At 40.8% G+C, this 143,468-nt stretch overlaps 10 protein-coding genes across 14 annotated transcripts; 4 read left to right on the top strand and 6 right to left on the bottom strand.

Annotated features, from left to right (window-relative positions):
- Positions 1–8,309: 8,309 nt before the first annotated feature.
- LOC133003044 (growth/differentiation factor 6-like) lies at positions 8,310–10,429 on the bottom strand. The gene is made up of 5 exons (XM_061072635.1): positions 10,126–10,429; positions 9,797–9,945; positions 9,625–9,702; positions 9,403–9,533; positions 8,310–8,936 (listed from the first exon to the last, which is right to left on the bottom strand). The coding sequence occupies exons 1-5, from the start codon at positions 10,227–10,229 to the stop codon at positions 8,799–8,801; spliced, it is 600 nt and encodes a 199-aa protein (XP_060928618.1). The 5' UTR covers positions 10,230–10,429; the 3' UTR covers positions 8,310–8,798.
- Positions 10,430–13,293: 2,864 nt separating this feature from the next.
- On the top strand, positions 13,294–20,892 carry LOC133003892 (serine/threonine-protein phosphatase with EF-hands 2-like). Its single transcript, XM_061073718.1, has 17 exons — positions 13,294–14,534; positions 14,807–14,872; positions 14,973–15,322; positions 15,749–15,803; positions 15,963–16,138; positions 16,255–16,369; positions 16,462–16,508; positions 16,588–16,754; positions 16,981–17,017; positions 17,689–17,838; positions 18,413–18,754; positions 18,880–19,065; positions 19,187–19,329; positions 19,422–19,528; positions 19,775–19,938; positions 20,047–20,134; positions 20,506–20,892. The coding sequence occupies exons 3-17, from the start codon at positions 15,134–15,136 to the stop codon at positions 20,688–20,690; spliced, it is 2,151 nt and encodes a 716-aa protein (XP_060929701.1). The 5' UTR covers positions 13,294–14,534; positions 14,807–14,872; positions 14,973–15,133; the 3' UTR covers positions 20,691–20,892.
- Positions 20,893–22,661: 1,769 nt separating this feature from the next.
- nup54 (nucleoporin 54) lies at positions 22,662–31,455 on the bottom strand. 3 transcript variants are annotated; one of them, XM_061070823.1, is made up of 15 exons: positions 31,407–31,455; positions 30,405–30,512; positions 28,995–29,078; positions 28,645–28,809; positions 28,154–28,240; positions 27,597–27,755; positions 26,698–26,915; positions 26,415–26,602; positions 26,054–26,250; positions 25,883–25,937; positions 24,898–24,991; positions 24,565–24,672; positions 24,229–24,348; positions 23,898–24,008; positions 22,662–23,071 (listed from the first exon to the last, which is right to left on the bottom strand). In XM_061070823.1, the coding sequence occupies exons 1-15, from the start codon at positions 31,447–31,449 to the stop codon at positions 22,943–22,945; spliced, it is 1,866 nt and encodes a 621-aa protein (XP_060926806.1). In that variant the 5' UTR covers positions 31,450–31,455; the 3' UTR covers positions 22,662–22,942. The 3 variants fall into 3 exon arrangements, with proteins under 3 accessions (XP_060926806.1, XP_060926789.1, XP_060926797.1); XM_061070806.1 differs by lacking the exon at positions 28,645–28,809; XM_061070814.1 differs by lacking the exons at positions 28,645–28,809; positions 30,405–30,512 and having other exon boundaries at positions 31,407–31,454.
- A 1,697-nt stretch (positions 31,456–33,152) lies between these two features.
- On the bottom strand, positions 33,153–53,024 carry LOC133014265 (lysosome membrane protein 2-like). 2 transcript variants are annotated; one of them, XM_061081459.1, is made up of 13 exons: positions 52,562–53,023; positions 46,337–46,494; positions 45,073–45,220; positions 44,716–44,907; positions 44,509–44,600; positions 43,844–43,963; positions 40,381–40,559; positions 37,482–37,600; positions 36,983–37,056; positions 36,829–36,880; positions 36,051–36,203; positions 35,845–35,886; positions 33,153–35,588 (listed from the first exon to the last, which is right to left on the bottom strand). In XM_061081459.1, the coding sequence occupies exons 1-13, from the start codon at positions 52,682–52,684 to the stop codon at positions 35,478–35,480; spliced, it is 1,563 nt and encodes a 520-aa protein (XP_060937442.1). In that variant the 5' UTR covers positions 52,685–53,023; the 3' UTR covers positions 33,153–35,477. The 2 variants fall into 2 exon arrangements, with proteins under 2 accessions (XP_060937442.1, XP_060937451.1); XM_061081468.1 differs by lacking the exon at positions 35,845–35,886 and having other exon boundaries at positions 52,562–53,024.
- Positions 53,025–72,583: 19,559 nt separating this feature from the next.
- On the top strand, positions 72,584–91,625 carry amacr (alpha-methylacyl-CoA racemase). Its single transcript, XM_061071391.1, has 6 exons — positions 72,584–72,992; positions 75,168–75,424; positions 76,397–76,540; positions 77,883–78,043; positions 88,242–88,428; positions 90,921–91,625. The coding sequence occupies exons 2-6, from the start codon at positions 75,178–75,180 to the stop codon at positions 91,328–91,330; spliced, it is 1,149 nt and encodes a 382-aa protein (XP_060927374.1). The 5' UTR covers positions 72,584–72,992; positions 75,168–75,177; the 3' UTR covers positions 91,331–91,625.
- Positions 91,626–99,848: 8,223 nt separating this feature from the next.
- Positions 99,849–120,688, top strand: slc45a2 (solute carrier family 45 member 2). The gene is made up of 7 exons (XM_061080358.1): positions 99,849–100,320; positions 103,225–103,401; positions 109,237–109,604; positions 111,302–111,445; positions 115,165–115,288; positions 118,196–118,401; positions 120,467–120,688. Exons 1-7 carry the CDS (start codon positions 99,849–99,851, stop codon positions 120,686–120,688), a joined length of 1,713 nt encoding a protein of 570 aa, XP_060936341.1.
- A 2,870-nt stretch (positions 120,689–123,558) lies between these two features.
- Positions 123,559–124,788, bottom strand: rxfp3 (relaxin family peptide receptor 3). Its single transcript, XM_061080047.1, has one exon. It carries the CDS (start codon positions 124,786–124,788, stop codon positions 123,559–123,561), a length of 1,230 nt encoding a protein of 409 aa, XP_060936030.1.
- A 2,600-nt stretch (positions 124,789–127,388) lies between these two features.
- Positions 127,389–133,366, bottom strand: btc (betacellulin, epidermal growth factor family member). Of its 2 annotated transcripts, none has more exons than XM_061071920.1 (5): positions 133,079–133,366; positions 132,288–132,395; positions 129,684–129,804; positions 129,268–129,414; positions 127,389–129,069 (listed from the first exon to the last, which is right to left on the bottom strand). In XM_061071920.1, the coding sequence occupies exons 1-5, from the start codon at positions 133,116–133,118 to the stop codon at positions 128,934–128,936; spliced, it is 552 nt and encodes a 183-aa protein (XP_060927903.1). In that variant the 5' UTR covers positions 133,119–133,366; the 3' UTR covers positions 127,389–128,933. The 2 variants fall into 2 exon arrangements, with proteins under 2 accessions (XP_060927903.1, XP_060927909.1); XM_061071926.1 differs by having other exon boundaries at positions 129,684–129,801.
- A 2,805-nt stretch (positions 133,367–136,171) lies between these two features.
- On the bottom strand, positions 136,172–137,474 carry gng10 (guanine nucleotide binding protein (G protein), gamma 10). The gene is made up of 3 exons (XM_061070006.1): positions 137,251–137,474; positions 136,412–136,539; positions 136,172–136,313 (listed from the first exon to the last, which is right to left on the bottom strand). Exons 1-2 carry the CDS (start codon positions 137,329–137,331, stop codon positions 136,414–136,416), a joined length of 207 nt encoding a protein of 68 aa, XP_060925989.1. The 5' UTR covers positions 137,332–137,474; the 3' UTR covers positions 136,172–136,313; positions 136,412–136,413.
- Positions 137,475–138,515: 1,041 nt separating this feature from the next.
- Positions 138,516–140,996, top strand: nxnl2 (nucleoredoxin like 2). The gene is made up of 3 exons (XM_061069996.1): positions 138,516–138,633; positions 138,735–139,124; positions 140,307–140,996. Exons 2-3 carry the CDS (start codon positions 138,823–138,825, stop codon positions 140,473–140,475), a joined length of 471 nt encoding a protein of 156 aa, XP_060925979.1. The 5' UTR covers positions 138,516–138,633; positions 138,735–138,822; the 3' UTR covers positions 140,476–140,996.
- Positions 140,997–143,468: the final 2,472 nt, after the last annotated feature.

The following is a 143,468-nucleotide window of genomic DNA, read 5'->3' as shown; positions in this document are numbered from 1 at the left end:
CGACATCCTCCAGGAGGTTTTGTCTGAATTGGTTTGTTTGTTCATCTACTAGTTAAAGGTTCAGTGTTTAAGATTTAGGTGAAGGGATCTATTGGCAGAAATTAAATATAAAATAATCCTAGTGAGGTTTTCACTATAGTGTGTTTCATCTGAATTGTACAAATTGTTGTTTTCTTTACCCCAGAATGGTCCCTTTAGATTTCGATTAGAAGACTTTATATTCCCATCGGGAGCGGGTCCTCTTTACGGAGGCCGCAATCTTGTTTTTTACAGTAGCCCAGACTGGACAAACTAAACACTGTTTAGATTTTATAGTTTGTAGTGAGTTTATATTTACTGTAGGCTACCACAGGTTAGGAAGGGGAGGGTGAGGTGAGCGGCATTCTGCTGCAACATGCTACTTCACCACTAGATGTCCCTGAATTCTACACACTGAACCTTGTGCCAGATTGCTCCAAGATGACAGCATCAACAATATATAATATAACAGAGAAGAGTGAGTAATACAAAAAAGTTTGAATTCTAAACACATAAGTGAAAAATAAATATAAGAATATATAGTGTATTGTAAATGAAATAAAAACATTGTTTATACAGATTAATGAAGATCCAGTGCCTAAAGAAATAAGAATAGAAACGAGAATAAAATGAACAAGTTACATGAGACAGTGATACTAAGCAAAAGTTGCAGAAATAGTGACGATCAATGACGATCAATGATATTGAAATAATATAGTTAGCAAGGTTGTACAAAAACTGCAGGACATTGGACAATTTAAATGTGGTTTCATGAGAGGACTGATGGACCATGGCGAATGTCTGTGCTCTAGTTCCTGATTTTTTTGTTCCCATATGTATCAGCCATGTATTGTTAAAAAGGTAAACAGTGCTACTTTGTCAATTCAAGCTTGGTGAACCTTAAACTTATCCGCATTAGTTTCAATGAATTCTCTTAGTTTTTGTGGTCAACTGCTTCCCTTCTTTTTTCTGAGCATCCTCCCTGATCCACTTGTTCCCCCGGCTGTTTTTGTGGACAGATACTTATGCCCACCATCTGTTTAAACATGTCAACAACCCTCAAAAACTCCCAGTTAACCATCAAGGTCAAGCAGAAACAGAACACGGCCATCAGCATCTGCAGCTGAAGCATCTGAAGTGTTTACTGGTCATGGAGATAGGGAAAGTCGATTGACAGTAGCAGCTATCATACTATTCACATTGATGGCACAGGCCAAGACAACCTACTTTCAAAGCAGCTGCTGCCCTTTATCAGAGCACCTATCTGTTTAATCAGCGCTAGGCGTATAGGGTTTTAATCCTAATCCACTTTGCATCTTGTTTTGTTTAAGTGATCACAGGGTTTTTCCTAGAAACCTCTCCCAGCAGCTCATAAGCATTTTCACCAGTGTGTGTGTGTGTGTTTGTGAGTTTTGCAGGGACGGGACATGCAATAGATTTACAGACACTGGGACAGGTGCGGCTGTGTGTGGGAAGTGGAAAAGTCCCACAGATGATTTTTGGCTGGAAAATCTGCAGGAGAAAAATAAACAATGTGTCTGAGGAAGTGAGAGGAAGGGATGGAAAAAATTTAGCGAGGGCAAGTAAAGATGTTCTGATTTGGCAACATTCATGTTTTGACAAAACTAATAATTCTGTTCGTACTTTTGCAATGATGCTGTAAGAAACAAAATCCAGAAATTATAAGTAATATCAATTACATTTATTATAACTATTCAAATTAGATATTCCTAACAACGTGAAATTGATAAAATGACGGGAACATCGGTTCTACTGCTCTTTTATTGCATTATTCACAGGTTGCAAAACTCAAGGTCAGATATCTCACAGGTATCTTTGTCTCCTTCAGTGAAAACAAGGGTCATTGGATGTGGGATGGGAAAATCGGAACTACGGCTGAAGAAATGTGACAGAGGTGCTTCCTTTATCCACAAACATTTTGTTGAATAGTCAAACAAAGTTTACATTGAAATGTCCTGAACATTGAAATAATTGTCGTTCCCTTTTTCATTGACCATCTCAGTTCCAGGTAAACATCAGTTTCATTCCAACATGTCTTTACACCTGTAATTAAACTTAATGCATTATTTGAGTTAACTCACATAACATCTGCAATCTGTATTAATTTTACTACGCTCTGTGAAGCTGCCACTGGTGAGTCTGACACAGTAAATTAAAGCATTGCAACATGAGAGGAAGAGTCCATGGTGGATAAATCACTTTGGTGATCACCTGACTCTTTATCTGAAAGCACCAGTATGTCAAGTTGACCCTAATTTGATAGTTTGGCCTGAAGTACACAGCCTCACACAGCTGCTGTCCGTGCAGCTTTTGACCCCTGACATTTTTTTCTCAAGCTAGCCTCACATTTCCTGACACACCGTAACGCTGTGGTACCAGTTTTGATGACCAGCTCTACTCTTGGCCTGCAGCAGACAACCTAGAAATCATTTAAAGTATTTCAACAATAAAACTTTAGAAAGCAGTTTGACCTGGGGTTGAAAAAAATCACTTTGCTTGCATGTCCTCGTGTAGCTGTTCTTGCAACTCAGGCTGTGGAGAAGGTCAGTTACTGGACACTCACCATGAGTGACTATGTTACACAGCTCCTGAGCCTGTGCCAACAGAACATACTAACATCTTCCTTGATTGAGACCTGAGCAGAGGCTCAGGAAAGCTGAATATGATACTGTTATATTATAGACATGTGCCAATGTAAGTGTTCTCGCCTGAAAATGTACGATTATATAAGACATGATTTCTGTGACTGTTTATTAGTTGTTATAGAGTCAAATATATGTAAAAGGGAGTATTTTTATTTTGTGATTATCCACTGCATATAAAAGCTTAAGAAAACTGGACCCTTCTAGCGTTAGATACAGGGGTGGACTGGCCATCTGGCATACCGGGCATAATCCCGGTGGGCCGTTGACCCAATGTGGGCCGGTCTGGTCCGCTATGTTGTTGTTTTGTTTTTTTTCTCTTCTTCCTCTCTAAATGCCCTCCAATTGGGCCGGCCAATTGGCTACAGAGGGCTAGCAGTGTGTTGCCAGCATCGACACATATTATTGGTCTATTGTTTGTCATTGTCAATCAATCATGGGCTGACAGGCTCAGAGAGCCCTGACAGTGCTGTCAATCACAACACAAACCGGGGGCGGGGGGGGCGGGACCTCATGGCATTGGCGGGGGGAGTCGCGGGACGGGCTGCTGCTGAGACAGAAACTTAACTTAATGGATAATAAGAGTAAAAAAACGCCCGGGTGGCGCTGAGAAGCATCGGGAAAAAAAGCTGAAGTCTCTGGAGGTGGAGGCTGCTAAATGTGCCAAACTGACGGACCTATGTGGTGCCGGGTTCACCAGCCCAGCAGCAGCAGGTGCGCCGGGAGACGAGCGAGGAGGACTCGACAATGATGAGCGAGTGGAGGCAGACATGTGAGCGCGCATTTTCAATTTTCAATACATTCTCCAAACTGGCTCGTTACTTGAGCAGCGGAGGTTGGCGTCGCACGCCTCTACCCACGGCGCACCCCCCCCCTCTCTCTCTCTCTCTCTCTCTCTCTCTCTCTCTCTCTCTCTCTCTCTCTCTCTCTCTCTCTCTCTCTCTCTCTCTCACTCGCTGCCCCCTCCCTCCTGAGATGTGCAGGTCCGGTGGCGTGTTTGCCGTCGGGGGGGGGTCAGCGCGAGAGGTTGGTCTATCCCTCCGCAGGTTCACCTTCAGATATCTTGTTACGACTTTTACTTCCTCTAGAATAGAGATAGTGTCTTATTTTGTGTGCCTATAGTATAGTGGTTATACTGTGGTTTATTAATGTTCTTGGGCAGACACAAGAGGCACTTGTTTATAGTTAATTAGAAGTTCAGATGCACTGGTCCATTACTATTTGAACCTCAGCATCTAGGGTTCAAAATTGGTAAAATTATACATTATATGCATATTGTTGTTGTCATTTTTCAGTCAGTTGAGATAAATCTTGAGGAGAAACATTTTGGGTTGTTTTGTGTCTGTATAGACCTACTATAAAAAGCACTTTGCATTTTTAATTTTAGTTCTTGTACTTTTGATACTTAAGTACATTTCAACACCAGATACTTTTGATACTTAAGTACTTTTAATATGAGCTACTTTAAGACATTTAGAAGACATAAGTTACGTCAATTTAATGGCAGATGTGCTCGGCTAATTATGTGGGCCGGTCTGAGCCAAAAAATGCCCGGGCCGTTTTGTTCTCCCAGTCCAGCCCTGGTTAGATACACAATACTGGTTGCACACACACACACACACACACACAATATTGCCCTATGACTAGTTTGCCATCCAGTGGTTGGAGAGTGTTGAGTACAATATTTCTGTATTTCCGTTATTTTACATAAAAGCCAGTAGGTGGTACTCCATGCTTTCTGGTTTCATGTTTCCATTTTGAGCACATGATCAGTGGCAGGATGATGGAGACTTCACATAATATCACAACCACGGTAACACACAGTGACACAGGCTAATATACATGTGAACAGTAATCAGACAAACACATACAGGATACACACAGATAGTTTGTACTGGTAGTATTCCAAATATAATAATACTATGTATCTCAGAAGATTCCAACACAATTTGTCCAAAAGTATTTGTTCATTTGTTTTGCTTAATCTGTCTTGCAGTTAATTGTAATAAGAATTGGGTTTGCATTGGTTGTAATGTATTCTTTAATAATTATAACACTGGCACACAATAAACATTTGGTGTTAAAGGAAAATAAAGTTTCCATGCACAGCTACAACAATTAACAACTCAATTAACATCTCATACTTACGTTGTTTATATATATATATATGTAACAGGGAACTTTTGCACTACTCTTATTGCCAGTGAAACCATCGAAACAGAGCACTGACCATTCCTTGAAGCTTTTCTGTTAAGCATCTATTTGTCTGTAACATAGATTAACTTATGCAAAGTGAACAACATATACTTTCTGTGCTCAAAAAAGGACTTTCCTAACAAGAACATTATTTAAACATCACATATAGGAAATGCTGTCAGAGAACCACATCCAAAGGAAGTTAATGTTGACAAAAAAAAAAGGAAAATCATGTATCTTACTGCATCACATACATAAAGTCAATATAAAAAAACATCCTTTGGCAACAAAAATTCGTCACACAGAACAATGTAAAGAGGAAAAGTTCAAATTGAACCTAAACAAAAACAAACCTCCATAAATTACATTCTGATCCTGCATCGATTTACCAATAACTGTGTGTGTTGTTTGTTGTGGTTACAATATAGGTTGAATGTTAACATATTTAGATGCAGTTCTTATTAAGTTAATAGGTTAATAGCTTATATAAACCATGTTGAATAAACCCCACCACCAGCCAGTATTCAGTTAACCTTGTACTTAACAGCTGTGGAATGTAACTATAATCTCTTTTACTCAAGCACTGTGCTCAAGTACAAATTTTAAGTATTTGTGCTTAATTACTGTATTTCGATTTAATAATACTTTATCTGTTTGATTGTATATAATAAATATAGATGTTTAATAAATGTACAGTTTTGCATGTAAGCAAAGCTTTTTATAATACGATGCTTTATTATAGAATAAATAAGTAACATTATGTCAAATTTGTTCAGATGTTTGACAGAAAATTAAATGGCAACCATTTTTTGTGTAATTTTTCATTCTGTGATGCCAGTTTTGTCATAGTTGCAGATGTGAGAATTTGCTACTTCCTAAATCGAAAATAATTTTTAGATTTGGAAAATGGTATTGTGGTATTTGTGATGTTTTCTAGTTTGGAAAGACACTAAATCAATAAGGAAAAAACAAGGAGATTAATACTTAATGACTATCATTATTAGTTGCAACCTGATATCCAATTATTATAAATCAACTTAACCTCAACAAACTACAACTGTAAAAAGCTGCTTACACCTTAATTCATTAATGAGATTAATCTAAAAAATACATCATATAAAAGTATAACTAGATACTTTTGGGCTATAGATTGTACTTACATACGTGTACTAAAGTAACAATTTAATGCAGTAGTGCTTTTTTTCTGAAGTAAAAGTTCTGCGAACTTATTCCATCGCTGAGGTCTATCCATCACCTTGTTGGTTGGACTGGTTTGGACCTCTCTGCCAGAAGGTGACCAGATAGGGAGGACATTTGAGAACGTTGTCCCCCCGGACGTCTTCCTGGGTGACGAGCTTGACGCAGAATGATGTCTCTGACTCCCCTGTGCTGAAGTGCTCTGTGACATCGTAACGCAGGCCGCAGCTCTCTGGGACTGTGGTGGGGCTGGCGTGTAGGTGCAGCTTGGTGGTAACGGGGGCAGTGGCTTTGACTTCCAGCTGCTCGTGTCTAGCAGTAGATATATCCACGGGCAACACCACATAGGCATGCAGAAAGCTCTCCCCAAGATTACACTTGATCTTCTTAGACCAGCAGTATTCTCCAAGGTCTCCTGGGAAGAGACGATATATGAACAAAACAGAGGCCAATGTCAGTCACTCACGTAGGAGAATGAATCACTTGATAGTCTCAACACAGAGCGCTGGTTATTTTTTAGAATAAACAAGCTCTTCACACAAGATTTTATTTTGCAGCAAACCCTCAATGACAATGTCTCCAAGGCTGCTTACCTTTTGGGAGTCTTGAAGCCGTATGTTGTTCTTGTCCTGAATAAGCAGTTTTTTGTTGTATGTCATCCAGGTGCACTCAAGTAAGCAGTTGGTCAGCTGTGGCATGGCTCTTGAGCTCAGACTTGGTCTCAGCCACAGTGGTGTTTCCATCTCTGTACATTCGATGGCCCCCACAGCTGGCAGAAGTGTGGACAGTACACCGACACACATCCACACAATGAGATACTTCAACATTTTGTGTGCTGGCAATGCTGAGCTGCAGGCCCAAATCCTGTTGTCCTCTCGTAGATCAGTTGTTTTTCCGTAATCTGGGATCAATTTCTTGCTTGCACGACTAGAGAATCATAAGATGTGTCTCCACTGCAGCCAGGGGGAGATTTAATAAAAGCTCAGAGTGCAAACGCACACCCAGCAACTAAATATATTGAAGGCTTGTTCAAAAGTGCGCAACACGTTTCTCTTCCCATGAACAACGCCTGGTTTTCAGTGCCAACATTTTCTCCTCTGCTCTTTCCCTCCCTCTGGACTGCGCATGTAACCATCAGCCAGTCATGAAATCCCAAACTACTGTCACAAGGGAATGATTTCATAAAAGTTACAATAAAAAGGCAAAAACCAAGCAAAGAAAGTTTGTTGATTTCAATTATCTTTATTCAAAAATGCCAGAGAGATATCACTGACTTTGTACAAATGATGAAGATGCTCAATAAAACATTTTGCATGCGATCTAAGTCTATTGATTAATTCCAGGTGACGTAGCTACTCACTCATAAAAAAGAAAAAGAAAAACAATACCTTGAAAAGTGAATGGTGAGGTAACTTGGTGAAGTAAGTGGGAGAATACAAGCAAACAACTGAGAACTATAAAATATCATGAGAAGTGAGCTGATAAAGTTGTGTACATATAATATAAAATATGCTTTGGATTAATACATGAGATAAATGAAGCAATAATAGCACTGACACAAAAAAAACTAAAATATAATATTTTAAAATGAATTTAAATCACAATTTAACCCCATTTAATTTTAATTCCACCTTTTGTGCGCCAGGATTAAATCTTTATGATTAATGATTATTGACTTTTTGTTTTTGCCAAAATTACAGATCACTACCATGTGAATACAATGCAATACAATGTGAAATATAGAAATGTTTACACTTGGTTGTTTTTATCAGGATTAGTATTCAGATGTTTCGTTGCCCACAAAATGATACAAAGCATCTTTGTTTTGTTGTAAAATGTTTATATTTCATATAACTAAAAATATATTTTTTTAATTGTCACAGGTTTTTTTGGGAGGGGGCAAAATTGTACTTTTTTTTAAAAATTCTGCTTGGAGAAACATGAAGATAGAACATTGCAAATGGAGGTTACAAGTACAAAACTGATGTTTTTCATTTACCAAGACTTTTAGGTGCAGGGAGTTTGATCTGAAGATAATGTGCTCTTTGCAAAATGTCTAAGCATCATAAGTACAAGCCTGTATTTTATTTATTGCTTTAAAGTCTATTTTTAATATGATGCAATTTTGCTGTTCGGGATTGTTTTCCATGAGAGGAAAACAGATCAGAGAGAAGATTGGCTTCGGACCGTCTCAAATTTTTTGAAGGGGACACTAGGTGTCTGTTAGTGACTATAAATAACGCTGTGGACTCATGACCTGTTTAAAAGATAAACTGGTAGCAGCTGCATTTCACATCACTGTTTCTAACTTGTTGCAAGAGAAATACTTGGATTCATCTGCAGAAATTCTCTTTTTTATTAACCTGAAAAATCGAACTGGTAACTCTTTATTAAAAACAGTATCACATGAAATAGATTGTAATTTGAGAACAGTCATGTGTGATCGAGCTCAGTGATCCGCTTCTCTCACCACAGCTTTTAAAAGAGCATATAATTATGAATCAGTTTTGTGGTCGAGTGACTCGACAAATTTGTGCTACCCCCTTGTATCTCTTTTTTCTGGCTAGAGCAGAGAAATAGGAATGCAAAACTGAGTTTCCCACGCTCAGAGTTGAAAAAGCAACATAAGTGTTAGGTCTGCACCTAGAGGTCTAATCTACATCTAAATGTTTGTATTCTTTGTTTACGTTCAAAGTGGATAACAGATGTCGGAGGAAACCAACTTTACTCTCTGTTGGCTCCAGGTCCACAGCTGCAGCTGCGGGTCAGCTGAACGGAGGAAATGACGACAGTGTTGGACTCGTCCACGTAGACGATGGGCACCAATTCCTGGGAGCTGGGCTGACAACATGGCACCTGGACCTGCAGAACAAACAGAGAGAGGTGGAGGAGTCAGGCATTGTGACACGGTTTGATATTCAGAGTGAAGAAACTGTCCAAATAGACCGAACTGAGGCAAAGTTAAGTTTATAGAAGACAATTAATGAAATAATAGACATTTACTTAAAGTTTAAAAGGGAATAAATTAGTGTATTACATGCAGACATTTTTTTAAAGATGAATTAATAAGACCAATATTAAGGCAAATGCCAGTGAGAATAATACAATTACAAATGTGGTATGTCAAGGCATTTAATTTAAATGCCTTGACATAACATATGATGTGATTTGAATTGATATTTATAGTTCAATGTTTACAATATATGTTTACTTCTTATACAGACATGCACGGCAGTGCAACATGAAATAACCAGGGTTTGCAGGTATTTACTTATTTAACAAAATAAATACTTTTATTTCACTATTTTAGCATCTGAGAGAAATATACCTGTGAGTTGGCCTCCTGGCCATTGGTGTGGGATGATGGACATTGCACGTTGTTCATCTCAGGGTTGCAGAGTGCACAGTGAACAATGGTGAGGCTGGAGGGATGGATCACCCAATTGTCCCAGCCCAGATCTATACCAAACACAAGAATTGATATTATTATTATTATATTTTTCATATTTAAGTTATATGTCAGTTACATCCACACACATTGAATTGGTACCTTTCATGAAGATCTCAGAGGCCACGGAGCAGCACCTCAGACGGTTTTCTCCATCACGTGAGTCAGGGGCTGCTGCAGCTGCAACAACATGAAAAGAGCCACAAGGAATGAGGCTCAAGTTGGAAAAGTGCGATATTGTTTGTGTCCATCACGAGTGCAGGGTTCCACTCACCTGCAGCAACTTTGGCTCTGTGAGAAGTGGTGCGCTGCCATTGCTCTCTGATAGCGTGCAGCCCGCCAGCAGGAAGCCGAGGTTCGGCCTCCAGGTTGAGAGCCCTGAGGAGACTCTTCCTGATGGACTCCAATGACTCGCCATGGCAACTGAACATCACATTTAAATACAATATTAATATGGATTACACAGAAACACATAGAAGTACAAAAAATTTCAAACATTTTGTATTGAGTAAGAGTCATTGTTCCCTGCATATAATAAAAAGTCCTACAATATACAAGAAATCATTGCAATCAGGCGTGTGTGTAAACAAGTGTGATACTGACCTGATGGCAGAGGTTGCAGGTTCTTCATTGGATGGCTGCAAGACAAACGCAACCACGGCCGAAGAGCCCAGAAGCATTATCGAGACGGTGAACGCAAAGGACATGGTGACGAGCTTGGTTCGAGTTCAGCAAAAGAGGGCGCTTGCTGTTGGTTCTGTCCGTCTGGTCGGAGGCTGGAGATAGGAGTGACGAGATGAGGATGCTGCGCAACGTATCGTTTGTCAAGGCCTGGGAACCTGGGTTTTTATCTTCCTGTAGCCCAGCTTGGCCTTGAGATACTTAACATTGTTGTCTTCTTGTCCCCCTGTGCTGTGTGAAAGAGAAGAGGAGGACAACCCAGGAGAGAAAGAGACGTTAATACACTCAGCAATGAGGGGTGAGAAGAAAAAAAAGAAGATATATGGCAAGCCACATGAGGACATTTCAAACCCTATTCCTTTTAACACACAGCTGACAATTCTGATTTCCTTTATACACTGAGGCTTTAAGGTTATTCAAATCATCTAATTCATCAATATCAGTATAAAAAATATATTATCTGTGTTTGAGTTAAATGCTCTGCCTTTAAGCAGTATGTGTTCCAAAACGGAAACTTGCTAAATATGCTAAACTGCTGCAATTCAAGATAATTCTAGATGTGTTGTCATTCTGAAATATTTGTTTACTCTGAGTTTTGAATAAAGCTGTGTGGGTTTGAGCAATGTCTGACCCTTCAAATGGACCCAAATCTACATTTAGAGATAGCAAAGGCCACAAACACATCTCAAATCTTGGCTGAAAGACGGGAAAGAAATCCAGAGAACCCCACTAAGTCAACAAAGTCAGCCTATTTTTTCACCTGTTGCCACGAGAAGGTCACAAAACAATGAAACACAAGCTGTCCATTCATTTCTGCAGATGGGAAGTTATCAGTTTCTATCACAACTCCCTTTTCTGGCCTGATATTAAAGGCAGAAATCTCCCTTGATAAATATATTAACATTATTATTCCTCTACAGTGGTTATTCAAGGAAAAAAGAAAAAGGCCTGGCAGCATTGACAGTTATGTGAGCCAGTGTGGACCATGTCCTGATTTGCCCTCTCTTGTCCTCAGAGAGGCCTAAAAATGGGTTAGTCTGAAACTTTTCCACGCAGCCGATAATACACAGTTTGAATGCTGCACTGGATACTCAGCTATGATAGCTACCAGTGCTAAAGGAATGCTTGGTTCGAGCTGATACAAGACTTGCAAAACTGTCTTTTGTTGCACATGTAGATCCAGGCAGTGTCTTCACTTTATTGTCCAAGCTCTCTCTCTATCATACCCTGACGTCAGAGTGCATGCCTCGGCCAAGACGGAACAATCCTCTAGTTCTTATAGTAGACAGATAGAAGAAAAAAGGGAAGTGGTCGTATAACCTCAATTGTTTATTTGTCATAGCTAAAAATAGCTAAAGAATAGTAGTAGTACAAAAACATAAGTTGGCTCCACTCCTCGGACCAGATCTACATTGAAATTACAAGGATTCTTTCCAGGCCTAGGCCCTGTCCCTCCACCGAGTTCTTTTTGCATATCTTGCTAGCAATAACCAACCAATCAACGTATAGCCAACCAACATCCAACCATCCCACAACCAACCAACAGCCAACCAACCAACTCTGTGTGTGAAGCTTAAATAAGAAACCAAGCATGTTCTAAATATGTACATCTCATTTGAATTGAGTTAATTTTGTGCTATTAACCCCACTACATTTATCTGATAGTCATAGTCACTAATTATTATCCAGATTAATATTGCATAAAATGCATATATTTGGTTGCCAATCTTACTGGTTTCAAACATGGAATGTATTTAACAACAGTGTCTGGTTTCCGGCCCCTTGTCTTGTTTCAGATGTCTTTCGTTAGCAATTCTATAGAGGAGATATACCTCCTCTGAACCACTCATATGATCTTATTTAATCTTCAATCAACAAATTAACAATAGTCTGAAGACCAAACAATGAATACATATTTAGGTACTAAAACTTGTTCATCTGTCCAATGCTAGTATTACCTCGCATCCCCTTGCCCACCTCCAGACCACAGGATTAAACTGGCTCTGTCTCAACCAGCTCTACAGTATTAATATTATCAGTATCTAATAAAGTTGGGAAAGGTTGAAGTTTCGAGGTTTGGATGTTGCATTTGGACTTTTCCATAAACAAAGAACTGATTTATTCTTCCACAGCCAAATCTTTCAAAACCCAAAAGCACTTGGTGACCTCAATAAAAAATCTGGGCATCGTATCACAAATACTTGTCGAGATCTTGCCCAAGATGTCTGACATGTCTGAACAACATTGTGAGGCTCTGCACCAAAGGTCTTTAATCAGCTCAGCTTCTCTGTGCTGGAACACTCCTGGAATTCTTCATTGGGGAAATAATTATTGTTCCAACATGCAAAAACATTTAACAATATATTGAACAAATGATCCCTCGAGGCCCTTTAACCAAGTTTTGGGTTTTAGTTCTCTAAAAACAGTGCAAAACATTTATTGCGTTTTTTTGTTGTTGTCAAAAAGTAAATGCTAACTAAACAAATTAACAAACCAACTAACCAACCAGGCTACCACAGGTTAGGAAGGGGAGGGTGAGGTGAGCGGCATTCTGCTTCAACATGCAACTTCACCACTAGATGTCCCTAAATTCTACACACTGGACCTTGTGCCAGATTGCTCAAAGATGACAGTATCAACTATATATAATATAATAGAGAAGAGTGAGTAAAACAAAAAAAGATTAATGAAGATCCAGTGCCTAAAGAAATAAGAATAGAAATGAGAATAAAGTGAACAAGTTACATGAGACAGTGAAACTAAGCAAAAGTTGCAGTAGGTAGTGACGATCAAAGGAGCTATTAATATTGTTCATTTCACATGATATTGAAATAATATATAATATACTGCATTACATTGCATATTGCAATTTGACCCTGTTAACTGTTTTGCATTTTGCATTTCACTTTTAACTTCACTTTTTATATCTTTTATATGTTTTTATATAGATATGTTTATGTCTAAATAAAGGTTACTTTGTATAAATATTAGAAAAAGTGAGTAAATAAGAAGTAAATAGTGAGTAAGTATATATATTGTTTTTTATTATTATTGTTTTTAATAATATATGTGTGGTGTATTTATTGTGTTTTTATGTTTCTATGTTCATTGTATGCACCAATAACCAGAGCAAATTCCAGTTAGATGTAAACCTACTTGGCAATAAATACCTTCTGATTCTGATATAGTTAGCAAGGTTGTACAAAAACTGCAAGACATTGCCCCAAAAATGGGTGAAAGGATGTTTTAGGCGTTAGGGAAGAACCCATTAACCTTTAGTGTAGATCCGAAACAGGGGGTGGATCAAGAATAAAAAAAAATAAAAAAAACAGTTTTGACATTTTCCTTGATTTCTCACAAAACAATTAATGGATCTTGATGTGAAAAGCCAGACGCGTTTAGGGGATATTTATGATTGTGTGCAATTCGGTGCAGCTCCGAAACAGGAATGTGGATCTATTGAATTAAAATGTTGTTTCATGAGAGGACTGCTGGACCGTGGCAAATGTCTGTGCTCTAGTTCCTGATTTTTTGTTCCAATATGTATCAGCCATGTATTGTTAAAAAGGTAAACAATTCTAATTTGACAATTCAAGCTTGGTTAACCTTAAACTTATCTGCATTCGTTTCTAAGAATTCTAAGAAGTCAACTGCTTCCCATTTTTTTCTGAGCCTCCTCCCTGATCCACTTGTTCCCCCGGCTGTTTTTGTGGACAGATACTTATGCCCACCATCTGTTTAAGCATGTCAACAACCCTCAAAAACTCCCAGTTAACCATCAAGGTCAAGCAGAACCAGAACACGGCCATCAGCATCTGCAGCTGAAGCAACTGAAGCTAGATATTCTGCAGAATGGACGAGTGAAATAAACAATGATTGCACATGATATGTTTTCAAATAATATTTATTCTGTTACCTATATGAATGCATTTTTTGGGAATAGAAGGATCAGTATAACCAGTATTTGCAGCTGTCATATTATTCACATTGATGGCACAGGCCAAGACAACCTGCTTTCAAAGCAGCTGCTGCCCTTTATCAGAACGCTCATCTGTTTAATCAGCGCCAGGCGTAGTAAGGTTTTAATCCTAATCCACTTTGCATGTTGTTTTGTTTAGGTGATCACGGGGTTTGTCCGAGACACCTCTCCCAGCAGCTCATGAGCATTTTCACCAGTGTGTGTTTGTTTCTGACTTTTGTGAGTGTGTGGCTTCAGGGACGGGACATGCAATAGATTTACAGACACTGGGACAGGTGCGGCTGCAGGAGGAAAATAAACAATGTGTCTGAGGAAGTGAGAGGAAGGGATGGACAAAATGTAGCAAGGGCAGGTAAGGATGTGTTGTTTTGGCAACATTCATTTTTTGACAAAACAAATTATTCTGTTCATACTTTTGCAATGATGCTGTAAGAAAAGTAATTATAAGTAACATCAATTAGATTTATTATGATGATTCAAAATAGACATTCTTAACAACTTCAAAATCTGAAATGAAATTGATAAAATGACGGGAAAATTGGTTCTACTGCTCCATTATTGCATTATTCACAGGTTGCAAAACTCAAGGTCAGATATCTCACAAAGTATCTTTGTCTCCTTCAGTGAAAACAAGGGTCATGGGATGTGGGATGGGAAAATCGGAACTACGGCTGAAGAAATCTGACAGAGGTGCTTCCTTTATCCACAAACATTTTGTTGAACAGTCACACAAAGTTTACATTGAAATGTCCTGAACATTGAAATAATTGTGTGTCGTTCCCTTTTTCAGTGACCATCTCAGTTCCAGGTAAACATCAGTTTCATTCCAACATGTCTTTACACCTGTAATTAAACTTAATGCATTATTTGAGTTAATTCACATAACATCTTCAATCTCTATTCATTTTACTACGCTCTGTGAAGCTTCCACTGGTGAGTCTGACACAGTAAATGAAAGCATTGCAACATGACAGAGGAAGAGCAGTGTTGACTCTCCTCTTCTCTTTCCCAGCAATCAGGGCGGCTCTGTTGATCCAGCGCTGGTACCGTCAGTACGTGGCCCGGCTGGAGGTGAGACGCAGGTGCACGTGGAACATCTTCCAATCCATTGAATACGCAGGAGAGCAGGACCAGATTAAGGTTGGCACATAAGAAATATGAACTGATCCTTAATGTGACCTTTCCACTAGCTTTAATTTCAGCCATGGTAGCGTAATGGTGGATGAAAGTGGATGGGAAATTACGTCCGTTCACCGCTTTGCAAAACATCTGTACAACTACTGGATGGAGTGCCATGATTCATTCATGGTCTCCAGAGGATTGATGATAATGTGTGTGGTGATCCCTTCACCTTCCATCTAGCACTAGCATAAAGCTGACACGTGCTGTTCATGGTGAAATGTTTGACGAACTGCCATGAAACTCTACAGATATTCAGAGTCCATGGTGGATAAATCACTTCTATCATTTAGCCTGAATTACACAGCCTCACACAGCTGCTGTCCGAGAAGCTTTTTACCCCTGGGATTTTTTCATTGCTTCCTTTTCTCTCATCTCCTCCTGCAGCTCTACAATTTCTTTGGCTTCCTGATGCACCACTTCACCCCAGCCAGCAGTGAGAGTAAGACAATGAAGATCTCAGCTCCTGTTCTAATTCAATGACATTTCATCAGATAACTGACAGTCAGCACGCTGCTGCTCAAGACCGTACAGTCACCGTTCCCTCGCCGCGACTGAACCCACCTGCCCTCTCTCTCCTCTCTCGGGCTTTTTAACGCAGGGAACCTCATATCGCACATCTTTCGCGAGAATGAAATCTGCCACCACGCAGAGTGGGAGAGGTATTTCTGCTGCGAGAGCGTCGAGGTGCCAGACAGCTACGCCGGCCTCCACCTGACCTTTCCCATGACCTTCTGTGGGGTGTCGAAGCTGGTGGAGGCCTTCAAGCACAAACAAGTAGGCACACGGGCACAGAAAGCTCACTCGTGGCAGCTTTGAAACCAGAAACAGAAACGTATCTGCCTCTCTCTGTGGCACTGTTTATTCATACTTAATTCCTTTCCCCCCAGTAGCTGCTCCATGCTCGCTACGTTCTGCAGCTTCTCGGAGAGACCTGGAGACTTCTGAGAACTCTTACCAACATCAATCATGTCTCCACCTGCCATACGAAGGAGATTACCATATGCGGTACAGAGCAGCAGACCTTCCATGGACACACTTTGTCCCTGTATTTTCTCATACATTCTTTTGATCATCAACACTTTATCATTCCTCCCCAGGAGACTTGCACGGGCACCTCGAGGACCTGCTGTTGATATTCTATAAGGTATTCACAGCATGCAAATCACCACGTTGTCAGTGAGCGATGTTAACCTTTGTTAAGACCTGGAACTTGATCCGTCCAGAATGGTTTGCCGTCCTCCGAGAAACCGTATGTCTTCAACGGAGACTTTGTGGATCGAGGCAAAAACTCCTTGGAGATCCTGCTCATCCTGTTTGGGTTCCTGCTGGTCTACCCCAATGACGTGTACCTGAACAGGGGGAACCACGAGGACCACATTGTTAACATGAGGTACAGAGGACATGGCTCTCAGTTTGCTTTCACATTCTTAATCATATTTATTCTGCCTGTTGCTTTTACATTAGTGGTTTTGTGAGTGAGTGAGGGTTTGATTTTGGATTAAGTGTCGTCACCCTAACCCGAGTAATGCTTCATACAACTTTATACACATCGCATTCTGTTTATATTCAACCTACAGCTGATGAATAAACTAATCTGCTTATTTTATTTTTTCCAGATATGGTTTCACTAAAGAAGTTCTGGGCAAATACAGGGTAGGTCTTATTCATTTAGCTTTAACCTCATTATTTCAGGACATCCCCCTGTCCTCTGTGGATGAAGAACTATTTATCCTTTACTTCACTAATGTAATAGTTTTAGCAATATCCTCAGTCCTCAAAGTGAACCTGGATATGGAAATCTTTAGCTTTGTGACCTGCTTTTTAAAGATTTATGAGTTCTGAAGGAACAAATGGCCATAGGTTCTACAGGAATTGTTTAGAAATGGGCTAGCACATTGTTGGTTTTGATATTTGTATGGCATTTACTAAGACTGTAGAACCATGCTAGTAGCTATATTAGGCTGTAAATATAGTATAGTATGATATTTGCCATATTTACCATTTTATTCTTGTGCCAGCATGCTAAGATATCCTGATTTGCACTAAACACAAAGTATAACTGAGGACAAGGTCATCAGTTTTGCAGGTATTTGATCCTAAACCAAAACACTGGACAAACTGATATTTTAACCAGATCACCAAAGTAACTAAGATTCCAAAGTTACTACGATTCAGACCGAAATTTCATGGCAATCCAACCATTGATTGTTAAAATGTTTCAGTCTGGACCAAAGTGGTGGATTGACAAACCAACATAATCAACCAGGAGCCGCCTTACTTAAGACACACAAATAAGATATTGAGTTCATGACTTGGTTCTGCAGGTGCATGGCAAGAAGATCCTGAAGCTTCTCCAGAAGATCTTCAGCTGGCTGCCCCTGGCCACAGTGATCGATCATAAGGTGCTGGTAGTGCACGGAGGGATCTCCGACACGACAGACCTCGACATGATAGCCAGAGTGGACCGACACAAAGTAAGAGAGGACTTCTGCAGCAATAAAAGGAGAGATACTATGTTTTTTTCTTCTGGTGCGCTATAGGCTTTTTCTCAGTAACTGTGAAGTTAAAAAGCCCAAAGTCAGGTATAGAAAACGCTGAGGCCCCTCAAACATCTACAATGCTCCGTTAGTGGTCCAGTTGATACTTACGCTCAATTTTGATGTGCCACACCTTTACATGCACGACAAGCGGTGGGTCTGTCACGTCGACTTAGCAAAGCAAAGTAAGAGAGGAGGCTGATTTTACATACACATGCTGGAAGCGGTTGAACAATCACAACAGACTGGGTATTAACAGGAGGCGGGCTTTAAAGAGACAGGAGCTTAAACCAAGTGTTTCAGACAGAGGCTGAAAAGAGGAGCTGCAGCAATGAACATAAACTGTAACAGTAAACTAACTATGTAAACAAAGTTAAAATTATGAACCGGAATATGAGTATGTCCCCTTTAAATTAATACATTGTGTGGTGCAAATCTCTGGATATTATCAGAACATTTCCCAGACAGATGTGTTTGTGTGTTCAAGCTGTGTGTTTTTGAATGTGTGCAGTACGTGTCGGCCCTCAGGCCTCCGAAGACGACCCATCATGCAGTAAACGGTGGTAAAACCATGAACAACAATGACAGAGACGCCAGCGGACCAGTGGAAGCCAGGCGTCGAGTGTGCTCTTTTAGCCACCACAGCTCGCCACCACCTCAGTGGCATGACCTACCTCGCCGCTCGCTGCACAACCTGCCAATGAGCCGTCAGCTCAGTTGGTCGGTGGAGGAGGAGCTCAAGAGGAGGCGCAGGCTGGCCGGGCTTGACCAGTCCTATGGTGAGCTGCCGAGATCTGACTCTGACCCAGAGTGCAGAGCGACAGCAGAGACAGACGAGCATGAGTGGAAACAGGTAAAAGATGGACAAGAAAATCCATCAGCCCAATTGTTTGGGTTGATGGAAACCATTTCTGACAGTCCTTCGCCAAGTGATTTGAAACAGACAGTGTTTGTACCATGTGTGGTTCATCCGACCAGATAGTGGACGTGTTGTGGAGTGACCCCATGCCCCAAAATGGCTGCGTTCCCAATGAGGTGCGAGGTGGAGGCTGCTACTGGGGTCCAGACGTCACTGAGGAGGTGCTGGGGAGACACAACCTGCAGCTCCTCATCCGCTCCCATGAGTGCAAACAGGACGGCTACGAGTTCTGCCACAACCGCAAGGTGAACACAAACAGCCACACAGCTCACTGATTTTGGAGGGACAAAAAAATGTACTTGTAGCCTTGGACTGCTGCTACTGTTAATAAGTTAGCATTTACCAAGAGTCTTCTGTTTAATCCAGGTGCTGACAATATTTTCGGCCTCAAACTACTATGAGGAGGGCAGCAACAGAGGAGCCTACATCAGAATGGGTCCTGACCTGGTCCCACACTTCATTCAGTACCAGGCCAGCCGGACGCGCAGAGAGCTCACCCTGAGACAAAGGTTAAGATTAGGATTTCACCGTTTGTTTTGAAGGTGTTCCAAGTTGTACAGTTGAATTCAAATGTTTTTTTTCTCTTCGTGGTCCTTGTCAGTGTTGGGTGGACGGAGAGATCAGCGCTACGGGCCCTGAGGGAACAACTGTTTGTGCATAAGTCAGATCTCATCAGTGCTTTCCAGGAGTTTGATCCCAACAACACAGGTACAATACACTGAGCGGTAAATATTAATTTTACCACCCTGATATAAAACATAGGATTAATTTGTCATTACTATCGACTGTAAACAAAGATGTACGACATGTCTCCAGTTCCTCTAACTCTCCAGAAATGGGGAGCAGTCTTGTCATCCATCTTTACATACAGTCTGTTTATTACTTATTGTATACGTGTATCAGGATGTAAATAGTGGTTTAGTAACAATAACCTTCCTCTGGTACGTGTCTCAGGGATGATCAGTCTGAGGCACTGGGCCAGTGCCACAGAGAGTGTGCTGAAGCTGGGTCTGCCCTGGAGGGTGCTCCGCCCTCAGCTAGTCAGCAGCACCCAGTACAGCATGGTCGACTACCAGCAGTGGATCAGGGAGCTCTCCATCACTGAGCCCAAACTAGAGGTCAGACTTATTTGATTGGAATCTGTGTGTGCATGTTTCCTTCATTTGTTTCTCATCCTAGACACACAGAGCTGCATTATCATTATAAATTCGTCTTTTCCATTACAGATATCTGACACCAGCATCCTGGAGACTATGTACAAGAACCATTCAAACCTGGAAACCATCTTTCGGATCATAGACACAGATCACTCTGGTCAGTAAGCACCTCAGCCTAATTCTCTAACACACCCTTAATGGCTTTCTCTGCTTTTTCCTAGCTTTTCCTTCCATCGGCTGGGAATATAACACCCCTGCTTTTCCATGTGGTCTTACCACAGCTGTATACCTATAAGTGATTGACATACTCTTCAGATACTATGCATCTGTAGTGGAAAAACGATAAACAGTGTCTAAAACAAGGCCTTAAATTCTGCACCAAATCAATTGTGTCTCTTTGGCAATAGTGATAAAACTAGAGATATACAGAAACCACATGGAAATCCACACAATCCATGTTTGTATTTAAATCCAAACCCAATTGCACTGGATCACATCTATGACCATGGTTTCTATGTCGCCGTGCAGGTTCGATCTCTTTCGAAGAGTTTCGTCAGACCTGGAAGCTGCTGAGCTCGCATCTGAAGACAGAAATCAGCGGCGAGGCCATCGCAGACCTGGCTCAGAGCATCGACTTCAACAAGGATGGGAGCATCGACATCAATGAGTTCATGGAGGCCTTCCGGCTGGTGGACCTCTCCTCACATACCTGAGAGGCTGGACCAGGAGCTGGAGCTGCTGGAGCTGCTGATCTGCTGCTTTGAAAACTGCCACAAATACACTGGGACACTCATCTGTGGGGATTCAGAACCAGTAGCATTTCACCTGCATGAGCTTGGGGGGGCCGACAGAGTGAAAACTAGACATTTATTTTCTACCTCTTTACCTCTTAGACTGTTGGCTGATTTTTTAAGATTGTGCATAATTTCTTGATTACCTGTTTAGTTATGTAATAAAAAAAATCAAATACATAACCCTGTCTTTGCCTTTAATGATAAGGGAGCTGTTGAAAATGTCTTAAGAAGTTAAGAACTTACAGATAAAAAGGAACTATTTAGATTTTACACTTCAGTGTGTTTATGGGTCTTAGAGATAATCAGTGCATATGTTACAGCTTTATATAACCTTAAGCTGCTCAAACTTTAAAAATGCCACAACTGGGCATGAAATGTCCAAAACTGGAGTTCTGAGGGTCTTTAAAAAGTATTTTATTATTGTTATGGGGACTTTTACAATCTATAGCTAAAGGAGACCGTATCTCAGCCCCTTTATTACAGTCAATAAAAGCCATTATCCTTTTATGACATTGTTAATGTTTTATGTCAGATTTTCCCTGATCAACTGAAGAGGAGGCTGGTTGAGAGGAAAGCTTCCCGTCGCTCAGTCGGCACTAAACATTGAGAATCATACAGAGCTTCATAAAAAGACTCCTGAACAAATAGGATGCAGGTCTCTGGAGTGTCAGTGGGAACTCCTCCACTTCATAAGCCAGGATCTGGAGAAAGTCCCAGCAAAGGAGGTGATGGACTCTTACTTTGGACAAATGGATGCTCTCTCCAAGCAGGAGAAGACGTCACACAGGATTATTCTCTTACTGAGAAAAACTGTTGACTTGAGAAATAGTGCGTCCTCCGGACCAACCAGCTGTGGAGCTCCAGACTGAGGGTGCAACCTCAGACGCCACCGTCCAGCCAGAGCCCACTGTTACAGTCGTCTCAGAACCGCAGCCAATCAGTGAACAGACCGGCCCCACTCTTAGTCCTCTTGAGCAAACCTCAGTCACAGAGCAGGAGATGGAGACACTCTCTGACTTCATTATTGACAAGTATCTTAACAATGGCAGCTTTGAAGATGCCAGGAACACTTTGATAGAACAAACTAGCTCCTCTGTGCTCCACATCTTTGTTGGTTCTGCCTCTCTGAGGTGATCAGGCCCGTGCCTCTTGAGTTGTCTCCTCTGATGAACGCTTTGCTGACGTCCAGAGTGTCATACCTCCTCAATATATCAGCTCAGAAATGATCTATTATTCAATTAAAGTAATTTTTAACTCATAATTGGGTAAAATCTTCCCAACATTCAGTTGTCAAATCATATTTGATGCCTTCAGCATAGATTTGATGAGTTTTCACCATTTTCTGATATTTTATGGACAAAATAGTTCATTGAGAAAAGTTGAGAAAAGTTTAAAATAAAAAGAACAAAATACTTACAAAAGAAATTCACGGCAATGTATGAGTGTGTTATCAATCCATTACTGTTATTTTGTGGTCTTGGTTATTCGAAGTATAACAATCCTGCCTTGTTTTGTCTGTCCCATGTTTTCCATGATTTCATTCCACAAAACTACAATCATCATTCACTACTTCACCAAATGTGTAAGTTTACTTTCTTTATACCTTTGGTCTCAACACCAGCATGTAGCTCAGACCCTTGGGATGGGGATGACCCTTCTGCGTGAGGTGATATTATCCATCCTTGAAAGCTGCTTAATAAGTTCAACTGCCAATCAGTCTTTCATGCGTGTGTGGACGTGAGCCCAGGACATGAATCCTATCAACTCAAGCCCTGCTTTGATGAGATGTCTGAAATAGTTAGCCTCATGATGTAAACACAGCGACCACAACAAACGCCAATGTTTACAACATTCCGAATAAAAAGAAGTACAGAGATGAGGACATTTTTCAATGTAAATGAAATTTTAATAATATTCTAAACAGCATAAAAAAGGAAATACAAAGATGTATTTACAATGTTGTCAATCAGGACACACTCAAACCCACGACTTGTTTAAATGCTGGCACACGTATAGTCGCATATCCATAATCTGATCAGCCATAAGGGAAGCCAGCTATTATTAGATGTTGAGTCTTTACCTTAAGCTGGTACAGACAGTGGGACCTGTCCTGAGTAATTACATCAAACAGATCTTTCTATGAAAAATGTTCATGTGCTCTTTGTGTAGAATCAGCTCAGGACGCCTCCTCTCAAGTGTCCACTGTCGCTCAGCCCGTGCTCGATAAGTTTGATGTCCTCCAAGTCGTCTTTGATGACGCTGATCAAATGACTTAAACCGTCCTGCTGCTGCTTCAAGTGCTGAGAGTGAGAGAAAAGTCAACAGTGGTTCAGTTGATGCCATAACCTTTTTATAAATGCAGGCAGGTGGTTGCATACAAAAGGTCTGGGCATGTGTTTATAAACAGCCTCAGAATCAGAAATGCATCATAAACAAAATCATGGACAAAATCTCTCAGAATGACACTCATGATTAAGATGACAAGTTTGAGCGTTTTACTTCACTAGGCTCCGGCTTCATCATTCCCCAACATATGATTACATAGACATTAAGGGAGTGATTAGCACATATTCATAACCCCCATCTGAGCCTACAGGTGGATGCTAGGGCTGAAGAAACTGGCAGCAATACTGAAGGAGCAGCATGGGCAACTAAACGGAGTGATGGGAAATTTTCTCTGCTTAAATAGATTGACTAATAGGTGGGGGTGTGAATTATAGATGATTGTTGAGTGTGAGGTATGTCACATGATGTATGTCACATGATTGGAGCAGCGCAAATCGAGCTGGCTGCCTGAACTAGCTCGCAAGCACCGCTCCATATACTGTTTCCCATGAGGGGAGAGATGTTTTGCAATCTTTGATGAGAAAGAGCTTATTATACTTAAAGTGACATTTGTATTGGCCGTGACTGGAATACCCGCCGAGTCCTACAACACCAGAACATCTAATCACATTTAAATCACCCATAGCATAAACTGGATGTCCCTTGCACAATGAAAGTATTTAACAATCAAGGAAACGCTGCTCTTTTTAAATTTCAGCAGCTTTCCTTGGAATAATCCTCAGACACTTGATAAATACAGACCACAGACAGGACTAGGGGGACGATAAAAAATAATCTCACTTGTTTGATTTCTCTGAGAAGGTCTGCATCAACACTGTAGCGCTCCTCCGATCTCACTGCTCCAAAGTGGTTCTGCATCCGGATCTGGGACATTAATTCATTCAAACGACCCTGGAAGATAAGACAAAATTAGAACTATGATCTCCAACATCAGCACAAAGCACAACAATAGTGTCCATTCTCAAAATATATTGACACTTGACTGATGTGTCAATGCAGTATTGTATATTTTATAATAGCCTTTCAAGATAAAAAAACCTGATTAATGAATACAAATATCAGTGCTTGGTGCAGAGTGTACTTGAAACTGCAACAGGTTCGACACACTTGCCTTGAACTGTGTGGGGGCATTGAGTTCAGACTGAATCGTGTCCAGCTGCACCCTGAGATGCTCCTCATCCACCTGGATAGCGTAACCACTTTTTCTCTGAATTTCCTGTTTAATCAGCACCTGCCAAGAAAACAGCAGAGGAGGGGGAGGAGGAGAGATAAATATGTATGACTGATTGAAGCAGAAAAGATAAAGAAGACAGTTCCAGGGCCTTCATTCAAACCCTGTGAGGTCATCATGGTAGTCGACACAATTAATTTTACTAATCTTGGAAAAGGAGAGGCAGCAACAGCCAACAAATGTTCCCAGAATTAAGTTAGAAAAGGAGGCGGTTACCTGCAGCACTCTGTGAGAGAGGTCCATCAGTTTCCTCTTGTACTGGGCGATCTTTGCTACTGTGGTGGCCTGGTTCTTCTGCAGATCACTGATGTCATTGGAGATTATCTGTAGGGCCATACATGCGTGTGCGTTCATGAGTGAAAAGATGGAGGACGTTTTCTCACAGATTTTAAATTGTATTTTAACACAATCAGCACAAAATACTTGTTGCCTTCTCTACTACATAAGCTGAACAATAAAGTAGAGTAGATTAGTGTCACCAGCTGTGTCCAGTGCCTTTTTCCACTCAGGATTTAGAGAAGTAAGGAGCAGAGTTTTCACTTGACTTACATCCACTCTGGTCTGATGCTGCTTGGTCATCTGGTCCTGGGTCTGCAGTCTGCGAAGGAGCTCCTTAAAACCCACCATTGGAACTGGGATCAACCTGAAGAAAAGCATCACAAGACTCTGAGTGACAACATGCGGCTCCAGCTTTTCATTGACTTGATTTCATGGTGTAAGGACCATTGGGTAGGCACCATATAAGAACAATGAAGGGTGTTAAACATTATTTTAAGACTCTATATCATGTTCCTGTTATGGAATTTGGCATCAGGTGGAGTTGCCATTGCTTTGAACCATGTTTGGTCAAGCATCGCACCTTTCCAAGTCTTATGATGTGAAGCCTCATTGAAATCAGCCCTTAAAGGAAAATTCTAGTGTTTTTAATATGGGTCTTACTGTCATAACTGTAGTCGTTCTGACTGTGCGACAAACTAATTCTTCTCCTTAAGTCAAACCAGTGGTCCAATGTCTGATTTAAGCTCCGTTTGGACACTAGTTTTTCATACGTTTGAAAATATTTCTGATAATTATACATTTCTTTGGAAGGTTTTAAGATACTGGAACTGCTTATAGGTTTATTAAAATATTTAAGTAAAACTCCACAGCATTTGATAGCTCCCTGCAAATCAGAAAAGTAAACAAAGCTTGTTCAGAAATCTGACCGATCAGAAAAACTATCTTATAACTGGATGTGTTGATCTTTGTCATAAATACAAGCCAGATAACAAGAGCATGTTCTCGATGTGTACATTCCCATCAATGTACTTCTATAGTTTCCAGTATGCTCTCTTGCTTAACACATTATATTTCTAAAGTTGTGCCATAGGACATAAGATTTTGATAGGGTGAGTAAAAGAAGTAAGACCACTTAAGAGTAAATCAAAAAGCAGCAACTAGAGGATTTCAAGAAAATCAGTTTCTTTTAACTGCTCTCCCCCTCTACACATTATTCATACACTATGGCTTGAATATATTTTCTCAATAGACTTACTTATCTGGTTCGGGGTTGTCTACCTTGGCCTGCTCCCAAATGATAGGGTCCACTCCTAATAGGAAGAGACAAGATCTTGGTTACAATTCAAGATGAATTAAATCACAGACTAGCATTTTGTTGTAATCAGTGAGAAGACGATAGGAACATGCGTACGAATAACACTCGTACCTGCAGGAGCATTTTGCAGCAGCTGTTTGAGCTGTGCTGGAGACAACTCTGTGCGTGTGACGGACATGGCCACTCCAATCTGGGAGAGCTGGACCTTGACGTTGCCCTGTTCCAAAAAAACGAAGAGTGTGCTGGCGGGGATCCGCTTGGAGGTGCCATTAAGGGAACGCTCCACCACGTAAATGATCACCTCGGTCCTGGGGGACAGAGGACACATCAAAGAAGACCCCTCATAAATAATGAGATGATATTAATCCAAATTTGTCTAATATTGTTTGTGAAAAATCCCCATTATTTGCATTACTAACAAGGATACCATATGTGTAGACGCAGTACCGTTTGAAATTTTATAAACACCTACTGGTCATTCGGCAGGGCTTTGACACCATCCACATTGACAGTGAGTGTTGGATTGTTTCCCAGGACCTTATGGATAGACTCCACCAGGTGCTGCTGCTGCACTCGCACATCAGCTTCCTTCCTAGCGAGAATCAAAACCACTAAACCATCCTCATCCTTGCTCACTGGGCTACAGCTATAGCCCACTGCCTAAGAAACACAAGACACAGATCACTACCATGTTATTCAACCTCAAATGAATCAAAGAACACTTGCAACCTCTCTAATGAACTATTTCTTTTTACCTTGAACCTGCAGAATGGGTTCTCCTGGGTGAAGTCCACCGGTGGGTTGTTGTTGCTGTAGTAGCCTTTCCCGGTGCCCCAGTAAGCCTGCAGCTGGTTCCATTTGGCCAAGATGGAGTCACGCTCATCTCCCAACAAGGTGGGCGCTGACAGCGCGGTGACCTGCTGGTAAAGCTGAGTGGGCTGAGGCTGACTCTGCTGCTGGCCAAACAAGCCTCCTGATGCAGTGGAAGAGATGAAGAATTACATTTTCTGAAACAACATAATGCCTATGTACTTAAAAAACTACTGATAATTACTTGTTATTTTTACAATATGTGGAAGCTCACAAATAATTTACCCTTACTATATTTACTGTGCAACCCTCAGCTAATGATAACATTGATGCTTTGTCCCTTCCTTATTGTTGTTGCCCTTTACAGCAGCGAAAGGTGAACAGCCCGGCGGCATAACTTATTCAAATTGTGTTGAGTCAAATTTATTTCTGAAACGGCGCAAAACACTGTAAAAACACTAATAACTAGGGCTGCACCTATAGATTGGTGGCCTAGGTTAGATGACCATGGGCAATTATTTCCTTTTCAGCTTGCTCTACTGGTGAATCCATGTTTTGACTAGGCAGGGACACCTGCTTTACATAATCAATTAAATCTACGCGTCGCCCCAGCCCCATGATAATTAGCCTTTGCTTGGTTTTTAAATGAGAGATTACAAACATTGCTTAAAGTGAACTGTCCTTTGTCCAGACTTTTCTGGAAAAGGCTGATTGAGATTTTTGCAAACACAGTAAAAGTGCGAAATTTTTGCATTTCATAATAGTCTTCCAATAGAAAGGTCATGGTCATTACCATGTTCCAATCATGACACTAAAAGTGGTATTGGGAACTTTGATCTCTTACCTTGCTGCTGCTGAGTTGACTGGATATTAAAGCCTCCAAACCCTCCAAGACCAGATGCTCCTAAACTCGTCCCAAATCCTGTTGTCCCGGGCGCAGTTGCAGCGCCAAGCCCAGAGGAGAATCCAAAACCTTTGTTCTGTGTGTTACCAAACAGGCCTCCTAAAAGAGAAGTGTGTGCCAGCACAGTGAGAAAACATAATCCACAGTCTACAGAAAGAAGCTGCAGGTTTTGCTGAAGGATCACTGCAAACTGACTCATGTTGGGGTGGAGTGAGTGAGCCATCTTGTGGAAGCTTCTATACGTGTTGCCATTTAAATACAAAGCTGAGCATGAGGCAGTAAGCAACAGTTTTGGGAGAATGGTCAAGAAGATCGAGGGATCAAATATTGCATTCTTTTATTGGTCTCCTATTACCTCCGCCAGAAAGGGTAGCGTTTTTGTCCGTCTGTCTGTCAGCAGGATTACGCAATAACAATAATTTCCATGATTTAACTTTTTCTGGTGTCATTATATCTTGAGGGTTATGTTGAATTATAGAAATATGAAGGAAGCAGACCTGTGGTGTTGGAGGGAGCCGCAAAGCTAAAAGTGGACCCTGGTGCAGCAGCAGTGGTTGCAGTCGCTCCGAAGCCACCGAATGTGCCTGATAAAACAGCAGATAAAGCGAAATGAGACAGAAGACAAGACACAAGAAGAGGCGAGAGAATGACAGAACAAAATTGCTGACTATTTGAGGTCAGTAGAAGCAGAAAAATTATCATACTTCATTTTATAAAAGGGGAAGTGAATTTTCTTTTCATTTGCCACTTTCCTTCTTTCTTACATTTACAGTGAAAATTGAGTGGCTTTCAACAGCAATCAAATGAAACTAGTGCATCATTTAAAATTGTGTCTCTTCATGCAAATGGAAACAACAATGCATCATGTGTGATGAGATAAATCACTGAGTGAGACGACAAATCACTGCACCACAGAGACGTGAATATGGATGGAAATGTGTGTTTACAGACACAGACGGTACAGAGTAATCAATCAAAGGTCATCTACCTGTGCTAGCCAGGCTATTACCAAAATTGAATACAGTGCCAGTGGTGGTTGCTGTACCAAAGCACCCCACATTAAAGCTGATTGCTGCCGGGTTGGCATTTAAACCAAACCCCCCAAAACTACACCCACCAGCCGTGGTGTTTCCAGCTCCCAGCCCCCCAAATCCTGCAACCAGCGCAGGCAGGCAGCAAGAAAGAGAGAATGACATGGAGGAGTAAAGGTCAGGTCATCAGGAATAATAGGAGCTCAGTAACTGGAAACAACAGTCATTAGGTGCCTTAAAAAAGATACAGCTCACGAATAATATCAAACCCACATGCTTTATAAATAACTTTATAAAGGTATCTTACCAGTGTTAGTGGAGCCAAAACCAAATCCGGTGGCTGGTGCAGCAGCAGCGGTGGTGGCTGCCCCAAAGCCAGGGGCTGTAAGAGCTTCAGAGAATAAACATTTTCACTTGAGTGCAACAAGTAAACTTTGTTTTGGATTGGCAAGAAAAATAAATGGGCAACATCTACCATGAAAAGCTGTTTCGCGTCGTACTGTTTACATATCTATCGTGACAGATATTATGCTGTATGGATTTTTTCTTAGAAAATACATTCATGGTCTCACTCTTCTTATCTTCACGAAAAGCCAACTATTGTAGTTGATCAAGTATATATTCAAGTATCTGTTAGGGCCAAATATTATATTGTCCATTCTTCTTTTAACACCCTGTTGAAACAAAAGATTAAATGAATAAAATCTACACAGATAGAATACATCATGTATTTCCATTCCAAATCACAAGTGGCAAACCACAATTATGTTCTAAATCTGATGATTTTACAATTATTAAATGATCAGAATATGCATTTATTTTAGAATAAAAAAACTTAAAGACTGATGAGGCTTTGCAGAGATGCATCTAAATCTTTAAGATAAAGCCCTTGTACAGAACTGGTATAAACATCTGTTCTGGGTGATCGGAACATAAGAAGACAGCTTTTATTACATGTGTTCACATCACATTAAAATGTGTCCTGAATGTGTCTCGTGGCAACTTGTGATCGGATCTCAGATGCTCAATATGCAAATAATAACGACTGTCATTTGTGTTAACAGAGACAAAATGACGTTGTTTTTATGCAGTCTGAGCTGACAGATGTGTCCAATGAAAATGTTTCTGTGTGTTTGGACACAAGAAGGAGAGAAAAAGCGAGGAGTGAGGAGGGGCTGAATGAATCTCTGGCAGCTGTGCTATGAATAAACAATAATGTAAGAAAAGTATCAGTCATCCTATTCTGGACATAAACAAATGAACGTAAGGAAACTGAGAAGCGTAAAATACATTTGATTAATTGTGAAACTATAGAGGGGCAGAGGACGTCAGCTGAGTAGGTTATCCTTCATATGTGGCCGAGGACGGATTTTGCGTTTACACAGTGAAAAGAGTGTGGCCTCATGTGTCCGACACCAGCTCCCAATGTAGTCTGAATGATCAGACCTCAGGACGCATTGAGGACACGGCTGGGTGCAGTCAGACCATAAGTTAGATCAGACCACTTCAGATCAGATTACTCAAGATGGCAACTACACATCTGGTTAACTCCCAGCTGCAACGAATGGTCTTTGACCCAGTGGCTCAGACAGCACCACTGGTGTGTCTCTCCAGTGACTTCTGATCGACATCGCCATGCAGGCCGTGATGACGACGGGTCAGGAGGAAGCGGAGGAACCTCTGGCAGAGAGGATCAGGATCAGGGAAGTGGACTTACTGCCAAATCCGGATGAGGCTGTGGTGGTGGTGGCTGAGGGGCCAAAGCCAAACGCTGTGGATGCTGTGGTCTTTGCACCAAATGAACCGAATGAAAACCCGGGGGCGCCTTTGTAGGGAAACAGAGAGTGCCGTGAATGCTGGGATTTCTAGGACAGTACAGCTACAGTGCAGCGTTACACTCATCTCTATAAAATCTACAACAATCCTTTGCCTACATTGATAAACATTAGCTCCTTCTGAGCATTGCCATAAGAGAGCCTGTGACCCAAGCATTTCATTGCAAGCGACTGCTAAATGTAATCGTTGTGCATATGACAATAAACTCTTGAAACTTAGCAAGTGACGAAAATAATGTTGTTGCTGCTTGTGTTTAATTGTTCGTTGCTGATTGTGAATGTTTCTTGTTTCTCAGGTCTCTCTTGGAAAAGAGATCCTGATCTCAATGCGTCTGCCTGATTAAATAAAGTTTAATTTAACATCTATGCTAACGTTAACACATATTCGTTACCTAGACGACTTTGAAATGACATTGTCTAACATGTGTGGCCTTCACAAGAACACAGATGATGCTGTGTGTTATACGACTGCACACCTTCAGTTGATTACTTCTCTCATATTTTTCAAATCAACCACAAACGTGACGTCACATTGATAAACAAAACTCTTCAGCTAATGCTAACCACAACAGCTAACAATGTATGGATAATAATAATAATGATAATAAAAGCGAACTGGTCCACTTTGAATTGAGAAGGAGCTACTACGTGTGTGGTTGTACAGTAAACTTGACGTGTCGTCACTTCGCAGCGAGCATTTCCCGTGGAGTTTATCATGAGCCGGTAGCTGATGCTCATGCTACAGCAGCTCGATGTGAGCTAGCGGCTTACTGTTTACATTCACCGATAATGTAAACATACCGGAGCGACGCCACCTTCACGGTCAGAGCGGAGCTTATCCGGCCTCATTGAAATACTCTCAAATGCATTTAAAACCCACTCACTTGCCGCTGTGCTGCCCGCGGCACCGCCAAAATTAAACGCCATGTTGACTGTCACCGGAAGTAGTTATTTTTCTTCTTCTTCTCTTTCCTGTTGACTTGGTGCAGTTACCATTCAGCGCAATAAACGCATCAGCGACCCCTGTGAACAGGGTGTGAGAGGTGTCCACAAGCTACTGCAGGGGTCAGCAGCACCAGGGCCCGCACGCACCTTTATGTGGCCCCATAAGAAGAAGTTCATGTGAGGGCCCCGCTGCCTGAGCCCCACCAATACTGTTGATTAGTGTCAAGTGTAAATGACTAAAATAGCAGCTTTGTTGAACTGACCGAGGCAGCGTGAGCTGATTGAAGTATTCAGCATTAGTTGGACAAATTGTTATAATATGTATTTCTGTGTATAGCAACAAATTACATTAAAAACGAACATTTCAAGCTTTCTTGTAGGATATTTCAGGGCTCCTAGGTGTCCTCTAGTGGCCACAGAGGCACCATGCAGGGTCGGCTCTGTACTGAAAGCTCTGTACTGTAGACTGAATGTTAAAGGTTCAGTGTGTAAGGTTTAGGTGAAAGAACTGATTGAAGTATTCAGAATTAGTTGGACAAATTGTTATAATGTATTTCTGTGTATAGTAACAAATGACATATAAAAAACGAACATTTCAAGCTTTCTTGTAGAATATTTCAGGGCTCCTAGGTGTCCTCTAGTGGCCACAGAGGCACCATGCAGGGGTCGGCTCTGTACTGTAGACTGAATGTTAAAGGTTCAGTGTGTAAGGTTTAGGTGAAAGGGAATTATTGGCAGGACTTGAATATAAAATAATCCTTGTGAGGTTTCCACTAGTTGTGATCATCTAATTGTACAAATTGTTGGTTTTTTACCCGAGGATTGGCCCTTTATATTTAAATACTTTATAGTTAAATATTTGTATTGGTTTTTAAATTTAACTGTTCTATAAATGAGGTTGTGAACATAAACAAACCCCTTCTAAAAACCCCTGGATTATAGAAATGAATACAACTCGAAGATTTGATGTATGTAAGAGCTACAGAGGTGAAGATTATCTTTTTCATTATGAGAAATTAACCTTCAAATATATATTTATTTAGTCAGAAAAGAAGACACTGCTAATGTTTATGGTGAAACAAAAATGTCACAAAAAAACCCTGCTTTACATCCCATGCAATACAGACATCCTGGCAGACAAGGCTAATGCCTGTTTACTTCCTCAAATAGGGTCACAAGGGTTATCATGACGAAACAGCAACTGCCACTGGAAAAATGTAGGGTAACAGAAAATAATGATTTTAAAAACACTTTTTTATTCTGCAGTGTATCTCGAATGATTCTGTAACCTTCAAATATATTTTATGTCCCAGTTCTTTTTTTAAACCGCCCTTAATCACGGAAATCATTCATAATATATCCAGAATCAAACTTATGCAGCAGTAGAGAATGTCTGATGGTGCAATACTGTGCTGTGTTTAGCACATCTTTGTTTAGGCTCATGTAGACTGGACTTCAAGCTGAAGCTGGGAATTGTTCAAAGTCCTAACATGTCATGTTGATTCAGGTGAGCTGATGAAACTTGATCAAATCAAGTTATAGCTATAATTACTTGAAAAATTACTTTATATCATTAAAATACAGTAAAGACTTTAAACAAGTATCTCTCACTTCTTTTCCTATGTAATCATATGGATTCCTAACAGCCATCTCCCAACAATGACCAAAAATGATGAATACACACATTTATTGAAACTACTTTTATTTCTCGTGCACACAGTTTAAACAATATTAACAGTCAAAGCTTGAAAATATGGCTGACAATCAGAACAACACGCGATTTTTTGGATCATTTCTGAAAGTACAATCTGAAGTATGGCACAAAATATTGCTGTGTACAAACTGTACTCTGCTTTCTGTGTTTTGGTTTATATCAGTGTAGCGAAAACAACTCATCCTATTTCACCACTACATTAATAAGTTATACTGTGTGTGGTTTTTTTTGAATCATCAAAATTACTCATGTGAATTTATTACACTACTATATGCACTCGCAAAATAATTCTATTCTTATTCAGTTTTATTATTGTGCATACTTTTAAGTACACACCAAACACAAACAGTAAAAACCACTCGAGGAAGCAAAAAGTCTCTAAGTGAAACATTTGACAGCTTCTCCACTATTGTTTGCAGCTGAAGTAACTTGTTCAGAAAATGTTTGGACTATAAGAAGAAGCAGTTTTATTTCGCAAAATGCACTTGAGGGTAGATCTGTTGGTTTGATGTGGTGTTTTCTTTTTCACAGAATAAGTGAAAACCATAAAGGCAAACGTGACACAGTAACACTGATTGTTTCCAAGGCACAGTAACAGCATTTCTTAATATTGATCAATCACACGTTTTTTGACTTGCTATGGCTGGACACATGGAAGCTCCCGCATCCTTCATAAACCCTGTAACAAATTTATAGTGTCTTATTCAGCCCCAGAGATACTAGTAAGGCCACAACAACAGCATCATAAAAGCACATTTCTTGAAACAATAATAGGTTGAATTACACTTTGATATGGCGACGACAGCTAGTGTACAATACTGTCGTGTCAACCCATAAATTCAGAATCATCCTGTTGTATTTAGGGCTTCCGAATGATTGTGATATGGCACTAGGAGACAAATGTGAAGCTCTGACTTAAAACATCCTCATTCAACACATTTCTACACTAACATTTACAAACAAAAAGAGAAGGATGTCTTATTTTACAAAAATGTAAGTATCCAAAATATACAGCGTTTTATCTGATATTCATTCCTATCATACAGTGAGAGGAATGTGAGCAGTTCAGGAGACCTTGGATTGTATATACACAAACACACGCCGCGCTCCGAAGGGTTTTTCAGGTACGGCTACAACGAAGTAGAACGCACATATAGATCAAATAATAATGAGCCAATCAAATGTTACTTTGAGGCTGAAGTGAAAGTGAATGATAGTAATACTGGATTGATTTAAGAGAACACATGCTGTATGTGTTTCTCCTTTCTCTTGCTCTGACAATCTCAAAGCAGAGGCCCCCTGAGAGTGAGGTATGATATCCCAAAAAATGAAACATTCTGGATCTCATGACCGTGGTCCCAAATCACCCTCTATGCCCTGTTGTGTAGTCAGTCAGTAAAAGCTTGAGGCAAGACAAGAAACAAATGTTTGGCAAACAGAGAACGAGGTGAGGCTACAGTATGAAATATAATCATCCCACGCCTCAGGTTATAAAGGGCGGGTTTCGTTTGTTTAGGACGGACACAGCGTGTGTGTTCTCCATCAGAACTGCAGCCGGTCGTCAAGAACTTAACGCAATCAGCAACTGATTAAAACCCAACAGTGAGAAGTCCTTTAGCCTGTCACACTCAATATTGAGTTCTAGACCTTAGGCAGTTCTCTATGAGTAAAACTAAGTACATACAGCACCGTAGGTATCAGACAATAGACTACAAATAAAGATGGATGACGTGTCGTCCCTTTCTCCCACTATCCAGAAATGAAGCCAAAATATCCTTGATAAGAACAGCGCAGGAGCGATTGGGGGTATAGAGCTGCAGTAGCACATGCTCGACTGATCAGTCAGTCTCAGCAGTCAAATATAATGTTTCAACCAATTTTATAGCGTCAAATAGCTAACAGAAAAGATTTGCAAAACAAACAACAGTGTGATATGAATGACCTAAAATGTCAGAAATCCACTTTTTAGTTTGGTACATGTCACATCCACTAACATGGAGGAGGCGGTGATTTATGACCTACACTGCGGCCAAGAAGCTCTGGCTTGGTTTCTAGGGAGCCGTCATGTCGTCAATCTTTATATAAAGCCTATATATGAGACTAAAACTACCTTCTGCCCTCTACCCCAGTCCTCCCCCGAAAGTAAAACAAACAGATTTCCAATTTTAAAAAGGATTTTGACGTTTTTCCATGGTGGATTGTTTTTCTCTCTCCAGAAAACCCAAACCTCTATTTGTAACTCTGAAGATTGTCGATGTACAAAGCTTCTCTCTAATCATCCCCTCCCTCCTTCTGCTCAGGCTTGTGGGTCGGCTTTAGCTGTCAAACCAATAAAGGTTCCATTTTGGGAATCATCCTTTTCCTTGTCGTTGACCGGAGAGTAGGAGGTGTCCTCTTCAGCAGAGGTCTGTCGTTTTAGATTGAGAAAAACAAACAGTATTAGAAAGATCAAGGATGAAAAAAAGCTCATGTCACTTGAGCTTTGGAGATAATAGAAAAAAAGTCTATGTCCTTGAACAGCTTCATAGAGATGGAAAGTCGTCCGTCTGCAAAATGAAACATGGGATTCAAGATGCACTAAGACACATAACTAATACATCAAGTTAGAGATAAGTTTCTATTAGGCAAAAAATAATAAAGATAAACAAAGCAAAGTAACTTACAGCATATTGAGCCTTGGTAAACACAATGCGCTTAACTTCATTCTGCACAGAGACACACACATTGACAAATACACATGCACAGGACCATTAGTGTGTGGTTAAAGCAACTGAACAAGTGACACTTAAATTAACACTTATTACTTATTAGACACAAAGCCAGTAAAGTGTGAGTCTTTAAAGTGAAATGAGGGGAAGAGGTGTGGTACCTTCTGTCTGCGGTCGATGACCAGGAGGACGACGAGGACTAAGAACATGATGACACCCAGGCCCACGATCATGAGTGGGAAGTTGGACACTACATTGACAATAGTCAGAAGCTTGTGCACTCTCGCCGCGGACGCTTCGTCTATGACCACACTCTGTGTGTTAAAAGACAAGTCCACAGATGCATCATTAGGTAGGAAAAGATAAGATAAGATAAAATAAGATAAGATAAGATAAGATAAGATAAGATAAGATAAGATAAGATAAGATAAGATAAGATAAGATTAGATAAGATAAGATAATATAAGATAAGATAAGATAGGACGAAACACGATAAAATAACACAAGACACAACATGATACTATAAATTAGGTCTGGACAACAATAAGATAAGATAAGATCAGAAAATCCTTTACTGATCCCTATAAGGAAAATTTGGTTCTTACAGCAGCCCAAGGTCAGAATAAAAACAGGTAAAAAAGAACAGAAGATATATGAAATATAATTGAATAAAATAGAAATATATAAGGTTAAACGTAAGACACTCCAGCAACCACTGTAGCTTCGTTCTACATAACATTTTTTCCAGACTTATAAAAGGCCACTGTGACCTCTGACCTTTGACCACTGAAATCTAACCAGTTCATCATTGAGTCCAAGTGACAACTGGTAATAATTTGAAGAGATTCCCCTCAATAAGACTCATGATATGACAAAAACCGGAATAACTCTTTAACATTTTCTGCATAAGAACAGAAAAACGAATTTGATGTCTCTTACCTCATTGAGGAACATGACAGGGAAGATTGTGTCATTCAAGGTTCTTGTTTTCCTGTTGTGAGGGAAACGAGTTTGACGCCGTCATACATTAAACAGCACAGACTCCCACACAGAGTTAACAGTGCTCGGCTGGTGTTTGGGTGCAGATACTCACGGGAAATAAGGCAATTTTTTGATCAAGATGTTGATCTGTGCTCTCTTGTTTGCACGTACAATCACTCCGGTGGTCTGCGGGAAAATAATAAGCATGTGAAATAAAAAAGGAAACTTAATAAAATGTAGTAGTGGAACAGAATGAATGTACTTAGTTAATGTAACTGTCAAGCACAGACTGCTCCCATTTTTCAGAAAAGAAGCCTTAGTATCCTTGATATTAGCCATCTCGGAAACACTCGGTATGGATCATGACCTATACTGCAAACAACAACCAGGGGGCGATCAAGACACTTTGGCTTCATTTTTGGGAGCTGTCATGTCTTCCATCTTTACATACAGTCTACGGCTTTTAGAGTAAAATGAGGATCTTGATGACAACAACACAGATGATGTAGTAGTGCTTATATGCCACTAGATGGTGTAGCAGTGCATCTAAATGCAGGAATGTTACTAATCTGAGCTCCTGAGGCCGACTACCTGCGGCCCGCTGACCTTACCGGGTTGAGGTCCAGGAACGTTTGGTGATGCTCTCTCTGTGGGGACATCCCCTTGATGGCATTCACATATTGATCCTCTCCCAGGTAGAAGTGGGGAAAGGAGGCGACTACTGGGGCACCTGCGTGAGGAGGAGAGGGAATTTAGAAGAGAAACAATATCACCCTGAGATGAACAAAAAACGAAAGTGATTCGGACGAGACACAACAAAACTCCCGTTGTTGACTTTGACAAATTGCATTCTTCATCCTCTGTGACACTTTTGCCACGTCTTTGATGAGACATGACAAAATAACTGTGACAGGAGGGACGTGAGCTGACTCCTCACGGTACAACTCATCAGTTTGGCTAATTCACATATTAATCAGTGAGAATTCTTTTGTCAACATACATTTCATCACGTAACACCCAAACATTACAAAGATGATCTGTACAGTTCATCTGGAAGGAGTGATTATATCGTTAAGAATATCCGTCCTTACTAGTTAATATGCTGATTTGTAAAGCAGGGATGTGCTTGTCTTGTTCAAAAGGGTATCGACTATCTACTCTAGGGCTGTGGGAATGAACTTCAGATGTCATATATATTGAATATTAAAAAACGAAATCCTATTCGAATGCGCTTTTTTTTTTATTCTATAAATTTGAGGGCTCGGCAACTGGGGCTCCGTGGCTGATCTGCTTTGTGTTGTCCACACAGCAAGGGCGGATTCAGAGGCGGGGCCAGGAGGGGCACTGGCCCCAGCTTAAATCAGATTGGCCCCTGTCCTTTCACGAGTCTTTTTTTTATGTCACTTACTAACAATGCTAACTATCAATATGACAGTGTGAAGAATTTGTGCCTTCTAAGCTTTTTGAAGCACACAATGTGTTTGAGTAAGGAACCCCCACCCCGGTCACGTCTTCCTACTTTGAACAACGTGGTTTTGTTTACGCTCCTTCCGAGAGAGAGAGAGCGAGACACGAACACAGAGAGAGAGAGAGGAAAAGAGAGCGCGCACAAGAAAAAACTGCACTTCAATGAATGTATGGAAATATTGTATGGATATATACATTGCAACTCTTTTGAAAGGTTCACTGTCGATGGTATGATCAACACATCATTTTCACTCTCAATTTTAATATTACTCCCACAATAGAACTATTAAGAGATGAAACTCGAATGCAGTGAGAAGATTGACAGCCTTAATCTACACAGTCTCACGGAGAATAAACACTACGACGGCGCGACTCAAATCCTCCCCTGTCCCTATCTGACCCCAAAAGTTTCACGCTTCCTGCTGATCTTATCCGGACACTGGAGAGGCCTCAAAGAGAGTCCCCGGGATAAGATGACGAGATATAAGCTGACCTTCATCCTGAGGACACGAGCTGGGTGTCTCGAGGTCAGTCTTCTGATGGAAATAAACAATGGACACATAAATGGTCTGTCACCAAACTAATTAATGACTCCTGTAAACTTTGCTGAGCTCCTTCCACATATTGTCAACCGGAGACAAATTGTATTTCTACACTATTGTCTCGGTCGCGACAAGCAACAGTACGCTCGATAAGGACATTTTTGGTGGAGTTCCACTTGTGCATATTTTGGACTTTAGTAACTCTGATTATCTGTGGTCCAGCTTTGTGTGTGTGTGTGTGTGTGTGTGTGTGTGTGTGTGTGTGTGTGTGTGTGTGTGTGTGTGTGTGTGTGTGTATGTGTGTGTGTGTCAGCAGCGACAGCAGGGTCAGACAGTGGCACAGTTACGAGGTGGTGGTGCTGGTGCTGTTGAAGTGGGGCAGAGGTGAGCGTTTTCCTGCTCCCGTGTTTGGCAACTGACGTTCGACAAAAACATTGGACACCCGGAGTCAACTGAGAGGTTGTTCCTGTAACGACCTTCAAGGTCAACGTAGGGCAAACACACACACGTGCACATATTTGTATTGCCGTACTTAACAGCACCATTAATCACTGCGTTTATTCCTAAACACATGAAAGCCGCACTTAATCTTCCTCACTCTTTAAATCCACCATGTTTGTCTTGACCTATACCGGTCGGCGCTGTGATTTTATGTTTTAATGAAAGTTTACCAGTGCCTGCACCTCTTTTTAACCCAATTATCTCATGAATACGTATCTGAACCGGAGCCTTTCCTTTCACCTCGTTTCATTACGCTATGAAAATCAGCTTGCACGCACTAATGCACCACGTCTGTTTCAGTCACCGTCAACAACCTTTTCACGCTGTTCTGCAATGAGCAGAACAGCGATTTACCTCAGGTTCAAAACAAAACAATAATTCACCACTAGAAAATGAGACGTTTCCAGTTTCTCTTGATACCCAAACAAACATAAAGTAAAAAGGTCCTACAAAGGTAATAAAATACGTTAAAAAAAAAACAATTAGTCATTATTTTAAGTACATGTAGAAAACGTGTTAAAAGTGCTGGTACTGTTCTATGAGAGGGAACCTGAGGACAACTGCGAGTCACTGAGACAATGCCTGGTCATATACCAGGCCAGAATCAGGTGACAGGGCTTACCGCCCCCTCAGCTACCAGGCCAGTCATGGTCAGATGGTGCCAGAGGTGTGGAGAGAGCTGTGTCACATGGGTCATTTAAGGAGTATTAGCAGCAATGGTGAAAGCAGGAGAGAAAAACTAAAGGAGGACTTGTAAGAACTACTGGTCAGGGAGGTTATCGGATAAAAATCCAAAGTAAAGAAGTGGAACAACAAATATCAGACAGTTGTGTTTTACAGAAATAAGGTCAAAATGAGAGTGTGTGGTCTTGTGAAGGATGCATGAGATAAGGGAGAGAGGAGAACAGATAAATCCTGAGTTGTGTCAACAGAGACTGTGTGTGGGAGGCATGTGGAAGTGCGATAGAGAGAAAATATTGTCGTAGAAGCTGACATTTACCTTTCCGACAGGGGCTGACTTTAAGGAGGCCCGTTCCCAGGCACTCCTTCGGGGTGACGCAGAAACCCTCATTGGCCGGGTTATCCTCCTTGCTGGCCAACACAGAACTCGGTGGCGTGAAGCGGTACGCCGGGATTCCCTTCACCTCCACTTCTTTTTCAAACTCCATGTAGATCGACCTGGAGCCAGTTCAACAGTTAAAGATTAATTCCACTGTTTTACATGCTTTTTATAGACCTGCAGGAATTTTAATAGCAGGAACTCTGCCTACATGGACACCAATAATCTGACTATTGACCTTATTCTGAAGAAGACAGAACCAAATTGCGAATCACAAGAAAGTGAACTTTTGAACAAAGTAACGTATGAAAACGTATGAATGACTTTCAATTTCTAAAATACCTAATTAATAGTGTGGGTTGATTTTGAACTTTCCTTTTGTACTGGGAGTGGGAATACAATTTTTTTTTTTTATTATTTGTTGTGTTATTACAGCTTCCAACAGAATCCCATTACTGTGAGCTGTGTGCTGTGTATCTGCTGCTCTGTCCTGTCAAGAGAATCCCGACAGTTCTCAGCGAGAACAAAGGGGCCTATACAGCGTCTGCCAACTGGCGGGGAGGACTCGGCTCTTAGCTACGCAGCCCACCTATTGTGCAACAATACTGTAAAGACCTTTCCCTTGACCTTTGCTGGAGAAGCCAAGTCAAAAAGACTGATGTGTTTCTTCACCAGAGCAGGACTGAGGGCCTCTGCCTTGTGCTGCCGGGCATGAGAGACTTACAATGTCAGGTAATGTCAGAAAAACAAAAACATGCTTTTTTGGAACGTGGGGGACAAGATTCAGAACAGCTCAGCAGATCAGACAGGTGCAAGGGGACACGGGAGAGATGTAAGAATGTACATGAAGTATGAGTAATATCTACAGTTGTAAAGTTTGCATTATAGCAGAAACACATTGGTCTTTGTTGTTATCATGATTGTATGCATAAAACCTTGTTTTTGTTGTGAGCTTTATTGTTTGATTTGTTTCATTAATTAGTTGTCTTTGCAATAAGCGTTTCAAGTCACCAAAATTTCGACGCATTCCAAAGCGCTGATTTTCCCAAAACAAGGGTTACTGTGTATCTGTGTATATCATGTAAAACAGAGTATTTGGAAATCCATGACGTCACAGCTTACTTTGCATGTGCCCTGTGTGGCTCTGTGAAATGAGCACAATGGCGACTATATGCCAGTTTCTCTACATTTGGTTCACAATGTTAGCTTGAATCAAAAGTTTGCAGCTGAATAAATAGCGTTCTTCTCTAATGTTTGCAAATCATTGATGTAGGCTCTATCGCCATCTATTGGCCCGACTTGCTCATTTGAACGATTTTAATCGTTTTTTGCAACCTTGCCTGGATTGAGATATTTAGTAAATTGAAGTTTGGGTGAACTCTGAGAACTCTGTGATTCTGTTTTAAAACAGAGGGGAAATGTCTGTTCTGAAAGATATACGTACGAGAATGAACAACGCCTGAGTCTGTTCTGTTTGTTTTGACTTCCTCTTTTTTGAATGACAGATTAAAACCTTGCTACTGTTTTATTGTTCTTTTTTCTTTTGTGAAACCTAGTCAATCAGGCGCCTTAAATTTGAAAACCAAATTTGAAAAAGATCACGCCTACAAGAAAAAGATTTACGTGTGGCAAAAGCTATTAGAGCGAAGACACCTGTCTGCTGTACGTCAAAATCTTGAGAGTTGTGTCTCAGCTGTCTGTAACATGGTCACACACGGAAATTCTTCTAGCACCTTATGTGTCCTGTAGATCATTCCCAGATGTCATCAAACTAAACACACGTTTCAACGCTGCTCTTACAGGGACGGAAAATCCCCTTGTCGAGCTGTGTGTGTGAGAGGTGAGCACATATGACTCCGTTGAACTCTTCAGATAATGGTAAAAAGTACAGGAAACAGGAAAGCTGCCTTCTGCCTTTAGTCACACAAACACCGACAGCAGTGATGAAGCCACCAGGCGATGGAGAAGTAGGTGAAAGAGTTCAGCAAGCATGTGGGAGAGAGGTTTTTGACACGCGTCCAATCAGAGTCAAAGGCTAAAACCAGTCCAATGGATTCTTTCCATGCTAAAAAACAAAAGGTTAAGATGTCCACACGGAGCTATTTTATTCAGGTCAAGGTTAATTTCTAAAATAGAAGCTCTCATCATCAGCAGAAACATCAGTAAAGCCTGCCCACTTATTTCGAAATACAGCATAACCCAAAGTATACATTCATCAGTTAGTTTCCATTTGAGTAACATTCTCTTTAAGCTTCCAGCCTCGGTTGAAGATATCCTGACGAGCCACTTTAAATCTAAATGTCCTCATGAGCATTGGAGCTAAACCTGTGTGGGAAAAGTCCTTCAGAGAAGTTACTTCCACATTTGAACAACTGGGCGGATGCATTCAGGCCACTTCACAAGAAAAACATGATGAAAATAGTTTCTTACAGCTGCTCGAGGACAGAGTCTTCTCCAGCTTCTCTTTCCCACATAATGCAATTTTGAAACTCTAACTGCCACTTTTTTCATTCTGTGAGCCTTTTTCGTTCTGTGTATACTGAAAATTTGCATCTTTTAATAAGACCTTATAATATAGGCAGCAAACGCTAAAGTGAGAAAACACAGGTCACCTGTGGAGCTGTTTGTAAGTGAGCAGGATGTTATGATAAGAATCCCTGGGATCCAAGGCCTTTGAACATACCATACAAGATATGAAACCCCCGCCCCGCTCTGTTGGAGACAGTCCAAAATTTTTTAAGTTTAGGTCATGTCCCAGATATAGCCATCACTTCAGAACTTATGACCACACCATCAGGTGATTACACCTCAGGTAACATGTTATGTATGGGCCACGAGGTCACAGCAGGACAAACACAATGCAAGTGGAAACAATAGAGCCATGATCAATGGTCGACTTTGTACGGAGCTATTTAATTTGTGTATATTTGTTAATATGCACCGATATCTAATATAACTTTTATTTTACAGACATAATATAAAAATGTATCAGCTGTTAATGAAATGAAATATTGTCATTATGTAGTTTTCTCCACACGAAACTGTTGTTTATTATTATCATTATTTATGTTTTAGATGTTTATATTGATCAATACAAACTTTACAAAGATGTGATTTCATGTTTTTAACCAAAGAAACGTTTTTTTTTCTTAATTCAAGTTTTATGCATTTGTTTTTTGATATATTTTGTTGTATGTGTGTTTTCTTTTTTATTTATAGATATGTATCTTAAAGTTTATGGCTAAACTGGAAAATATCAAGCATAAATTACATTTCTCTGTCAAATAACTGGTAACCGGTATATCGCTCGCGTAGCTAGGACGAGTTCAGGATTATTACTATGACCTGAATGTCTTCAATGTTGAAGTGTGCCCAGATGAGACACTGTGGTGCTGAAGTGTACCTGCAGAGGTCTGGGGTGAAGATGTAAATACGTTCATTCTTCTCCAGCAGGGGATGGAAAGCACTTCCATCAGATCCATTGATGCTGTTGCTGTCGTCAGTCTTCCAGAACGACAGCTTGCTGCAGAACAACATTGTGTCACAAACGTTTCTCATGTCTTTTTAAAGCTGCATCAAGAGAATTTATCTGCAGTCAAAAAAGCCTATAGAGTTGACACAGAGTATCTCTCCATGGGCACTTGCGAAATGCTTCTGAGAAATCTACGCTGCCTGTAAAGCAACAACGTTTTTTTTATCAGGGTAAAAGTAAAACTCCCTCTTATCAACCCCATCTTAATAACAGCAAATTACAATGTTCTGCTGATGAAAGATGTATTTATCTCAAAGCTGATTCCCAGGAGTAGGGAAGAGAATTGCTGCAGGGCAACGGAAGTCGAGGGAACTGAGACAACAAAAAGGGTCACTTTAAAATACATTATTAAGGCATTCCAAGTATTAGGATGTCCTGTGTTCTGTGCTACCAGCCCACACGAACAACAAACTCAGCTGTAACTGGCAAAAAGCGGCAGATTTGAGAAAGGTTCTAACCCGAAGGTTACCCAGTGAAGTAACGTGAGCGTGGTTGAAGACAGGGAGTGTGTTTGTTTGGGGGTGCGACAGTTCTACCTTTGACCTTTCCACGTTTGGACCCGGCCATAATCCATGTAGTTCTGCTCCCCGGTGTGGTAGACAAACTCCCCGTCGTTACTCCCGTTTTTCTAAATAGATCCGAACATTTAAGACATTAAAAAAACCTCATCAATTTTCGTAAAGCCATGGCAAAAAATGCCGCTGGGATTGATCAGCTGTTATTATTTGTGTGGGTGCACATGCCTTGTACATGAGGCCAAAGACCTTCTCCACATCAGGTGCGCTGGCGCTGACACGGGCCAGCAGGGGATCTTCGTAGCCCCACAGCAACTCATCCACGGTGCGGGTGGTGAAGAAGCCAGATCGAACGGCGGTCATCATGGCGTTCGCCATGGTCGCTTTCCAGAAACTCACCATCGCTTTGTTCATCACGGCCTAGAGACGGGATACGGAGCAGAGTGGTGCAGGAGACGTTAATGCAGGGTGACGTGGGATTGAGGAAACAAAATGCAGTAAATCATGCAAGTAAGAGAAAACACACTCCACTTTCCCCCACTTGGACGTGCACTTCCCTCTGTTTGTTTAAGTTTCACGACTCACCCACGCCGGGATGTCGACAGTGGTGATGTTATCCACAGCTGGATCCCCAACCGACCTCTCCCGCAGGAACACAAAGCTCTTGGTATTGTACGCAGACACCATCGTGCCATTCTCCACCATGTTCACATTGTCCTTGTACCTGTACTCCCTGTGCAAACACAACAAGACGTAAGATTCATTATGTTTTTCTCGAATAGTTCCCTTCACAGAGCAGTTAAAAGGAATTTAGGTTAATATCCCAGCGTCATTAGGTTTAACTTAGCAGCAGCAACTTTCATTAAGCTAAGCTGCTGATAATACTGAGCTAAAGGCAAAAGCTCCCGAATGCCACCCAACTCCAGACAGGAGTAGTAGACCTGATGATCACACTGCTGCAACCTGTCAGGCTTTAGACTTTAAGCCTGTCTACCTTAATAATATATATTGACACAGAAATACCAAAACAAATACATGTAAAAATATGTAAATAAATGTAGAAATACAATACATAATATAAACGAATGAAAAAATGTACGGAGCCGTTAATACATTAATCAACTAATAAAAGTATAAAGAAATCGATACATGTAAAAAATCAGTTTTGATCAAAAATATATGTAACGTTTATATTTAAAAAAGGTATGAATGTAGATATCAGCAACCTATTTATATGTTGTATTTTTTGTTTCTTTCTCTTCCACTACCCTCCACTGAGGGTGGGGGTCCGTGTTGACTGTACTACTTAAGTGTGTCTGTTTTTGTTATTTGTTCTGTAACCTCAAAACCTATAAATAAAGTATCTGGGGAAAGGATTCACATGACAGACAGAACAGGATGTGGGAAACATACCATAGATACACAGCTGTCTGCTCGGACAGGGACCGAACAGAACACAAGGGGTGAAGCAAAAGAAGCAGCAGCTGAGGAGCAGAAGCTGATGTTCCCACAAACGTTTGAGGCGTGTTGCAGATGTGATCAAAACCAGAAGACATGAGAGAATATATAAAACAGCTTCACGGGTTGATTTGGGAACATGTGCTTTTGAAATTATGCAAACCCATTTCTTTTTTTTACTTATCGTTGAGGCCTTATATTTATTTTACAGTGATCCCGGAGGAACCAGTGGAATTGGGGGCTGACCTGTGAAGATCATCACCTCCCACACATACAACCAATGATCTTTGACGACGTGTTATAGATTATTGAAACCGACATATTTCACTAGAGACACGCATGTGAGCCGGAGAGACTTTTGCGTGTGCAGTGATGAGCTCTCGCGTCCTACCTGTATGTGTAGGGTCCGACCTGGGTGACCTCTGGCTGGGCCCCCTTCAGGAACTCATCCACATTGGTCACGTTGAAGAAAAAGAACTCCATGTAGACCGGAGGGGGAGGGGATTTCCAGGACTCAAACACACGGCTGCCCTCAACCAAAATAAGCTCCTGTTCAAACATAAAGAGAAAATCGATGCCCATTTAATTCAGCTGCATTAACAGGAATTTACTTGTGTTTTCATCCGTTTGTTTGATAGTTTGCCGGTTTATGCAAAAAATACACAACCAATTTCCATTTAATTTTGTGGAGGGGTGGGGCATCACTCAAGGAAGAACCCATTCACCTTTTGATGATGATTTACCAGAGAATTCTTCATGGATATTGATGAAAAGATAGGGCACTGATATTTATTCATCCACAAACTGGAGCTGGATGAGCAGCAGAGGATCAATGAATGGATGGGAAGATAAAAAAGACAGTTTGAAAAATAATAATCAATTTAAGGTCCTTCAAGGATTTTTGCATCCGGTCACTAACAATGAAGAAAACCTTTGAGAAGAAAAGTTGATTAATTTGTAGGTTGGAACTGACTTTTGCATTTGTCAAGTCTTTCTCTCGCACTGTCACTATTAAGCGATGGAGTGTTAAAAAGGTGCAGAAATCTTGGCAAACAGCTAACACGTGTTTTGTTGTCTCCACAGTCTGTTCCGAGTAAAAACAAGCCAGGGAACAAAAACATCCTCGGGGGGTCACGGAGGGAAGAGGCTGTCTGAGATTAAGACAGGCGCATTGGCTGCACACATGAATGGTATTAGGGGGAGACCCTTCCACAGTGGCATTGTCAGTGGTTGCTACTGACAATGGGCTACATTGGAGGGGGGGGGGGGGCACTGACAGATCATGTGATGTGGAGAGCTGCGTGCCCACTGGCTGCACGGGACCCCGACCCTAATCATCTGAGCCACATTCCTCAGCACCGGGCGTTATGAGGCCCCGATAGTGAAGCGCAGGCACAAACTTATAATATCCTGCTTCATTACACATTATGTCTCCACAGATATCACCGCCTCCGGACAACGACGCCCTGACTCGACCGCAGGAATCTTTCGAGACTCTGGAAAACAGGGACTGAGAGACGCAAGATGGGGGCAAGATAATTGGCGTGAGCAACAAGACACATGAGGAGGAAATCTGGCGTTGGCCTAATTGTGTCAGATTTGTGTTGAAGTTGAAAGCGAGACTTCGACATGAAACAAGCCCCTGAGAGACAGCCAACCAATGAGTGCCATCAGCTTGGGGCGCCGGACCCCTCCTCCTCCTCCGGGTTCCCTCATACTTATTCAGAGACACAAGTTTAGCTGAGTAGTCAAGGACAATAAAGCTGTCACCTTGGCTAGAGGAAGGGACAGCGTGGTCTTTCTATGTCATCCTTTCTATGCTTCGGCCTGCTATGGCAAACCGCCCAGCATGCTGCATGAAACCCCGCGTGGAAAACAGGAACACAGAAACCCTCTCATCTCAACGTTTACACAACTCCCCACACGAAAACACATGTAGCAGGTGAATAAACAAATACAATAGGCTACCTCTTTGATGTGGAGACGGGCTAACACATAGACGTGAATAAAACTGGCAACAGCAAGAGGCTATTCTCCAAATCCTCCGGTCGTGGTCCACAGGCTTTGCATTCTCGAAAACGGGTTGGTCTCAATAACAACAGTTTGGGCCAGAATGAAAAAATCATTGATCGATGGAATTAATTTACAAAAATAATTTAATGCTATGAAATATGGGACAGACATACACGGTCAGATGAGGATGACGGAAATGAACTTGGTCAACGCCGTGTTTTCTTTCTCATCATTTATTTTTCGCACAGCAACAACGATGAAGATATTTAGCATAACACCGGCTAAACATCGGCATCTTAGCATTGAAATTGTCAACATGGTAGCAAGCTGCAATAAGCATTTAGCTTAAAGCAAAATTTGGCACAAAGCATATTTTCTCTCTATAAGAATTTGATCTTTCACCATTTCTAAATGACACAGAGCATCTTTTGGTGTAATATGTTCTGCAAAAACGTTTTCATAATTTTGGCTGCCAATCCAGAGACTTTCCCAATAAACCAAGCAGTGTGAAAGTGATTCTTCAAACTGATGCAACCGGGGTAAGGCAGTAACTTGATACGGCTGTAATATATATACTACTGGACTTTGACAATATCATGTAATAAATACTCTTGAGAGGCGGAAACTACTTTCACAAATCTGTGCTTGGGACCTAGATACTGTTTCTCTGACCCTGTAGATTTAAACTATGTGGAAACAGTAGAGCTCATTCCTCGCCAAGGCCCATCCGTCATCTTAAATTCAAGCTTCACCAAATTTCACACACTCATAAATGTCATGAATTATTTCCTGTGAAATTCATGAAAATATCATCTTACAATTTTAAAGAAAGTGTAAAAGATTACTGGTCTGGATCCAGCACAAAATGTAATGGGTACTTCCCCGTTTGACCACATCCTTCCACCAGCTTTTGCAGTTCTGTCCAGTAGTTTCTACACAATCCTGCTTACTAACAGACTAACTAACAAAATAGAAGGGCACTTGGAGATCGCACACCTCCATCAAGGCCCAACAGTCAATCTTTATTTGGATCTGCACATTTCTCACACGTATAACTATAAACATGCCTGATTTATTCATCACGAGCCATTAATTATATCCTGGGAAATCAGTGAAAGTTACAAACACATTGTCTCAATGTTAAAGATGTTAGGAAAGGTTTCCCCCCTGACCCAAACCACAGCCTCTCAGCAAGTTTTGTGGTAATCCGTCCAGCTATTTTTGCAGAATCCTACTAACTGTTTTAAGCACTGACTAGTTTGTGACTGGAGAGCCTCGCGTAAACGTGATTACATAGTCCTACGTGTCTGTCAAAGTTTAAACTGCAATAATGATCAAATCCACCACCACCACACATCTTGGTTACATGCATAATACAACGACTGCTTATCTATGTGGCCTCATAGACTGCTGCCTGTCACTGCATGAACTTCAACAGCATGACATGTTAAAAAGGTGGAACTGAGGACGCCAAGGTCGTGACATCAGCAGCATTAAATCATGTTTGAAAACATGTCGGGGGAATTCACGCCAGTCCAGATGGAATGTCCATTAAGCTACCAGATTCAGTTTATTACATTAGAAATGTGCACAAAATAAAAACAAATTTATTATTCCTATTATTCTATTCCTTAAACATCTCTATAAATTCAGGTTTTCTCGGTTGCTGTGTTCTCAGCATTACGACCAACTCCCTGCACAGGAAGACCTTGAGAATACGTTTCCTGACCTCTAAAGTCAATAAGCCTCTGATAAAAGCCATTTGATACATGCTAAGCAGGTTTGATAGGAAAATAAGGATGAAGGTGTGCCATATGATAATATTGAATACGGGCCAACAATGCATTTTTTTTCTCTGTTATCAAAGTTAACTGAACCTTGTGGGAGCGACTTGAACTTCACTATCTAAAATACTGGAAATCCAGGAAACCTCTGGATTGAAATTTACAATGATTAGTTTTGAAATAGTAATAACAATAATACGCTTAAACAAGCGTTCATTGATTCCTGCACCTTTGGAGCAACTGAGAGCTGCAGGATGAAACAGAGCGGGCACAATGAGAAAACAGTGGGACCTGCAAGAGAGCGCTCATGTTAGCAAATTTAAAAGGCCATATATCAGGTTAAAATCAGTGATGAAGCCACATCGACGCTCCTCCTCCCACGAAGAATGTGAAGCACCAGCAAAGCAGAAGGCCACAGCTGCATCAAATTCACCCACGTGTCATCAAACACTTATCAACAAAAGCTCTTTAATCTTGTTGTCAATACAAGTTGAAATCTGCGTGAACTTCCTCCACTTGCATCACACCTTTTTTTTAAAATATTTTTTCTCTCAGTTTTTGGTCAGTTTTACATCCTTGTGGTGTTAGAGATGTCTTGAACACGCCCACTCGTTTTCCTGTTGTGTTCTCACATGCACTCTCACTCAAATATTTCTTTGCTTTCAGATACGACTGAAATAACCCTATTTTCAGGAATTTCCCCTCTAAAATGTCCAGACTTTAGTGCGTATCTGAAAGCAGCTAAGGGGAGGCTTTTTAAATTCTGCCATAGCCTGACTTAATTCAAACTGCATCTTTGCTACAAAACTCCCCATGAGTTCAGGAACTCAGTGTTTTTCTTGTGATGTGCTGATTTGCTCTCAGCAGCTTTTTCCTTTGGCATGTGGTAAAAATACCAACCAATACCAAAACAAGCAATTCAGACCCAGCCCTTTGATATTCTTAGCTGTGGAATATGCCTATGAACCAACTCCTGGTATAATGACAAGTAGTGAGGGCAGAAGCGCACATCAGTGGCTCATCAGGAGTTCTGGATCTACCGTCTGCTGGGAACAGAGGAAGTGTTTCAACACAAGGTCAAGCATTGTGTTGAAAGATGCACTGTTTCTAAATGGGTTATCGAAGTGTGAGAAAGAGAAAGTCTGGCTGCACAGTGCGGGTCATTGAACCCTTGACCTTTCCCCCACCATCCGAGGGAGGTTGATCTACTTGTAGGAGCAACACACTGTCAAGTTCAAGGACAAATCACAACAGACAGTTGCAGATCTACAAGATAATTCATTTTAATAAACTAACAAGTTTGTTTTGCTGCTGCAATTCGTCTCGATTAGTAACAAAATAATCAACTTTTTTTTGTATATTTTGGTCAAATCAGTTCAGTTATTTGTGAAAAGAAAATAGCAAAATGGACATGTTTTCGGATTCTACAGGGTAGAGCGCTCGTCAGCCATTGGATCCCAGTCTTCCTCATCTGCATGCCGAGTGTCCTTAGGCAAGATCCTGAACCCCTAATTTCCCCTCATAGACAGAAAAGTGCTTTGAGTGGTCATCAAGACTAGAAAAGCGCTATATAAATACAAACCATTTACAATTAGAAGATTTTCTTACTTCCTTTGTCATATATTCATCACAAGCTGATTATTCTTATATTTTGTTGAACACAACAAGACGTTATCTCCAGCTCAACAAAGCCAGAGGCCCGTTTTCCTAAATCTTCACAGTCTAAACGTAAAGACTCTAACCAGCTGACTGATCAATAGTGAAGTTTTCCGGTCAGATCTAACGTCTCTGTATCCTAGTGAGTGTTAGAGGTTTGCCCTAGTACAGCCACACACCTCCAGCTTAACCTAGTTATTTGCAAACAGTACATGGTGTGACTGGGTGAGGTGCAAACCCGTCAGTGCCACCGTCTGATAAGGCAACATATGTAAATACTACATAATATGCAATGCTTGGCTTTCCAGGTGGATTTGAGTAGAACCTGTTTGACAACTCACTTTCTAGAGAATAGCTGTTACTTCTCGGCCTAAAATCAACATGTAAAAAGATTATTAAAGTTCATAAATACAGGATTGATGGTCTATTGTAGAAACCTCATAGGCGACTGACTTTGCTGATAATGGCTTAAATGTTTAATTGGCAAAACCTGACTTATGTGTCAGGTTTCGCCAGTTATGTGTTAGTCTCAACCTGATTTACACATAATTGATCGACCTCAGATTTTATAACTAGATTTTTTTGGGCCATATGGACCAGTCCTATGGTCTCCATAGAGAAAAAAGAATACGGGCCAAGTGTCACTGGAGTTCACCAACCTGCTTTTAAAATATGATTATGACCTGTATTTTATATTTCAATGAGTGATAATGATTGTTATATCTGCTTTCTGTTATTTGTAATTCTGTAAAGTGCCTTTGAGCATTTTTATAAGTGTTATACGAACAAAATGTATATCTATTATCTCCCTTTTTAACCTGGTTATTCAAATACTGTTACTGTTAACGAGAAATAAACTAGTTATCAACGTTAATAACCCTATAAATTACAGCCTATGAAGCTTTTATGAATGGTGCCTTATCAGAAAGTTGAGCCATACTCAAGTTTTTTTAATTGGGTTGAAGACATTTAAGATTCAATACCTGTAAGCTTTGTTGTTTAAAAGAGTCATTGGAAAGGAACCCATCGTTATCAGCAGTCTGTACCCTGCACTCTCAGCTTGTTCTCACTTCATTGGAATAGCGGAGGGGTGAAGACGTGAGGGTGAAATTTATCTGTCTGTCTCTCTATCTGCTTGTTTGTTTGTTTGTTTGTTTGTTTACCTTCTTGAGTCGGTTTTCCACCACCGTGCGGAAAGTCTGCAACACAAACAGACCGATGCCTGTGATCAGCAGACCTGCGCAGATGGTCCCCACCGCGTAGATCGCGCAGGATCTCCGTGTCATGGCTGCAGGTGCTGCAGAGACCCTCAGAGGACGGAGGAGGACTTGTCTTCACTCCTCAGACACCGATTCGAGAACAGCTGCGAATGAACAGCTCTGATCTTGGTTTATTTCCCTGCTGCTGCTCTTTAGTTGAAATAAAGTTTTTTTTCCAGTGTTGTCCGAGGAGGAACTTTAAAATAAAAGTGCCGATGGGAGTTGTTTGTGTAGTTCCCGAGTCGCGCAGGGCTGCGTGTGACCACTCTTGGTTATTAATGAAGTCGGGCACCACGAGGACCCTGCTCTCCGTCTCCAGTGGCGACCCCCGGGTGCGCGTGAACGGTACGTGTACTACAGAGCCGCGCCGTATTTGTAGCGGTCCTGGAGACGCGCCCTCCCGCCGAGCGAGGGCGGCGCTGATTGGTCCAGACCAGTGTGCTGAGGGAGTGATGTGTGGGGGGGAGGGGGGGCTTGGGGGGTAACCCGGGTCACTCATGTGGGGAGTTATTATGGGATATTAAGGCGCCTGCAGGAGCAACTTTTTGTGAGACCAAAACCTTCATGGCTCTGCACCTAGGATCACGGTCTGGTGCAAACAAGAGGATTTGTTTGTTTTGCAACGAAAAAAACAAAAAAATTAGAGAAAGAAGTGTGTGTGAGTTCAAGACTGAGAAGGCGGAACCAGCCTGGCTTATACACTGAGTTATACACTTATACCAGCTGAGTTTGAAATGTATGGTTTCTTTTTAGTCGCAGAAATACATGTGTGCAACATCTGGTTGGTGACGCTTCCCTGAGAACTCTTTGGTTATCATGGGTTTATACTTAGTATTGCGTCAAGGTCAATCATTATAAATATCAAACACCAACATAACTACCTAGTTACCTACCTAGCCTAACTGTATTTAATAAACATATTTGAGATTTTAACTGTTGGGTATTTACTTTGATTCAAAGTTTGAGTGGTGTGAGCATGGTGTGATTATTTTAGCTACCATATGTTGTAGCCTGGTCATATGAAAACTCTCAGGGATAAGTATCTGTGGAACTCTTTATTTGAATGTAATAGTTTACATTTAATCTAGGTAATCTGGTAACTATATGGGTGTTCCCGGGGGGGGAAGGGGGGAAAGCACATTTACTCAAGCACTGTACTCAAGACAGGCTCATGTGCAGTGTTGAGGTATTTCCATTGTCTGCTACTTTATACTGAACATCAGAAAAGCTACAGGTTACCTTAAAAGCTTGTAAAATATAAAACATTGTTAAGAGTTTCTCTTTGCATTGTTTCTGAGGTGCAAGGAGCCTTTAAAACTGCTTTCTTGAAGACAATAGATCATCCGGCTTTATACCAATAGTGGCCACTTTGACTCAGTGTGACAGCCTGATCTTGTATGTAATAAGTTAACAGGAAGTCAAGTCATAATGCTGCAGGCATTATGACTGCTGACCTTCTTGGAAGTCAACCAAAAGGCTGTGACTGTGAGTCCTGTCAGCTTTATACTGTGGGATTTCTGCATTTGCTGGTGAGCAGAATGTAAAAGGTCAAACCACACAACCCTGAGGTGATCCAGTGAAAAAACACAACACATCAGACATGGTGTCATCAACCCTGAAACACTGGGACTGCCCACAGTCAACAACCATCAGGAAGTTCATATTATTGCATGTTCCATCTTAAAATGTGACCATCACTTCTTGTGGCAACACTGACCATGGCACAATCAAACCAAATGACCACTTCCTCTTTGTGGTACTGCTGCTCCGAGGGAGGGGCTTCCCTAAGCCCTTTTCACTGATCGCAAATCAGTTATGATACAACAATACAAAATATAAATACATTAATTCTTGATTTATTTCAGTTTTTTCGTGTCAACCAACTTCTGAGGTAAATCTCTCTGGGACTTAAAAACCTAAATGCACCACTCTTTGCATCTGTCAGCTGTTGGTGATGTTGGTGCTCAGCAGGTGGTGGAGAGTAGAGGCAAAACAGAGACACAATATTTATATTCATCATTACTTCCACTTTTACTCCACTACATTTGAAAGAAAAAATATATACTTTTACTCCGTTACAGTGACGTTGGACACCTTGTTACTCGTTACAAATTAAAATCTGAATATAAGTCCAATGCTATTTGAACCTCAGCATCTGGGGTTCAAAATTTGTAAAATTATACACTATATTTATATTTTTTGTAGAATTTTTTCAGTCACCTGAAATAAAGCCTAGAGAGAACCATTTTGGATTGTTTTGTTTGTGTGTAGGCCTACTTTGAAAAGCACATTGCACATAAAATGTGGTACTTGTACTTTTACTTTTGATACTTATAAGTACATTTAATATGGGCTACTTTAAGACTTTGACTGAAGTCATTTTCTTATGGGTGGTTTTTGCTTTCAGGTGGGATATCTGTACTTTTACTCAAGTGTGGCTTTCAAGTACTTCATACACCACTGGTGTTTTGTCTAATAGCCACAGTGCAAATAATTCCACTCAGACCGGACAAAACACAGACAAAATATAGGCTACCTACTGACCATAACTTCAAGGAATAACCACTGAAGAACAAAATCCAGAGCTCTTTTCATCTGCTGTCCTAATTTCCTTTTATAAATAGGCTATAGGAAATATGCCTATTGTCTCATGATTTCCCCCTGTAGTTTGCATTGTGTAGGCGTCTTTAGCCTAAAACAGCTGTGTGCAAACACCACACTTATGTTAAACATAACAGGAAAATGTAATCACTTCCAGTTGCCATTGTGTCAAGAAACAATGACTGATGTAATAGGATATATACGTAATGTTCAACAACCTCCAAATGACAGACTCAAGTTACTGGAAAGTCGTTTTTTGATGTGGGTCTTTGTTGGATTCAATGAGTCTGACCATTTCTCTGGTAATTTACACTTAACTTTGCTGTGCTCTTGTGGAAAGTGATGTTGTGCAACCATTGCCGGCCGTAGCCTTTATGGGGGCCTAGACAGAATTAGATTTGTGGGCCCCAACTGCCTTGGTACAGCCAATATTATTGACCATTGTTAATGTTTGATCATTCACCCACTGTAAATCTAACACACCCATTGTCAATTTTATGGGTTGTAGCTGTGCTGCTTATACCAATGCCCAAATCAACCTTTTATTACTTTAATGGTCCAGGCAATTACTCTCGCTCTACCAACAGTCATAAATAAAAATGAAGTAGATGAAATAGAAATTACATAAACACGGTGTTTAGTGAAAGCAGTGAACTAGTGGAGACATTTGTGTTCAGGGCACGACCATAATAATAATGGTGTAACCCATGATATTTTCTCTAGTTAACCCAGTTAGAGATGTTCCTTATAATGCATCGCCATTTAACCAGTAATATTAACTTGCCAGTCTGTTAACTTAATATTGCATATTTTTATGATTACTGCCATCGATTTTATTTTTCCTAATATTCCTAACTTTTCTCAGGCTGGCCCTGTGTGCAACACTCAAAACAACAGATTGTTTGCAATGTAAATTCTTTGGGATAACAGTCTGGGAAACATGCAGAGGATATACTGAGTAGGCGTGGTGCCTACATCTGTTTATCATGTGTTTGTGCAGAAGCTAGAGTGGAAATAAAAAAAACACCATGCACCCACCATCAAGTTATTGGTTATCTTGTTAGTTTAGTTGGATCAGTCCCCTCTTTGTTTGTTTACTGCCTCAAATTGATTGTACTATTCTGTTAAATAAGGATAAAAAATAAATGTGGCAAAAACATCCAAAATATATCAAAAGAAAGAGAAAGCACTGTGTATACCCAGCTCAGTCATTTCTCCTGAAGTCGCTGTACGTCCATCCATGCACATACTGTAGGTTTTTGTGCTCTCTCATTTATTACCCCTCATTGTGTCTGGCTTGATGAGCTGTGTACACACAGGCGTTCTGGCCGTGGTTCTCAACGTGACTGAATCGGTTAATTTAAGACCACAGCGAAGTTAAGTATCCGGGTCTAATGCCAAGGTAAGAATAGCTCATACTCATGTCAAGGAAAAGGTGTTTATAACACAGGCCTTTCTTATGTACACAAAAGCAGCTGTTAGGTCAAACACTACTGTATACAGATATCTTCCCGGATAATACAGTATATCTTTCCAATGAGTCGGCTGGCTGATTTTGACTTTCATCATTGAGATAGGTGTTCTGTTTTGTAAACCTTTTGTCAAATTTGAGGTGTAAGTCTTTAATTGATATATTTTTTAGAGTCGTACAAGATACATGGGGGGGGTGTCCAGAAAAAGCTGAATGATTGGTACTGAAAATATTTGTCCTCTTCTCACACATTACCATTAGCACTTATGGTGTCGAGAGTTTGAGAGCCCTTCGAAAAGAACTTGGTGGGCTTGTCCCTATTTAAGTGTCTTCAGAACGAAACCACATACCTCCCTATCCGTTATCTACCATCGACAGTCTGCTGAAGTTTGAAAGTGGAAGCTTTCCAGAGTATGAGAAGTTTATTTCAACATGTTTATCTATTCAACAACCTGTTAGCATGGAGTTGATGCAACAGTTTTAGAAATGTTAAATGATGAAATAATCAGAATAAACGTCACAGGGATATATGTATTTGAAAATTAAAAATCTTTTTCCAAAAGGAGAAGCCTTATTTGCTGTTTTATTGTGGTAAATTCAGTCGTGTTTTATACCTTGAGGTTATACATGATATTACTTTGATGTCATGTGGGAAAGTTACATATCCTACATCACCCCTGTTCCACTCTGAGGCCCCGATAATCTTGGTACAGGATGTATCATGTCCTTTTCCACGGCCAGTATGTTTATCACACTTCCTAATGCTTTGCCACGCACTGTCAGGAGACAGGATAGAAAACATTGGAGCGGACTACTACTGCACCACTCCCACTGCAGACAAAGGTGACACTTGTTTGACAAAGGTTGATGCTGACCCTTGTTACTATTGTTAGACCCTTTAATAAAGAATTTGAGAAAATCGGGGAAACACGTTAATAATTACTTTTACTTTTTAAATATAAATCTATATTACATTGAATAATTGATTGTGTACCACAACATATCCAGCATCTGAATTATTTTTTTCTCGAGATGACCTTTGTCTCGACTTGGCCAAGCTGATAGCAGAACACATCTGGCTCCATTGTTACAAGCTGTCTGCATTTCCAATTAAATATGTTTTAGGGCCGGTTTATTTACTTTATGGATAAACGATTGCTTTGTTTAAAACAATAACTTATCAACATTCTCATCTGCTGACGTAATAGTATATCTAATAATAGTCATCACAGCACCAACGATATTAATATGATATTGTGTCGTTAGTCAGCTTGGCTGTCTGTACAGAAATATCTACAAACAATAAATAAACAACAACCAAAAATGTCCAAAAAAGTAAATAGTCCAGTATTTGTCTCATAAACGTTCTTTTCATAATAAGCCCATTCGATACTAAACAACTCTCGTGAGATCTGACTGTTGATCAAACAGCATGTCCAAGATCATCATTGTGCAAAAGTAACACTCTGTTACTGTACTTAAGTAGATTTTTCAGGTATCTGTACTTTACTTGAGTATTTATATTCCTGACGACTTTTTACTTTTACTCCCTACATTTGAACACAAATATCTGTACTTTCTACACCTTACATTCTCAAATCTGGCTCGTTACTTGTTTATACCTCCACAGATGAAGACACGACAGAAAAGACACGAGCGGACAGTTTGTGATACAGAGAAAAATACCAGCTGCGACATGGATGAGGAAAGTGAAACAGGAAAACAGTCCTATTTTGTGTGGCATAGAACTTTGTTCGTTTTGCAGAGTTATCAAAAGATTAGTTACACAATTATCTGTACTTCTACTTAAGAAAATAATGTGAGTACTTTAGCCACCTCTGAGTTTAAAACATCATTAGGTTGCGAGAAAAAAATCCCACATGTCTGTATCTGTGTTTGAGGGGCAGATTTCTTATGCAAAACCCTTAAGAGATGATAGAAAATCAAGGTAAAAAAATGTGTGAAAATATTCCCACTGTCACAAACCATAATGGGCATCTTGAACACCTCTCTTTTATGGTGTTGTTTTCCTCAGCACCAAGGACGGATTTATGTTGGTCCCCATATGACAATAGACCTTTCGGAGCACATCCCGAGCTCTGCGCCAAGGACACACCAAGGTAGAATTTCTTTATGAACAAAAAAACAGACGATGACAAAAGATAGCGTGCTCATCATCAGCCCTCAAAGCCAAATATAAAGTCACACAATCATTTCCTATCCATACCTGGGATTTAGTCATATCATATTAGCATTGTCTGCCCTTGTGTTTATTCAAATTATTTAACCAGGACTATTGTGAGAATCATGGAAAGATAGAAGGAAGTTATTAGTAGCGAAGACCTGCTGTCAAGAGATGCTGATACTTTGCAGTGAAAGAAGACAAATGCCTCCAGGTTAGTGAATTCAGTTCTGCAGAACTGTAAAACTCAACAAGCCTTGAACCTAGACAAATATTTGAAGTATTACTACCTTTAACCGCTGCTGATAAAAACCTGCAATGGTCAATATTAGTTAAAAAAATGTAAATACAAGTCCAGATTCACAAGAGAGTCTATTGTTCATTTAGTTTAATAGAATGAACCTCACTGACCGGTCTGCATTTCCTCTAACAGGTCAATATTACACATTGCAGCTGAGTCTTCCTCACATCGGTGGGAATTAAAGTTTATGACCAACTTTATAACTCACTGAAAGTTTATGTTGGCTTTTGCTGCAGGGTGTGATAGCATAAACCAGGAGTGTCTGTTTAGTTTCATTGTAGATTATTGGGCTCATGTAAATGTTGCTGAAGCACTTTGTTTTGCCTTCATGGACATAGAAGAGATTAGTCCAACAAGAACTAAATACTTGTACTATTATTTATTATATTTTTAATATATGGTGCTTTATATTTTAGAGAGAAATTCTTTGGCTTTTATCCAGCGGCTGTATTACGGATCAAGATTAAGAACATCAATGTGATGGTAATATATGGTATATGGTAATGGTATATCTTGAAGACAAATGGTAAAGTAAAAAGTTAAGGTTATGTGTGTCACAGAATCATTAATCATGTCATGACCCCTTATATTAATTCTGTGACCCTTTGGAGGGACCCAACCCTTCAGAATGTTTAATTATAGTTTGATACACAAAGTTACTTTTACTTTAAAGTGAATGTAACACTTTAACACCTTGTTTTTGGGCACTTTTACTTTAGAATCGGTGTACTTCCACGACTGCTTATTAATTGACATTTTGGTCTCATGGCAATGCGGCAGGAAAAGGTTTAAAAACAATGTCAACTATCCATAGCAAACTGAGTGAAAACCAGTATTTTTTGCTAGATAACAATGTTGGCCATGAGACACACATTGCCACTCAGTGCAGTAACATAGGAAAGGTCCGGCAGGGTCATTCAAGTTATTATAAGTGGTCCTCTGGGAGCCATAGCTAATTTCCTCTCACTCCCGTACTTGTTAATGTTGCTTTTTAGCAAGTTTTTGAAGGAAAGAGCAATCAGCCGACATCCTGTCTTTCTTAAAGCTACAACAGGGAAACAATGATATTCATACTATACATGAAAGAATACTGCAATTGTTGTGCACATGTTTATTATTGGTTCATCTCTTTAAACGATGTAATAAAGAATACAAACCAGCACTATATAAAAAAAAGTGCCCCATGATTATGTCAATCATGATTTTTTGCTGTATTAATAAAATTCACATGACTTGATAGGAGCCATTATATTCACTGTTACTATATGCTACGATGTTTGATGTAGTATCAAACTAACACTTAACCCCAATGAAGTAACTGGACATGTTAGTGGATTAAGGAGCGTGAACATTAAAGCCCAAGACAGACAAATGCCAAATGATATTTATAGAATCGGTTACTGTACTTTTTAAGTCATTGTGCATGTGTGTGGGTCAGGAAATAGCTTGAGCAATGCTGAACTCTTTCATGCTACGCAGTTAGAAGACCCTATTAGGGACCATTAGTGGGATGCGCACTTTGCTTTTTAAACACTGCCGGTTATATAAAATAACAACAACAAAACACTTGAGTAAGACTGACTTTCTGATGTATTACAACGCAAACAAATTAGGAAACGTTTATATTGTAAAAATTTAACTTTAAACAAAATAAAAGTAAGTGTCAACCTCTTCAATTTTTTGTAATAAAAATCAAATTGTATGAACCATGCATATTTCATCTTATAATACCGCATACAATTGCAGCTAAACTTGATCATAATAAGAAACACCAGACTATGCTAAAAGTATCTTAGATTTAACAAATTAGCCTGCTGCTTCTAAATCATTTTTTTAAATGTTTTAAATTGGATATTAAATCATTAGATCAGTTTTGCTCAAATAAGCTGAAAGAAATTTGTCCTTTTGTATTCCGTTTATCACAATTGGACCTATTCTCAATTTCATTACAGCAGTCATTCCCAAAGTGTGGGCCGCACCCCCCTGATGGGCTGTGAAGCCACTGCAGGTGGGCTGTGAGAGGTTATCAGAAAATAAATAGGTAAAAAAGTTTCAGATTTGTTACTAAGTGTTTAATACCACCAAACATTTATGATTGATTCAAAAGAAAGTTATCATCACAGGTAATGAAACAAAGACATGAGATTTAAATTCCTCATTGTTCCTATTTTATTTGACCTATATAGCAGGTGACCGTCACATTAACACTTGAACGCATGCATCATTAACGGGGAATCATAGGTGAGGGGAAACTTGGTTGAGTGCTTGGTCGAGCAAGTTGGAGCAGAGGAAAGCTGCTTATGACAAAGGGGAATCAGAAAGTCAAACTAAATCATTAAAAACTCAGTGGTGTATAAAGTACTTGAAAGCCATACTTGAGTAAAAGTACAGATATCTTACTTGAAAGTGACTCGGGTAAATTAACTGAAATTATAACAACACTATATATATAATGTATAATTTCACAAATTTTGAACCCGAGATGCTGAGGTTAAAATAGTTTTGAACAAGTGCATCTGAACTTCTAGACTCTAGAGACAACAAAGAATCAACACAATAGAATAAACATGTGCCACTTGATTCTACCTAGGAACACTAATAGACCTGCCCCTAATAGACCAAATGAACCTTTTGTGTCTATTAGCTGTATTTTGTAACTGCCTGGAAGTTTACCTGCCTGTATACCTGCCCGCCAGCTTGTCCACACATCTATATGTAAGCCTGTTTATTTATCATTAGACTATCTTCACTGAATGGGCCTGCGTTTGTGTTTGCATTTGTTTCCAGCAGGGTGACAATACACCTGTAGGGTATCTTGCCTGTAGGGACGACAAAGTGAAGACACAACCCTGCTTGAAGTTGTACACATTAGCAAGTTTGTACAATACATATATAAAGACTCAACAGCTTCTAAGTTGTGTTGAGTCAGCACAAAGGGCGACTAAGGATTGGAATTGGCAATATATAGATATATAATATCTTTGCAAAAATTATATTGGCATTATAGTGAGTGGAAAACTGGGCCTGATTACCCAGGGTTCCATTTGGCGAGGTCCATTAAAAAACTTGAATTGTGTGCGTGAAAATGCAGTCGTCCACGACACAGTGTTTGTTTTTGGTTGTGTTGGCTGAAAGTTGTTTTTGCATTTGTTTAGATAATTGGTTGTGTTGTTTGTTTTTCCATCTCGACTTGTTTTAAATCTGTTTGTTTTGTTTACGTGGACGTGTAAGTCTAAGTAGACACGGCCAACCAATGATAGTCTATTTGCCAACAGTTTTTGTTTAAACCAACTACTTCCAATATTTTCTTTAAGACAAGTTAACCACTTTCTGCTTCGAGCTATGTATTTATTTGCAGATGTTGACACGAAGCAGGAAAGAGAAAACGAATGTGAATCGAAAAAGGAATACCTTCAAAAAATTATGTAAAGTCACCTAATAAAAGCCCTCAAAAAGCCAATTCATTTGCCTGAATAATAATCCTTACAATTTCAATAGGGCCTCACGTCTGTCAGTGCCTGTCAGTGCTCGGGCCCTAATAATAAAGACTGAACCGAGCTCCTGCAGGAGCGAGAGAGCGAGAGAGAGGTGCCGTGTGTAAAAGTGCACATTGTGCCAACCTCGGCTGCTCAAGTAACGAGCCAGTTTTGAGAATGTAAGAAGTAGAAAGTACAGATATTTGTGCTCAAATGTAGCAAGTAAAAGTTAAAAGTCGTCAGGAAAATAAATACTCAAGTAAAGTACAGATATGTGAAAAATCTACTTAAGTACAGTAACAAAGTATTTCTACTTTGTTACTTCCCACCACTGTCAAAACTAAAAGAGGACTCACAGAAAGGACTCAAGTGAGGACCTGTCTTAGGCCCAGAGGACAACCCCCAAGTGTGTGTGTGTGTGTGTGCTGTGCGCTGAGATGCGTCGCCGCCGTTTAGAAACTAAACATGACAATATTGATCCAAGCCTCGAGCATCTTTTAAAAATACGCTGAGAGAGCATTGGACCCAGCTACTCGGCAACCTCACCCCTCTCATCGGGGGAGTTACAGGTGACACAATGTCACTTCACGCGATATGTGATTCAATATCAAGTATATCGAGATAAACTGCTCGAGGGGTCAGACTCGAGGAATTCCAGTGTTAATGTCAGTTTATGGACAAGTGATAGCGAGCGTTTTTTTTGGGGGGGAAGGCTAAAAACACCTTATGTATATTTGTTAATGCTAATGATATCTTTGTCGTGTTATACAAACAGTAAGAATATATTTTTAACAATACCCTATTTGCACTTAATGTTTTTTTCACACTGGTTGCTTTGCAAATTGTTACGCTTAAAAGTGGATGTTATTGGATTTGCACTGCATATGCCTGCGTTCATATACAATTATTTTTGCTATAAATTAATAATTTGTATGATTTTAGTCCTGTGTGTGGATCATATAGTTGTTATTAAAGGTGTGGGTGGGCCGCACAAATTTTTCAGTTTTCAAATTGGGCCGCAGCTTTCTTAAGTTTGGGAATGGCTGCACTACAGTAGTTCTATATGTAACATTGAGCTGCTCGACCTTAAAACTGTTTTCTTTTATTATTCTTATTCTTATTATAATTATTATGAAATAAGAAAACAAATTCTTAGCTTAATGCTCTTGTCTTGTTTTCGTCAAACAATACGGAACCATCTACACTCAAACAATAATTTGTTAATAGGCCCAAAAAGTTCCTATTTCAAATATTAAAAATAATAAAATCATTCGACGAAAGACTTTTTCAGGTCCCCATGTTCAAGACTTTGTACAAGTTGAAGTCGGTGTTGCAGTTCATCCCAAGTGTATTATATTGGATGGGTGGTTAGGGTCAAGTCTCTATGTGCAGCTCTCCTCTGAAAAAACATTTCTTAATCGACCAGGCTTTGTGTGGCATAGGCTTTATCTGGTTTAAACAAAAGACATACTTCCTCTTCGTTACACAAATTACACTCCAGGTAACCAAACTTATTTCTGCCAACTTCCTGTTTCATCGCCTCACATCAACTGGGAAAAACCTGCTGCTGGTTAATGCAAAACATATTTTTTTTATATCCACCATTTGACTTTTATGAGCTGACCATTTCTACCAATAAGGCTGCAGTGCATGTGTCAGGGCGCATCCCTGTCATGCATCTGGATTCAACACTGTAAAACACTTTGATGATGAAGAAGGTACACCCAATCATTTTAGCATCATCAAGGCAAGCGACCACACGCTAGGAGACTCCCTTACACGCCACAGGGATGCTCTCAAATCCTTCTTAGTGTCACATCGCACACACACTGCACACTGAGCTTTGAAGTCCGCCTTCGCACCTGCAGGTAAAATAGAGATTATCAGTTTTAACACTCATTGGCAAATACAGTGTGGTTTGTACGCGTAGCCAACAGAGGGCAGCAGAGCTCCGCAGCATCGTATCCTGGCCCTCACCTCCAGCCCCTGGCTCTGCAGATCCATGCAGGGCCTCGAAACCAGTGTCCTTACAGAAATGACTCTACCCATGAGCCTGAGCTGCTTCGTGCTGCTGTCGTACCATAAACCAGGGCTGGACTGGGAGAACAAAACGGCCCGGGCATTTTTTGGCTCAGACCGGCCCACATAATTAGCCGAGCACATCTGCCATTAAATTGACGTAACTTATGTCTTCTAAATGTCTTAAAGTAGCTCATATTAAAAGTACTTAAGTATCAAAAGTATCTGGTGTTGAAATGTACTTAAGTATCAAAAGTACAAGAACTAAAATTAAAAATGCAAAGTGCTTTTTATAGTAGGTCTATACAGACACAAAACAACCCAAAATGTTTCTCCTCAAGATTTATCTCAACTGACTGAAAAATGACAACAACAATATGCATATAATGTATAATTTTACCAATTTTGAACCCTAGATGCTGAGGTTCAAATAGTAATGGACCAGTGCATCTGAACTTCTAATTAACTATAAACAAGTGCCTCTTGTGTCTGCCCGAGAACATTAATAAACCACAGTATAACCACTATACTATAGGCACACAAAATAAGACACTATCTCTATTCTAGAGGAAGTAAAAGATGCAAACACGCCACCGGACCTGCACATCTCAGGAGGGAGGGGGCAGAGAGAGAGAGAGAGAGAGAGAGAGAGAGAGAGAGAGAGAGGGAGAGGGAGAGGGAGAGAGGGAGAGGGAGAGAGAGAGAGGGGGGGGGGTGCGCCGTGGGTAGAGGCGTGCGACGCCAACCTCCGCTGCTCAAGTAACGAGCCAGTTTGGAGAATGTATTGAAAATTGAAAATGCGCGCTCACATGTCTGCCTCCACTCGCTCATCATTGTCGAGTCCTCCTCGCTCGTCTCCCGGCGCACCTGCTGCTGCTGGGCTGGTGAACCCAGCACCACATAGGTCCGTCAGTTTGGCACATTTAGCAGCCTCCACCTCCAGAGACTTCAGCTTTTTTTCCCGATGCTTCTCAGCGCCACCCGGGCGTTTTTTTACTCTTATTATCCATTAAGTTAAGTTTCTGTCTCAGCAGCAGCCCGTCCCGCGACTCCCCCCGCCAATGCCATGAGGTCCCGCCCCCCCCGCCCCCGGTTTGTGTTGTGATTGACAGCACTGTCAGGGCTCTCTGAGCCTGTCAGCCCATGATTGATTGACAATGACAAACAATAGACCAATAATATGTGTCGATGCTGGCAACACACTGCTAGCCCTCTGTAGCCAATTGGCCGGCCCAATTGGAGGGCATTTAGAGAGGAAGAAGAGAAAAAAAACAAAACAACAACATAGCGGACCAGACCGGCCCACATTGGGTCAACGGCCCACCGGGATTATGCCCGGTATGCCAGATGGCCAGTCCAACCCTGCTATAAACATATCAGAGAATCTGACACCAGTCGGAGCTGTTGATGTGGTGTAACAGGGGCCACACAGTTTAACCTTAGTGGAGAAACAACCCACAGTAGCAAATGGCTTTAGCTTTTTAAACCCTATCCCTCTAGTTGAGTGACGTGCATGTAATAGGATCAACATCCCTTCATACATTCATTAGGCCTGTGGGACAGCTTTCCAAATCCAAGGTGCAGCTTTTACCACAAATGTGCTCACACCAATTAAATGGTTTTCAATAAATGAGTATTTGGCATTTGTTGTGTTATTAGTTCCATTAACATTCACGTCTTGCCTTTTAATTTGAGTTAAAAACCAATTCATGAAACTCTGATTTAGTCAATACTCTGTCCTGAATGACTAAATGTTTACGTAATGGAGTTTGATGACAGTAAAAAGGACTCTAAAGGATATTTTTCATGGGATTTATCATTAGCGTCCCTGACATCCCATTTTTTGCATATAGTTTTTCTACGAAGAGAAATTCTCCGAAGTGCTATAGAAGAACATTGTTATCTTATCGTTTTGCAATTCAAATGTTTTGTCATTTTCCAAGATATAAAAACAGAATGCAACAAAAGACAATATATGCCAGCAACTAAATGGGGAACAATTAACAACCCAAACAGCAACTAAAGCAATCCTGTTACACAAAGTGCACCTATCAGCCCCAGTAAAATAAACCTAAGACAATAACCTATGGAGGAGAAAAAGAAAATTATATATAAATTATGTACATATACATAAACATATATACACATATATTATACATATATATTATACATATGCATATTCAATTGGACCAATTTCATAATACTCCCTTGGTGCATCATTAGTCTTAACCATTCGGCAAAGTCTGGCTTTGTGTGACTCACAATGCTGTAGATCAATCCTCTAACAAAGCCTGCCAGTGCAAATGGAAACATTCTAAGAGCTTCTCAAATAAAAGGATTTGCTAATTACTGATGAATACATGTAACACCAGAATCCTTTGAAACTAATGAAGTGAAGTTGAATAAGCCAATGTAGTTCCAGCAGTTGCAATGCAGATATAAATGAGTGTCTTCTCTTTGCGTGTGTGTTTTCATGTTTACTTAGATGTACATTCATAGTAATGATATGATTAGAGAAGGCAGTCACCTCAAAGGCTCTTGTAGATTATTAACATCAAAGCCTATTGCAAAACAAATACCCTGTATTTGTGCTGATTACCCATGAGAATGCTCGCCTCGTTTCATTGTGTGCCTTGATAAATCTTTAATGTCTCAAAACATTTCATTAACCTCTATTGCAGTTATTGCATTACTTTTAATAGTTTTTGAAAACGGAATAAAGTCCTTGGGAGCAATCAAACAAAACTGAGCAGCTCGGCCCCTGTTAACCCGTTTTAGTGGCGTATTCTCCTGAGCAGATTTTCAGTTTGATGAATAAAACTTTGTACTCCAGTATGCCAGGCTGATAAAGGAACCTTGAGATCTGCGGACCACTGGGGCCTGGTGGATCAGGTAGCCTGGTTGATAATCCAGTCTTGTTCCTGCAGAAAAGCAGAAAAGTAGTGGTAAAAGAAGTCCTCACCGCAGGGTCAGATCTGTCTACAAGCAGAAGACAAAGCGATAGCACATCCTCCTCTACTCTCTCCCACTTGCTTTTGCATTGGCAAATTATGAATCATATCAAAGTTTCTGTATTTCAATGTAATGCAGTCAGCTACCAAAACAGACAACAAGACATTTTGTTTTAAAACGGACACAGGTCATTAATGCAACACAGTGACGACGTGAAGTTGCAGGTAACTACGATATGCGAACCTTATAAACACAGTAGATAGAAGCACAAATCTTCCGAGATGGAACAGTTCATAAGTCCTTGATATTTCGTCATTATTAATGAAGCTCCTGATCCTCAAAGAAAGGTGTGGACTGCATGGTGTGAGTGATTCTCATCTGAATTTGAGCCAGAATATCAAAATACATCAAATTAACGCCCACCCGAAGTGGGTAAGTTAATAATTTACTCATGTCCACCTACATCCTGAACAAGTTCTATCTACTGCAAATGAATATAAATAAGTGATTATCAGTAAAAAAAAAAAAAAAAATTCTAAATAACCTCAGGACATGGAGGGGGGTTCAATTGTGAATGTAGAGGAGAAAATGTTTTGTGACACGGTAGAATTAATATACACTTATATAACGTTTTTAATCGACCACATAGAGAAAGAGGTACTGAGCACTGGGCAACGAATTCAAATGGCAGATGACAGAGCTCTACATCCTGAGGCACAGCCACACCAGCAATTATCACAAAAAGACAGATTTCTTTCAGGAAGAGATGCTTTCCCTTTCCCTCTCAGCAGCAACAGCACATCTCCTTGGATTAAGTTTGTGTGTTGATCCTAATACTAAGAAGATCCATGGCTTATCTTCCTAATTCCGCAAACATTTGTCCGTCTGTCGCATGTCTTGCCCATTGCCCGTTCATCTTATCGACTTAATTATCGACGTAATGTTGAACTGTTTGTGGAGGACTCACTAATGAATAGGGAATAATTCTGAATCAGCTCCGGAGCACCGACACAGGACGAGAGAGCATAGCGTCACAAACAGGCAGGTTTAGAATTAATGGGTACTGCACTCGTCAGAATAACGAAGAAGGAAAAACAACAACTTGACTGTGCAAATCACAGTGATTTCTCCTGTCAACCACGAGATATCTGGTTGAGTTTTAAATGTGTTGCAGTGATGTCTTTAGAGGAGCGATCGTTTAATTTAGTCCCTTTCTTCTCATTTTAAGCTTAATTGTCATGCCAAAGATGGCTGCCACCGTAGACTCAATAAATCCGGTGACTCATTAGAGACGACTCTGCTGAGAGCTGCAATCATCTGCTAAGTAGAAGCTGAATGTGAGGACGAAATTCCCCCTCATTCACAAAGAGGCCTATACTTTTTATTTCATTTATTTTCTTCACTCTACTTTCTTCATGGAAGTGCTGTGGAAAAACATGCTCAGCAGGCACACATCATTCAATCGCTGTTCTATATAAATTGGCATTATCATAATCTGGTGTCCGCCCACTCCGGCTTCCATCTGGGTTACGTAAAAAGTTGACATTTCATTCATTATAGGTGTTTGGTAACCACGGAATAAGCGCAGCTGTTATCAATCTCCGGGAGGCCTATTTTTTCTTCTGTTAAAGGTAGCGACAAGTGCAGCCTGATCAATATCCCCACCAGAGAAATCAATATAAAAGCAGGGTTAAGACAAAATCAAAGTCACAATTCCCCTGATTCAATACAAGAACTTGTTCACAGATCAAATGAATTGATTTATGTTAATTTTCTTTCACTGTTCATGTCTGATGTGTTTTGTTTGCCCCTGCTCCGTCTCCATAATGGAAAGTATATTTGTAAAATAGATAAATAAATAAAATAAGGAAATGAAACCAAGAGCATATATGTAATCCGATGTGATAGGTGCTTTAATATGGCCCCTATCAGTTAGTCAAAGGCCAGGAGCTGTTGGCATGAAATGACTCTGGCATGAAAAGATAACCTTTAATTAAACTGAGTAATTAGTCACAATATAAGAAGTAAGACATGAGACCAAGCAGGGGATTAATGAATGGCAAAAGTGCCACCTTGCATTTATTCTCTCTTTAAAAACACTTTCTGCTGAGTCCTGTGGTATATTCAGCTATATAGATCCCTGTAACCTGGGTATGAATCAGAATCACATGTTTAAGCATACAGCCCTCATCTTTAGCTTCTCAGTAATTCCTCATTATATTTTTAGTTAGTTCTCTCCCCTAGGGAATGATCTCTGACCTGTTGTATGTTTTAGTAGTTCTCGCCTCTAGGGAATGATCTCTGACCTGTTAATGGATAAGCACAGAACATGGGTCTTTGTCTTTCTTTACGAGGCATGTTTTTATGGATACACTATTTCATTCACATTATATGCTTAGACACATGCAGTTGTGTCCGGCTGAAACACGAGATTTGGGGTGTTGTTTTGCCTTGGGTCGCAAGCTCTCTATATAATGTGTGCTCAACTCCTGCAAAGGCGGGCTTCCACTATTGGCGTGTGGATGTCTCCGGATCTCGCGAGTCCGTCCTGACCTATAAGACTTTTGTGTAATAAACTTTAAACTATACAAGCAAGTTTTGGGTCCGCGGAGAATTCTTCCTTCAACATCAACTTCACCATCATCGACACCTCTCGGCTGCCCGAAATAGACGATAAACTCTATATTACAGAACAGAAATTTATCTGGAACATAGGATCAAGATGTGTAAAAATCTATATATTTCATGATATTCTTTGAAACATTACGGTGAGCCGGGATTTTTATTGTGTTTAATTGCACACCAGGGGCTCTATTGAAAAAAAAGAAATGGAACTTTCTCTTATCCAGCCAAAGGAATCAGGGGTAAAGCCATTTCTTAAGCAGGAACAGGATTTTTTAAAAGGCCACAGCTCTTATAAAGCTCATTTCTCTTATCTCCTCTGATGCACCTAAAGGAATTAAATGAAATGAAAAACAGCTGTGGGGAGACATACACAGCACACGCTGAAAATACACAGAACAAGCAATAAAACCTTTTAATATTGCAGTAATGCCATGGTGAGGTCGTTATGCTATTGCAGTGCTACATCATTATACTACCATATAATCTAAAATGATTTAAGGATCTATAGAATCATTAGGGTCGTGTCTATAGTCCTGTGGGAAGCAGAGATACCTGGAGTGATATCGAATGATCGGCACTCATTTCCTGATCAGTATAACTTTTGGTTTATCTCTCTGGATTTATTATTTAAGTAGATATCTTGGGAAAATGTATTATTATTATCGCATTATTGTCGACTTTCATCTTTGACCCATCAGCCTTAAACTCACTTGGAGATACACTGCCAAGTAATAATTATATCACTAAGTTTTATGAATACCATCCACACACACAAGTGACAACAATACCAGGGCACAGAATAATAACAGTTATTCGCACTCCTCATTACTTCAATTGTTTAAAATGCTAATTCGTGAATAAACAAAATCACTGAAAGGCCAGTGATTGTTTTTTCTTTGCCAGGGCCATGTTTTCTTCTTCTGGGAAAAATCATTTATTTGTTTGACCTATTCACTTATTTATTTCACATGGATTGTGGTCTAACTTTTCTGATCCATCAAGTAAAACAGAAAAAGGGCTGAAGGGCATCGCTGTCTTTTTAAATGCACTCTATGTACCCATTTAAAATTTGTAATCAACGTATGCACAGCTCATCAGTTCCCACCTGGCATGAGAACGTGTCTCCACGTGCATCTCTGTGAACACTTGTCACTGAAATCATCCTCCTGCTCTGTATGGAAAATAAACACGTAATTCATTACTGGCCACAACGACCTAGTGAGGCCGTTTTGAGCCAGTCTGACAAAGACATATGGGTCCACTGACAAATGAGTTTGTGTGAAGAGAGAGAGAGAGGGGGCAATGAGATGCTGAGAGAAACAATGCAGTGTGTGGTGGCTTTTACTTTGATGAAAGAAAAGTAAAAAGCAATAGACAAATGGAAAATCATTATGTGCTGGTCAGTGTTGATGTTGTGGTCGAGGACACAAATAAATCAAGATATGTGAAAACAGTGCAAAGCGTGAAACATTTTTTTGTTCATAATGAAACTGTTGCAGGTCAGAAGACATCAGATGAGTATTGGCGATCCTTCAATGCTGACCAGGACGCAACAACGTGACCACATGATCTTAAATGCTTCTTTGATGCTTCCTGGTGCATTCACATCTGCATTTACAGCCGTCCACCTTCGATCCAATCACCTCAGACAGATGTTAATACCAGGTCTGAACAAAGCTGATGGCCCTACCTCAGTCTAAAGTGAAGGGATTTTGAGTGGTTTTAAAGTGATTTTGAATTACCCCATGCACTTCAGAAATTGGCTTATTTATTATTTGTTATCGAGTTATAAAGTAAATAAATATAATTATATATTTTAGGGGAAAGGGACGAGATAAGATACGATAAGATAAAATAAGACAATACTTTATTTATCCCAAGGAAAAGTCTGGTGGCGGCTTGTTCCAACTGCTCCAACATGTCAGCATCATTATATATATATATATATATATATATATGATTTATAATGTATCATGTGTTTATAATATATTATTATTAGCTCTTGGAAGTTAATCAAATCTTATACAATCTTGTTGATGATATATTAAATAAATCCAGACAATTTGATCTAATATATAAGTTTAATTTCATAACATCAATTATGTATCAAAATCGTTGTTAAGGTAATTAAATGTGCTGTTTTCCTCAAACCGCCATAATAGATGTAGTTAAAGTCAAATATGTTTCTTTCTCTTAATTGGAGTGAAGTGAAATCATAAAAGACTCAATTTCCCAGAAGCCTCTCCACCATCGCGCTGACGTCATCCCAGTCGCGCAGGAACATGGTGCGCTTATTTTCCTCACCGGCGCAGGCGGAAGAGCTCCCGGCTCGGCGGAGTCATCTCTGGGTATCGACCCTACGGACTCTCTGGTTCAACCTCTAGCTGTTTACATCCAGAAGCACGATACCTGGGGGCAACTGTGGGGGACAGAAGAGCCCGAGTTAAACCAGAGGTCACTGGGAGGCTGTGGCTCCACCATTTGTGTTGTACCGGAAGTGAGTGCCTCAAACTGCGGATTGATCGATAGTGGCTGTGTGAAGCGTGTGTCACCATCAGCTGTATGTGTGCGGTGGTTGTGTCGGTACCTTGTGCTCCTCCGCCGGGACTGTGACAGATCCAGATCACTCCACCTTCAGCAGACTCACAGAAACAGTACGTGCTGTAAACCCGCAGCAGAGGAGTTCTGCTCTCCATTTATAAACCCAGGTAAGACTCAACTGTGGTCAGAGGCTTCACTTTGACTCCCTGCTATATGTTTATATAGTCTTATAACATATAAACAAACAAACAGTCCAATTGCAGCAAAGGAGTATTGTCCTCTACTTGTAAACACAGGTGAGACTGAACTGTGGTCAGAGGCTTCACTTTGGCTCCCTGCTATATGTTTATAAAAGGTTTCCTTGTCCATAACAATACTGCTCTAACATGCAGCATTGGTTTCCTGTCAAACTTTCTTTAGAGCAATTCACGCAACAATATTACAATATTACATTGTTACTGTAAGAAACATCTGCAGGAGAGCAGTCTGCATTTTAGTGCCGGTGTCTTTTATAATACTTTTTAAAAGACTCAACTTTTTTAACAAACAGGGATCTAAACAAACCTCTGTAGTACTTCTTAAAGTCTGTCACTTTGGACTTAATAAAGTGAGATAGCTGACTTGTACTTTACTCAGGTTTAAAGTCCCTGCAGCTGTAGGTGAAAAGTTAGAAAACCATAGCATCGCACTTCTCTGTGTTTGCTCTTTTTTCAACAGCAGTGTGCAAATTGCAAAGAGAAAAATGAGGATGCTTTAAAAATGAAATACTTTAGCTTGTAGTGCAGTATATCAGTATTTTGTGTGACCAAATCGGCAGCATTTCTTATCTGCACACTTTAGATTTTTCAGTGTACTTTAGCTTCTATCTGTTTTCAGGCATGCACTAAAGTCCGATCTCATGTGAGGATGCAAATTTTCCCAAGTCATTTGCTCCAGACATTTTTCTGAACAATTCTTGCCAGGCCCCCAAGAAAAAGTTCAGGGCAACGTGCGAGGGAGCCCATGTGAGAATATGGCAGGAACAAATTTGGAAAATACACAGTGAGCGAGTGGACGTCTGGAGGACAGTTCTCACATGTGACAGATGCAAAACCCCAGAAAATCAAAGAGAATAGGATTACCTCAGGATGAAAAAAAGGTGACATACACGTTGACATATTCAATGTGGAAAGACAATTAGATTCAAGAACGGCCTGCACCAGTGCTGTTGTGCTTTACACAAAAATGAATTCGATATTATCCGCAGGACAATGTGTACGTCATGTCCTGTCTCCGCATGCTGTACCAAGGCCCCACCCTCATTTATGTTTTAGCTTGTAAATAAACTCGACTCTCACTAAAAACTAACTAACTATCAAAGAAATATCTATCTGCACAGCAATCCTCTCATTTCAAGAGCTGGAATCAGCAAATGTTTAACTTTTGATGATTCAGTCTTTTTATGGAAACTCTGCATGGGCTCCCAAGGCCCCGGGGAGGGGGGTGCACAGCACACAGAGCACATCACTGGGTCTGCACTGTCCAGTCTGCAGGAGCTTAACACCCAGTGGTGCCTGGGGAATCCCATGATGATCATAACGAACACTACACACTCACAACGGCCTGATCTCTCTCCTGCCCTCTGGTAGATGCAGATACAGGACTCCCTGGACTCGCAACACCAGAGTTGGAAATAACTTGAGGGCGCTTGAATAGATGAATGAACGCTGTGCAAGTCAACAAGCTGCATCAAAACACACACAGCTGTGCAATATTTTATTCAGCCTTCACTGTTTTTATATATTACACATTTATTTGTCCTTATCTGGTCTTGGTGTCAAGTATTCTTACTTTGTAAACGCACATGTTATATACCCATGTTATCGTTCTGTCTATATTACTCACGTAACACCGGTGATATGATGGTGATGCTACACAAGTGTTGTGTCACGTGAACCGAGGCCAGATGACAACAGTGTGTAATGCTTCAAAAATCGCTGGGTCGCCTGCAAAAACACATGAAAAGACACCTGACTTTATAAAAAAGCAGAGGTAATGATGCAAAGGAAAAATGAAACCAACAATTTTCAAAATGTACAAATATATCTACAATTGGAGCGTTTCGGTCTAACAAGCTCACACAGAGGCAATTATCGAGGAACACACACAAAGCAACTCAAGGCTGAGGGCAGAATAGAAGGCTGCTGGCAAAGGGATAATTGTTTGTTTCCGCTATTTGTAAAAAAAATATTTTGCTGTGGAAACCTCCCATTAATAATAGTATTTACTTGTGAAATACCTAACTGTGGTGTTGCATTGTGTTGCATTGTACTCAGAGGTGTTTCTAAAATTCTGCCCTGTAGTTGGTTCATCATGGCGCTGGCTGGTGTGAGAGTAATCGAGCTGGCGGGCCTGGCTCCAGCACCGTTCTGTGGCATGATCCTGGCCGACTTCGGGGCCAAGGTGATCCGTGTGGACCGGACCAAGGTCGCCATGGGTCTGGACACACAGGCGAGGGGGAAGCAATCTGTGGCCATTAACCTGAAGACCCCGAAGGGCGTAGAGCTGCTGAGGAAGCTCTGCGTCCAGTCTGATGTGGTCCTGGAGCCCTACCGTAAAGGTCAGACCCCTGGCGTTTACGTGACCCTAAGTTAAAGTCATTTTTTAGGCCAAAGTACAGAAGTATTATCATTGACATCACATTGTTTGTTATTACTGATGTGTAACATTTTGTAGCTGCTCGATGTGGAATTAGGTTTAATTACTCTTTACAAGTTAAATCCGGAGAGAGTTGTAGAGGAACAAATATTAATTGAGTCAATTAGATTGAAATCAAATGGATTGTGAACAGAGGAATAGACTAAGACCCCAGAGGGAGGTAGACCACTTTGGAAGCAGACCTATGAATTATGTGCATTGCTTTTCAAGGAGACTCATGAGGGGCTTCTGATTGGATGGTTGAAAGGGACGTCTCGGCATGGTGCAAGGGTGGGGGGGTTGGTCTCTCAGTGATTGCTGTACTGAGCTGACAGTTGAAAGAAAGTGGAGAGAGAACATTTGAAACTATGAAAGCTTACAAATGATTGGCGCAAGATGTCAGGTTGTGGTGAGATGAGAAGAGAAAATGAGCTGGTCGAGTCAAGAGATGGTGAGAACTAAAAGAGATAGAAGATCGCCTTGCTGACTGAACGTCGCTTAGTTTAAATGAGTCATTATTCTTGATATTTTCCTAGCCGGGGGTCTTGGCCCCCTCCACAGATAATGAATAGGGGAGTGCAAGAGACAGAGAAAAACCTTGCTACATAGATTTATAGTTATTTTTTGGCCTTTTCTTAAATTGTTGCTTATTTCATGCTCAAATAGTCCTCGAAATGAATCCACCCGGGAAGAGAATGTCATATTTAATGATGATGCATATTCTGTCACATATTACAGGCTTTAGAAGAAAGTAAATCTTATGAATCCAAGATCTATAGCGAGGCTATGACGACCTGGCTTAAACTGAGCGAGAGCCAGCATATACCCAGATGCTCTATGATCTCTATCATAGAGATAACATTTATCTTTGGACATCTTCCTTGTAACGGCCTAGGTGTGATGGAGAAGCTGGGCCTCGGACCACAGGAGCTGCTGAAGGAAAACCCTCGTCTGATCTACGCTCGGCTGACAGGATATGGACAGAGTGGCTCCTATGCCACTGCAGCTGGGCATGACATCAACTACCTCGCCATGTCGGGTAATAACACACGTGTGGAGACTCAATACTCACAGATATTACATTAGATTGCAGATCCATGGAACAGCATCAGGAATTCATACAGACTAAAAAAAGGGTATGACTCACTGTCCCTGTGTGATCTTGGTTTTTAATGACCCTTGGAAACGTGTGAAAGAAAAGACATCCTGCTCAAATGTCAACACAATAAACTCTCTACTGACTTTCTGCAGGAATTCAACCTTTTCTTTCACATGGTTAGATTTCCCCCTGTACCTGTCTCATCACTTCTGCATTAAGCCTGACTTTATCGAAAAACCACGACATTTTAAAACCTGACTTTTGGAAAGTTCACAATGGTTGATTTGGTCAAATTCAAATCCACTTATTGTAGTTAAACTGTGTGATGCAGGTATCCCAGCCATATATTTATTTCACAGCCAAAGCGAGAAATACTTTCTGAACACTCACTGGTGTTTAAATAATGAATACTGTTCAATAAACCAGGACGAGTGTTTTTTCCGACACAGCTCTCACGACTACAAAACTACAGGTTTTAATGAGGGTTTGTTTTCCATTCTTTTACTTTCCTTATATATACTGATAAAGTGCCTGTCTGTTGGCCCCATTATAAATGTTTCCAGTTGTTATTTATTCACCAGGCAACGCCAATAGGAAGATTTGCTTTAAAAATTACCTTCATTCTGCTAAAACATTGAAAACAAGCTTGTGACATTTTAAGATCAGTTATTGGATTCAACAATAGTTATATTCAGAGCAGGTTTCCCTGTAATCAATAACTATAAATAAACATATGGGAATGTGGAATTAGTTCTTTTGTAAGAATGTTGTGCATTCGTGACCTCGAACATGAGTCACTGGGGGAAATAATCCGAAAGGCAAACTTCTCTCCCCTGACAACTGAAAACAAGTTGTTCGCTTTGTTTCCCCGGGTTTAAATGAACCTACGCATACCTGCTCATTTTAGTGTAAAAGAGGTTTAAAGTAGAGGAGCCGCAAGGTTTTTTGGAGACACCTGCCACAGTTAGTTTACTTCTTTCACTCCCAGAGTAGAAGAAAGTAAAGAAAGTTCAAGTTAAGTCGACGGCACTTATTTACACTTGTTTCCTGTTAGAGCTGCGCTGCCTCACAATAAAAACATTCCTGTTCTCAGGGGCTGATAGACTTGCCATGTTTTTGTTTTTTTCTCAGTTTCTATTTGCCACTCTCCCTGTTTCAATCAGGCACTTACGACTAACTGATTCTCCTTTTTATTGGTCTGGTCACAATTCAATTACTCTTCCACCTGTGAGGCTGTCATTCAATTATGTGTTAAGCTCTTCTCTTCTCTTTTCCCCAACAGGCCTTTTATCCCTGCTGGGTCGCAGCGGGGAGAAGCCCTACGCTCCACTGAATCTGGTGGCAGACTTTGCTGGCGGCGGTCTGACCTGCGCCCTGGGGATAGTCCTGGCGCTGCTGGAGAGGACAAAGTCTGGGAAAGGACAGATCATCGATGCAAGCATGGTAAACATATTATCAGATTGTAGTAAACGTGTGCTGTGGCACTGAGTCACCAACGGCTCGAACGTGTTGTTTTGATAGAAAAACTGATAGAAATGTTGTCTACTTTTAACTTTCCTAAATATGCTAAAGTATTTTTTTCGACTGGTGTCAGCAAAAACCCACCTTAAGAAATTTACCGTAGAGAAGCTTTGCATTAAAAAGCAGACGGGCACTGCTGTGGGCCGGGGTCAGGCCACATTCAAACTGACAGCAGCCCTCCTGCAAACAAACTGTATGCAAGGTGCTGCATTAATGAGGCTGTACTGCTACGGGTACCAGTGAGAGGATTAAGCGTAAACCAGGTGGAAGATTCATCAAACAACTTAAAGAACTTTATGCTCCTCGGAGGCAAGAGTTTACAATTCAGAAAAGGAATTACCCAAACTATGTTTATTCTGTATTGCCGTGTAGGATATTTTGAGGCGATGGGGCACTACACTGCCGCAGACTTTGAGACTCTGATTAAATTCTAGTTGGATCATTTAAACAGCCCTTAGTGAAGTAAATTGAAATGTGAGTGAATTCTGCTGTCTGAGCTCCACTGGCTGAAAAGAAGCTGGGAAGTTACTCATCAGAAAAACTCTCAATAATTCCTTTTTTATCTGCCTCTGCACCAGCGACAGCCGTGTGACCAGAGGCATTACGTTTTGTGATTGTCTTTCCATCCGTACATCACATTTTAGTGATTCATCCAATTTGCTGAAAATGTTCAGTTGGACTTATTCGAATTTGGGGGCCAATGGTCAATTTCATGGCGACCTCATGTTCTTGTCGATGTGATATATCGGAAACACCAGTAGGGAATCTCATTACATCTGGCACGAACATTCACGTCAATTCAAAGAAAACCTGAGTCTAATTTGGATGTCTAGGGTCACTGTGACCTCACCAACCTCTTTTTTAGCTCTATAATGTGTTACCATAACAACACATTGAGAGAATCCTCCCAAATTTACGACAAATGTTCAATTATCACTGTTTCCCACATAATCTCTTCAATATATATGGCAGTAATGGGAGTGTATGCGCACAAAGGCGTCTCTCACGTGCAGAAAATTCCAAGTACTGGGTACACGGAGTGAAGAGACAATTTTGATCAGTTGTCACTTGGACTTAAAGATGAACTGATTAGATTTCAATGGTCAAAGGTCCTGGAACAATGGAGGGACGGAAACCACTCTAGTTTATATGTATACAAAATACATTTTAAACGTACACGTGGATGTACTTTATATAATTGTATAAACAGCATGTGAACTTTTGTTTTGTTATGAATACAGTATTTATGCAGAATTCTGTTTTACTCCCCCCCCCCTTTAAATTATAGGTAGAACACTCTGTACTGACAACTAATTATGATCTACTTTTTGTTTCTTTACTTCTTACTTTTAATTTGTAAAGCCTGCATTACTTTATTAAATTTAAATATTCATAATTCAGCGTGGGAAGTGATGCCTCTAGTGATCAGATAAAAACTACATCTAATTGTTTGCTGTCTCTGGAGCCTTTGGACTCTTCACCGTGTTCCCTCAGATCTATGCCAGTTCTTGTCATTTTTATAATGATTTAAATTTTCCCAGCATGATCCGAAATAGGTGGCAAGGCATAAACCGCATATTACCAGATACAATTTTATGCATTCGACCCCCAACATCAGGTCTTTTATCTGACTCATTAGACTCGCCCACAGGGTCTAAGTGAAACAGTCGATGATGTAAATACAGTGTGTGGCTTCAGATTTCTTTTCCTGGAGTCACTTTTTAGCCACTTTATCAAGTACAAACTTTTGCATTTCAATTCAACAGCACTGCCTTAAATTTGAACCTTTATAGAATTTATAATATTCGCTCTTTGCAGAGATTGTCACACATAAAAGTTAATTAAGATAATGTTTATTTCCTCCACCAAAGAGGTTATGTTTTCGCCCCCGTCCATGGTTTGGTTTCTTTGTCATATTAGAGGACATATATATATTTCAGTGTTCATTTTTACTGTGGCTTGCTTGAATTTAATTGGAATGTTCTTTGGAGGAGGTACACGCTCTACTGAGGACCATTCTAGGTTATTTTTTACTGTTAAGTAATTTAATTCATTCATATTTAACATTGTTCCCTCACCTCCTGTTAAAATTACTTTATAACAAGCCTCAGCCCAGTGAGAGTGAGAGTTTACCATATGCACACAACAATGAATTCATCAAGAGCCCACACATTTTCAGAAAATGAATTCAAAAATAATACCTAGCAGGAATCAGCGTTAGGCACATCATCTTTAAAACATGTTTTTAATTAATTCATGAGATAATGAAGGTTGGGTTTGTAAAACTCTTTTGTAAAATTTGAAATTGACATCATAACATCACAGTCCAGGATCATGTGTTTACATATATTCACTGTTGCTTACAAATTACATTTCTATAGAAAATATAATTTGGAGGAAAAAAAAACAGATTTTTGAATGAACCTCAGCAGAGTCGCTATGAAGTCTTTGGGCTAGACGGTGTGTGTATAGAGTGCAGTAGTGATATTAAAGAGACCGGGGTCCTGTAGGGGAAGATCATTGTTTCTGTCAAAAGATGTCAAATAGATAAATAAATAAACATGTTGCATCTGAAGTCACTGTGAAGACTTTCTCTATTAAACCTCATAATAGCTTAAACCTCTTTCCCAAACCTTAACCAAGTGTTGTGAGTCCCTTAACATAACTATAAAAAGGCATAAAAACAATATAGCTGCTACAAATAGACATTATACTGCAACACCAATTATTTTGGTGTAAACCAATATGTTGTCTGTAAACATTTCACTTTCATAGTCAGATGCAATCGTAGTAACTGCACCATCTGTCTCCAAACTATCAAACGTGAGGCTTCAGGGCTGAGCACACGTTTTTAATCTGACAGCACCACCTGAGCCCTTAAAGAAAGCATGTTATTATATTAATACATTCCGCTCAGCATTCCTTCATCCTGTACACTTTAGAGAGCTGGAAAGAATCCCAGCATGCACTGCATTGGCAGAACACAAGGTTGATTGAAACAAGTTTAAAACAAGACTGACACTCATATCTAAACCTAGCTCACACCTTTTAGGTAATTTATATGCAAAGTGGCTAGTGTGTAGGGGATTTCAGCCCCCACAAAAAATAACAGCTCTCAAAAGTCACTGTACACCTTCACATTACCAACCAGCAGATATAGGCACAGTAACTGTGGAGCATTAGCAGCTAAAGAACCAGATATTTCACTAAGGAGTTTGACAAACTTTTTTTTAGATTTGAAAAGAGAGAGAGTATTGAATGTACCTTTGACCATGTTGATCGCTATAAGCCACATTCTGTTAATTAACAGCAAATGTAAGCTACTCGATTATTGCCTTTTTCTGTCCAAGTAAGAGGCGTGCTTATTATTCCCTTGAGAAAAAAAGGTTTACATTTATTGAGTAAACACGCTGTTTTCGCATTCTTACATTTCTATGCAGTCCAATAATGTGTATTTAATTTTTCACGCATCAGCCTTGAGTATATTTTTTTAGGTGCTGACCAGTGTCAGAGCTGTTTTCCCCTCCGTGCTTTGTGCCTGATGAGTCACTGAGCAGCAATGCAAGTACCAAGTAATTGAGCCATCATAAAGATCAGTGTGTGCTACTTCTTCAAATCTTTAAACCCCCCCACCTTTTGTTGATCGGTCTGCAGTTCTTTTGATAAGTAGCACGCACGTCACAGGCTAGAGGGATTGAATTGGCTGCATTCAGCAGCAGCACAAGTGAAAATAGTCCTGCAGCCTCGCACAGTAGCTGCATAGAACGACATCTTGACTCTTTCAGGGACAGTGATTTTTGTTCTTTTTTTTCACGGACCCACTGGGGAAATCAAAGCAAGAGCATCATTTGAATTTGTACTTGATAAACCTTGGTCTGATCAAGGTGTTTTCATTGGTTGAGCAGCTGCAGCAGAACCAGTTTGTTTACAGGTGAAGACTCAAAGACATTGACAAGAACGCAGTCGATGTCAGGAGAATGAATAGTTCCTGAAATGTAGTGTTTTCACAATCTGCCTTGAGTATTGAACCAGGGCCACAGCTTATTGTTATTACAGCAGCTTGACATTTCACCGTCTGGGTATATTTTCCACTCACAAATCTTTTGCTTGATTGATCTGCTGCTGGTATCCACTCAAGCATATCAAGTTCTGCTACGCTGGAAAAGAAACCAACTCTGCGTATGTTATAGAACACGGGAGGTTGTTTGCATTTTTATTGAGTTCTCTTTTATGTATGCAGTGTTTCCCCTACCATTCTATTACGTAGACACCCCCCCCCCCCCCTCTCTTTTTATCTTCATGACTGCTTGTGTGTCTGTATGGATGGGCAGAGGGGGACATTTAACTATGGGATGCATATTTTATCATTTATATCATATAAAATATGTCACCAATATCGTTTAAAATCATTTTTCACTGTGTTTCCTGGAGCGATATGCTCACGTCAAGCGCAAAAAATAGACTTGACGCCGAAACGATCGCTGCACGACTCGAGGCAGCCTTGGCGCAGCGCTGCACTTCAGCCTCCGGTGGGGCCCGGCACCAGGGATTAACATGGGAGTGGATGGAAGCCAGCTGTTATTTAAGGCTTGACGCTGCACTTACGCGTCCGTTGTGAACCCAGCGTCAGCCTGAACCATTATTAACCCCGCTGCGTCACTTCCTTCTATCACTGTTTAATCTATTTTCATCGGACCATTGTTCAAAACCGGCAAATCAGACGTGAAAAGATTTTTATTATAGACAGAAGTTTCAAAACGGTAACTTAACACAAACGAGGGTTATGGTGAAGTGCTCTATTCTAACTAGTCCTGTTTGATTGCTGTGGTAACAGTGATTTCAGGTGGTAGAGAAGTCGTTATGGGAAGATTGCTAGTAGGATCTCGACTTTAGTCTTCTTTCACTTTAAGCCCATGCTCCATGACGTCTTTACAGCGATTTCAACCACTCCGCTCCAGCGTTTCCGTGTTTTCCTGAAAGGGGCTTCGTGTAGACAAGATAAACATAAGTACCGGATCCAAAAATGTTTCCGGATTCCTGCAATCCAGGTTACTTATGGAAGTCAGTAAATACATACATTACATACTAGGGATGGGCATAATTAATCGACGATCGATTAATTGATCATTAAGAATTTCCTCTATGAAATAATGTTTTCATCGATTAATTGGGTAATTACACATTTGACCACGGGGGGCAGTGTTTGAAAAAAACGCCACAGACCTACTCAGTTACCTGCGAGTTACCGTGTTACCATTTCCAAAGTAAACACGAAGAAGTCACGGCGAAGTTTAGCTTGGGACCATTTAGAATTAAACAATGACTTGGTTCACTGCAAACACTGCGAAGCTGTGTTTAAGTACAACTCGGCCACGACTCAAATGATGTATCACTTGAAGAACGCACATCCGACGCTGGTTAATGGCGGCGCGTATGTGAGTTACTAGTTATTTTTATGAAGCTTTCTCGATTCGGTGCCTTGTTTGATAGTTTTAGTTACATGTGGCAAAACCTGTCAGACCTAAGTATTATATATTTGTGGTTAAGTTATTGTTTAACATGCTTGTTTTTTATATTATTAGTGTTTAGTAGCACCGGCTTCTAGCTGTCGGCTCCGCTGCTTGAGGTTACGGCAGCGCATATTTTGTTCATCTTGTAATAAAGATCTGAATGAGGAAACACGCTTTGTTTTTTTTTATTTTCAATGCATTTTTATATAGCCTATAAATAGTAAATTTTTGAATATAAAAATATTAATGATTAATCGAAAATTCGTCATTAAATCTCCCGACGATCGATTAAGACAATTTAATCGAATGCCCATCCCTATTACATACATACATATATACATGCATGCATAAATAAATAAATAAATAGCCAGATAGATAGATAGATAAATTACAGTTCATAGAGAATGAATAGGGGATTATTTCAGTTTTCAGTAACAAAGTAGAAATACTTCGTTACTGTACTTAAGTAGATTTTTCACATATCCGTACTTTACTTGAGTATTTATTTTCCTGACGACTTTTAACTTTTACTCGCTACATTTGAGCACAAATATCTGTACTTTCTACTTCTTAAATTCTCAAAACTGGCTTGTTACTTGAGCAGCGAAGGTTGGCGGAACGTGCTTCTTAAGGTTCTTATGTACTTCTACGTATCCGTTTCTCGGAGAGGGCTCAGCGGGAGACGAAGAGTCTTTTTGATTTTTACTTCTCCGACCACTGTACGTCGAATAAAATTCACCGCCAAACCCATAGGTGGCGCAACGGAAGACGAGCTCAGAGAAGCCTACCCCAATTTTGGGAAGAAGAAGTCCAGGTGTGTCTGTTTATCTCTGTCTCCCACACACTGAACCATAGCAACTAACAGAACTAAATAAAGTGACACCCAGCGGGTCAAAATGCTGATGTTATCGTTTCTTAGCGCAGCGGTTCCCCGGTCTTGTTTCCAAACTGTGTTGCTGATTCCACAGCTTGAATCTGCTTGAGGCTACATGTAGCTAGCTAGCTCCCCTCCCAGCTAGCTTTCCCCCCAGCTTCCACACACAGTCAGCAGGGACTCCCGACACTAACTACTACCCAGTGTTTGCTTCTAACCTGACGGTATTATAGAAACAGTGTCATGATAGAAGTGGAATTAAAGTCGTGACGGCGGGGTTATGCACTGTTACCACCGCAGTTAGCATGGTGGCTTGCCCGCTAGCCTAGCCTGCTAGCGCCGTTTTGAAAGCTCGTTCTAACCGTCTGTGACCGTGCTAACATGTCGTCAGTGCTCGAACGAGCAACCGTCAGCCGGACAACTCCGCTGGCTTAACACACACGTCACATTAATCGTAGAATCGTAGTTGTGTATGTGTTTATTGTGAATCAGGAAGTTATAGGTCCGGAAATGACGTCGTACGGAAATGACGACATACGGAAATGATGTCGTTCGCGGACCAATCACATCCAAGAGCTGTCCGCGGGCTCTCCGACACAACACGGACAGTTAGAAAAATCAGAGGTGTACGAAAAGCTGTCCGAAGCGCTCGGAGAGGGCGTTTCACGACGGATAGGGCGGTCTTATCTATCCGTTTTACAAAATACGCTCAAGCATAAATTGGCCTTTACGCACGGCGCACCTCTCTCTCTCTCGCTCCTGCAGGAGCTCGGTTCAGTCTTTATTATAAGGGCCCGAGCACTGACAGGCACTGACAGACGTGAGGCCCTATTGAAATTGTAAGGATTATTATTCAGGCAAATGAATTTGCTTTTTGAGGGCTTTTATTAGGTGACTTTGCATAATTTTTCGAAGGTATTCCTTTTTCGATTCACATTCATTTTCCCTTTCTTGCTTCGTGTCAACATGTGCACATAAATACATAGCTCGAAGCAGTAAGTGGTTAACTTTTCTTAAAGAAAATATTGGAAGTAGTTGGTTTAAACAAAAACTGTTGTTAAATAGATTATCATTGGTGTCTACTTAGTCTTACACGTCCACGATCCGAAACTATGACCACTAGTATAACCCGTCACTGACCGGCGGATTTGTCCACCAGAAAAAGGCTCTGAAGAGCCGCCGTGGCAATGTAAATAAACCGCTCTTCTTCGTGCCACACACGAAGAAGAGCCGACTTCGATAAAAAAACATTACTCCGCCTATTGTTCTGGCGAGGAATTGCATGGCAACACGCGCAACACTTGGAAAACCATGAATGACAACGAGTCCTGCGTCACAATTGCGTGAAAAGCCGCAGACGCCGTTGCAGAAGCATGCGCCGGCCTTTAGAAGCTGTTGATTCTTTATATATGTATTGTACAAACTGGCTAATGTGTACAACCTCAAGCAGGGTTGTGTCTTCACTTTGTCGTCCCTACAGGCAAGATACCCTACAGGTGTATTGTCACAAACGCAGGCCCATTCAGTGAAGATAGTCTAATGATAAATAAATAGGCTTACATGTAGATGTGTGGACAAGCTGGCAGGCAGGTATACAGGCAGGTAAACTTCCAGGCAGTTACAAAATACAGATAATAGACACAAAAGGTTCATTTGGTCAATTAATGGCAGGTCTATTAGTGTTCTTAGGTAGAATCAAGAGGCACTAGTTTATTCTGTTGTGTTGATTCTTTGTTGTCGCTAGAAGTTCAGATGCACTTGTCCAATACTATTTTAGCCTCAGCATCTCGGGTTCAAAATTTGTAAATTATACATTATATATATGGTGTTGTTATAATTTTTCAGTCAGTTGAAATAAATCCTGAACTGAACAATTTTGGGTTGTTTTGTGTCTGTATAGGCCTACTATAAAAAGCGCTTAGCATTTTTAATTTTGGTACTTTTACTTTTGATACTTAAGTACATTTCAACACCAGATACTTTTGATACTTAAGTACATTTAATATGAGCAACTCTAAGACTTTTACTCAAGTCATTTTCTGACGGGTGAATTTTACTTTTACCCGAGTCACTTTCAAGTAAGATATCTGTACTTTTACTCAAGTATGGCTTTCAAGTACTTAATACACCACTGGTTTTAGGAATGTTCTGTCGAATACGTAGACAGCATAAACAGGCAGTTGTGAGAGGAAACCAGACCCAGCTAATTTTTGGAGCCTCCCTGCCAGTCCTACAGAAGGGACAAACTGGACAAACACATGACGTCTGAGCATCACAGAATAGCCTGTCAGCGCCGGTCAGAAATCCAATGTACAGTTCAAAATCATTAAAAGAAACACATTAACATCATGATTCCTTTAAGTTTTTGTGTCCGTGTCTGTCCGCCCCCCCCCCCCCAAAGCTGTAAACCTAGGGGAAACACTGGTATGTATGTATGCATGTGTGCATGCATGTATGTATGCATGTATGTATGTATGCATGTATTTATGTATGTATGTATGTATGTATGTATGTATGCATGCATGCATGAATTAATTAATGAATAGAGCGCATATAATTCTGCCAAGGTCCAACTGAGACCTTAGATCAGGCTGAAACACATCTCACACCATTATAGATATCAGTCGCCTAAATGGGTCAGATACTTTTTCCATCAAGAGCCATGAGTTATTCTCTGAGAAATTGGTGAAAATGTTGAAAATTGCCTAGCAAATCTTGCAATGTAAAAGAAAGTGAAAAAAAAAAGTAATGGTTTCTCTTCTTATCAAATCAAACTGTTTCCAAAATGGATGCATTATGATATGACATCATTTTCTGATCTTCTTATGTCATTCCTACCATATGACCCCAAACATTGTTTGAATCTACAGTATATAAGCTTAAGTTTTTGTATTATGTCATAAAGGATGGTATAGTTACCTCCACCGAGGAGATAAGGGTTTATCTGCGTTTGTTTGTTCTGTCAATTAGCTGGATTACGCAGAAACGACTCTAGGGATTCCCTCTAACTTTGTGGAAGGATGCAGTATGGGGCAGGGAAGAACCCATTACATTTTGTCATTGTTGTTTTTTGACATATTCACTAATTTCCCAGCACATAATTAATGAATCTTGATGAAAAAAAAAAAATTATAGGCATAATTATGGTCCTCTGATTGCTGAGTTTGTGCAACATGGTGAATTTAAGCTGAATGTTGGAGGTATGTGCTCTACTGAGTGCCATTCCACTTCAAAAATGCTTTTGGGATTTATGGTTTCCTCTGTGACTTCTTCATGATGCCACTTATCATATATTGGGGAAATACTGTGGATCAATAAAGGCTCTATTGCTGGCAGAGATATCTTGGTCAATGGGGTTTTCAGACCATGTATTTATTGACCTTAACAGTTGACCAAGCAGCTCCACAAGTTAATCATATGTAAGTGAAATCCATCCATGTGTTGAGTTACTTTACACACACACACACACACACACACACACACAAACACACACGAATACCCTCCTTGTTCGGCTATGGCAGCCTGCAGAGCAGTACATGAATAACTAAATGAACAGCTCTTCTTTTTAGCGTAAACAGGGCGCTTTATATTCACTTAAATGTCCTTCATAATTTACATAGAACTTCACTAATTATGCATAGAAAGTATAATTTTATATGTTATGATATAATTTAATATAATCTAAATCTTCACTGACCTTGTGTTCTCTCCTTCTCCTCTCTTTCTCTGCACTCAGGTGGAAGGAGCTGCCTATGTGGGTTCATTTGTATGGAAATCTCGTCGTATTGGCATGTGGGACCGTTCTAGAGGGGAGAACATGCTGGACAGTGGAGCGCCGTTCTACGATACGTACCTGACTTCAGATGGAAAATTCATGGCCGTGGGTGCCATAGAACCACAGTTCTACAGACAGCTACTGCAAGGTGTGTATTATACAAATATAGAGTGAATATCTGAAATAAACCTGTGTGATCCGGTTCCGGACGCACATGCTCGTTGTAAATATTGTTATTTTGTTCACGTGCTCTATTACATACTATTCCCCTGCTGCCTGTGATGGGACGCAAATTATGATTTGTGAATATGGGCTCCACAAATACAATTTGATTGATTGTAATGTGCCCTGGTCCAGAAATTGACGGACCACCTACTCAGCGGACGTCCTCTGTCCTGCTACCGTCTCAGTGGACCCAATTTATTTTTACTCTTCTCAGTGTTTTACGTACATTGGTTTATTTGTGGACACCACCCGTTATTAACACTGACCGCCACATATTGATTTTGATTTTCTTCTTTAAAAAGGGTAAAATGTTCTATCCGCTCATCACTTAGCTGTCTCCTTCGCTCTTTCTCTCCCCCTCACACAGACACACACATGTCGACAAAGAACACATCGGTCATATCAATTACTGGTTAACAACAACATAATTTGCTCTGTGAACAGACAGGATGCACATGGTTATTTGCATATAGAGCAGGGTGGAAAGCTATCACATGTGGAGACGCATTTTAATATCAGCTCTGAACTGGACCTATTACAGTGCTGGCGTGTATTACTCCTGCTGTGCCATGTCAGTAACAATAAGAAAACCCCAGGGGAAACAACTAGGGCACAGCGAGGGTCACAGCATGAAAAGAAACGCACACTTCAACCCCCATCGCCTCGCCGTGAAAGAATCTTTAAAGTTTGACATCTGAAACAAAAAGCAGTTCCTAGGCAACCGGTCACTGTTCCAAACGTGACATGAATGTCATAAGCAGCATCAATAGGATACTGTGATGTGCAAACAGCATGACGGCAGCATGAAGGTATTGTTCACCCCCATGACGTGGACGTGTGCTGGCTCTTGCGTACTGTTGATCCTCTCGCAAACCCCCCCCCCTCCACAGTTACTATCACATTGTGGAAGATTCTTCCAGCACTGATCCTCGGCTTTGACTGATCCAAGTCCTCTGTGTGACTTCTGGTTATAACTTCTGTTCTATCACAGGTGTCTGAACTTTTGGGCCATTTTTTGAAAAATGTCATTCAATAAATTGGATAACACAGTTATTTCTCTTCCCTCTACTACCAGGGGATTGAAGGACGACCTGAGTAAGTGACAGTGAATAGCAGTAACAAACCCAGTTAGCTTAGACTCTAAGATTTAACAATCTCATCAAATTTTCCATAGTTGTTCCAGTCAGGCAGCCGGGGCACAGCTTACTCTAGCCCAAACAAAGCTGTGCCCCGGCTGCCTGACTGGAACAACTATGGAAATATTGATGAGATTGTTAATTCAGTCAGTAGCAACAAAATCAATGAAGTAGCTCAACAAATGCTGTTTGGACTGGGAAACTGTTTTAGTCTCATGCTGTGACGCATCATTGTTAAGCTCTAAAAACAGGGAAGACACCTGAAGGATGTCAATCATATTTCAGTGAAATACGTAACTGGAAATTGTGCCCATTAGGCTAGGAGTGACGTGAATACACAAAGTTTTAGCAAATGTTAGCAGTGATGAACATGTTTATTGAGCAGCGATGCTTTGCTACAGAGCTACTTAAAATGGGATGTTGCAAGTCTCTCCTCTCGATGGTGGTGGGATGGTTACAGCGTTTGCATTGCTGGAAACTGCTCTGCATCCTCAGCAGGTATCTCAGATTCATGAGCCCCTCAACCTCTACGATTGAGGAGTCTTCACCTGCAGAAGGGATCGCACTGCTGGCTCTCTTCAGCCCAAACAAATCATCTCATGTTCCGGAGTCTTGCTCTAACCTAATTCCTCTTTAATGAGTTCACTTTTTCAAAACACTGCTCATAATTACAACAGATAATGTCACATCCAAAATACAAACACACATTTATTGCTGCACATCTTTGCACACTGAGATTTCTTTCCCGACAAGAAAAGAAAACTCTTTTACCTTTTCAGTTTCTCAGTTCAACAAAATGAACGGCAGCTCTTACTTTTACAGTCTACGTTACTGAAATGAATTGCAGCAAAAGGCTTTTCTAAAGTTATTTCAGTAATGTAATGCAAAACGTATGTGTATAAATATTCAAACTGTACATCTGTAAGATAGATACAGATATGCTGTCTTGGTCCTGGCCTCTGTACGTTTTGACCTTCTCTCCCACACGATGTTCCTTCCCACCGACAGAATGCAGCAAATATACAGTCTCAAAAAGGTGGTCACTGATAAAATGTTGGTTCAGTTAAGTGCATACTTTGCACTTTGTGGGAAGAAATGATAACTTGACATTGCTGACGCAAATGGAAAAAAATTACCTTCAAACTGAAAGACTTTGTTAACTAAATTTGACAGGCTATCAGGATGGAACAGCTGGTGCCCACTTCTCTCAGTCCAGGACATTTGTCATTTTACATCCTTTATTGCTACAGATTCGTGATTTTCCATTTATTTTTCACAGGTTTAGAGTTGGACCCTGTAGAGTTGCCCTCTCAGATGAGCTTCAGTGATTGGCCGGAGCTGCGGCGGATACTCACAGAGCGTTTTGCCTCAAAGACCCAGGCGGACTGGTCCAGGATTTTTGATGGGACGGACGCCTGTGTGACACCTGTGTTGTCTTTCGACCAGGTGAGCTCACACCCACACAACCAGGAAAGAGCCTCTTTCCTGACGGACTCCGACGGGGAAGAAAGCCCCCGCCCAGCCCCCGTGCTCTCTCGGACTCCTGCGGTGCCTTGCCTCACCTCCGACCCGGGCATCGGGGAACACACTGTCGAGGTCTTGGAGCAGTACGGCTTCACATCAGCAGAGATAAAGCAGATGTTCGCAGCTGGAGTTGTGGAGTGTAATGCTGCCAAGGCAAAGCTGTAGAGGAACAAGAACAAGTCTAATCCAGACCTGAATAATCTTGTAATTTATACAAATAATTGATTTGAAGGAGTCAGTTCATACTATGCTATGTGTATAAATACTTCATACCAATTTCAAAAAATTTTTTTGCTGTCTTCTGAGTAAAATAAAAAAAATAAAAAAAATCATAATTTTTGCACATATCTTTACTGGTTTTCCATAATTCTTTCATACAGTGGGCGATATGATCATGAACCAGGTAATAAGCTGCATTTTACATATTTTTAACAAGATCTTATTAAATCTTTATGAGCCCTGCAAAGCCTTTAAACATTAAACTTTCTCTATGTTCACTTGTTTTTATTCAAGCTGACCATACACTGTAAATAAAGATGGACGTCATGTCTCTACTTCCTCCCACTGTACAGAGAAAACACTTTTTTGAAGGGTATTTTGACTTTTTAGTTCGGTCCATGTCCCATCTGTTGACATGGAGGAGCCATTATTTATGACCTGTACTGCAGCCAGCCTCCAGATCACTTTGGTCTCACTTTTATGGATCCGACAGGTCGTCCATCTTCATGTACAGTCTATGAGCCCAGCTCACAGCTCAGCTCCTGTCCTCTCCCTCTGTTTATGCCTGCCTCTTTCTGCTGATGTTGTGACAACAGAATAATAATTTTATCCGAAAGCGCAGTAGGTTGACAGTGAGTGCGTGTATAACAGGTCATCTTGATTAGCTGCAAATCAGGTTTCGCACTCCTCCCTGTGTCTGACAGCCCAAACATAAATATGTAAATAAAAGCATCTTAATCATGAATTCAGCAGCATCAACACAGAGTGATCAAAGAGAGCAAGAGACACACCAAACAAAGCTCCCACAATCTTTTATTTCTGCATTCGCCTCAACTACATACAAATGGTTCTGCTTTATGTATAAAGACAAAGGGAGGATGAAATGAAACACGTTTTTAAAATATTAAGTTGAAGTCACCTTTCATTCTACACAGGGATTAATATACATAAACAAGTGAAGTTTTAGCTCTAAGTTTTTCTACGGTGTTGTAATTTTACACTGGGAAATAAGATCGCACAGTTCGGCTGAGTTTAAATTGAAGGCCACTAAATGAACAGAGGATGAAGACTAGTAATAGAGTATGATTTAATAATGAAATAACAAGAAAAGATAAAGTAAAACCAACAGGTGACCTAAGGATTACGTTTTTTTTTGGCTTGGCTGTGATTTAAGGCAATCATCAAAAACTTTTGAGTCCAAGCCTAAGAGTCTTGAGCCGCTCTGGCAGAAATGTTAAGAACAGCTTTCTCATCTGTTTGCACTGCCTCTCAAATAATAATTGAAGTATAAAAAACTTAATGCCAGAAATCTCCATCTGTCTGTGTAGCTCTCATTCCTTCGATTTCTCTGGAAAGCTCCTCATCCACAAAACCTATACGACACTTCCTGATGTCTTCAGTTACAAATCCATCAAGTTTGAAGTCACCTGGATGAACGCTTACAAGATTTCATTGATGTTAATTCTTGTAATTGATTCAGTCAGGGCCATGTGTAAAAATGGATGCAGACTCTGGGTTTGGAAAGCGAAACCAATGTGGATGTGCTTGAAACCTGTATTCTCTCGAATGAGCAGCAGGGGGCGACGGATGGGTTTCTCTGAGTCTATTCCATAAAAAAATGACTCTACTTCTCACTCGATACATAACATCAGTAAACATTTTCTTATAGAGTTTGTTTATCATGTCTAGTTTAACATCTTATTAAGTACAGCATGATGCTAATATAGCGACTTATGGTCCTTTAAGAGTCAAATAGAGGATAAAGCTTGGTATATGTTGGGGCATGATTCTGTGTTATTGACAGCTTGTTCACTCCTTGTCCTCAAGCACCCGGTCAGGCTCCACAGCCCTCCACATCTTCTGGTCAAAAACATTTTTCCCTCTTGACAAAGTGACAAATTCGAGCCTTCAACATAGCTTTGCATAAACCAGTGAGTTACATCACTATGTGGGGTCTCTATTAGTAATTCAATTCAGCCTAGTTGGTGCTGCCAAAGTTTTTAATGATTAAATGGCCGAGGACCAGTGGGTCAGGGATTCTTCTGACAATTAAAGAATTAAAATGTGCAGGGTGTTTTTTCATGTTCAAAGTCAAAGTAAAGGGCGACACACTTAACAATGGCACTGTGAATATTGAAACCACAGACTCAATGTAAAAGTAAAACCAAAATGTTTTGATCGCCCCCTGGTGGCTGGCTGCTGAGGATGATCGGTCGAGTGTATAGTCGAGACCTTGATTGCGCAACCTCAGTGTTCGTGTTCAGGATGTTTTTCCCTTCATTTTCTGGATATTGAAAGGAAGTGGAGACGGTTTATGAAAGAAACATGAGCTTAGCCATCACCTCAGGAGCTACATTTGAAATTCAAGCCAGTAGCGACATTAAGATTCAGCAAAGTGAGAGACAGAAAAACAATTCCATTATGGCCGCACAGAAACATGGCCGCAGCTGCACACTGAAACAACATGACAGACGCCGAGGGTCGGAATGACTTTTAACTGACTTTGTGGCTGAGTGGATACAATGCAGATTATCGGTTTATTCCACTGTGCCTATTGTCATGAGCCAATTTGTTTTAAGCTGTGTATAATCAGTAAACTCAAGCTGACCCCTGAAATGAGCAGAAAATGGGTGTTTTTTCACTGGCTGGCTTTGTGATAACAGATATGATTGAAAAAGGAGCACTTGGATTTAACATGTGTGCACAACTTTAAAAAGCTGGATCGTACACACACACACACACACACACACACACACACACACACACACACACACACACACACAAACAGGAGAAGAAAATGTTTCATGCCTTGTCTCTGATGGTTTCTAAAAAGAAGTAGCTGGAGATGACCTGGCCAAGGTGTCTTGGGTGAGAGGAATTTGAAGAGTTTCGAAAGTGAAACTTTGGATTATAAAACTGTATCTCCTCCTCCTCTCCTCCTCCCCTCTGCAGCGTTGGACTCTGCTGGATTTCATCCTGCTGTGTGCTGTCTTTATTAAAGACAAATGAATAGATTGACCAAAAGATAAATAATAAATTGTCCTGCAATCAGGATTCCCGTGGAGTTACTTTTGCAAACCAACCACCGTCTCTCACCCCAACGTACTGTGTGGATAATTGAGGCTCAGTAAATACGTTGAATAATGTAAAACATTTCCGATGTTGATATTCTTAAAGCTTGGACTGGAAGAGTAACATTGCAAATTAGGTTATTTGCAAAATATTTGCAGTTTCCAGGTTCTCAGATATTTTTTTTATCACATATAAGGTATAAAAAAGGGTTTTTGGATGATTGACTGGAAAAAGCAATTTACACACGAAACTTTAAGCTCTGAGAAGCAGTGAAATGCATTTTGTTCTTTTTCTACTTGACATTCCACTGTCTATACATTTGGCAGATTATTATTCATCACTCTCTCTGCTTTATGATCCATACACTGCGGGAGACGGGCCATTTGTCATGAGCAAATATCACAAAGCGTCAGTAAATAACATTGAAATTATCTTCATCAAGAGATACCAGCTGAGCCGAGAGACAGAATGTCTTTTATGTCATATTGGTGATCTAACCTTTCAGTCTTTAGCCGGGAGCTATAGATGAGAACGTCGATATCTAAAGATAAGATTCAAAACTCGTGTCTGGCTCCGTCCAAAAGTGAAATGTGAAAGCAACGATTTGAGGTTTAATTGGAATTATTTATGTTACGTAACACTAAGTTACTTGAATTCAAAATCAAAGGACATAAAATAATGGAAAATAATTAAAATAATTTGAGCTGCTGAAGATATGCTGGAAATGTTCCTTAGCTGGAGCCAATGGACGCTGCTTTGTTTACTTTTAGGCAGAGCCATGCAGAGCTAAGCTAACCGTCTCCTTCTAGTTTGAAAATATCAAACTTTTCTTTTCAGGTTGGTCGTACTTGGTGGCTGACGTTAGTCCATGCTATGTTGGAATGGGTTGTCATAGTTCTCCAATTTGCTGTTTTCTGCGTGGAGTGCTTTGGACGTGGTCAAAAATTGATCCACAATTTTCTTCCCAGCATGGACACAGATCACCTGCCCGTCACTAAGCAACCTATGGGAGCTGCTGTTGTCCCCAATGGCCTTTAAAGTAACCTTCATCTTCCTCAGAGCGTGCAGCCGAGCGTCATGTGTCGCTGAAGACGCCGGCATAATCGCTCCCACCGCTTTACCACCAGGGTGTTTTCGCCATCAGCCGTCAGCTTTGTTCATGGTGGTACTACACACTCTGTTGTGGTGTGTGAGTCCTTAAGGCACACAAGTATGTGAGGAATGTCCGCTGTGTGATTCAGGACACCTGACTCTCACCTTGCTAGGCCAAGCACAGGGCATAGCGGGAGATTAGTGGCAGCTTCAAATCCTTAAATGTGTATGTGAGTTGAATTGTGTTTTAATCTCCAGTATGCAGTTAGTTTTCATGGAGAATATGGAGGAGACATGGCAATTACTTGAAGAACTTATCGGGATTGTTCACCCAAAAAATTTAAATTCACTAATTTCTACTCACCACCAACCAAGTAACTGCAGATATACGTATCGTGTATGAACTTTCATTTTTGAACTATCCCTTTAAGCTTAGTGGTTTGAACCATTTATGTTGTGTGTATATATAGCCAGCCACCCAGCCAACCATCAACCATCCATCCATCAATCTGTTATCTATACTGATTATCCTTTGAGGGTCACAGGGGGAGCTGGAGCCAATCCCAGCTGGCATTGGGCAAGGCGGCAGTAGCACTCTTCGCCTCATCTGAATCTGAATTTGATTAAAGGAATTAATCTTGGTGGCTAGGACTTTTAAATAAGGGTTCTTTTTTTTAACTAAATCAAATTTGTATCTATTCATTTCTATCAAAATTCAAATCTATAACTTTTCTGATTTGACCATTCATTATTTGGTCTATACAAAATTGCTAAAAGTTTCCATTATAATTATAAAAGATTTTCAAGATTCAATACTTACTAACTAAATACTTACTTAACAGAGTTCACTGGAATTTGTGTTGATGAGGGCAAAAGTAACCAATATTTGTTTCTCAAAGAAAGACTGAAACGTTTCAGGATCCCTCACTGCAGTTACTTTGCCACTCAGAACCCGGAGCGGTGAGCACGTGAGGGTCAGAGCGTCAGAGCCGAGCTATCTCTCACATGAGTAGCCATTCTCCTATTTTCCTCCTTACCCAACCTTAGCATTAAAGGAACAAAACAGATCTTTTCTCCTTGGGCCTCCTGCTCCTCCTCCCTGCTGACTGCTCCCACCTTTCTGTTTCAGAGCAGCATCCCTCCACAGGGATCACATGCATTATCACTTGATTAGCTTAAAGTGCTGCTGTAACACACCACAAAAGAGCCCTTGTGAAGTCATTGTTTGGGGAAGAATTTGCACATCGGGACAAGTGGCTTCAGGGGCAAACAGTTCCTTGCATCGAAGGGGCAGGACGCAGGCCTGCAATTCATTGATGTCAAGTTTGATGAGGATCAGTTAATTATAATGGGAAGTAATTCTCTTAAAATTCAATTCCGTATTTAATTGACATTGTAAATATGTAATATAAAATTTCCCTATAAACTTTCAACTGGCATTTTATTTTTGTATGGGTGTAGAACTTCTTCAGTGTTCATTGTTTGGTAGGTTTGTGTCCACAGAGGTATTTCCTCTGCATCATCTCAGTTATCTACAGCTCAAACGAGCACATGATGATCCCATGGCACATTCAACAAAAACTCCTCATCTCTTTACTCTGTTGACATGGATAGGCTCACTTCTGAGGATCCATGAGACCACATGAGAAAGAACAATCTCATGCGACCACACATGCGTACACATACCACTACCACTACCACTCACTCAAAAATGAGATTCTTTGTGCACATTAAAGGTTCAGTGTGTAGGATTTAGGTGAAAGGGATCTATTGGCAGAAATCAAATTAAGAATAATCGTTGTGATGTTTTCATCTAAATTGTACGAATTGTTGTTCTCCTTACCCTGGAATGGGCCCTTTATATGTAAATACTTTATTTCAGGAGCGGGTTCTCTCTTGAGGCTGCCATGCTTTTCACAGTCGTCCAAACTGGACAAACTCAACTCCTTTAGAGTTTTTTTATGACAACTGAAGGCTACCACAGGTTCTCTTTCCTGTTTGGAAGGAGCGGGTGAGGTGAGGGGCATTCAGCTGCAACGTGAAGTTTTACCACTAGATGTCACTTGATTTTACTCGCTGACATTAAATTTTTTTAAATTAAAATGGAAATTCTAAGTTTTGATCTCAAACTTGTGAAAATAAAAAGTGTATTTATACTTAAAATTTTGTTTTTTCAATTCAAATATAATTAGGCTTCATAGCGGCAATGCATACCCTTCACATGGGGTAATTGCCCTCTATAAGAAGGGCCAGAGCCGCCTCCACCTGCTGAGGAGGCTGAGGTCCTTCGGAGTGTGCAGGGCTCTCCTCAGGACTTTTTATGACTCTGTGGTGGCCTCAGCAATCTTCTACGCTGTGGTCTGCTGGAGGGGGGGTAGCACGGACAGAGACAGGAGCAGGCTCAACAGACTGATAAGAAGAGCGAGCTCTGTCCTGGACTGTCCTCTGGACTCCATTGAGGAAGTGGGGGACAGAAGGATGTTAGCCAAGCTGGCGTCCATCATGGGCAACACCTCTCACCCCCTACATGACAATGTGGGGTCCCTGAGCAGCTCCTTCAGCAGTAGACTGTTACACCCACGGTGTAAGAAGGAGAGGTTCCGCAGGTCCTTCATCCCGGCTGCAGTCAGGCTCTACAACACCAGCACCACCTGATAATGTTGTAGTCCCTGTCTATTATCTCTATCTCCACTCAACCTCTCACCATAGCTGTATTTGTATTTGTATTTTTCTTATTTATTTTTTTTTTTGACTCAGATCACTACTATGCACAATAATATTCAACACTTTACATCTATATTTATATCATGTTCACTTATAATGGTTACATTGCAATATTTATATTTCCATTATGCTATCTTGTAGTATTATTTATATTATGGTCACTTACTTTTTAATTATTTTCTGTATCATGGTCACTACTGTTGCAATATTACTTATAATATTTTTGTTTTCATTACAATAACACTTACATCATTCCACTTTCTCCCCAGTACCTGCTTTTGCTAAGTGTCTGTTTTGCAGGTTGTTTTTGTTTTTGTTTTTGTTTCTGTACTCTCATTATGTGTAGTTTTTAGTAGTGTACATATTGTGATCTTTTTTATTGTGCTTCGGCACTGTTATTTAAATTCTGTTTTTCTCTTATTTTGCTGTAACAAGTGAATTTCCCCGTTGTGTGGATAAATAAAGAAATCTAATGTACATTTCTTTTTCATTTTCACATGCCTGTGTAGTTTGCAGCTTTTTTGTGTGAATCAAAAATCCCCAAAGTCTGAAGTAAAGAGAGTTGATTTCTCCCACAGGAAACTCCTAAAAAGTCTAAAATACCTCATTTGGATTCCAGGATTTTTTTTTACCTCTTTATGATCAACATCACAAAGATTCATGTCACCGCAGAGCCGGCACCATTGTTCCCGTGGCTATGATGGTGTCAGTGTGTGCGACTGATCGGGAAGCCTCGGGGTTAGTGGCATGACGTTTGCCACACGTGCTTTGAGCTGCTGACCAATCACAAAAGAGTGGGTCATTTGACCAATCAGAGCAGACTGGCATTTTTCTTGGTGAGTGAAAATGGAGCATTTCATAAAGATTATGAAAAGAGGTGCTGCCGAAATTGACTGTATTATACAAAACATGATCATTTTAAACATTAAAGTGTACATGTAAGTGTATGCCACACATGTAAGACCCCACATGCCCCCCCCCCCCAAAAAAACAAAAACAAATAATAATTGTTATAAAATGTGCCCTTTAAAGTTCAAATTAAAGTAATAAAACAAACTGGTAATTGCCTCCTGTCTAAAAGAGCAGCATCTCATTCAAACAAATGACTTCCACTGTCTAATCATTGCTGTTTGCAGAATCAATAACCCTTTTACAACCACCACATGTGACAAACACACACCCGTGAGCCGCTCCTGGCCTTTACTATAGTGCTTCCAAGACAAGAGACCTCCAAGAATCTGCTAAATACACCCACTTCCCTCTCTCCTCCCCTCTCCTTCTCCTCTTCATTAAGTTCAACTTTGCTCCGCTCAGAGCTGAGTGCAGACCTTCCCATGTAAAGTAAAGCCGTGTGGACTCATTGCTCAGCTATGCAGTAGAGAGGAGGATTAGCCTCAGCTCAGCACCGGTACGAGGATCTGGGCGTTTGGTCTGTTTTATTCATCACCTGGCTGATTCAGAGCGACACCACCACACTGTCCCTTTTCTTTTACCCAAATCTCCTCTTTTCTCCTTTTTTTTATTCTTCCTCTCCTCCTCCCTCTCTCCTTGCACCCCTCTTTCCCCGCTCTCATCCATGACGCTTCTCTCAGAGGACCAGTCTGTGCGGCCCCAGGCCTGCCAGGTGCCGGAGCCTGGCAAACACATCACCTCTTCCTTGGACCAGTACTCGACAGACCACACTGGCTTCAAACAGGACTACATGGACAGTGGCGAGAGCGGCGTTTTTGGGGCCGTGGAGCCCCCCAGGCGCTCTCGGGGCCGCCTCATCCTTCACGGCATGGTCATGTTTGGAAGGGAATTTTGCTACGCCGTGGAGGCGGCCTTTGTCACGCCAGTGCTTCTGAGCGTGGGCCTTCCTCGCAGCCTGTACAGCCTGGTGTGGCTGCTCAGCCCCATCTTGGGCTTCCTGCTACAGCCCATCATCGGCTCGGCCAGCGACTACTGCCGCTCGTCATGGGGCCGGCGAAGGCCTTACATCGTGGTCCTGGGCATCCTCATGCTCATGGGACTCACCCTGTTCCTCAATGGAGATGCTGTCATCTCAGGTAAGGGATTGGGTGGGAGTGTTTTTTGTCTTTTCCAGGGCCAGACAGTGTTGCCGTCAATTTAAGAAGAAGAAGATACACTTTATTTATCCCACACACATGCACAGGGACACATAGACACACTCATGCAATGGGGAAATTAGTCCTCTGCATTTATCCCATCTGGTGTGATCTTTGGACAGACACACAGACAGCCATGTACAGCGCCCGGGGAGCAGATGTTAGGGGAGTAAGGTGCCTTGCTCAGGGGCACTAGACAGGGTAGGGAGAATAGTCTTTTGATCTTTTTTGGACAGATCCAGGTTCGTCTTTATGTTGTTATTTTATCCAGGTAAGTTCTTGTTGAAACTCTGTGGAGTCGAACCAGCGACCTTTTTCTGCCAGTAGTCCAAGTTTCTGCCACTAGTCCACCGCCTCTCCCTTTGTTGTCCTGTCATATGAGAAAATGTATTCTTGTTTTGGAGCCGGCTTTGCTTTGATTGAAGGGGAAATAAGAGACAATAATTAATCATTTCTTTTCATCTCGGAGAAACAGTCGCATTGTAGAAGACGCTGTGGAAATTTGACAGCACTTTGATCTCAATTCTGCTCTTGTTTGGAAATATGCAAAAAAAGGAATTGTGACCTGTCTCATGAATCTCAACAAATGCAACGTTTTTTATCTTGATGTTTCTGTCAGCATACCGCCGCATAACATCAGCTGGTTTCTGCCATTGTGTACCATCATCAAGGCCTGTGACTTTATTGGATTTTTTTTCCCTCACTGATACAATGATTATAGCTTTTATGTTTGTGCCCTCGAGCTTCGTCTTATCGCCCTGACTTTTTAAGGCTCAGGCTCCAAACTATACCAGCGTCTGTTCTCTCTCTGTGGGGAAGACCAGACATACCATCAGGGAAATTAAAGAAAGATTAAACTTGTTAAATGTTAGGCCGTGATTTTTCTGGCAGGCTACAACCGTTAACTTGTGACTGAAGTTAAATATGTGGTTGTGAGTCTGCTACAGCGCAGATAGATTGTGAGTAATGACCGGGAAAATCCTATTGTGCCTTCACTTTGAAGTAGTGGCTGATAACGTTTAAAACACCCAAACCGTTACATGGGAATCTGCCAGGGCCCAGGGCGACTCCACGAGATGTGAGTCCTGAATTTTGGGAAAAGACGAACAAAAAAAGAAGGAGATAAGTGAGTTGATTTACTGCAGAGTCGCTGTGGTGCCGTTTTGTTTCCCACTGAGCAGCTCCGCGGGATCACGGCGGAGTTAAGTGCACATGTTTCGCCAACTTTTGATTTTCACAGTTGGCGGTTTTAACTTGGGATCATGGGGCTTGAAAACACATCATCAGTGATATCCTGATCGTATCTTTTAATTAAAGGATAAGAGGATGAGAGAAAATTACTGGACATGATTTTAAAACATCCGAAATGTAGTTTTTTAACAGCCTGCTACACATGAAAAGTAGGAATGAAATGTGCAAAGTATACTAGTTGTGATTTGAGGGCTACAACAAATTATTTATTAGTCTGGCGGATCGCGGATGTTTCTGAATCGGGGGCAATTAAGAGGCCGAGACTTACACAGAGCACCCAAATATGTCCAGCATCCATGCATCCCTCCTGCTTCAGTAAGGACAGAGACACTTAAGGGGTCAATCAGATCCACCCCTGTTTTTAGTCAAATGCAGAGCCCTTAGTTAAAAGCTTTGATCATAAGAAACCCCCTTGTCTAAAAGTCCCTTTTACTTTCTGAAACGTTCTGTGCTTGTTTTAGTTTCTATTAAAAAGACTTGTCTCTATCGTCATCATACGGACGATAACGTATTTCCCTCCTCCTGACGTGCCCCTGATAAGCTGATTACATTCTTTGGGTTTCTGGGGGGGTTGTCGTAAATCTGCAGGAATCATGTGTGGCATAATGTTTGCATTGTTGGAGCTGCCCCTCCATCTAATCTGAGAGAAAAAGAAGAACGGCGTGTTGTTGCATGTGAATTGCTCTAAGGACTTTAAATTGTAAATTTCCTAGAAATAGGTCAGATTCCAAGTGAAAGAGGGTCAGGAGGTGCTGATGTAACTCACTGTGACTTACTTTTCATGACTTGAAACCTACTTCATCCATCCATCAATCAAATCAACCAACCAACGCCTGCCTGAGCGCCCAACCCAACCAACCAACCAACCAACAAACCAACCAACCATCCATCCATCCATCCATCCATCCATCCATCCATCCATCCATCCATCCATCCATCCATCCATCCATCCCTCCATCCATCCATCCATCCATCAAACCAACCAACACCTGCCTGAGCTCCTAACCACCCAACCAACTAACTAACTAACCAAGCAACCATCCATCCATCCACTTGGTGGTTGGATCCAATTCCAGCTGACATTGGGCGAGAGGTTACATCAAGGACAAGTCACCCGTGTATCACAGGATGGAGGCAAAAAGACAAACAACCATTCACACTCACATTCACACCCACAGGATATTTAGACTCAAGAAAACCCATGCAAACTAATCACACTCTTCTATACTTCAATATAGAAGTATAGATATAGAAAATGACAAATCCTTGTTTTAATTTACATGTGTTTTGCAGGTGATTATATTTTTGTAGTGATCTCCAGTTCTGTTAAAGAGAACAGAGAACTCGACTGGACATCACACTTTGTCAGGCTTCTACTTTTGTCCCCTGTCACAAATAATTGGTTTCTTTGGGGTGACAGCTGTTCATATTGTCTGTCTCTGTGCGTTTCCACTGGGATTCCTATTTCCGGTGATGTGGATTATTCTTTCCAGTGCACCTGAAAACATTTGACACGTCTGTAAAATGAATATATGGATGCTGAGCTCATCTTATTCCTATGATTTAAATCCTCTGCTTTGTTCTGTTTTGCAGCTCTAGTGATTGACAGGTCGGAGAGGAGAGTATGGGCCATCGTGGTGGTGATGTTCGGCGTCGTGCTGTTTGACTTCGCTGCCGACTTCATCGACGGGCCCATCAAGGCCTATCTGTTTGACGTGTGCTCGCATCAGGACAAGGAGCGAGGTCTGCACTACCACGCGCTCCTAACAGGTCTGTAATAACAGAGCTGCTGCTCCCACTCTGCCACACATTGCGTTTATTTATGATTATTTATGATTATTTATGATTATTTCTGCGACCAGCCCCCTGAATAAATCAGCATTCATTATTTGCTCGCTGAGTGTTTTAGTGGTAATACTGCCCTGTGGGCAGCTTATAGATGAGAGAGTATCATTAAACTCAAGACCAGCATATGGCAGCCGTTCTCAGAGTTCAGCTGGATCTGGTGTTACTGAATACATGCACGTGGGCGGAGGTAGACCACACTGTGATGATTTCCCGAAACTGTGTTGTTGTCTTTGTGTTGGCTGCATGTCTTTCTACTTACAAGAGTCAAGGAGAGGACAAAGAACACTTCAGTTCGGGCTATTGTAACTTTCTTTACACAAGTTAGGTGAGAGCACTGATGATGAGACGCCCTGGGAGGTCACTAGACACAGAGTGAGGCCGCAAGATGATTTCCAGATATTTAAATGCAACTTTAAAACAATTCTTAACAGCATATTCTAGCCAAAATTCTTCCATAAACTAATAAAAGAACACACGTTGAATTCAAAATAAAACTTTGCAAATAATCATTTACAGAATGAATGACTATCGTAGTTTAAAAACAATCAAATAATAAATATAGAGCATTAATCCTTTTCCTGAATAATGGGAATTAACTTTATTCTGCTGTTAAATATCTATGTATGTTAAAAGGATGAAGAGTGTATGTGAGAGGACTCACTCCCAGTGATGACACCACAGATAATTATTTCCCAGGTTCAGTTTCCCTCCTTTTTTTAAATCACTTTCACCTCCATCAGGGTTTTCACCTCTGGTTTTTTCACTTTCTTTAACATTGTGATATGCGTTTTTTGACATTTTCGCCAATCACTTCCTGGCATTGCCCGCTGCACCCGGCTGCGCCACATTAGAATGTGATAATTGTTTATCCAGGTTGTCACTGAAATCTTGCCAATACACTTATTTGTGAATTATATACCCCCTCTTGGTTTTACGGCTTAGAATAAATAAACGTTTCGTTTCATAATAAATCTCTCAGGGAATTACATACTCTTTCTTAGGGGACTCCCTTCATTGTATTGAGAGAGAAGAATTGCCAGCGACTATGATACAGATAAATGCCTACATGTTTGCCCCTGTTTAACCCATCAGCCCGCCTCCCTTCATGTAGTGAGGTTGATAAATAGACTCTTAAACTGTGATGACACACAACAGATGTATTTTCACTTTTGGTCAAGAGCCCTACATGCAGCTGACGTGAACACGGCATCCTGGATAATGTCAGTTCTTAAAGAGTTTTTCACATGACAACTTGAGGACCCATCAGCACTGCCACTCCCCACACTTTGTTGTATAACAGCAAAATATTTCACAAGCCAAATCAGCCCCTTTTCGGTATATGAGGAGAAGAAACAAGCTGAGTTAATACTGTTAAAATTACAATTAGAAAACTGAAGGTTGCATAAATCTGTGATTTACACAGCAGTCATGTGGGAAATGTCATTTTTTGATATTCTCCTTTCAAACTCCATCTGTGCTCATCTAACCTTCAACGGATACTGCATGTGTCAAATGAGGGCAAACCGTAGAGAATTAAGAAAACATCATTTCGTACATTGCTTGGTGTTGGTTTTTTTTTGGTGTGTGCACTGGCTCAGCTATCAGCAGGCACTGGGTTGTGGGAGCAGGCTGTAATCCAGCCCTGAGCTAGTCATGTGCTGCAGTCATGGGTCTGGGCTGAGAGAGAGACAGAGGCCAGGCACATGACTCCCTGCCACTGCTGGCATGTGAGGTCTGAGGAGGCAGGATCCAGAAACCGTGGTGTGTTTCTCAGTGATTCATGTACTGTTTTTTTCATAAGGCTTATCACCCGCGCTGAACCCTGGGAGTAAATTCCAGTTGTGAAACATTATTAGCAATACTTGGAGTTTCACAGGCTCTGACAACAGCGCACAGGTCATTGGTCAGTGACTTTCTACAGACTCACGTTAAACTGGACACAAAAGATGGAGCAGTCGTGGAACCATTTTCACATTCACTACATCTGGGTTTTTATTTGGATCTGCCCCCAATTTGCACACACGATTTATTTTCATGAAGATCCATGAATCATTCTCTGGATGGCATCATCAATCGCCCCCCCTATTTTGATTTAAACCGAAATAGGGTCTATCTATCTGATGGATTTTCATAAATCCGAACCACAATCTTAAAGACGTATGTGATCCTGTTACCTTTTATCTATTGCCACCCTGAGGCTGACATATTTGTGAGAGTATCAATTGTTTCATCTGGCCACAATTTGAATCTGTCCAATACTTTGGTTTATGACCAAATCACTGCAAAACATAATGACTTCAACCTCTAAAACTCTATCTTTTGGTGAAAGTTAAGTGATCGCTTCACTGTTTGAATGCATTAGTAAGTAAATAAATCACCATAATGAACTGCTTCGATATTTGCCGGAAATTCTGACTTTGTTAAGTTCACTAGTACGTTCAGCCTCATGTTAAAACTTTTGAGTTCAGAACAAAAGGCCATTACAAGGACTGTTTGTAATATTTATATCAGCCTGGTTATATGTTTTTTTTTACCCTATATTTTATTATATTGTTTTTATTTATTCAAGAGTGTGGTACCTCAGTTTGAGAGCAGGACAAAGCAAACGTTAACACATTCACAGTTAGAGTGCGAGCGCAGGGTTTTGAGCGAAGACATTACAAAATCTGACTGTGTAATCATCCTGCTCTCTAACCGAAAGAACACACTCTTGAATAAAGTGGAAAACAAACAGTAGATGCAGTAGATTGCATTGTTGTGGCCGAAGAAACGTACCCTGTTTCAGAGGTGACTGTCATCAGTTATTAGTGGGATGCTGCTCAAAGCTCCTGACAAACTGTGAAGACTCTCAGAAAGTAAACAAATTGCACAACATCATCTCCTGCACTTATTTCTCGTTGCAGTAGGCGTACTAACACTCACCGGCTGGTGTACAGCCTGCTCCCTCCAGATGTTTATAGTGAACCTGTACTTTCTCATCCAATTTACCTGATTTTGTTATTTGTATCTGAAATGTCGGAGGCGGGAAATTAGGAAGGAAGGACCCCTAGAAAATAAAATAATGATCTCCTCTATGTATCCACAGCAGGTTCAGACTCAGACTAACCCACCAACACACTGTTTTTTTGAATATCTGTATTCCATGTAGCCAATAGCAAGTTCATATTTGTATATGCATTGCTGGCCAGTCCTGCATTGCCTTGCCAAGCAGTTAGCTCACATACTACAAAAGTAAATAAGGTTGACTTTCGAATTCGCCTGGCATCCTCAGCACTACAGAACTTTTGGAACTTCTGCTGGTGCCCGGGTTATTGTTGGAAAACTCTGCGGCTGCATTTAGTATGGACGCGCAGACACTGCTGGCAGTTGCTAACGTTGGCTTCCAGACCGGGTCTTATCTTTCACAACACAACCACCAATGCTGAATGCAAAGTGTTGCTACATCTTTCTTCCAGCTCCGCCTCATCAAGAACTCCCTGCTCTTACACCTCTCCCCATTATGTTCCGAGCCTCGGCAGCTGAGCAACCAAATGCAGAGCAGACAATCTGAATGACGAGTGAATGGTTACATGGGTTTTCAGGTGTGTTTAAATTGACAGAGATCATTACCGAGATGGAGCTAAAAAGCTTTTGTGGACAGAGATTGTGGGGTTTTAGCCATCATGGTGATTTCGTATTGTCAGTTCAGTTGGATTGAACATCTCTGCACACGTTAAACAAGGCCATGATTACACCTGGCTACATTCACAATGAGACCATAAATGAGAATCATATTATCCATAAGCACATTCAGCCTGATCATAGCCTGACGGATGTGCTAGTGTGAACTCTGTGTGATTGTAAAGCCAGAACTTTGGACGTTTTGTTATTCTACCCATAAATGTATATGAGCCACTTCGGTGAAAACTGTGAGCTTCATTAGGTTTGACAGGAAACAGTTTTTTCTGCTGTTGAGTGAATCTGCTAAAGTTTTGATGGCCTATTTAAATTCAGTTGCACCTGGATCAGATTTTGAATCTCCTCCTCTCTCACAGTGAGTCACAGCGATGTCTCTGTTTTGCTCTGTTGCGCTGCAATACAAAAACGTCAGAGCTATTGTAGGGGCTGAAAGTTTTGTGCTCAAGAGGACATCAGTGACACAGAAAGACAGCGGAGACGGATCTTGAATCAGTGGGGTGTGTCACGCCGAACACAAACGGAGGTCATGCGGAGGCAAGTGAAGCGGGACTTCTGAGGGGTTATTACTTTGCCTGCCACTCGCTGGAGTTTAGAAAAAATACCTTGTATTTGAGGTGACTGACTGTAGAGGCCTGTATCTGCTCAGGGGACAACAGTTTGATGAATCGCTGAACCAGTTCATCAGACTTATCAATCAAATACATTTCCATCCCCCCTGCGAAGGTCAAGTTTTCACCCAAATTTTTTTCAACATTTCTTCCTTTTCCCTCCTTTTTTTTAACATATTTACTCAATTTCTTAAACATGCTCCATAATTTCTATTCAATAGCCTAAACATTTTGACACACTTTCCACTAACCCCTCACCCTAACCCTTTTCCTCAGTATCTCCAACATTTCTCCTTGACTTCTTTAACAATATTCTTTAATTTCTTCATCATTTTCTTTGATTTCTTTATTTTATTTTTTTCTATTTATTTATTATTTTGATCTATGTGTTTGTACAGTTTGGTGCAGATCATCAGAATAATTCATGCCTTCCTTTTATTTGTCTATGATAATAGTGAGATACATTTGGTGAAATGTTTGGCCTCGGAAGATGAATGTGCTCTACCACGTGTCATTTATATTTTTTCCTTTACTGTAAAAAACATCAAAACAAAATAAATTATTCGCTTTGTTTCCTGATTCTACCATGTTTTGTGTGAACAAAGGCTTAACGGGCAATTAAAGGTCTTCAGTAAAGCAGATCGGTACGTCTTTTTTGACCCTGAAGTACCTGGAGAAAAGATGGGAGAGTTGATGAGAGCATCACAATGGAGGATTTTGCAACAGTAATTAGGAGGTTTAGAAAACTACCGGCGACAGAATCCACGGTTCAATATTCATGTCATCCTGCCATTTGAAAACAAAATAAGTGCTTGTGTAACATAAGTATGAATGCACTTTAATCATTACTATTTCCAATTTGTATTTATGAATTTTATCTCTATTGTTTTCATAAACTATTTTTGTTAATGTTGTTTACTGTTGTGAAGGACGTTGCATGAAGTCAGCCTTAACTACACAAAAGGAACACTACAAAAACTGCAAGATAAACTTTGAGGAAGAAAATGTGAAGAACAAGCCTGATGATTGAAAGCAGCATATCCAAAAAGCAGCTTCACTATATCAACTTGTATTGTTTTAGCTACATATTGCTGTTCCCCCGAAGTGGAACGAAAAACCTGTGAATCTAGTTTATCGACAGTAGGTGTATGATTATATAATATTACTTGCCAAACAAACACAAACACACACACACACTGGGGAGAACCTTTCCTCATAGAGATGCTCCCGCAACAAGACAGGTACAACCACAACAGAATTGTGATTCTACTAAACCTGCCATCACAGACCATGTAGCCTCGAGGCTGTGTCCCATTCTATTGACGTGAAGGACCACACTCTCCTCTGTGGCCTCTATCAAATATACTGGAAGATAAAGGATGTTACAGTATCTGAGGGTGTATTTTGTCTTTGTAATAATTGCCATTTTCTATCTGCATGGGGTTTTAACCTCTGCCTCTGTGCGTTCCAGGCCTGGGCGGGGCCTGTGGTTACCTGGTGGGCGCCATGGACTGGGGTCATTCCGTGCTGGGGCAGCTGCTGGGCTCCGAGTACCAAGTCATCTACTTCTTCGCAGCGCTGACCTGGGGCATTTTCCTCACTGTTCACCTCTTCAGTATTCCAGAGCAGGCTCTGGGCAAAGACCCATCTGCCACCAACTCGTCACCTCCCAGTGCCCTGCGCACACTGGGATCCCACAGCAATGGTTACGGATCAATGTCCAAAGAGCTCGTCCCCACCGTCGTCCCGGTGTCGTTCCCGGACCTTAGACCGAGGTCGTTCTCTGCTCTGGGCGAAGCCAACTCTGTCACCTCCAGTGCCAAGCAGCCAAACAAAGAGGTATGTGATGTGCAGGGTGAACATTTACTCATTTACTTTAATTCTAACTCGTCGTTAAATTTTCTAAACTACTGCTCACCCTGGTCATAGAAATGCATTGCATGTAGAGGGAGAGGATAGAGAATGGATGTGCAGTGTAGTAGTGTGAAGTCCTGACACAGTGACGATAGGGACTCAACCCGAGGGGAACACAAATGTCTGTGTAAATTTCCATAGCAATCCATCCAATACTTCAAACACGAGAGACTTTAATTGAAAAATGGAAAATTTATTGCCATGGAAAATGAGAGAAGGTGAATGAGAGTTTGTTGGGCGTTGAGACCCCCTCGAGATGTCATGGTTGAATGGGGGTCTGGCTGCAATGTGAACGAAAACACACTGGGGTCCAGACACTGGCGGTAGTTGAAGGGACCCAGAGAACGGAGAGGAGCTGAGCGAGATGCGTGGACACTAGATATGGAGACAGGAGGTCATTGGGGAGGAGGAGGGTCGCAGCGAATCACTGAAATGACAGCTGGCGGTTGGGGCTCAGGAGGGGGAGTGGGGTTTACTTCTGCCGGCCGAAGAGTCCTTGGGTAAGATAACTGTCCCTGACGGCTGTGACTGCAATGTATGAATCTGTTTGTGAAAGTAAATACAGACACAACTGTCCTGTGAAAGTAAATACAGACAGACCCCTTAAGACCATTACAGCCGACAGTGAGAGAAAGAGAACAGATTTCAAGTTTGGCAGCAACAGCGTGATTGGCTTATTGAGATCATGGCTGACTCTGATTGGATTGCCATAAACCCCCAACAGTCCTGATTGAACTAATTTAACGCAAAAAAATACCAGGTGTCAAACCAATGAATCACCAAAACCATTAGGATCCATCCCCGGGAACAAGAGCATCTGAAAATAGGGCCAAGGCCAAAGGAGCCGTCCCGCTATCTCCACCACTAAAAATATTCTCAAGTTTGAAGCCGCTCACAGGTGGAAATATGAATATTAAAAGTTTTCAAACTTCAAGTCGTTAATGAGGCTTTTCCCTGCAGACGAAACTCCTCAAATAACCTGCTGAATCTTTCATGGCGTAATGGGGGTGGAGACAATTTCCTGCATTATGCATGGAGTTAGTCAGCGTGTACTGATATATTACATCTTTTTTATTCTATAAACTCAATCATCAATCCCTTCCGGCTGAGCTTCAATAAACATTATAAAGAGAAGAGTTTAGCAGAGGAGTTTGGATCATAAGACTTTGATCAATCATCTCTGACAGTTCATCGTTTATCTAAGATAGTCCTTGTCCTTCTATTAATTTAGTGCCACACAAATCAAAAATATTTTCTGTGCGATTTGTGATTCATGATTGATTGATTCAAAGGGATTTATTGTCGATATTTTTTCGGCATTTTAAGTTTGCCTCTTAATCCTTTATTATGCTGTTTCCGACCCTTGAGCGACATCCTCAGTGTGAGTCATCTGACATCGTCCCTCATTCCTTTGCTTAAGATCTTGAGGGGGCAGACAGTGGCTTTTTATAGCTGTCGTCAGATGTGTGATTAAGCGCAGCTTGCCGTGTAAATACCAGTAGAGTAGCAGGGGCTAGGAGATCGGGCGGATTAATAACATATATCCATAACAGTGTAAATAATCCTGTCAGTGTTGTTGCTCATGGCAGTGATGTGTGTGATGTTTGTGTCTCTACCTGCAGGCACAGAAGAGGATGACATTCCGGTCGATGATGAAAGCCATCATGAACATGCCAAGCCACTATCGCTGCCTGTGTGTCAGTCACCTACTGGGATGGACGGCCTTCCTCTGCAACATGCTCTTCTTCACCGATTTCATGGGACAGGTACTGATTTTGTGTGTGCGTCTGCATAGGGTCATGGACACATTTAATTAAAAGGAGCAAAGCCATTTGTGACAAAGACAAATGGCCCGTCTGCCTGTTTGTGTTCTGTGTGAAGCTCCTAATCACAGTTCATTTTCCACTCACTCCAAGAGACTTGAAGTGAATGGCCGTCATTAGTGTCGCTGTCATTACCGGCTCATGATTTTAATTTTTATAATCAGTTAATTGAAAATGCATTCTGCTTGTGTCAGCCTCCAGAGTGTGATTCCTCCACATTGTAAAGGGAATATTTTGGACCAGACCGAAGCAGACACTTCAAAGTGTCACCTATGGCTCCTTTGGAAAACTGTCATAGGCTTTTTTCCCCCCACGCACATTAGAGACTCATGTTCAGATTTTACAAAAAGGATGAACTCAATGAACGGCAGCGGAGAGAAGGGCAGGACAAACACAATGATTTAACAACATCTGAAAAGGTGTAAACCAAGTAAATATGTGAACTTACTCAACTAACAAAAGGCACCTGACTAAAGTGATTCCAGGATGCCGTGCTCCAGAGGTCAGGGTCCACTCTGTGCAGAGTGTTGCAGGGAAGGGTGAGGCAGAGCGATGGTGCTGCTTCTGGAAGGTAGAGCTGAAGAAGAGGCTGCATCCTCTTTCTATCCTCATACAGAGTCGTTTGGAATCCCTGCTGGTCCCGTTTTAGTCTGAAAACTCGAAAGTTGGAAAGGATGATGCAGGGACCCGCTTCCCGATTGGATTTTATCAGACATCTGTCTCATTAGCATGCACGTGCCAGGGCACGGATATTGCTGGTATGAAGCTAAAACCTGTGATGATTTTGGTTTTAAAATGTAATTTAAAACAAAAACATGTCCATGTGGATCTGGCCATGTGTTGGTGGGGCTGTACGCTGGCTGAAGTAATCCTGAACACGTTAATTTCATGTAAGGAGACAGAAAACATATTTGAAGCTTTGCAAAAAGCGTTTAACCACGAGTTTGAATGACGTTGGTGAAAAGTTGAAGGCTTGATTCTGTCTGTATTTGGGTGGGTTATTTGGAAGTATAGAGACCGGAGGAGTTTTAGGGGACAGGCGTTCACACACACACACACACACACACACACACACACACACACACACACACACACACTCACACATACAGGCTGAGCACTTGACAGAAAGTTTAAACTTCCCAACGCTTGATAGATAAAACAACTCATTGATTAATCATGAGCGTGATCGTTAGTTACGGTCTTTCAAATTTCGCAAGGCATCTGAATTTTACATTTCAATTAGCATATTCAGTACTCTGTTTCTATTGCCGTTCAAATTCAAATTTATTTTTCGTTAGCATAATATGTCAAGAACAGCTTTACCACAATAACCTTGGGGTGTTTTGAACAGCTATCCACAACCTCACCAAATAAATACATCGTTAATAATAGAAAGAGGCGTAAGTAAGAGATACATTATGAGGCACAAAAAGGATTCTATATACAGTGGGATTGCACATGGTCTCATCTCCTTCATAGTGTGCAGGTGCATTAACCAAGACATCAGTGGGTGAGATAAGCTGCTCACACTGAGGTGTTAGATGTGGTTAATCAGGAGCCTTAAGGCCTGCAGGTATAGAAGCTCTTCATCAACCTGTTTCTAAATGAGAAGCTGCGGTTGGGTGACTCTGTCTCTGTCTGATGAACAGGCTGAGCGCTGGTTTGCTCCAGACCCTGATGATTCTGTGGGCCCCACTCAGACAGCACAGCTGATAGATGAAGAGCTGGTGGGCTGATTAGGAGCTCAGCTCTTTCTTACAGCCTTCTGGGGTTTTTTGTTACGATCAGCGAGGCGGCAACCCCCCCCCCATCACCAGACAGTGACGTAGCCAGTGTGCTCAATGCTGCTGTAGAAGCTGGAGTCTCAGGCTACATCCCTATTACTACTTTGTCGTTTGAAAACCCTTTAACTCTGCTACTAGATACGTAGTACGAGTAGTTGGAAATGCTGCTGTTCCCGTGTAGAGTTTTAGTCGGGAGATGTTTGGGAAAGAAGACCTGGACGCTCATAACCACTTGCTGATTGGGTGTTTCTCTTCGCAATATCCTATCACATGACCCCCTTCTGGAGGAAAGAAGGCGACAATAGCCTTGGCTACCAGTGTAGAACGCGACTTAGATAATCAAATGCATGCGTTGCTGACCTTGTTGTGTTTGCTAACAGCTGTTGTGCAGTTAAATTCTGCATCTTACAATCATGCAACTGCTGACAAGATGAGGGATGGACAATTCAATTTGTCAACAACCAGATAATTTGTCATTCAGAGAAGAAATCTGAGAGCAGATGTTTCTCGTAAGCAGCCCGAGGTGAAGAGCTGAATCTGGAGTGTTTTCATCTACTCAGATGTGCAGGTTAAATTATTTTAATTGCTTCATGTTATTGTAAAATGGAATTCAGGTATTTAATGCAATGAAACAATTATTTGTCAGCCGAACTTGATGAGATTAATCATTATCGTCCCTTAACATTACTCATGAGGCAAAGTGACACAATTAAATAAGATGAAATGTGAGGGACACGATCCATTAATCCCTGTTCTCTGTGGAGAGAGATAGGTGGAGCAGGGTGGTGGTGGTGGGGGGGGGCTGCCTTTATGTATGTGTAATCCTCTGTTGATGTAAAATAGGGTTATAAATGCTGCAGGGTGTCACAGTGTGAATGCTGATCAAAGGATGCACTTCACGTTGTGACGCAACAGCCAATGCCACGCTTCACTAAGACCTAATGCACCGGCTCAAAATCTGAAATTGCAGACGTTGTTATCGTGGATAAGAAATGTGTAGCAGGTGGCTCCCATGTTGAGTTAAAGGGAATTGGCCTCCAGTTGGTTAAAAAAAAGACGACCAATATTTATATGAGAAGCTCAGTGGTTAGATGCTGTAGTACTTCATAATATAACTTTTAGTTTATGTCCCTACAAGAATCAAGTACCAGCAAATACAGTATTTCCGGTATTTGATATAGGTTCAGTGACAGGATTCAACTTTAAAAGGGTAAAACTTCCTATCACAACATGCAGCTTAGCATGTTGTGGGAGGAAGCCAGAGTAAATCCACGCAAACACATGGAGAACATACAAACTCCTCAAACATATAGAACTGGTCAGCTCCCTGTGAGGCGACAGCACTCTGTGTATTTATGAGAATTAATAATAACTTGGTTTCCACCTACGTGCACAGTAAAAAACGTTCAGGTTTGTGCACTTGTCAAAAGTCAACCAGTCACTGGGTTCAGATTTAAAATAATGTCTCCTTCTTTGCCTCAAGACAAAAAGAAATCCCTGTAGAGTGGAAGCAACCTTCTTCACCCTTCAATCCTGCTTTTTCTCTGTTACACTGCAGTAATGTATTTTATATATATATTTTATATACTCTTGTGTGTTCTTATTTGTTATTGCACCGCATAAACAGCCTAATGCATTTTACATTACACAGTAATTTAACTCTGCCTCTGTTTTCAAAAAACGAATAAAACTCATGATTAAAATGTATTTCTCATCTCCTCTGAAATATCCCCTTGCTAATCCAAAGTGCTTCGGACTCTTGTTTTCTTCCTCTGTACCAGTCACAGTATTTGAAAGTAATGACCCTGAATGTAAATAGCATACTTTTGCTGTTTCTCCTCTGGAAATGAGCAATTTCTTCTTTCCTCTTTTTTGCAGATTGTATACAAGGGAAACCCTTATGCAGAGCACAACTCGACAGCCTACGCCACATATGAGAGAGGAGTAGAAGTGGGCTGCTGGGGACTGTGTATAAACGCTGTGTCGTCTGCTCTCTACTCCTGTAAGTACACGTGCAACAAGTGAATGGATGTGAAATTAACTCTATTTATCGAATTCTCTCAAATGTAAAAAATGCAATATCACAAACTTAACTCATGACGTGCATAAATGTGTTATTGTTGATTGATTGATTGATATGTGATTCCAGCATGTATACTGAAGGTTGGAAAAGAATATGCAAATGTGGGGTAAAAGCCAGGAAAACAACCAAAGACTTAAAAAGGAATCAGATGAGCTGGTGAGCACCTCTAATCAGTTTGTTCTAGGCCATGCAGACCGTTAGTATGGTCACATGGTTGGACATTAAAGAGGAAGCTACGCTCTACAGCACTGATGGGAACACACGTTTTGTAGACTGAAACAAAGAGTTAAATGGTTGTGAAGAGAAAACACTACGGATGGTGAAAAAAAGAGAGCTGCGTTCTTCATATATGAAAGACACCCCTGGAAAAGGGTCATGTTGGAAAATGGCTTTACAGCAAAATGTCAGGCCGGTTGTCCAGCAGCTGATGCTCAGAAGATGCAAATCTAGTCAGATCCTGCAGAACCTCCAGCTGTCCTGTCAGGAAGATGAATGGCTTAATATTCCCTCTGAACACCGTCCGTGTCCGATCAGCTACGGAGAAGGGTTTGTTTGAAGTCACTGATCAAAATTAGATTTAAGCTGTTATTGAATCCTCGGGTTCTCTTTCTTTCTCCACCAGCGATGTGAATGTTCGAAGAAGGCAAAAAAAAAAGGGCACGATATCAGCGCAATCACATTGTGTTCATGACCAATTCAATCAGAAAACCAAATAATTCAAAGAGACTCACTTGATTGTTCTTGCCATTGTGTGGGTGGGTGAATGGCGGGAGAAAGGTGTGGGTGGTTGCTTCCGCATTGATCATTAAAGCCACTCTTAATTAAAATCACCCAATCCTGCAGCGACATCATTTGCTCCTGTGAAGGACGATGAGCTTTTGTGGGGAAACTATGTCGCTCTGGGCAACGATCACTTACTTTTCTTCTTGCACGACATGCGTCAGCCAGCCATTAGCAGGCCGTGCTTGAATGAAAGACGTTTTCCCAGAGGAAGGATGACTTGTATCCATTGAAATCCAAACAGAATGTCTGCTATATTGTGAAAAGTAAGGAAAATAACAGTTTGGACAAAAAATGAAGGCATTGATGCTGCACCTGAGGGGGGAATCTGGCTCTATTTATAGTCTGGGTGCTGAAGTTGATGTTGCTACTCTAGACAGTCAATTACACGTCCAGTCAGCTTTCATTCTGCAGGGACTTAAACACTATGGCAACATCTCAGAGAGGTGAAGTGCTAAAAAAAGACAAAATTTAATACCCTGAATTTCGTATTTGGCGTTATTAAAAATCACAATCATCCAAGAGACATAGTACGTCCTGAGTGATCTGATCACAGCTCTATGTTGTGAACAGAACCAAGATGCATAGAGGACGTATTTGAGATTTCATCACTCATACCTCTTTAAAACCATAATAAGTGGATATTTGCACTAAACTCACTAAAAAAATGCAATTGACTCTTTTCCCATTTCCACAACAGAGTTTGCCCCATTGTGTTTTTTTTCCTGATGAATCACGTTCATCAGGAAACATGATTCGATGTTCGATGTCATATACAATGTCATGTTCGATGTCATATACCTGCCAGGAACTGAAAAGCTCTTGCCAGAGTTGTATCTTGCACGGTACAAGAAAATAATCGCTGTTGCACGTTGTGCCGGAGACGCACACAAAAATAAGAACACAAACGTTCACAGCTATTTCTGCGCCAATGCCCGGGAGATCAATATGTATCAGAACGCTTTGCCAGAAAAGGTGCAGTGTCTAGACTGTCAAAGTAAAGAGGAAGTCAGTGAACTCTCCAGGGTGTCTTGTTTCTATCACTGTCTACCAGAGCCAGAGCAGATAGAAACCTGTGTTCACCGCAGAGTCATTTGATCTGGGAGCAAAGGAGGATTGTATCCATCCATATCCCATTGCAGAAAAAAGCCACATGTCACTGTGTTAGTGGGTTTTTAGATCAGTGGAAAAGAGGCTTTAGAGCACATTCAGAGGTGGTCTGGGACACACGTGACCACATTCTTTTGCAGTGTGGTCAGAAAATGTGTCCGGCGCCATACATTAAGGCCCTGTACTAAGCTGGTCTCTGACCTGCTGCAGTTTCATAATGAATCCCAAGTACATACAACTGAAATATTTATGGCCACATCACATGTTTCTGTTAAACTAAATTACCATAAACCAAACATGGCTTAACGCAGGAGGTAAACCCCGTTGGCGATAAGGGACAACAGCTGCCCCCTGAACGTTGACAATTCAAATCATCAGTTTTGAGACCTCCAATCGACTTAAATTTCTTGAATCACACGTGAGATCACATGTGAACGGTTGTTCTTCCCGTGAAAATATAAATATGAAAATTGCTGTCTTGCGGTCGTCTCTTACAGGAATATTCCTGATGAAGACCTTTGTCAGTCATATCAGATTTGGCTGTTTAATACGAATATATGACCGTTCTGTTCAAGGTGACAGTGATTTTCACTTGATGTACTAAACAAGCCGAGACTACTTCTTAGTCAATGTCAACTGGAATTGGCTCCAGCCCTCAAGGATCCTCAAAGGATAAGCGGGTTGGGTCAATGGGTGGATGGATGATGGATGGATGGATAGCACTTTGTGGAATGTATTGAGTTGCTGTGCAAACTGTAAAGTCAAAACTTCTAAGCGGAAGGCAGACTGACAATTAGTAACCTGCTGAGTCATGAACCCTCCTGTGTTATGTTCTGCATTTGTTTAAGGGTTGTTTAGTCTCTTTAAACTTGGCCCTGGTGACGCCAAGTCTGAACACCGTAAAAGTGACCTCCTCTGTGTTTGTGTGTTTTTCAGATGTGCAGCGTTTCCTTCTCCCATACATTGGCCTGAAAGGATTATACTTCATGGGCTACTTTGTGTTCGGTATGGGCACCAGCCTGATCGGCCTCTTCCCCAACATCATTGCCACGCTCATCCTGTGCACCGTGTTCGGTGTCATGTCCAGTACGCTCTACACCATCCCATTCAACCTCATAGCAGAGTATCAGCGTGAAGAGCAGGTAAAGAGATGCTTTATTTTTTCAAGGTTTAAGTTTCAGAGTATAGATGCAAAGGATCAAAAGACAACCAAAGACATAACAAAGAGAGCTGGGATGTGTGCAACTCTCAGATTAGTTAGGAGGAGCCCTGGTTTTCAATGACAAATGTTAGCATAGAGGAAGAATGCATAGCTGTTTCGACTAAGCCTTCTTCAGTGTGACAGTGGCCTGTGGCAATTTATTAAAAACAAACAATGTTATATTTACATTCATTGTTACCCACCAAAACTCCTCAGGACTGTACATTTGCGTGTAAGGTGCAGCAAGGGGTCAAAAGCTCAGCAGGGCACCTTTGACTTTTCACCCATGACTGTCAGTCAGTTTATTTCTAAAGGGTGTTTACTAAGGGGCAATCTGCAATCAAAGGTGTTGATTCACATAACAATACAGATAATACAAGCAAAGGGAGCCATATAACAATGTCCACTAGAAGTGCAATGATTTGTAGATTAATTTAAACTATTTTAAAAATAAAATAATTATTTGCATAATTATCAGAGCATTTACATCCTGTATAGAGGTGGGTTCAAACTAGGATTGAAAAAATAACTGATCATATTGGACGACCCAGCAAATATTATTCGAGACACAGCCTACATCTTATTTGGATAAACCAAGCAAAAGTTGCCATTGCCTGATTGGGATATATACAGCAGGCGTGCAGGTTATGTATATCCATTCCAATGAATACTCCTTGTACTTTTAGGGTTCAGGTTTCCCATAGGTTTCCCACAATGCAACTGGAGGCTGTCTGTCACAACACCCTTCCTGGTTTTGAGTCAAAACCAAGCAATTACTCTGGAGAACTCCCTCCAGAGCAACAGAGGTCATTATTCATAATTATTTCCCCTGACTGAAGAGTAATTCATTGAGATGGCTAAAATTACCTTCATATCTAAAAATAGTTAATAGCCCCTATAACCCAATTTACTTTATTACACTAAGATAATTCAACCAGTGATAATTATGTTGTCCAGGAAAACAGGTTCTATGTTACAGCCATCAAATGACATAATATAATGAACGGTGTTACAAGGTAAACGTTGTTGTACAACTCAAATATGTAGGTGCAGTGAATGAGGACAGAGAAGTCAACATTTTTATATTTAATAGAGAGTAAGTGAGTAAGACACAGTTGACTAAGATTTCACATGCAAACTTTTATTTTATCATGTAATGCTTACATTTATATTAAATATTGATTCAACCTAAAGATCTCTGAAGCATTACTATGCAACATATACACATTTTACTATATAGCAGTAAACTTTTAAAAATATTTTTTGTCCATTCGCACGCTGAGCTCAATATACCCAATATATACATCCATATTTCAGTTTTGGTCAGAAAAGCTATAGACCAGTTTATTCCCAGTGTACTTGACACACTGGGAGCACCAAACTAGAGGCTACTATTGACTGCAACAATTTTGGCAGCACAGGTTTGCAGGAGACGTGGTTTGTGGAGCTCAGATTTAAAACTCCCTGTGCCAAGTCTCTGGCATTTAACAAAGTGTGTTTTAATATCAGGAGAGTGCAGATCTGGAAGAAGATTGGGTTTTCCATTTTTCCTAAAGGCCTCTGAAAAAATTATAATTTAATTTTGCTGGATGACAACTGAAACTCATTAATTTGCCATTTTATACAAAATGACTCCCATTCAGAACATTATGGAACAATTGGCAACTGACAGCTGCTCATGATACTGCTTGAAAAATGAATAATCCAATAACGATCATATTAAGAAAACAATAAGTTCAATTAGGTTGCTGTTAAAAAATCAATAGGTGCTGAAGAAAGCCTTGTTTTCAATAGCAGCTTTGATGGGTCCTCGTGTCCTCAATCAATAAATCAAGTTCTCTGGTGATAACGTTCAACATTTAATCGCCCAAGGTGCCGCTGAATCCATTTCCCCAAGTACTGATTGCTTTCTGCCATGGACATCTCTGGTAATGGAGGAATTGATAACATCAGATATCGCTCTTCTTCCCCCTCCACCTCTTCTCCAATCATCTCTCTTCTTCCAGGAACAGTTGGCGATGAAGGGAATCAAAGAAACTCAACGAGGCACCGGTGTGGACTGCGCCGCGCTCACTTGCATGGTCCAGCTGGCTCAGATCATCGTGGGGGCGGGGCTCGGCGCCTTGGTCAACCTGGCAGGAAGCGTAATAGTGGTGGTCCTCTCGGCCTCGACCGTGTCTCTGTTAGGTTGCATCTTCATCGCCTTCTTCATCAAATACGTGGAATGACTCTGCTCCTATAAACTGTATTTTAAATTGTATTTGTTTTAATAAATAAAGATTCTTTATTGTATCTATAAAATGCCTTTGATGTTTTTATCGATTCCTTTAATTGGATTTAAACCGTCATGCACTGAGCTCCTGATATTCTCCTGACATTTTCCAGAGGGGCTTTATGTGAGAATCCAAAGTTTCGAGTCAGTTGCTGCGTACATTTTACTTGGGGGCTGGCGGGAAAAGTTCAAGAAAATGTCCAAGTGAGCTTCTGTTAGAATACAGTAGGAATTTGGGAACATTCGGCGATGAGGGCAAACGCTGCTGTCAACGTGCTGTAAACAAAAACATGTGATTGATGGAAATAGATGTGCATTTGCCTGCCATACCTCCTGCTGCGTTCTTCAAATGTAAATGGCAACTCCAGAAAATGCCCATACCCAATCCATTCATTATTGATTCAAAACCTACATTCTGTTCCTTTAGTTTGAAGGTTGAGCTTCACTGAGCAGAATGATGAACAGCATATGCAGAGCTTGGAACTAAAAGGCTGTTTTTCTCTGCTGAAAGTTTTCAAATGCTCATGATCTCTACTACCTCCTCATTATATTTCCGCTTCTGCTTCCAGGCCGAGAGAGTGAGATCAGTCGCTCCCTCACTTTTCAAAGCCTTTTTTCCCTCTTTTAACACACTGTCATCTGCAGAAGTCAGTTGCTGTGTCTGACAAGGCCATACACATTGCCTAGGCTTCAGTTGTTTATCGCTGTGAATCAGGCCCATTCAAATGCGATTTTTTTATGTAATTCCACGTAATATCTACAATTGTTTGAAAATGTATTTCAAAGCACCCTGGAGATCAATCGAGATATTAGCTTTTCTCCTGAGGAACTCCCATTTCTAAGTATGATTTGAGTCATTTTTCCTCCAATAACAGATTAAATGCTGTGTGTTTGTGTGTGTGTGTGTGTGTGTGTGTGTGTGTGTGTGTGTGTGTGTGTGTGTGTGTGTGTGTGTGTTTGTGTGTGTGTGTGTGTGTGTGTTTGTGTGTGTGAGGTGCATTTTATTCATTTTATATCAGATAAGACTGTGGAATGTGCATGAAATTACGCCTTTAGCTTAATTAAACAAATAATTAAAACTACAGCTGTGTTGATCTGATGCGGTGGGGAATATTAAAATGGGTTTGTGAGACTCCCATCTTCGTCAGATATGCATGTATGGGTTCTGTTTCTAATTTCATTCGATTCTTAAAGTTTGAAGACAGAATTAAACCATGGCATTTGATTAAGTCCTTAAACTTCTGTTATCTGGTGGTTAAATTATGGGTCAGTGCTGAGCCCCAGAAGGACAATATTGAGCTATTGTTGTGGTGATTTGCCACCTCGAGGGTAATTTTTGCAGTATGACTGCAAAAAGTCAAATACACATTATGAAATCACTTTCACATTAAACCAAACTAATTCAAGGTTCTGTATGTGTTTGGTATACATAGGTACAGGTTTGAATTCCTGCAGGCACTAAGAGAAATTCAATAAATGTTGTGCTGGGTTGAGATGTGAAAATGTTATTTATCTTAAGTCGATGGACCCACCTCCTGAAGTTGTTCTCAACTTGACATTTAAAAGGGTATGCACTTGCACTTTTATTTTTTTGCCTAAATGGCAAATAGAAATTGAAAATAAAGGATTGTGAGTTTAAGGTCTTTTTAATGGCAAGTTGCTCCCTTTTCTTTTTCTTATCGGATCGAGATGAGGAAGCAAACAAATTAGAAGTTAATGGACTGCTTTAAATGGCCCAAAATTCATTTAGAAGTTAAATTCATTTAATTAATTTCAAGGGAGTTCTGCATAAACTATGGAACAATTATGTTTCAGATGTGCGTCTGCGTGGCTGATTTTTAACGAGGCCTCTCTCGTATGTGCGCACGACACAGCAAGTTTTCAGATGCTTGATCAGGATTTAATAAAAATCCCAAATGCTCTCAAAAGGGCAATTTATCGAATACTTATTCTGTGGTGTGACTTCAGAGTTCTGTTACTCAGCCAAGATATGCACCACAGGTACCAGCCACATCAATATGGGCCACAGATCAATTTAATTACACAATTTAAGACAGCAAAATCTGAGCTTTTGACTCAATATACAATCAAACTCCCTGAGAAAAGAATCATTAAACAAAGTGAACTAATAAAATAATGAGGAGCCTTGTGTTTACACAAATTAGAGTAGGAGAATGTTATTCTAGTCACTAATGTACATTACTTTAGTTAATATAGTGTGTTGTAACTGATGTAATCACCTTTTTGGAGTGTTTGGTGTGCAGGTGATTTTTTGCTTTTGACATTATAGGCTCATGACACATTCATTATTCACTCTAAGCATTCATTAACGTTGTCTAAATCAATTATCAGTAAGGTGTGAAACTCGTTGACTTAAACATAAGGATAGGGATTCATTTGACGTCAGAACTGAACGAATGAATGAATGAACACTGGCCACGGGTGAACACACTGTCCCTCTGAACAAAGACAAGGACCAGCAAGCCGCTCTTTGTTGTCCATGCACTTTACTTTGCGCATTTAACATTTTAGACGATTATGGCACAAGAGAAAATGCACTCTCCTCTTTTATTTTAAAGAGTAGCTTAGGGCAAAAGCACAGATGCGAAGTGGGCAAAGTGACAGACAAGCAGGAGCCAATGTGATTAACTGAGATGATGGTGGTTTACAGGCCAGTTTCTGTTTGCGCTCTTCTCGCCAATTACGCACATCCAAGCTGGACGCGCACCGCAGTCCCTCTGCCAGCTGTGAGATAATGTCCATTAACATTAACACATGTAATAAAACTCACAGAGCATTAAAATACACAGTCCGTGGCACTTTAGACTAAGTGCTGTTCCGTGGCAGATCTCTCCTGTCATTGTACATCACTGCTCCCGGAGGATAAAACACAACAGGGGCCTCCCCGGGCGCGCTCAGGGGGACCAGGACGCGTCCCTGTCCGTCTGTCTCCGGCTTGGTCGTGGCTGTGATCGGCCTGATGGTGGTGAGGGTCGGCGAGGTCACCTGCCAGAAGAGTTTCCTCAGCGCTTTCCTGAACTCCCGCCTCATCAGGCAGTACAGGATGGGGTTCAGGCAGCTGTTGGAGTGCGCCAGGCACACGGACACGGGGAACACGTACACCTGCGTGGTGTAGTACTCGTAGCTGAAGTGGACCACGTTGAGCTTGATGAGGATGCCCCAGGCTGTGAGCGCCTGGTTGGGCAGCCAGCAGAGGAAGAAGGACAGCACCACGATGGTCACGGACTTGGTGACCTTGGCGCGTCGCTTGGCGCTGGAGGAGTTGCTGTGCTTGGAGGTGATGAAGCGCAGCAGGAGCAGGTAGCAGGCGCAGATGATGCCCAGGGGCACCACGAAGCCCAGCAGCACCTTCTGGGAGTGGTACAGCCCGAGCCAGAACTGTGCGCTCCCGTTGGCTTCGGGGAACTTGACCAGACACAGGTCCTCGTTGGACACGCTGACGGTCGTGGAGAAGACCGCATGCGGCAGCGCGGCGGAGACCGCGGCGACCCAGATGAGGAGCGTGATGCCGCGGGCCGAGCAGCAGTGCGTCCTGCGCCGCCGGCCCTTCAGCGCCGAGGCCAGGGACCAGTACCGGGCCACGCTCATGGCCGTGAGGAAGAACACGCTGGCGTACATGTTCATGGCCGTCACGTAGGACACGATCTTGCACATGGCTTTGCCGAAGAGCCAGGTGAAGTCCAGCGCGTTCTCCACCGCCCAGAAGGGCAGAGTCAGCACGAACTGGAAGTCCGTCACCGCCAGACTGGTCACGAAGAGGTTGATGGAGGATTTCTTCCAAACGCGCTTGGACTTCATCAGGTACAGGACCAGAAGGTTCCCGACCAGACCCAGCGCGCACACCAGAGAGTAGATGACTGAGATGATGATCCGCACCACCGCGGCTCCATCTCCCACGAACTCCGCTTTCCCTGCGTCTGACAGGTGGAAGCTGTCGGAGGAGGTGGAGGAGTTGGTCGAGTTGAACACGAAGCTGAAGTTAATCCCTGTTCCCGCCGAGTCCTCGTACAGACCTCCGGTAAATTCTCCAGACATTTTAACTTGATCCCCAGGTGGTATTCAGTAAAGTCATGCCTGTAGATCCAAAAGCTTTACCTCCTGGGAAACTAGAACCATCTTTGGCTTTTACGCACGTGCGCAAGCCTCTATTTTAATACAAAAGAACGTCTATGATCACACTAAAAAAACGGTGCTAAACTTTCCTTGAAGCCATGGGAAGAAAAAAAGAGATGTCGCTGTGCGGGCATCATCAGGTCTCAGTGTTGCTATGAGCTCTTCTGCGCGCGTTTCAGCCCTTCAACCGTGGAGAAAGCGTCCTGACCAATCAGGAGCCTGGCTCTGATTGGATGCGTATGTTGTTAAAGGAAAGGAGATGGGAGGGAGGGAGGTGGGTCCATTACTTTTAATTTGGCTTCCCGTTTATCCCACTTACCATTGGCAGAGGGACAGCAGTGTATAAGCCATACCGATCCATCAGCGTTGGCCAGTGTTCACCTGGCAGGATGGCACAGATGAAAAAAAAAGAGGGTGCGCGGAGATTAGGACGAGAGGAAATAACAAAAACAATGGATTGAGGAAGAATGAGGTGGTGACCAGAGATATAAAAAGGAGGAGGGACAAGCTGAGGATGGTAAATTACATTCATAGTGAGGCTTGGCAAGCATAAAGGATCCATATATCACCAAATATCCATAATGCACAAATAATATATAGTATAATATATAACAAGCAAAGCACTATACCTTTCTCTATATATATATAATTATTAGTATTCAATCCGTCCATCCATCTATCCATTTATCTTTCAATACCAAAGTCCTGCATTCAACATTCGTGCTGTTAATGTGAGTAAAATGTAAGTATAAAAGTATCAAAGTGTCCTCGACTCATACTGGTGTTTAGGCTTCTGTCTTATTGTTACAGAAGCATAAACATTTTAATGTTGCATCTGGTTAAGATGTGACTAATGATGTGTCACATAGTTTAATATGCTCATTATGAAATGAATCAGAAAAACTAATTTGCAATAATGTCAAATAAATTTAGAGCAGTACATTTTATTATTTATTTTCTTTATTTCATAGTTTATGATTCGACCATCCCAACTTGATAATGACTGAAAATGAAAACATAGCTATATATATCCCTCTGTTACTCCGAAATGCAAAGTGGAAGAATAAAGATGCTTGAAATGGAACGTTTTATAAAGTCGAACCTTTCTTAGATTTCATCATTTGGTGAATTGAAATATCTGTGAGGACTGTAGTGTTTTGCTGACCTCCAGTGGTGGTCATACAAACTACTAAAACTGAACACACACACATGGGACAGGGGAGGGATTACACAACATGACCTGGCCGAACAACTCACCTCGCCCCCTGCCCCCTGTCACCTGTCCGCTGCTGATCTGTGAGTTGTCTCTCTGTCAGTCTGTTCGGTATTCAGCTGCTGCAGCCAGCCGCTCGCAGACATACCACAGGAGAACAGATGGAGTCATTTGCAGTCAGTGTGAATCAGCGTGTGTCATCCAAATATCTAATATCCGCAACAGGTCCACTGGAGCTTACAGTCACAGTTTGACAATAACATGGCAGATTTATGAAAGAGAGTTTTTTTGCCACGCCTCTGCTCCAAATCAAACATCCCCAGTATCTGTCTGTCTTATCAGCCTCATATTTCCAAGTCCCGCATGACACACCCCTCATATAGAAACTCCAGCATTCCACAGCTGTCACTGTTGTGATGGCAGCCACACACAGGTCACCTGGAATTAGGTCAAAGATCCTAAAAGCTTGGTTGTAGACAGAGAAGAGAATAGATTGTTGAACATAACCCTTTTAGATTAGTGTAACGTTCTGAAGGTCAGTTTGGTTCTAAAAATACCAGTAGCTCTTGGAAACATGCTGCATCACTTCTTGGCACTCTTGCATTTTTATTCATTTTTTTTGATGAATTCTTCTCCAAGTTAACTTCATACTCGCCCTGGCATAGAATATGAAAAAAGCTCAATTTTGTAGGCATTCTGAGGAAAAGCAGTGCACGGCAAGAGATGCCAAAAGCACATCAGTCAGGTTCCTGCCTCTGCTAAATGAATTACAGCTGGCGCACAGCGAAACACATTAACTTCCACGAACCGGACCAAAACCATTACTTATGTGTGGTTGGAAGCTTAAAACTTGTTAATGGTAAGCAACGATGAATTACACATCAAATACATCAAGGTATTGATTGATGATATAGATTCAAAAGGGATTTCAAATGTGTTTGTTACTAAAACCGTGAAAAATTAAGTAACAGCTTGCAGGGAGACACAGTTGGTGAAGAACAGATAGAACGAGCAGGAGCCAGTAACTGAGATGAATAGATTTTGGAAAGACTATTTGCCTGCCAAGAGTGAGATAAGAGGATCAACAGAACTCTCATGTCTGTGCAGGCGGTCAGCTGGGCTTATCTTAGCATAAGGACTGGAAGCAGGGGACAACGGCTGGATTGCTCCATCCAAAGGTCAAAATAAAAGTGCATTAGCACCTGTGAAACTTATTAGATCACTTTCTGTTTTGTTTTCGAGCTTTGTGTGCATGCATCTGTCTAACAGTTTCAAATTCAAATGTAGATATTGAATAAAAGCCATGAAAAGTTATGAACCATCTCATAATACATAACACAGTAAAGCAGATTTAAATACATTAAATAATAGTTATACATGCTGTGTGTATCCATCTCATTCATTTATATCTTCATACACTGGCTAGTTCAGTTCCTCACGCACACACACACACGTACACACACACAAGTTTTAAAGAATACATTGGCAACAGTGTGAGTATCAATGAGCAGGGATGAGATAATGGCCGATACTCTATGTTCACAGTCTTAACGCAGGAATTTCTTGGCTCTTGCTGCTCTTCTTTCTGCCGTCTCCAGCTGGTTATACACAGCACCATAGCAACAACACAATAAAAAACCGTAACCAAAGTACAATCACCTGAAAGGGAGCGCAATCTTTCCCTTGCCACTTTGTTTGCGTAGTAATACTGCAAATATAAGGGCACATGAATGTAGTGACCTTTTCTGTTCAATTCTTTCAAATCATTTAAACGGACAGAAAATACACAATAGACATATTTATTAACGGAAAGAGCAGGAGCAGACTTCACCGACTCTCTCTTAAACGTCCTCATTCTACATTTAGATGCAGAAGTAATGCACACACAGACACACGTCGCTGGCAGTTTGGAAAGTGTCTCATACAGTGAAGCACTTTCACTTTGGCCGAGCCTCCGCACACAGGCTGAGCTGTTCTGCTGCTGAAGCTTGGAGGCTGGCCGGCTCCAAATATACAGATCAAAAAAAGCCTCCAGCACAAGTTCTCCTTGTCCTCGTCCTCCTCGGCCGTTCAGACCTGCAGCCTTTAGTAATACGTGAGGCTTCTCTTGCATTGCTTGTGTTGACCAGTAACAATATTCTGTGTGAGTTTTCCGTGGAGACATTGCTGTGCACAGAGGAATAAGTGATAAATACTATTTCTACTGTGTATTTGACACCAAAGAAAAAAAAAAGCAGCAGGAAACAGAGTAGAAATAATGTCACACAAAACTACAGTACATGCTGTAGCTGCTGGTACTTGTATCTCTCTACATTCAATGATTTATAAACTTGCCATAGTTCCCCAATGAGAACTTAAGTCACTTTCCTCTCAGTCTCAGTGTCTCCCGCACCCAGACCAATAGCCTCATCAATTGTCACTGGCTGTCAGCTCCTGTCACAGTCTTTCCAGCATAGCAACAATTGATTAAAAGATCCGTGCAGGCAGCAGAGGCAGGCCACAAGTGCCTGTAGTGGAAAAAAGTGTCCTTGCCAGCGCACGTCCATCCCGACACTCATCCCCAACTTGTTGTTTATCATAAATCCAGGGAGGTATCTCCTTTGTCCCCAAGTTTCCAAGACAGGGCGCAATTTTAAGAGAAGGGGGGCAAACTCCATGTGCTCCAGCTTGATTGACCACAGCCAGGGACATATAATATCCACAAATGTCCCTCCCTCTGAGTGGGCCTCCGTCCTGTCCAGCTCAGAGACACCAAGCTGCCGTTACTGTGAGAAAAGAGGCAGCAGCTGCCACATGGAGGACAACTCCTCTCATATCTAAACAGTTCCCAGACACACAGACTCATACAAACTCCTCAAATAGTGTTTGTTTCAGGTGTCTCTGTTGAGACCGTGTGCATCGCTGTGGTATCCATCATGCCGAGCTTCTCGGACTCGTTCCTCGGTTCTTCCCTCCGTCTGCCCCTCCATCGACACAATCTGCTGCTACGACTGTCGGAGAAACAAATATATCAAACACAGAATCCACGTTCTTATACACAGCTGAAATAACAGAAACCTCTGTTTTAAAGGAATAATTCCACAACACTTGATGGTTGTTCATGTATAGATGTAGTTCCCGAAATGTCAAATTATTCCTGAACACACACACACACACACACACACACACACACACACAGAAAGGCTTACTGTGAACAGATGCAGATGAACACTATGAGAAGAATGAGCAGCACGAGCCCGCCAATGACGCATGCAATTATGATTTGCTGTTTCTCTCCTTTCCGCCAGTCCAGGTCCAAATATCCACACCTGGAGCCCATGTAACCCTGGTGACACCTGGGGCGAGACAAAACTAAAGATTACTTTCATAGCCTGCTGTTTGTCTGCTTCTCCAAATATAGAGTGACATACCTATTCAAAACCCATTAGAACAAAAACGATGAAAGCGGCCTCACTCAAGCAGTTTCTCTTTCGTCCATTCTGTATTAAGATCATCTTACTCCATAGCTGTTGACAGGTTTCTCTTTACTCTACTTTATAACAATGTACATTTACCTCACTACAGCTGTACGTTTCTCCATCTTTCAGCAGTAGACGTTTCTCACCTGCAAGACGGTGCCTTCTGTTCTTCAATGTAACGACACTCCCCGTGGATACAGTAGTGCACTAGTTCTTCAGGACATCTGGAGAAGTGGCCGCTCCATGGCTCTCTATCTCTTGGGTCTTCTGGAGAAAATGAATAATCATTTTCAAATTCTGTTCCAGATAAGTGCAGCATTTGTGTTCCAGTTTAAGTTCACATTTGCTAGTTGTATGTTTGGGAACTCTTGGGCAGTTTTTGAAGGTAAAGACAGTAAATACATCCACTGCAGCATACAGACATAAAAAATGAATCCATCATTACTTTGGGAATCCAACATAGTCAATACTTAGCAAATCCCCTTGGTTTCTTTATAAGCGTTAGAGGATCAATATCATTCTCCTGCAGTATCTATTTGTTCATTGTAAGCCTGCAGCTGGCAGCAGGATCGACAGCTACAGGCTTAAAACGGGGAAACAGTTGGACGACTACAAGTACAAATGATCTCAGCTCCAAATAATCCCACAACATAAATCCTCATAAAATAACACCTGTGGTGCTGGTAGGTGAATTGTAGTACCTTTGGACAGATTTAGGCTAGCTGTTTCCCCCTGCATGCAGTCTTTATGCTGAGCTAAGGTAATCAACCAGCACCACTGGCTCTTATTTAGCCAGCAGGGTTTGGTTAGGTATAGGCTCAGTTTAATACAAACAACAATGGAAAAAAGCAGTATAGTCACTAGAGGGCGTCATCCCTTGACCATAAGTGTGAGTGTCATGTGTCAATCTTCTCAATTGACCTTGGTTAATAAAGCAACAAGCTAACATCCTAAAGTTGTTTTAGTGGTCATGTTTCGTCAGCTTGCTTCTTTGACTTACGCCCTCGCCTCCTGGCATGCCGGGATATAAATAGGACATGTGCAATACGATCCATGGAGGAAGCCGGCCTGTCGGTGCCAGCAAACGCCTGGTGTCATCGGGTCTCACTTATCAATTAATGTCATTCCTCGCTACATGAAGCACATGATGATTTAATCTCCATTTCACATCTTTAGACGGCTCACAAACACACAGTAAAACACACCCTGCTGCTGGGCGGCCATAACGTTGACCTCATGGCCACCACTAACCACAGGACGCCGCTATCTTTACAAGTCATTCCCCTGAGATTATAGTTGAAAGCGCTCTTGTAAAACAACACTGCTGTTCGGGTGACATCAAGGAGAGCGCTTCGGTTGTTCACTGCAACATGAGATGCGGCCTGCCGTCATGACCTCAGCGGTGAAAAGATAAATATCCAGTTACAAAGTTTAAAGGAATAACTCGGGAAACATTGGTATGTTTATTTGCTTCCTTAACAAGAGTTGGTTAAGATGAGAGGATAAATACCAATCGTGTCCGTTGAATATTTAAAAAAGAATGAAACGTAAAAGCAACATTTTGTGGTTTTAGAGAGATGAAATTATTGTCCCCCCATTTTATTTAGTCTTTATGCTATGCTCAGCTAAGTTAAGCTATAGCTGCTAAACAAAGCTTTGTGTTTAGCAAATTAGAATGTTTTCAATCGTGTTATAAACTTTGTTTGTTTCTTTATAGTAAAACGTATTTCTAATTTTAACATTGAGTTGTATATATGTGTGAGACGGTTGAACTTTGTAACCGGTTTGGCAATAAGTGCCTAATGTTTAAGAGTAATTGAAAGCTGCAATTAGACAGAGTTTTAACCAGTAGTTCAACTAACACTAATGCAGTAGCAATTGTTGTTTTTAGCAAATTTCTTGCCAGGCAGTATTTCATTGGCTATGGCTATGTGTTGTGTCTTTCTATTTGGATTTATTGGTTTGTTGATTGAGAAAGTTGAAGATCCACTAATGTATTATAATTTGTACTGAAGCGTGCACGCTTGGAGATCCTAGCTTTGTTTGATCAAGTGATGCTTTACACGTTGCTGAATTAAAATGCGCTGCACAAACTGGAGCTTATTACTGAATATTGTCAGTAACAGCCATGAGTTACAGCTGTATATTCAACTGAACCAACAGGAAAAACCCACAGCAATGGCGTCCTGCAGTGACCCTGTATGGTGCAGTTGAAGTGTCTCACCTGAAGCTTGGTAAATGCTTGTTCAGACATTTTCCAATCATTTAAACTGTATGAATTTACCGTGGCCTATTTCTACATGCAAACATACAAAACAGTTATCTTACCTAATACCTGCAAAAATCATGAAATATCTTTAGTACTTCTAAAACTGTAATTATTGGGATTTCTACTACCCCATAATGACTTCTTGTTTACAAAGTATATGGTCCTGATGAGGCAGCATGTGTCATAAGATTGCTTTAGACTATATTTAAAAGCTCACTAGTCAGACTTTTAGAAAAAATTTAAGTTTATGGATTTATGAATAGCTGGTGCAACCCAGTCCGGGTGTCTGGACAGTCTCCACAATAAAATGCCTCTATCTCTGTGTTCTTCCTGATTTCTTCCTTTCCTGTGAGATGTACTTATGTCAATTTGTGTTTGCATGTTCATATCCACTAATGTGCTTATTGTTATATTAAATCACCATCTTGAACGTTCCACGCAAAAATAGCCTTTTGTGACAACTGCTCCTGTCCATATCTACCTGTGCAATTGTCTCTGTTGCCATGGTGATGACAGTTCTCTATAGTTCGATTGGTGGACTCCACCGTGGCGTTGCCCTCTGCGATGCAGTATTTGCATAAGGCCAGAGCTGCGGGAAGAAACACAAAGAGGAAACACATCACACACACACACACACACACACACACACACACACACACACACAAACATATGATACAGAATGCTCAAATATTAAAACCAATTTGTTAAATGTATAGCATCACATAAGAGAAAAACATTTTTAAAATCCTAATCTGGGTTATTTGTGAGTAAGGATGCCAGCTGGCCTTGTTAGAGCGAAAGCAGTGTTATCATTCATTCACGCCCACTTTTGCCTCGTGTGTTGTGTTATTTTACATAAGGGACACCAATTTTGACATTGATTAGCATATATAAATATCACATGAATGGTTCAAAATTATCAACCCACACTACTATAGGAATAAAGCTCAGCAGGAAGAGAAATATCTTCAAACCTGACAGGGTGGGTCATTCAGAAAGCATGAGGCTATTGAATAAGTGGACCAACTGTATAAACAATACAGAATTAACCCATACAGTGACAGTCTATCTATATATGTCCCCAGATGTGTAACTGTCACTAGGAAGATGTTAGAGAACGTATTATACGTAATCATATGTACACTCTGTGTCCTTCTGAGGCTGGAAAACTCGAATATGATTATAGATAATAATTACTATGTTATAAACACATCCCTCTGTTTACAAGTGAGCACAGATTCAAGTGAGAGGGTGAAACAACACAAACCTTACCTGTTATTATTGCCACATAGAGTCTATACACCTTGGCCATCTCCTCACAGGATAAAAGTGCTTATCCAAACACTGAAAGTTCAGTGTCATGGGCGAGTAGAAGTCAAACTGGATCAGTGCTTTCTCAGAGGTCAATGACCTTTGAAAAAGGTGTGGACACGCTGTGAAAGTTCCCCAGTGACGTGTCGTGTTGTGGTCCTTCATTGATGCCGTTTTAACCCATGGTCTGAAAAGTCTGAGGCTATAATCAAAACGCACACGCAGCCCAAAGTGGCTCCCTGCATGGACTGGCACTGGACTGCAAATAGAGTGTGAGAATAGATAAAAGGGGGGTGGCACTGAAACCCAACTCTGCTCTCTGCTGCACGCCCACACCTTTAAAGGAGAACACCAGCTCCATTCAAGCCACACAGGTTATTTCCTTGTCAGAGAGCAGCTGCACCTGTACACCCGAGACTTTCCTTGTTTTTTAAGAATGAAGTGACAGACGGAGCATTCACCGCCAAAAACCTGTTCAACAGCAAAGCACTTTTCCTTTGAAGGAACATGTTTGTTTGTATGACTTCTGATGATTTCCTGGACCAACAGAGAGTAGATAAATGTAGGAGGAGGGACAGAATCAGGGGATGAGTAACACCACTGTAACATCTGGCCTCCATCCAGACCGACCCCTGCAGAGTATGACTCAGCTGGAGGAATGTTTAAAGGGAACGTTTCAGTGGCAGCGGTTAATGTTCTTTGCTTTTCATTTCATTAAACTTTGTACCTCCACCCAACATATTCCAGAGGGAGGGAGATGTTTTTCTGCAGAATTAACTGGCAGGGGTTTTCCTTGTTAGTTTTTCCTCATTCTTGTCGAGGGTTAAGCGCAGAGGATGTTTCAACTTATTAAGCCCTATGAGGCCAATTGTGAATATCGGCTATACAACTGAGATTTGATTAAATTTGACAAACTGAATCAAATTTTTACAGACAAAACATGTAAGCTAATGTTACAACATTGTTTCTTACACATTAATTCAACAGTAATAATTGTCTTGTAACATAACAATGAATAGTAGAGCAGTTACAGGCTTCCCCCAAAACTGAACAAGTCAATTCATAATTTTGATCATTAGGTGTATAGTATGGAGGAATAGTATTGGGCTGGTTAAACATATTTTACCCAAGAAATATTTTAAATGCAGGTCTCCATTAAGTAGTTGAGTCTTTCCATTTTTGGTGTTTAGTTTCTTTAAATGAAGAAAGATATTTGAATTTGGAAAAGTGAATGGTGATATTTTGAGTCTGTGAACATGACCAGCAGATGGCACAATTCCCCTTGGTCCTCCTATGAAATAAATAAAGACTTTCAACATGTCCTGACACCTAACATTGTGCTTCAAGCTTGTTTTTATGATATCATAAATTCACTTTGATTTTTACAATATCTATGTATGACCAGCCATCAAAAGTGTTGCTAAGGCTACAATCAAAGCAGTCTGTCCATGCCCCTCGCATACTTTTCCTATGATGATGAAATCTGCATATGAGAAACGGTTGACCCCTTTAGCAAAAGGATGGAAAAACATCAGAGAGAACATGAAAAACATGTGCCATGTGCCAAAAATGTCAAGCTGTGCACGAATCTGTTTGATTATTGTAAAAGAGAAAACTGCCCACCGAGACGTTTGAAAAACTAACTAAATTAACACCTTGTGAGCTTCCCAGTATTTCAATTCATTATCTTCAAGCCACATCTGAAATCAAAGCCCGCTGGTCCACCCCCACAGCAGGAGGTTTAAGAGGAAGAAAAAAATAGTAAGTTGAAACAATTTTTGAATTTGTCCAATCCTGAAGGCATTTCGTGTCAACACATAAAGATAAACTGAGAAAAATATTAAAGATTATATCACATTCATTTTCTGTAAACTATGTAATCATTGTAGGTGCATATACTGTTTCTCTATTGTAGCTGTGATAGTTTATCCCTATAGAAAAACACTACGATATTCTCTAATACTTCAGACACTGTACCGAAAGTTCCACAAAAATCTTTGTATTGTTGTGAGCACTATTTAAAACAATTTAAAAGAAAATACTTCTAATAAATGTACTATGCTTATCTTAGGTTTTCAGTATCTTCAGATAAACTGTTGACATTCTAAATTTAAAGATAAACACTATCGAAAATATGTGAAATTATTAAAACAGTACTGTATTTTAAATATTTAAATCAAAGCACAGCTTAAGTAAAGGTGTAATGTTTGTTTGTTGGTGTTTTTTAGTTTTATTCTATGCTATAATAACATTAAAGATACATTTGACATAGCAATTTATTTTCTTCTTTTTGCAAACGTTCAATACTATATCACATAAGAATTATTTCTGGGTCCAAAAGGGGAACATCCTATGTCCTTGCTGTGCTGTATTTTTTGTAAAGGGTTTGTAGGCAAGCAGGCACTAAAGTGGGAAAACTATTGAGACTCGTCCAGAGATAATGTCCTGAGAGGAAAAGGAAGTGACAAAGCACAGAGCCACCCCATGACTGGCTAGACGTCTTTTAGGCTGATTTAGACAGAATCTGAGACTTTCTACATCTTCACATGTCTATAAATAAAGATCTGCGTTACATAATTTACGTGCAAATAAATAAAATAATCAGGCACTGACTTAAATAACTATAAACACTAAACCATAATTGCCAACAAGATGTATATATTTATATGAAATTTCTACACCATGATAATTATTATTCTAGAACCTTGGACTTAAGTATAAGAGTTTAAACACGTCCAAAAAGCTGTAAGGTTGAGAGGCTGAGTGGGACGTAACTCTGTTCAGAGTGTCTTTGCAGTTTGGTACAGGAAACCCTGTTTCCTCTCTCTAGCCGAGTTCCTAACTTAGACTGGACGTCAGGAAGCTCCGACACAGTGAGATTCCAGGGTGTAATTTAGAGCCTGCCTATAAACATCCGCTTAAATCGTTCTTTGGCTCCTCTGTCCACTGTGTAAAGCAGCGATCAAACTAATCCAGCCTTCAAAAGGTGTTACAATAGAGACTATGAAGTACATAATGCACTGTTATATGTTGAGAAACGGAATGACACAGTGATGTGGTAAAACAAGACATTTATTTGAAAATAATCAAAAAGTTTCTCTTAAAAAACATTAAAATATAGTTAAAAAATGGCCTAAAAAAATAAACATAATCTTCAGTGGGTGAGATGTCACAGATGTGTCCACTTCTTCTTCCTCTGCAAAAAAAAAGGAAAACATTTGTCTCTTTATTTTAGAGTCAGCAACTTTGGTGTTTAATCAGAAACAAAGGCAGTAAACGTGTGTGGACTCGGACCTTCACACGACAGCACAGGAGCGGGGCTCCCTGAAGGGGTTGCTGCCTGTGGGGACTCCCACCAGCAGGGCGTCTTTGCCCGCGTTCTGCAGACAGTACTGCTGCAGCTCTGCAGCCGCCTGGGACACCTGGGGACATGTTTGGTTTTATGGTATCACTTTCTGAGTCGCCCTTTTTTTAAAGGTTTTACATGCACTAACATGTATTTATTAATTAAGTCATTCACTCACACTTCATCGATCAGTTAACAGCCAGTGATCATTATTTATTTTGGGTTGCCTGGTTGCAGAAAATGCCCCTGCAACAAACTTTCTTTATATTTTCAGCTCTTCAATTAACTTTTTGATCACTTCCCTTCTAGAAAAGAGCTGCACGTCATCAGTCCCTTCAACTGTCATCTTGATTGATTACTCTAAGTTTGCCCTTTAATTAATTTTCATTAAACTTATAAATGCAATGTTTGTAAGAAAATGAGAAACTTGACACTTTATTAATGGCTTGTAGAAATTATGATGTATTAGTGAGAAACTCCTTACAGTTTATTAGCATTTCACAAATAATGAGAGTCTCCATAATGAACTACGACGTAAAAAGACAGAGAAAGTTTGATACTTGAGGAAGATTTTCCACAACACGACAACCCAAATCTGAAAGAAATGACCAAGCTCATACATAATCTATATTTTGTATAAAATACAAAACATCCTATTTACATTGGTCATATTTAAATAATACAGTATAAGAAATGGTAAAAAGTAGGTTATTCAACCCCAAACTGTAACGCTCTTTATATCTTCATCATTTTTTTCCATTCTCAGTTAAATGTCTTGTTTCTTTACCTTGATTCGTTCCACACTGGCCTCAAGCTTCAGTTGTTCCACCAGACGCCGCATGTTGGATAAATTGGAATTAGAGGTCATGTTGTTGAGAAATTGTTTTGGGGAAGAAGCCTTGTTAAAAGAAAGTCCCTTCACTCTTTCAACGCAGCAGTTGACTCAACTAATGGGCAGAGAAAGCCGGACGAGAAGAGAGCGGCTGGGTTTCCTTCCAAATGACCTCAGTCCTTCACTTCTACAGAGACAAGGAAGCACACTGCCTTCCTCGTGCACTTCACGCACGCACGCACGCGCGCACGCACACACACACACACACACACACACACACACACACACACACACACACACACACACACACACACACACACACACACACACACACACACACACACACACACACACACACACACACACACACACACACACACACACACACACACACACACACACACACACACACTTTGAAATGGCCTTCCTAAATGTGAAATAAAACTGTAAACTGCTTTCAAATGTTTAAGACCCCATAACAAGAATTCAGATACCTCTGTTTTGTATATATTTGATGTAATTTTATTAGGGAGCTTCTTTTTTTTATAGCAATGCACACTTCATAAATACACTCCGGCCCCAAATATATGTTACAAGCAAATGTGCAACTCAGTGTGTGTGGGTTTGCGTTATGGAAGAAATTTAGGCTTATACATTCATCATACTTTTTATCAGTTTTTATATTTGAACTTAACATTGTTTTTTTATTGATAATTTATCAGTGACAACAGTGACTTGATAACTTGTTTGTATATTATTGTATGAAGTGTTGTGATTAAATTTCAATTATTTTTGATTCATGTGTTTTGTATGTTTTTTTTAAATTTATTGTGTTTATTCATTTTACTTTTGTTTGCTTTCTTCATAATTACTTGTATTGTACATTGGTACATGTGTTTAGGTTATTGCTACTCCTATAATTGCTTTCATATTTTACACATATTACACTGCTTGAAATGTGTGCTGTGTTGTCAACATGGATGTATTTTAAACTCTGTATATACAGTTTATGATTATAAGACATTATTATGAAGTTTTTTCTTAGTGTAACTGTGTTTGTTGACACACTGTTGTGTTGCGTTGTCACATTGTGTGTGTTTTTTTCATCCCACTGAGGTTCACACGCACACACACGTTTTTGTTGGTAAACCTCTGATGACTCGCGAGAGAAAACGTAACTCACCGCGCGTCCAATCACGTGGCCCAACCCGGAAGTCCAACCCGGAAGCGTTGAGATGTCGAACGGGTGTCTCTTCCCTGACAACCACGTGCTCGAGGGACCACAACACTGTTTCCTCGCCTCCTCATTGGTCCACCGGTGATTACGGGGGATCGGATGTAAGTAGATTTCACAGAGAGGTGAAGGTTTAAGGAAAGTGGGTCAGACTTCTTCAGAGGAACAGCGCTTCCTCATCCTCCTCTTCTTCGTCTTCTACCAGTAAACAAGGCGGAGGTGTTGACCAGAATGAGTTAAACCAAAGTTGGGAGTCTCGCTGTGAGGAGTGCGACCCGAGGCTGGGGGCAGACATGGTGGAGGTGTTCACCGGGAGGACCCTCCTCAACAAGGACGGGGACTTCGTGGACCCGGAAGAGGCGCTGAGGAACAAGGTGGTGGGGATCTACTTCTCCGCCGGGTGGTGTCCGCCCTGTCGGGACTTCACCCCCGTGCTGTGCGACTTCTACACGGAGCTGGTGGAGGAGGGAGAGCCTCCGGCCCAGTTCGAGATCGTGTTCGTCTCCTCCGACAAGTCCAGCGACGACATGGTGGAGTATTACCACGACATGCACGGAGACTGGCTGGCTCTGCCCTGGACGGACGAATACAAACAGTCAGTATTGCAATGACAGTCAACGAGTTTCACTTTAAGTTTTCAACAAACAGAACTCTCTCTCACTCTCATCTTATTAGGATTTAACACTGAGCGTCTATACTGAGAATTAGGCTGTGCTCCGGATTATGTAAAATGCTTGTGAGGGTCACCCTGTCAGGGATTAGGTTTATTTGAGAACACAAACTTCATCTAAAGCTGATTTAATTCTGATCTATTCAATGATCATCTCGTGCTTTATTTTATGTTATATATTATTATCATTGAATTAAAACTAGGCAATAATCATCACAATAATTTGCCAATTCCAATCAATGGCAATACAACAATGTTTTTGTCTTTCAGTTAGAGCTAGAAAATGTGAATGTGTTAGTTTTCCATACGTGTAAATCAATCAATCAATAGATCAAGTATCTCTGGGGACAGAACTTTTCACCTTTTTAAAGTAAAAACAGAAATGCCATAATTCAAATTGTCACAGAAGTTCACACGTTAAATGTGCTTAAAATATTAAAAACACTCGTTATGAAGGGAACATTGCCCCTTGTCAGTGTCATGACATCAAGTATCATCGTCTCAGACCAGTCTTCAATTTATTCATCTTTTTATGGATTAATTTGCTGATTATTTTTTCAATTAATGAAAATGAAATCTTAGAGTCAGAGTTCCTGAGTATATTTAGAATTCTTCAGAAGTCTTGTTTTGTCTGACCAACAGTCCAAAACCTAAGATAATCAGATGAAAATCATATTTGACAAAGAGAGGCAGTAACTCCTAATATTTAAGAAGAAGCTGAAATGTTTACCAATCGAAAAGTGAGTGAATCCATGAATCAGCATTAAAAAGAGGTGATGATTAATTCCTTATTAATCAACAGCTCAATTAATTAGCTAATGGATTTAGATCTTTCTTTGGGAAGCAAGCGTTATTTTAATCCTATAGCAAGTCTAAGTGAAGCCAATTCTATTCTCTATATACCTCAGATTTGTACATAAGTACTACAAATACAGCACTTAAGTAATGAGGAAATACAATTAAACTTTTGTTCCATCACGTTCAAGCATATATATATATATATATATATATATATATATATATACATCTTAGAAGAAGCACAGCAGCGGAGTTCTTCCATGTGTATCTTTTAAAAGTAAACCTTTGTCTCTGTCTCTGATTTCTCAGTGAGTTGAAGCAGCGTTTCAATATCACGGCGGTGCCCAAACTGGTGATCGTGAAGGAGAACGGTGAGGTGATCACGGAAAAGGGCCGGAAACAGATCAGAGACCGAGGCCTGGCCTGCTTCAGGACCTGGCTGGACGCTGCAGAGGTCTTTCAGAACTTTAATGGTTAGGAGACGTCTTCACGTTGAGAAACCACAGCGAGACCTGAGCGAAACAGGGCTAAAAGGGATCGGAATGACCTAGAAGCATTACTGTTACACAATAATCTGTTTAATTTCGATTTCTCTCTCTTGTTTGCTTTTTCTGGTTAAATATGGGACACCTAAACTCTTAAGCACTGTACAATCCTTCAAAAGGAAAGAGTGAACTCCTCACAAGTCATGATTAGATCTTTTTAGTTTCTTTTTAACCAACAATCCTATGCATTTAAGAGAAATCTCAGGCTTTTCTGTCGTTGGTCTTTAGGAAATCTGTTCCTCAGCTATAGTACTTTTGCAATTCGTTAAAAAGGATATTGAACTTGTGTTCTTTATAAGCTATTGCACTAATTGAACATAGAGCTTGCCTTTGTATGTTTCCAAAAGTTTGACTAGTAGTTCTACATTGAGCTGCCTGTATATTTTTTATATCCTGTTTTTTTTATGAGTTGCTAAGAATGTTAATTGTTAAAATATACATATATATTCTGTGACTTTTTGTACAGATTCATTTTTATTTCCTGCATCTCACATTGTGGTCGTTGTGTACGTCCCGCACTTAACAAGCGGAGAATAATTCCCCTTTGCCTCGTTAAAATGCAGAAAGCCCACAGGACATTGTTTCCAACACGCTGGCACATCCACGTCCTCGTTCCTAATTGCCTTTCTCTCTTGTGCAGGCTGACACTGCTGTTATCACTATGTACATAAAAACATCCAACATGTGTGATGACATTATAATGATCCAGCTCAGGTCGACGTCTCCAGATCCTTCTGCTTTGTTTTCTTGGAAGCTGCAGGTTTGTCAGAAGAACACCAAGTCACACCAGGTCGAGCCCCGAGGCTTCGTTCATTCACGTCTCGCATCATCAGAGGCCAATTGTCTTAGAGACACAACAACTGCACTTCAAAGTAGACGTGTATCATCCAGTAGAAAGCAAACTTCTGTGATCCACAGTAGTTAACATCACATTCCCTCTCGGGTGCCTCTTTTCAGATTTATAAAGGTTGCAGTTTCATTTTCTACCACACGGGGTCACTATGTTTTCATATTTGAAATCAATAAGGTGTCAAATTCTCTGCGTTGAGGTCAGTTTACCCTAAGTCTGTCACATACTACACCTGATGTCTACATCGTGTAAATACATGTCAAACACATTTTTAATCGATTTGACAATTTATTCTAGAAGCTCATGATGATGTGGTTTTTCACCCAATTTAAATCCCCCAATCTGCTCCAGGTAACTGTTCCTGTACAGTTTGAGTTTCTGCAGCATGATGTATGTGCGCTGTGATACTAATACTACACTGTTTTTATTGGCCTACTTAACTGTAAAATCCATGCATGGATTAGTGAGCGGGCCAATGTGGCAGAAGCCCCGAGGGATCAGAGCCTCAGCAGGAAGTGGCTGTTATCATTTCCTGTTGGAAAGTCAATCAAATGACCACAAATAGATGTGAAACAACATAATGATGACGACAAGGAGGCAAAGAAGAACCACACAGCATCTGCAAAGAGACGCAAAATGTTCCGATTCAAATAACGTGAAAAATAACAAACATGACAACCTGAACTTTCTTTTGGATGGCTTCTCGGCCATGAGTCAAAGAGGCTCATGACAACTACAAAGAGTGAAAGCAACTATACAGACAATTACAGAGACACAAAACAACAGCAGAGACTATGCAACCACAAAACTGACTAAATCGCGGCTAAATGATGACTGTAGTGACACAAAACGAGCCACACAAAGGAAAAAACTAAACTACAAGAGGATGCAAACGGCTGCAAAGACACAAAAGGTTTGTAGCTGGAAGAGATGAAAAACAACCCCAAACACTGAATAAATTACCTGAAAGGCACTTTCAGTCTGGATTTCTTGACTCTGTTAGGTTAGGGTAAGGTTAGGCAAGTTGTAACCATGATTAAAGTTGGATTAAGTCCCCAGGTAATTACAATAAGTAAATGCAATGTCCTCTGAAGTCTTATGGAGACACACCTGTGTGTGCGTGTGTGTGCATGTGCGAGCAAAACAACTTCACAGCACATTTTCACCACCCTTGGTTGAAATTACTTTGGAGGTTTTCACCTGATAGGTCAAAGGTCAAGGGCCATAGTGATATGGTCTCAAATAACAGCTTAACCAAGTTAATCTGGGGGTCTCACGACTCGACTGGGGGCCAATATGGTCTAATGTGCAACTTCAACACGTGTGATGTTAAAACCTGAAACCTTTATTTTGAAGTTGAGAGACATCTTATGTCCAGTAGTTACATCAAAGTTCTGAACACATTGTGCATCAATAATTTAAACTCAATAATATGATATACAGCTTATATTGAGCAAAAATTCAAGCTACAAAATTCAGCAGCTATAGGCTCTAAAGTAGAACTAAGAGATCTGATCACATCGATCACACCTATTGTATTATTTTTTGCTATGGCTCCCAGTTGGTTTCAGGATTGATTTAAACTGAAATTTAAATTATGATTATTATGATCAAAGGGCCATTCTCCAGAGTGAATACTGCCGGGGCCATATTTATGATATTGCATTTATTGTTTATCTATTAACTTTAATTTTGAACATTCTGGACTGTTCCTGATTCTTTCACTTGTGTGACTGAAACACTTCTCTCTGGCTTCATCACACTGACACTACATGTGATGTCTCCTCAGCTCCTCTTGATATTTGCCTCCTGCCTGATTGAGAGCCACAGGGCCTCAGATGAGTGGAAATGAAGACGGATCTTTATGTGGACTTCACATTGGGAGTCAGTCAGGACTTCTGTCCGGCTGCACCAATGAAAGGCAGCAGTGTTTCCTGCTGCTTTAACGGTGTCTTGAAGCAACTAACAAGGCCGTCTTTATGTGAGGGCAGGCGGGGAGGGAGGGAGGTGCAGAGCTGGGTGGACCGGCGGACCTGCACGGAGGGAGCGCCAGTCAAGCTCAACATGCTAACGACC

The sequence above is a fragment of the Limanda limanda genome, chromosome 1 (assembly GCF_963576545.1).
Source record: "Limanda limanda chromosome 1, fLimLim1.1, whole genome shotgun sequence".
In the NCBI taxonomy this organism is placed as follows: domain Eukaryota; kingdom Metazoa; phylum Chordata; class Actinopteri; order Pleuronectiformes; family Pleuronectidae; genus Limanda; species Limanda limanda.
Note: the sequence above shows the minus strand (reverse complement) of the source record. Positions and strands in the feature narration are given on the sequence as shown.

Coding starts and splice junctions, on each gene's coding strand:
- nup54 (XM_061070823.1), bottom strand. CDS start 31,449: ATGGCGTTTAATTTTGGCGGTGCCGCGGGCAGCACAGCGGCAA. Junction 30,513..31,406: donor CGCGGGCAGCACAGCGGCAA/GTGAGTGGGTTT, acceptor TTCCCTACAAAG/GCGCCCCCGGGTTTTCATTC. Junction 26,916..27,596: donor GTCAACTCAGCAGCAGCAAG/GTAAGAGATCAA, acceptor CCACTGCATCAG/GAGGCTTGTTTGGCCAGCAG.
- rxfp3 (XM_061080047.1), bottom strand. CDS start 124,788: ATGTCTGGAGAATTTACCGGAGGTCTGTACGAGGACTCGGCGGGAACA.
- nxnl2 (XM_061069996.1), top strand. CDS start 138,823: ATGGTGGAGGTGTTCACCGGGAGGACCCTCCTCAACAAGGACGGGGAC. Junction 139,125..140,306: donor TGGACGGACGAATACAAACA/GTCAGTATTGCA, acceptor CTGATTTCTCAG/TGAGTTGAAGCAGCGTTTCA.
- LOC133003892 (XM_061073718.1), top strand. CDS start 15,134: ATGAAAGCATTGCAACATGACAGAGGAAGAGCAGTGTTGACTCTCCTC. Junction 19,066..19,186: donor AGTTCTGCCACAACCGCAAG/GTGAACACAAAC, acceptor TGTTTAATCCAG/GTGCTGACAATATTTTCGGC. Junction 19,529..19,774: donor GTTTGATCCCAACAACACAG/GTACAATACACT, acceptor TACGTGTCTCAG/GGATGATCAGTCTGAGGCAC.
- LOC133003044 (XM_061072635.1), bottom strand. CDS start 10,229: ATGTCCTTTGCGTTCACCGTCTCGATAATGCTTCTGGGCTCTTCGGCC. Junction 9,946..10,125: donor CCTGCAACCTCTGCCATCAG/GTCAGTATCACA, acceptor TGTGATGTTCAG/TTGCCATGGCGAGTCATTGG. Junction 9,703..9,796: donor CAGAGCCAAAGTTGCTGCAG/GTGAGTGGAACC, acceptor ATGTTGTTGCAG/CTGCAGCAGCCCCTGACTCA.
- btc (XM_061071920.1), bottom strand. CDS start 133,118: ATGGCCAAGGTGTATAGACTCTATGTGGCAATAATAACAG. Junction 132,396..133,078: donor CTATGTGGCAATAATAACAG/GTAAGGTTTGTG, acceptor TTCTTCCCGCAG/CTCTGGCCTTATGCAAATAC. Junction 129,415..129,683: donor CAGAAGGCACCGTCTTGCAG/GTGAGAAACGTC, acceptor GTCTCGCCCCAG/GTGTCACCAGGGTTACATGG.
- gng10 (XM_061070006.1), bottom strand. CDS start 137,331: ATGACCTCTAATTCCAATTTATCCAACATGCGGCGTCTGGTGGAACAA. Junction 136,540..137,250: donor CCAGTGTGGAACGAATCAAG/GTAAAGAAACAA, acceptor ACATGTCCCCAG/GTGTCCCAGGCGGCTGCAGA.
- slc45a2 (XM_061080358.1), top strand. CDS start 99,849: ATGACGCTTCTCTCAGAGGACCAGTCTGTGCGGCCCCAGGCCTGCCAG. Junction 100,321..103,224: donor TGGAGATGCTGTCATCTCAG/GTAAGGGATTGG, acceptor TCTGTTTTGCAG/CTCTAGTGATTGACAGGTCG. Junction 103,402..109,236: donor CTACCACGCGCTCCTAACAG/GTCTGTAATAAC, acceptor TGTGCGTTCCAG/GCCTGGGCGGGGCCTGTGGT.
- LOC133014265 (XM_061081459.1), bottom strand. CDS start 52,684: ATGACACGGAGATCCTGCGCGATCTACGCGGTGGGGACCATCTGCGCA. Junction 45,221..46,336: donor GTCGGACCCTACACATACAG/GTAGGACGCGAG, acceptor GTGTTTGCACAG/GGAGTACAGGTACAAGGACA. Junction 35,589..35,844: donor TTACCAAGGCTCAATATGCT/GTAAGTTACTTT, acceptor CTAAAACGACAG/ACCTCTGCTGAAGAGGACAC.
- amacr (XM_061071391.1), top strand. CDS start 75,178: ATGGCGCTGGCTGGTGTGAGAGTAATCGAGCTGGCGGGCCTGGCTCCA. Junction 75,425..76,396: donor CCTGGAGCCCTACCGTAAAG/GTCAGACCCCTG, acceptor GTAACGGCCTAG/GTGTGATGGAGAAGCTGGGC. Junction 76,541..77,882: donor CAACTACCTCGCCATGTCGG/GTAATAACACAC, acceptor TTTCCCCAACAG/GCCTTTTATCCCTGCTGGGT.